Below are 144179 nucleotides of genomic sequence, written 5' to 3'. Positions count from 1 at the left end.
AAAGTGCTATTTCTATAAAGTTGTGATAACCAATCCAAAGAACAAGGAAAAAGCTTTTCACTCAAAATTCAATGATTTTGACAGAATGACAGAAAACAAAATTTCTTTTATTTTTTTTCTTTCTAAAGGGGTACTTTGTACTGGTTGGTCGTTTTATTATCTATAACTGGTAACTTTCTGTGAAAGATCTACTCATAAAAGGTTGTTCAAGCTGTAAAAAGGTACTCTGTTGTTGTTGTTGTTGTTGTTGTTGTTGTTGTTGTCTCAATAAAAATCGAATATTACATTTCCGTTGTTGTTTTCTTCTTCTTCTTTTTCTTCTTCTTTTTCTTCTTTTTCTTCTCGGTAAAATTCAGAGGTACACACATTGTTTGTATGTATTATATAATCACATTGTACACGCTAGTCTGTACTGGTACGTCATAGATTCCCAGTTGGGCAATACTAGTCTGAGTATTGTATTCAAAGATCCGGTCGTCAAGCATGTAAACAAAATAATTTCGATTTCGGCATAAAGACGTCTTCAATCATCAATTACTCGTTTATTGCCTGTCCTCAAAGCTCATGCGAAGTCAATGCATAGATTAATTAACATATCCTAAATGGACCTTTAATAATCTTAACACAACCCCGCTATCGATGACGTCAGCACCATGTAATGTGCGTTTTATTAACGCCCACAAACATTATAACAAAACATCATATCAGTGTAGTTGTTCCAAAGGTTAAATCAGAAAAAAAACACGTTTTGTCTAGACTCTTTGAAATACAAATGTAGTATATTTGCTAGACTTGTGGTATCAATGCTGGAGTTTTCATTTCATTTTTCAATTTTCTTGTCTGATAATCATCACACCCTTTCTGTGTAATTGATAAGTGACAATGACCTAATTTCCCATTGTCGTCATCGACTATAATTGAAGACCACCTAATACCAGAAGTGTATGACCGGGCTGTAATCATTAATACCCATACGATACTGTACAGTGATATTACATGTCAGTAGTTTTCCGTGCTCACGTGCTCACGTTCTCCGTGAAGTATGATTTATCGTCCATGTATCTGTCTTCTCCAACTTGCCAATATCCGTTTGATTATCAAAGAGAAAGGATATTTATATTTTATATATGGTGTACAGTGGTCGGGTTCACTGTAACTCACGGCTTATGCGTGATTGGATATGACCGATCATTACTTCGTGATCAAGGTTGTGCCAATGTTGTATACAATCGTGATAAATGGCGTTTCAGCCCTCTGTTGAATAGGGCTATTTGCAATATCGACGAATATCTTCAATGACATTAATTACTTCCAATTATAAATCAGCTGATGAATTACCTCCCTTGACCTTCGGATGGGTTATCCCCCTTAACGTAACTCTACCTGCAAAGTTTTGTTTACTGTGTTTGTCGCTCCGTGAACAGCCATGGGCATTTTCAGTCGGAGTCCTCTTGTACACGGGGGCTACCTCACCCAACAACATATTGGATGCCTGCAGCATGTCTTCAAGATCAATTTGAGTTAATTGTCTCGCCTTTTATTGCGTAGCTTTAAGTAGGAGGTATCGTACACAATATTGAATAACTTTGGTATGTATGCACCGCGGACATAGAACAGAACCAAGAGTCTTTCGAACACTGATCTATACATGGTCGCTGACGAGGAAGTGTCAACGGCGACATTAGAAAGGAAGAAATATAGAGAAAAGCGATGTAGATCTCGAATTCATTAGCCTCTTTTGAAGCAATTACGACAACAGGTGCTATTCTGCAGGAACCATGCCAGCAGGAAGCTAAGAACATTTGTTTTATTTATGACGAAAATTATACAAATATCTATAATTGAAATCAAATTTTTGTGCATATGTTAACTTAACCTATGTATGACAATGTATACAGATGCGGGGGCATGTTGGTTATTGCCTTTGTGTGCTGGTCAATTGTAATATAGAATCAATCATTCTCCACAGCTGACAACAATAGATCGTTCAACCTCATCAAGTCGTTTAATGCTATGTTAGACTTCATTCAGCCGTGAGGCAATCGTTTAGTAAATATACCCAATGTAACAGCGAGCTGGACGTCGGGTCGGGATGCACTTTACTTCCTGTTGGTGATATTGTTAATGACGTGTCTTCGAACATCTCTACTGATCAGCATTATAGAGCAAATTGGCTAGGAGCGACCATGAACTAATTATAGTGACAACAGGAAGTGTTTGTCCAGCGTTAGGTATCAGCCGTGGTCAAGTACTGGATACCTTTGAGACCATTGCCAGTTCAAGAATCGGTAAATGTTGTAACATCTTGAGCCATATTATTACGATAGTCATCCTCCGTACCCACGGGGAAAGGTATTGACGTTGAAGTGATGGCGACGTACATTTATACCGATCCTAAGGTCAGATCGATAAAGGTCTTTCGACCACGAATTAAGCCTAGTCTGGTTTACTTTTTCACTTCCTTGTTTCGATAGCCTAACGTAAGGTGAAATTAAAATTTATTGTAAAAGTGATTACTATAGGTCACCTTATTGGATCAGGCAAGCAGGAATTTCCATTTAGCATGATGGTAGGGTGTCCTCTCGGAGAGCGGGAGGTCGCTAGTTCGAGGCCCAGTGCGGGAAGGGGAATTTTACTTCCTATTAAATACTTGGTGCCATCGATCATTCTGAGAAATGTACTGGAATTTAATATGTCCCTTGGATCTAAAAAAACTACGTGATTATGGTTGTCTTGAGGGTGGAAGAATTTGTAAAGAAGTGGTTAGTGTGAAAGAGGATAGACTAGGCTAGTGGGAAATTCCCTATAGCCTTGTGGTAGCTAGGTCGCTTGAGGTCGCTAGTTTCCAGGCCCAGTACCGGCGTTGTATCTTTCATTACCAATTCCTGCCCTGCAGGTAGGGCGTAAGAATTGTACCTGCTGCCCCCATTGCATGATCGTAAGAGGCGACTAAATTTGGGATCTTATCGTTTCTCTTTTTTCTTAACAACTTTCTTCTTCCTAATGTCTCCCTTGACAATGCCTCATGTTTGGACTTTAGTTGAGCGTACGCCGCTGTGAGGAAGGCTTTGGGTTCTATCCCCTAGCCGAGACATACCAAAGTCTTTAAAAATGGTAGTTGCTACTCCTGCTTAGCGCTCAGCATATTAGGAGTGGGACGACTGGTTCGCCCGTTGTCAGTATAATGTGACCGAGTAAGGTGTGCTGCTGGATGTCTTCGGTAGTATGCTTCAGTGAGGTAGCACTATAAATCGGCAAAAGTTCCGGCCTATCACAAGGAGACTTAACACGAACATACCGCAGCCTCCCAAAACACGCATACGCACTCACCACACGCATGCATGTCGCACGCACGGGAGACCGTCCTTAAATGACCTTAGCTGTTGATAGGACGTTAAACAAAATAAACCAAACCAAATAATTACCCATTCTATTATATTAATGATATTTCCTACATACCAATACACTCTTATATACAATGCTGCCTCTAAAGTGTCATCAGTTGCCAAAGCTTTTTGTATTATTTAATTCTTTCTTTTTTTTCTTTCTTTCCTTTTTTTTCTTTTGTGAGGGCGGTTGGGGTGGAGAGTCATTATTATTTCTTCCAACCAATATACCATTACATGTGAAGACAACGCTCTCCCCAAAAAGCCACCAATCGCAAGAGTTTGTTCTTTTGTGTGCGTGTGGGAGGTGTAAATCCCTGAAAATTTCCTGCAGACAAATCTGTGATTAATGAAACTAGAGGGAGCGTCCATGTCAGTGTTTTTTCTATTTATCTTTAAGCGTCGTTAATACCACCATGATATGTACTTTATAGGTAGTCTGGTCTGGGTTCTGCGACAATTTGTTGCTCGTATGTCTTGGTTTTGGTATGGTCCTATTGTAAAAAACAAATGGGGGGGGGGGGGGGGGGGGGGGAGCTCCGAGTTTTATACCATGAGAAGTAAAAGCCTTCATTAACAGGATCCACACCATAGGAACCCATGGGGAAGGTGTCTATTTAACACAATTGTATTGAATCCTTCCTATTTAGGTGCTTCTAACTGACATTTTGCTGGCACCAATAGGCTAGGAAAGGGAGACTCACAAGATGTCCGTTTTCTAATCCAACATTTCAAATGAAACGACAAATTCAATGACACTCGCTCCCACCCTGAGTCTTACACTAATTTCTTGATCGTACATGTATACCTTTTTTGTAAATATCTCAATAAGTACACAATGAAGTTGGTGTTTCGGTCTTTTGAGTTGACAAATATATTTGTCCGAGTTGTCCCAAAAACAAACCTATGCTTTAAGGATATAACGGGTCGTGATCTCCACTCTCCACATGAAAAACAGAAATATCCCAAATGTGTAAACTTTCAACTAGAACTGTACATTGTATGTTGGTTATTGTTTTGACACGTAACACGTCTTCAGGGTATACGTAGTTTGAATCAGTGTCATGGAATCTGCTAAATTTGTTAATGCTAGGAATATTATCAGGGTCATTTTGAGCGGTCGCCTTGTAGTAGTTGGTGACTACCATCACTAAACATTATACGGAAGGCCGTCGCATGCCATCCACAATAATTATGGTTAAGTGTCTTGGCCAAAGACACAGCCACGATGCACTGACCGTCCCGTTTCCCAGCTTCCCGAGAAAACACAAACCAACAGACACGGGTTGGGAGCGTCAAACCTTGTACAATGCACATGTATATAACTATTCCTTGACTGAAACATTCAGTTTTCAAGTACTGTAACACAGACGGGAAAAACTTTGCACACACTTTCTGTATAGATAATTTTAGAATGGAAAAGGGCCAGGTCGCATGCCAGCGCTGCATGTCTGTGCCGTTAGAGAAACTCCCCATTACGACGGACGACGGTAGCTGGGACAAGAAATGAGCGCCATGTCTATGGACAATGGTCTACAAATCAATGTGTACTTCACACTAAATAAAGTAAAAAAACCCGTGTAGAATCTACTGCCTCCAAAGTAGCATTGTGTCTACCAGTGGCATTGTGATCCCGGAAACTGGAGAAATAGTAAGATCCTCACTACCAAGGCTCGCCAACAATGCTTTTCGAATTATACTTAGACGTTGCCTTTCCATAACCAGCACTGAATGGTCGATAGTGGATGTTTACCGCGGCCTGTGTCCCGGGGGACGGGCTGACGTCCAGAATAACACCTCATAACACTATCTATATCGTAAATAGGAGCGATAGCGACGAATCAGGGCCCGATCGAGATAGTATGGGATACTAGGGATAGTGACGGGAGTTTTACTCTAAACAAGATATGTTATTTTAATTAAACATGAACAGGGTTCTGTAATATAAGTTATTATTTATCAGTTTCGGTTTGTCTGAGAAACACGTTTATACGTAAGTGGTGCTTCACTGATATCTACAATACAGTGTACAACAGGAGTCGATACTGAATAAACACGCCGTGGTGAATGGTTCTGAAGCATTTTCACATCTGTCTTGTTCCGAAAACGCCAAAGGCTTAAACTAAGTATAACCATTGATAATGTAATGTATCAGAATATATCACCAAAAACATAGTATACAGTGATTAATTATTGTCAGCTTATCATAAAATTAGCGAGTCTGGGCTTTGTCATGAAGTTCAGTTGCAACGAGGGACTAATTCACTCAAAATGAATGGCTACGATGCTTCTTCTTTGACTGTCAAGCGATGCAATTCGGTTTTGACTCAATGACAGTCAATGATGTAGACTTCTGCCTTAGCTTTCACAATGTCGCCCAACTAGACGGCGTTGTTTGGTGTTGAACTCACTCAACCATGTCTTAATTGGAATCGGAATCATTCAACCAAGGGCTGTTAGTATCGTGCTCAATCAAGCAAAAACGCGGACGCTGTATTTGGTTTTGAGCTCAGATACACTGAAACCAGACGCTGGATTGTTTAAAGCCAATGTTGTTTAGGGGCGGGGTCTCCTTGTTGTAGCTGGTAGCTAGAACATCACACAAGATGTCTGACATGTGATCTACAGAGCCACTGGTGTAAAGTACCTTGCCCATGGACGCAACCACGACAGCACATGACGAGCCGTGATCTTAGCTTCTTGAGAACACTCGCCGCTCCGGGACGGGATCGAACCTGTTACCTCCGATCTTCAGACGAGATTGCTTTAGTCCCAAATGCTCTACTGACACAGTGGCCCCTACATACCGCATAACACATCGACCACAGACTAGGACACACCGATACAATGGCGCTACCCAGCCTCATCAACAGGCTAGAGCGCAGTAATGCCATGGCACCAATACACTTATCACAGCATATGACCGCTGACACGCCAATCATAGATTATTGTCCAAAATATACAATTGCCAGAGGCCACTACCAACCAATAACAGACTATGGTGCAAATGTGTCATTGCGCAAAAACTGTAGTCATGGACTAGGGCGTAAAGATGACCTGGCGCTGACAAACAAAGTATAGACTAGGGCGCAAAGATGACATGGCGCTGACAAGCCAAGTATAGACTAGGACGCAAAGATGACCTGGCACTGACAAACCAAGTAAAGACTAGGACGTAAAGATGACATAGCGCTGACAAACCAAGTATAGACTAGGGCGTAAAGATGACATAGCGCTGACAAACCAAGTATAGACTAGGGCGCAAAGATGACCTGGCACTGACAAACCAAGTAAAGACTAGGACGTAAAGATGACCTGGCGCTGACAAACCAAGTATAGACTAGGGCGCAAAGATGACATAGCGCTGACAAACCAAGTATAGACTAGGGCGCAAAGATGACCTGGCGCTGACAAACCAAGGATAAACTAGGGCGCAAAGATGACATAGCGCTGACAAACCAAGTATAGACTAGGGCGTAAAGATGACATGGCGCTGACAAACCAAGTATAGACTAGGGCGTAAAGATGACATGGCGCTGAAAAAAACAAGTATAGACAAGGGCGCAAAGATGACGAGGCGCTGACACAGTCTAGAACACAAGGTTGTCAGAACGCAACAGACCTACCACAGGCTACCGTTCTAGCTTTCGTGGCGCTCGTATGCGCAATAAGAAAGGCAATGGCTCAAGATTATGAAAGTACTTGTACCACCGTAAGATAACAATAATCTTCTCTGCTTGAAGATTATGTTAAGTGTTGCTATATAGATCGAGGGTAATTCAACAAAAAGGAAATGCAATATCTTAATTGTTTATATATTGTACATACAAACACATTCAACATCACGCGTTTTAGCGTAGTAGGCGAGAAAGGCGTATAGTGCAGAGGGAAAGGAGTAGGGAGAATGGGGGCAGGGGAGGGGGAGGGGTACAAGACTAAGAGAAGGCCAATAAATCTAATCATGAAAGAAAGTTGTTTACGACGAACGCTATTTGTTTATAAGTGATTTACGTCCCTTGATAGTTGCCGTGGTTTAAAGCTGCTAGAACTGACGTTTGTTGGTCTCTCTGTCAAGAACACATCATAATAATTACATCAGCTAATCCAAATGTTCTCGTTACTCGGTACTTATTCATATTTTACACTCCACTTTCCTGTGTAATCAGTTTTAATAGACTCAAAATATCTCTTTAGCAAATGTGAGTATGCTTTGCAACCAAAGTTAAGACTACTCAACACTACATTAGAAAATTAGAAACAATCCGAAAGGATTAATCAAAGCTACAACGACAGCGTACTTAAACGTCACAAGTATATGGTGACTTTAGAGACTTTTAAACTTTTATAAATTTTATGTTTTTTTTTTTTTTCCAGATCTCAGCAAAATGGCAATTGAGCGAGCAACAGGCGCGGCCAAACTAGCTAGCCAACTTCAAGTAATGTTAAAACGTAATTTTGTCATTACTTAATTATTAATATTTATGTGTTGATTATTTAAAACAGAAACTGTTTACTTGTATACGCATGCATTGCTGAATGGTTGATTAATTCAACTTCTCGATAATTAGCACTTTGTTTTAATTAACTCAAAATTCCAGCATATTGCACAAAACTACAATCATTGGTAAAGTTGGCAGTCCATGAAACCATTGTTCACTGTTCCTGTCCGTTCAGGTACTTGCATACGCGACAATACTCTCACTATTAAGAAGTCACGTGATCAATTTTCACCAGTAAAATTACGCGAATCGTATAGTGGCAGTATACTAGTATTGACGCTTCGACAGATGTGACTTTACTGCCCCAGTAATTACACGTGTCCACTGGCAACAATTCCTATGCGTACATGAATAAATTAAGGCGACTGTAATTGTAAAAAAAAAAAACACTGTTGGAACGTGTGATCAGGTGTAACATTTAAAAAAATCATATAACTAAGACTTCCCCTTAATTACGAAAAGTAAAAGTGTCCGCAACCGTATTTTGTCAATACCTAAAATATTGCGAACTATTACCGAGCTGTTCACGGACTAATCACACGCACCCACGTGACTCCATTACAAACATCGACCGAGAAAAACAGTGTTTCAAAACTCGTAAACATTTATAAAGCATTGTTACGGTACATTCTCGGGTAACGCTATTTATTAAACTCAATTCACTATTTAAAAGAAGAAATAATCGTTTAATGAACGTTTAATAAAGATATAGTCGCTTTAATGAGGATAAAATCTACAGATATAGTCGCTTTAATAGAACTGTAACCCGTTTAGCCTACCATATCTATAATTACATACATCTGTACTGATATTGGCCAGGATGTCGCCATCTTTCTGTGTTAAAGAAATGTAAGATATTGTGTTATGTCATGGACTTAGATTATAATCTATAAGTCCTTGGTTGCGTCAAATGATGGGTAGAGGTGTTGCGATACCCCAGTCGGTTAGAGCGCCGACCTCGGTAGTCCCAGGTGAAGTTCCATGGTGATTTGTGTTACTTCACGGGAAGCTGATAATCCTGACTCGCCTCAAAATGACCCAACTGGCCATGACTGTTCATTGGGCGATAAACCCAACAAACAATTGCCGTGTCACGTCATTACATTTAAGAATATAATTGTTTTTGCCATTGTTAACGCAACATTGAAGTTGTTATGAAAAAAAAACTTTATGCAATCATTGCGACCCGTGAAGAAGATCTATTGTGCACGACGAACGGTGACATTGTGACATTGTATACAACAAACTGTCTCGATGATTTTGTGTACCTTCCAGAATTCTGGCAGAATACCGTCCCCTATCACACGGTGGTGAAATCCACCGAACGCATCGCACCACGGGGGCCAAGTTATGACGGCGTAACGTCTCGTCTAAAGGTCAAGAGACCGCGAGACGTTGTAGGATATGCGCGAGGTGTTGGTGTGTGAGGCCCGTGTTTCGGTTGATCTTGCGTCATGCCTCTTGGGAAGGGTGTCTGCCTCGGTGTCAATATTTCACCCGGGCACGTAACAGTTGTAAACCAAGGCACCATTTCATTATTTTGTTAGCTTTGCATGACATGAAAATGTGAATTTGTAAGATAGAAAATGTGTATAACAAACTGCGTTTGTTAATGTCTGGCATGGGATGAGAGCGCACTAAATGCATGTACTTTTATGAGAAAATGTGGAGTTCTCCGTCACCCCGTGTAAAATCGTGATTTCCAATCTCTAGGCTTCGCAGTGGTAAAACAATTTATTTATCATTTTCTTTAGCAAATATCGATAAACGAATTGTTTATTTGTCCAGAACCATTCACTAAAGGCCCTTAATGGTGAATCTGTTTTATATGTCGTTGGATTACATTTGTATATTGGTTAGTCCTCCATGCTCCAACTTTCAATATTGTTTTCGCCAAATGGTAAATGAAACAAATGTAATCCGTTGACAATACTATATATGATTAATTTTCTCTCGCTAGGAAGGAGCTTTAACATTAAACAATGAAGCAATCTTCCCTGCCCTTAATACTCTCCCCACAGAAACAACCCCTACTCTCAATCCTCTCCCCGTAGAAACACCCTCCTCTACCCTCAATCCAATCCCCGCAGAAACACCCTTCTCTACCCTCAATCCTCTCGCCGTAGAATCACCCTTCTCTACCTTCAATCCTCTCCCGGTAGAAACAACCTCCTCTACTCTCAATCCTCTCCCCGTAGAAACACCCTCCTCTACTCTCAATCCTCTCCCCGTAGAAACATCCTCCTCTACCCTCAATCCTCTCCCCGTTGAAAAACCCTCCTCTTATCTCGATACTCTCCCCGTAGAAACATCCTCTTCTACCCTCAAGCCTCTCCCCGTAGAAACACCCTCCTCTTATCTCGATACTCTCCCCGTAGAAACACACTCCTCTACTCTCAATCCTCTCCCCGTAGAAATACCCTCCTCTATCTCAATCCTCTCCCCATAGAATCACCTTTCTCTACCCTCAATCCTCTCCCTGTAGATACACACTAGTCTACCCCCAATCCTCTCCCCGTAGAAACACCCTCCTCTACCCCCAATCTTCTCCCCGTAGAAACACCCTCCTCTACCCTCAATCTTCTCCTCGTAGAAACACCCTCCTCTACCCTCAATCTTCTCCCCGTAGAAACACCCTCCTCTACCCCCAATCCTCTCCCCGTAGAAATACCCTCCTCTACCCTCAATCCTCTACACTAAGAAAAAATCCTTTCTCCGTAATATTCTCGTGATGTGCCATTTGAGGTGTTGACATTGGCAAGGTCGTGTCAGTCACAATCATCTGCCCTCATTCTTCAAACCTTTTTTTGCTCACGAGGTTTTCACCTGTTAGACCTGCTCTGTAGTATTTCTGATACTTGTTGACTTGAGGGTCCATCGCTGAGGAATGACTGACCGTCTGAAACAAATAACAATAGGGAATATACTCATTGTATTAGATACCTATATGACAATAGAGAGAAATACAAAATGTTGACGTATACATGCATGTATAGGAATACCGGCTACTAAGTAGTTACAACATCTTGTTTCCATTTCCCAGCAGTTACAATCACTGCGTTCAAAGATAGAAACTTATAACTTGATCCCAAAATCTTGACTGCACTTATGAAAACAAGTGTTTTAGAACGTTGGTATTTATTTTAAGGCTTTGTTTACTATTTGCCATGCGGAGGTAGAATCGTGTTGCCAATTTCAGGAAGGATGATAAAACTCACCTGTTTTTTTAGGCATTCTAGACTTTATGGTGCAGATGTCCTGTAAATATGAACACTGCACCATATCGTCTCTTATTCATACGTAGATCTAAATCCTATTTATATACAACTTTGTAACCCTGGACAATAAGAAAAAATCATTCATACGTGCATCATAAAGAGCATTTAGAAAGAGTAATTTATCGATAAAAAACCTAATTATTGCATATCCTTCTTAATTTCACGATCTACAATGCTAATGACACCAGGTGAGAAAACCCATCAATCTGACAAAGCTTTGGTAGTTTGAAGCAGACGTTTATATAATGGCCCCATGCCTACAGACTTGTATATTGACAATTTATACCCCTGTGTACCAAATGATAAGGACCTTTTGTTGGTAGCGACCACCATCAACTTGACCAGTGTGATCCTTACGTAACAAAGCATCACCAATAACTATGTTTATGAACGACAGGCAGACACAATTGATCTCAAAGGATATTCAGGCTTTACATGGGAGCGTGTCATTTCTCTCTCAGACATTATAAATTACACACTCCGGGGATAAAACCACAGTAAATTATCCCCATAGCCTGTCCATTATGTTTAATAGAATTATTCTTTGATACTATTTGTACTGTATATCAATAATCTGTTAGTGAGTTTTTTGTTGTTGTTTTTTTTTTTCTTTGGAAGTTCTGTACTAGTAAAGCGTAGCGCAATTTTGGTTCGACATTTTCTTCATAGCTTATACCAATAACGGCATTAACTGATTGAGTTACGTCAGAGTACGTGACATCGGAATAATCGTCAATTTGGCTGTCCCGAAAACAGCTAAAATGTACCACTGCAGTTTCTAGTACCAACGACAGCATTTTAAACAAGTTTTTATAGTCTGGGTATAAACTAATTCAATTGCATGAACCGTTGCCGAAACCAAAGTGTCATTTCAGAAATATGGGCGTCTACCGGTATGAACTTTGTTTGAATAGCATTATTAAACCAACATTACAATGGCGTATGTCTTTCCACGTTGTATTTGAAATATTAAACCTCCACCATATGTTGTATTCACAAGTCTGGTGAAAATTGTTCGTCAAATTCGATCACAGATATACACTGCACGTCCATTATAAAGAAAGCTTTTACGGTGGATGGCGTCTTGAGGACTATTAGTCTCAGAGGGATATCTGATCCTGAGGGATGCGCATCGTCCTTTTCCCCCGAATAATCAAATAAATGTCTTCCCTGGGATCAAAGATATATATAATTATTTTGATAGAAAAATGAGGATTCATTTTAAAGTCTGGTAAAATGAATGTTCACCCGCGGTTGCGGACACGGTTCCAATATATTCCATTAGGAAGACTCGAGTTACTATTTTTACTTGTCCTACCTCATCAGACCAAGTGATCAGAAACGGAGACACTCTGATTCCAGCTAAACGTGATTATATCTTCTAATGCATTTCCGGCCATTTTGCCACCTCCCTATCAATTATTCAGTCATTTCGCGCAAGGAATGCGTACAGACAAACCGGAAAGGACGAGACGGCCATTATTCATGTCAACTTCCGTCGGCGCTATTTATAGCTACGGCGTTTTCTCCATGAACTTCCAATTATGATGGCTTCTCTGGCAAAGACACTGCTTGGAGCAATCTAATCACTAGAGAGGCAGAAAAAAGGAACATAGACGAGATCTATAGGAATTTGCTAATCAAATTAAGATAAAGTAGAACGGCGTTACTTTCGTTTAGAGAATCGATGCTACAATAGAAGCATCGTTCGAGATCTATGCTTTATTTCAATTAGTACGAATTTGGTATAAACTGCTTTCTCTGTTTCGATTTTTAGCTGTGAGATGAATATCTCAGGTCGAGTGCCCTTTTGTTACTGTGGTTGACATCCTCACGATGTATCCAAACGGCGAGGTTAATGCTACTTGGCCATAACCGTTATCTTGGGATTAATTCGAAGATTGTGACGTTGACGTCAGCTCAATGTGGAAGGCTACATCTTTGAAAGGCAATATAGTCACACCAATTCCCATAACACCTGGCCGCAATCTTTAAATTAAGTGCACGTTCTTTACATCACACGGAGAAAAGGGGTAATATATAGTCGCTGAATCCATAAGTGTCCTAGTCTTCACAAGGACATGTTCAGAGAGACAAAGAATGCTATCCTGTTGTCGTGACTCTGAAATCATCAATGCAGTCAGAACACTTCTGTGGTTCTATAATGTGAATCATACATTACGTCACGGTACCATACTGATGTATTCTTTATGTTTGGGAGACAGATTGATAAGATTTGATGCTTGGGAGACATATTGACGTGATTTGATGTTTGGGAGACAGATTGACGTGATTAGATGTTTGGGAGACATATTGACGTGGTTTGATGTTTGGGAGACATATTGACGTGGTTTGATGTTTGGGAGACATATTGACGTGATTTGATGTTTGGGAGACATATTGACGTGATTTGATATTTGGGAGACAAATTGTGATTTGATGTTTGGGAGACATATTGACGTGATTTGATGTTTGGGAGACATATTGACGTGATTTGATATTTGGGAGACAAATTGTGATTTGATGTTTGGGAGACATATTGACGTGATTTGATGTTTAGGAGACATATTGACGTGATTAGATGTTTGGGAGCCATATTGACGTGATTTGATGTTTGGGAGACATATTAACGTGATTTGATATTTGGGAGACAAATTGTGATTTGATGTTTGGGAGACATATTGACGTGATTTGATGTTTGGGAGACATATTGACGTGATTTGATATTTGGGAGACATATTGACGTGATTTGATGTTTGGGAGACATATTGACGTGATTTGATGTTTAGGAGACATATTGACGTGATTAGATGTTTGGGAGCCATATTGACGTGGTTTGATGTTTGGGAGACAGATTGACGTGATTTGATGTTTGGGAGACAGATTGACGTGATTAGATGTTTGGGAGACATATTGACGTGATTTGATGTTTGGGAGATATATTGACGTGATTTGATATTTGGGAGACAAATTGTGATTTGATGTTTGGGAGACATATTGACGTGATTTGATGTTTGGGAGACAGATTGACGTGATTTGATGTTTGGGAGACATATTGACGTGATTTGATGTTTGGGAGACATATTGACGTGGTTTGATTTTTTGGAGACAGATTGACGTGATTTGATGTTTGGGAGACAGATTGACGTGATTAGATGTTTGGGAGACATATTGACGTGATTTGATGTTTGGGAGACATATTGACGTGATTTGATGTTTTGGAGACAGATTGACGTGATTAGATGTTTGGGAGACAAACTGATGTGATTTGATATTTGGGAGACAAATTGTGATTTGATGTTTGGGAGACATATTGACGTGATTTGATGTTTGGGAGACATATTGACGTGGATTTATTTTTAGGTGACATATTGACGTGATTTGATGTTTGGGAGACAAATTGACGTGATTTGATGTTTGGGAGACATATTGACGTGATTTGATGTTTGGGAAACAAATTGACGTGATTTGATGTTTAGGAGACAAACTGATGTGATTTGATGTTTGGGGGACATATTGACGTGATTTGATGTTTGGGAGATAGATTGATGTGATTTGATGTTTGGGAGACATATTGACGTGATTTGATGTTTGGGAGATAGATTGATGTGATTTGATGTTTGGGAGACATATTGACGTGATTTGATGTTTGGGAGACAGATTGATGTGATTTGATGTTTGGGAGACAGATTGATAAGATTAGATGTTTGGGAGAAATATTGATGTGGATCTATTTTTGGGTGACATACTGACTAGACTTTGTTTTATAGTACTGAATGCTGATTGGTATATCATTTCGGCATCCTTGGTCAACTTCCTTCAACAACATACAGCACTATTGGTGTTACGTATATTTTACGGATCCAAAGTGGTTCGGTTTAATTTCAAATATCTCTAAATGATATCAGGCTTATTTCATGGACCAAAATAGTTGTATGTAATTTCGATGTCAAGGAGCTATATAAGAGCTGTGCAATCAAGCTGATGTTTTAAGCTGAGATATATATATATAATAAATTTATTTCATTGCGTTATTATGATGTTACTGCTGCCAATAAAACTGTTATTGTATGCATACGAAAGTTTTTAAGCTGCATATCTAGTATAACGAAGATTCCGTGGTGTATACTTGCTGTTACGAGGCCTTCTCGCTGTAAACTGGTGTTGCGGATTCTTCGTTCACTAGTTACAATGATACAACTTATCATAACCTAAGAGATTACTGAAATCCAATTCATAATAACAAGACACACATAGGGAAAACTCAATTTATTTCCTGGCAGGATAGACTCGGCCATTAAACGAGTGTAGGCAACAGCTTGATGGGATTTTTATTAGATAAACGGACACAGCGTGATGATCGAGTTGTAGACCAACCTCGGTGTAATATGATTTTAAAAATATATATTATTTCAATATAAGTGCAACCCATAGCAAGTTTATTATCAAATTCATGTTTCTATTTTTGTCAGTTTTCGGGAACTATTTAATCTGAATTACATGTCGTCGTGTCACATTAATTATGAGTGCGCATGCTCTAGTGTGTGCGGTACTAGTCCCTTCTGATACGCTTGATTGATCGTGGGGCGTGACATCTGTTTGTGGTGTCAGGACATTTCAGTAAACCGAAGACATGCTGCGATATTATGTGAAAATGGTAAAGATGACAGTAGAATTCCTAGAATGATACAGAACCGTTAACGCACAATGTAAGATGTTAAAGATAACTAGAAACAGACGGGAAAATACATCAGGCCAAGGTTGATTAAATCGACGTTTATCGTCTCATAATCATTCACAGTAGACGAGGTTTTTTTTCATGTTACATGCATATCTGTAGACATATTTGTCTCTCGATAAATACTGTAGTATATAGATATAGTTTATAGTGAGAAAACAGTGGTAGTTCATTATAACAGTTTATTTCATCGATACCAAGTGCCCACATGTCTGAAATTGGTTTTCTGAAAGACACTATGACTCTAGACGTGATCGGTATGGCAACATCACAATTCCGGCAAGAAACGAATATGCATGATACGTTTGGTATAATTAAATGGTTCCCAATGCGCACCTGTTTTTAAAACACTACATATACATATATGAATCGCCAATGGTTTAATGTCGTCACTGACATATGACGTCAAATCTAACCTTCTGATATAATCATTGACACATGACGTCGTTCTAACCGTCACATGTCATCGTTAACACATGAAGTCGACCGAACCGTCAGATACAATCATTGACACACGACGTCAACCTTACCGTCAAATATAATCATTGACACACAACGTCAACCTTACCGTCAGATATAATCATTGACACACGGCGTCAATCTTACCGTCAGATATAATCATTGACACACGGCGTCAATCTTACCGTCAGATATCATTGTTGACACACGACGTCAACCTTACCGTCAAATATCATTATTGACACACGGCGTCAATCTTACCGTCAGATATAAGCATTGACACACGACGTCAACTTTACAGTCAGATATCATTATTGACACACGACGTCAACCTTACCGTCAGCTATAAGCATTGCCAGACGACGTCCACCTTACCGTCAGATATCATCATTGACACACGACGTCGACCTTACCGTCAGCTATAATCATTAACAGACGACGTCCACCTTACCGTCAGATATCATCATTGACACACGGCGTCAACCTTACCGTCAGATATAATCATTGACAGACGACGTCCACCTTACCGTCAGATATCATCATTGACACACGGCGTCAACCTTACCGTCAGATATCATTATTGACACACGGCGTCAACCTTACCGTCAGATATCATTGTTGACACACGGCGTCAACCTTACCGTCAGAAATCATTATTGATACTCAACGTCAACCTTACCGTCAGATATCATTATTGACACACGGCGTCAACCTTACCGTCAGAAATCATTATTGACACTCAACGTCAACCTTACCGTCATATATCATTGTTGACACACGGCGTCAACTTTACCGTCAGAAGTCAATATTAATACTCAACGTCAACCTTACCGTCAGATATCATTATTGACACACGACGTCATCCTAACCGTCAGAAATCATTATTGACACTCAACGTCAACCTGACCGTCATATATCATTATTGACACACGGCGTCAACCTTACCGTCAGATATCATTGTTGACACACGACGTCAACTTTACCGTTAGATATCACCATTGACACACGACGTCCACCTTACCGTCAGATATCATTATTGACACACGGCGTCAACCTTGCCCTCAGATATCATTATTGACACACGACGTCAACCTTACCGTCAGATATCATTATTGACACACGACGTCAAGTTTACCGTCAGATAGCATTATTGACACACGACGTCAATCTTACCGTCAGATATAATCATTGACACACGAGGTCAACCTTACCGTCAGATATAATCATTGACACACGAGGTCAACCTTACCGTCAGATATAATCATTGACACACGACGTCAACCTTACCGTCAGAAATCATTATTGATACTCAACGTCAAGCTTACCGTCAGATATCATTATTGGCACACGGCGTCAAGCTTACCGTCAGAAATCATTATTGACACTCAACGTCAACCTTACCGTCAGATATCATTATTGACACATGGCGTCAACTTTACCGTCAGAAATCAATATTAATACTCAACGTCAACCTTTCGTCAGATATCATTATTGACACACGACGTCATCCTTACCGTCAGAAATCATTATTGACACTCAACGTCAACCTGACCGTCAGATATCATTATTGACACACGGCGTCAACCTTACCGTCAGATATCATTGTTGACACACGACGTCAACCTTACCGTCAGATATCATTGTTGACACACGACGTCAATCTTATGGTCAGATATCATTGTTGACACATAGCGTCAACTTTACCGTCAGATATCACCATTGACACACGACGTTCACCTTACCGTCAGATATCATTATTGACACACGGCGTCAACCTTGCCGTCAGATATAATTATTGACACACGTCGTCAACCTTACCGTCAGATATCATTATTGACATACGACGTCAACCTTGCCGTCAGATATAATCATTGACACACGACGTCAACCTTACCGTCAGATATCATTATTGACACACGGCGTCAACCTTACCGTCAGATGAAATCATTGACACACGACATCAACCTTACCGTCAGATATCATTATTGACAAACGACGTCAACCTTACCGTCAGATATCATTATTGACACACGACGTCAACCTTACCCTCAGATAGCATTATTGACACACGACGTCAACCTTACCGTCAGATATAATCATTGACACACGACGTCAACCTTGCCGTCAGATATAATCATTGACACACGGCGTCAACCTTACCGTCAGATATAATCATTGACACACAACGTCAACTTTACCGTCAAATATAATCATTGACACACGACGTCAATCTTTACCGTCAGATATCATTATTGACACACGACGTCAACCTTACCGTCAGATATCATTATTGACAAACGGCGTCAACCTTACCGACATATGTCATCATTAACATACGACACCTTCAACGAAAATGACCCTGGTACAGCCACCTGCCACAAAAATGATACATGACGCCAGTCCAACTATTTAATACCTATGTTTACGATTATAATTTGTTTTATTGACGTAAGATTAATCAGACATCGTATCACAGCCAAAATGAGAACAGTTTGTGCTGACCTACTTATTCAGGTATATATTGAAATTAGTACTACCAGTGTTTCCTTCCTGAACATAATCAGACGCTTGTCTTTAAATAGAAGGAATGGCGGACCGTCTGTTCTGTCGTCTACTCTGTTTATTTAAATTGGCAGACGTTGCCTCCAATTTGTTCTTTCACTGGCCAACTCCCACGCATCGTTCTAGTTCTGTTCATCATTGTCTATTTAGACGGAACTTAGAACTGATGGTCATTCCTTCCGCTGCCATGACAAAACGAATATTTCTCTGAATTTAAAATGACAGTGACTCTCAGATAGGGCTCCATAGAATGTTAGAATATGTATATATATATATATGGTTGCTGTATGTTGTACAATCAATATTGCCTCTTTCTAAATATGCGTACTTTACCCAGCTGTCATAACCAGTGCCACATCATGCTTGGAGTATTGCCCGCTGTTATGCATTGAGCAAAAAATGAATCATCTTTAACTTGTTATATTATAAAAGGAACAATAATAGTCGAATGAGTAATCTTAAAATACAGAACCCAGACAGTGAATAAACCTTGGTGTTCACTTGAAAAATATAAAAATATACCGTAAAAAAACCTGACGAAGTAATCTATTGGTCAATAAGACATATACACCCCCCCCCCCCCCCCCCCCCCCCGAATAATACATCAATAACATGTAAACGCCCTAGACAGGAAACGGGCATGTTTCTACAAAGGAAGGGAATGTTAATCATAGGAAATTAAAGTTCTCAATGATTCATAAAGTTAATCATTTTGGTTGTTAAGTAACAATTATTCCTTTAATGTAGGTATGTTTGTACCTGTCAGCGATGTTTGGTGGTAAGTAAAACACTATTGTAATAATACAGGTAAATGTCTCTGATAGAGACGTATTATTGTTCAGCTACGTTTTTTTTGCTAGTGAACTGTAATATTAAAGTGTCATATATCACAATTACATTGTACAAGTATATAGTTAGAAAGTATAAATCATAGTTTATCATTAAGGATCAGCCATCATAACCATAATAAAATACAAAATATTGATATTCTAAAAAGAACTGTTACAATAAGTATTTTTTAGATAAATAGTTTAACCAGTCACAAATTCATATCAAGAGAGCAGGTGACTGGGACCATACAATGGTTTCTCTTAAAATGTGTAACTCATTTAATCAACTCTTCATTGTACAAAGTATAAATATACGAAATGGCCTGATACTTCACCAATGCATCTCGTGTAAATAGCGAACCGTGTCAATCAGCGTCAGAAACAAATACTAAATCCATAGCGGCCTTTCGCTGACGTCACAACTTGCAATCCTGAGACAATCATGACAAAAGTAACATAAGCATTGCATAAGTTCTCATCAGCACGTAAATGAGAAACATGTGTGTCAGTCGGTTGTCACTGCAATGAGGAGCTTCTCTGTCGCGTGCTCCTCACGAAATACGGAACAGCTGCCCCACTCATCGATAGAACCAAGGCACGTGCAAAAGGACGTACATCGTACTTAGCAGGCTCAACAAATCACTGTATTGTTAGCTTGATGCCAATTTAACATGGTCTAAATAATTGATTCATTAATATCAAATAAACGACACAATAAAACTTTGATAGATAGTTTATGTAAAATTGCTGAGATATAATATTGAGGAAGATCTGAATGAATGCGTTCGCTTCTTTATTATATGAGGACGAACCTACACATGTATTACCAACGGACCTCGCGTATATCATATGACTCGGCTGTTGATGACGAAGTCACGATTGTCTGTGACCAGCGTAACGATGGTTAGACCGACAGGTGCTGTGACGGCCGGAATGATCTGTAATCGTTAATGAAGGGGCGCCGACCTAGCCAAGGTCTCATACGTCATCACACACATGCCTCGTACACGCATCCTTGACATAGATATATAGATTAATCGTGTGGACTGTATCATCGGCATTTAAGCCTTCTCAACATGATTCATTCACATATTTAATGTGGTTATAATTCAGACAAAAAAAATGATTTAGTCATGTTTATGCTGATGGCAACCTACTCACCACTACAACATATGTTCATACCTCAGAACTTTTGAGGTTCATATTTAATGAAAACTGATTTTTTATGAATATCAGTATGAACATTGCTGGCAAATTCTGACGTATTAAGGAAGCAGATCAGCTGGTTTTGACATATCATCGAGAACTTTGATTCACTTGATAACCCGTAACAGTGAATCGTTTAGGGGCTACTTATTGTGTTTACACTACGACGACAGATTTCCAGTCCTTGATTCAAAATCTGTTTTCAACTTTTAATGATGCATTAATTAATTAATCATGTCCAGTTCATGATCATGACAACCGAGAAATATGATATGCAAGGTATTCTTACAATTTTAATAGTTTAACCAAGCACTTGGTATTAAAAGGAAAACGGAAGAAACGGAAGTGCGTCATCATAGTAATCCCAAATCAATAGGGAAAACAGCATGGCCTTCGGAACAAAACAATGACTTGATCAATGAAAGCAATCAATGAAAAGTGCTACCATCTATTAACTATGACACCGGAACGAACAATATTTTTCTGAAGGCAAATCGTTTTCTTACGGTATTATAACACCATAACAAAAATATATAAAATCTCGCGGGGTTTTAAATGGATTTCATCGTGGTTATATCAAAATTTCGTGACACAATCAAACAGAAATGCTACCTATGAAAACGGCATAATAAAAAGAATGACTCATGGAATTGAAGATGGAGGTAACATGAACTGTTGGAGCTCAACCATGATTAAGGCTGCAATATGAGTTTATCAGAACGTCAAATAAACAAAAAAAATCAACATGAGCTACAATGTATAAACATAGCTAATGATTAGAAATATAATCACAAGCCCCAAATAAATAGTAATATGACATACGCTGAAGAAACAGCATGGTTATTAGTAATGCGATATGAAGGCACTGCAACAAAACGGAAAGCAACATGCGCGGTGGCAACAACAAAGCAAACCAAAGAACGTCATTGAAACATCATAAGAGATCTAATATTTACATTTGTTATACACTTTCTATCAGGTGATTGCTTCTCAAATCAGCAAAACACGTAAAAAACGAAAACTAATTACAATCTAGAATAACGTTAATATGAAATCTAAGGTACATGTACACTGTATATGAAAAGAGAAGAAGGAGAATTCCATAAAAGGGGTTATCTTGTTATGGGTACAAAATAATTCCAAGTACATCAATACGAATTATACATGTACCTTTAAAACTACATAATATCTACCAAAAGCCATTGGTTAAACATACTGTAAAAGTGGATATTTTCGCGTGTGGAAATTTTCGCTTAGCCAGCTTCCAAAGTGTTCGCGGTGTGGATATTTTCGCGCCGTCAAGATATTTTTGCGCTAACTTGTATCTTTTATATTAAGTATTTGTATGTGTTAATATATTCGCGTGTGGAAATTTTCGCGGAGATTTACTGATAGCGAAATAAGCGAAAATTTCCACACCGCGAATATTTCCACTTTTACAGTATTTATTTTCATTTACGGAAATCTGTACAGTCTCCTTGAGTTAATTGATATCTCCTCGCCACTTCTTCAGTAACTACGGTCAGCATTTCTCCGAGACAATCCGGAATCAGCATTCCGTTCCGTTCTGCTGCTAAACAAGGCGTATCTGTTTGGTATTGATCTAGTCAACTCGTCCCAAAATCAACATTAACGACCTAACGCAAATTGACAAGTCTGGCCTACTGTGCCCGGGAACAGACACCGGAATCAGGCTCCGGTGAGCAATTCCATCGGTCTAGGCTTAATGTAAAATCAAACAATTGGTCCAATAAAGTGTCATTACGGCTCACAGTGCATCTGTAGTTATACCTGGGATACACAGTTGGACAGTTATTCGTTTTCGTAAAGGGAATTCTTGGCATTGTGACCTTGTTTAAATGTTATGGTACTGTAAATTAACATATTTTTAAAAACAATTTCACTTTTTAGCAGGTAGCTAGACTAGTTCCCTGTCTCTAGAATATCAAAATTATAAATAAAATTGAGATTCATGATTTTGGTCCCTAGGATATATCCGATTCTAAGTTTCAAACAAGGGGCAGATAATCTAGTATTAGAATTTAGCTTGATAGTTCTTTAAAAAAAAACAACAACAAAAACAAAAAACAAAAAACAAAAAACAGGAAGTCAGTCAATGGAAAGCCTAATATTATTATACTGACTGGTTCATAAAGATTATATCTTATCTAGATTTAGATATTGTCGAAGAGTGCATCTTAGTGTTATACTATAGTAAATCTTCTGATTCATTCTCAGATGTATATATCTACAATAGTATATAAGAGTTATCAGTCATCAACACTCAATGCTGCACGGCGAGGACATCCACAATAGCATGTTATCGTGTACCAGGCGTGGACATGGGGCGAATGATCCAGCCTCAGCAACATGCTACCTTGATTGAAATTCAAAAAAGATACGGTCTGATTGGATCGTCTTGAGCTTGATTTAATCAGACACCAATTTGATAGAATTAACTCTGCTTACCAATTACCATTTCACGCCTATTCTTAAATGTTAAGTTTTAGCCTGTAATGCAATCATAATATTGATGACTAGTTTGCCCCACTCTGCCCTTTGATGGCGGCTGTCAATTTTTGTCCATTCATCTCTAACCTATTACCATCTTCGTTCACCACCGACTGACAGTCGCGAAACATCTATGTCGTCTAGATCGACAGATCATTCACTCCGGATCAATGAAACGTTACGCACCAACGCTACGGAAAAGGGAAGTCATTACGGTCCTAGCTGATCCCGATCGATACTACGTCGTGACGGAGCTTGAATCAGTAAAAGCAAGGTGGTTGTTCCGCGCGCTTTCTTCTTGCATTATGGATAGCGACCGATTTCGTTCCGGAACTGCTAAACACTTGTTCGATTACGTTCATTGACACATAGTCTTTCGGCTCTCCAACCGTTTGTAGTGTACTCGTATTGGCATAAACCCGGAGCCTTTGTCTCCCCCTCTTGGGAATGCGGCACTAGCATGGTACTGACATACCCAGACATCACGGTGCTTCTCTCAGACACATAACCGTATATGGGTATAGTGTCGGCCTTGAATTCCACTACAATGGGAATTGTAATAAATGTATTATCTAGGGCTATTAGTGATCATCTCGATCAGATCGAGTGCTGTTCAGTTTATAAGTCTGCTAGGCGTTGACATGATTACAAGGGCCACATGGACTATTCCTGGAATACATGTACGTACTACGAAAATACCGTTACAAGGGAGACACGCTCGTTTCGTTTAAAACCGTCTTTAAAGGTTGATTGCTTCCAAACAGTTGAGAGAATCACTGCAGCGTGCTGACATATTTATGAGTAGTGTATGTCTGTCGGTACATGTACAGAAATGACATTGGATATATTGGAGTCAAATCCATTAGGATATGCATCTGGTGTTAGTGCAATACAGGAGAGATGCGCTAAAGGTCATAGGTACCAATACGGGGACAGCGTGACCTTGACATGTTAATGATCGTTAGGGAAATGTCATCGGGAATGATACGAGTCGGTGGAACAGACGAACAGTACAAAAGGAACAGCATGGGTCAAAAGGACGGCCAAACAATACAAAGGCTATGGGTCGATGAAACAGTACAAAGGGAACGGTAAAGGTCTAGGGGAACAGAAAACAGTACAAAGGGAACGGTAAAGGTCTAGGGGAACAGAAAACAGTACACATGGAACGGTATTAGTCAATGGTAACGCGAAACAGTACAAAGGGAATGGTAAAGGTCTAGGGGAACAGAAAACAGTACACATGGAACGGTATTAGTCAATGGTAACGCGAAACAGTACAAAGGGAATGGTAAAGGTCTAGGGGAACAGAAAACAGTACACATGGAACGGTAAAGGTATAGGGGAACAGAAAACAGTACACATGGAACGGTATTAGTCAATGGTAACGCGAAACAGTACAAAGGGAATGGTAAAGGTCTAGGGGAACAGAAAACAGTACACATGGAACGGTATTAGTCAATGGTAACGCGAAACAGTACAAAGGGAATGGTAAAGGTCTAGGGGAACAGAAAACAGTACACATGGAACGGTATTAGTCAATGGTAACGCGAAACAGTACAAAGGGAACGGTAAAGGTCTAGGGGAACAGAAAACAGTACACATGGAACGGTAAAGGTATAGGGGAACAGAAAACAGTACACATGGAACGGTATTAGTCAATGGTAACGCGAAACAGTACAAAGGGAATGGTAAAGGTCTAGGGGAACAGAAAACAGTACACATGGAACGGTATTAGTCAATGGTAACGCGAAACAGTACAAAGGGAACGGTAAAGGTCTAGGGGAACAGAAAACAGTACACATGGAACGGTAAAGGTATAGGGGAACAGAAAACAGTACAAAGGGAACGGTAAAGGTCTAGAGGAACAGAAAACAGTACACATGGAACGGTATTAGTCAATGGTAACGCGAAACAGTACAAAGGGAATGGTACGGGTCAGGACAGCCAAACAATAACATGGAACGGTACGGGTCAATGGGAACAGGGAACAGTACAAAAGGAAGGGTATGGGTCAATGGGACAGCCAAACAGTACAAAGGAACGGTATGGGTCAATGGGACAGCCAAACATTACAAAGGAACGGTATGGGTCAGAAGGACAGCCAAACAATACAAAGGAACGGTATGGGTCAATGGTAACGCGAAACAGTACAAAGGAACGGTATGGGTCAGAAGGACAGCCAAACAATACAAAGGAAGGGTATGGGTCAATGGGAACAGGGAACAGTACAAAGGAACGGTATGGGTCAATGGGATAGCCAAACAGTACAAAGGGAACGATATGGGTCAATGGGATAGCCAAACAGTACAAAGGGAACGGGTATGGGTCAATGGGAACGGTATGGGTCAATGAAACAGAACAAAGGGAATGTTATGGGTCAATGGGAACAAGAAACAGAACAAAGGGAATGTTATGGGTCGGTGGGACAGCTGAGTAGTAAAAGGGGAGCGGTACGGGTCAATGGGACAACCAAACATTACATTAGGAATGATTTGGGTCAATGGAAACGTAAAAAGTATAAACGGGGTTGGTACGAGCCAGGAAGACAGCAAAACAGTGCAAAGTGTGACAAAACTAGGTCTATATTTTGTCTGAACCATCACGGGACACGGAGAACGTACAGGGGTGACCTGGATGGACCATAGCTAACGTCATGGCGTATATTAAGCATTTCAAAGGCTCGCTGATTGGGACGACAACCATCGAAGGTCATATGACGGCTGTTGCCACTGGCGACGGTCACAATGCGGTACCTTTTCATAGTTCATCCAAACCGACCCGTATACAGTGTGCATGGCAGAGAACAAACATTCATGAACAGTCTATACGTCGGATAGCATTACATTCTAGGAACTGAGACTAGAATATAAAATACAAGTTAATAAGTCGTCCATGTATTTAATGAGAAGCTATAGCAGACACGAATAACATTTATTCCCAAAAACCTATCTCTTTCAAGTTAATAGAGATGCATTTAAAAGATGTACTTATATATATATCTATATATCTCGAATGCAATCTGTATACCTACTGTATATAATTATGTTATAGAGATTTACAACTGTTTATACGTAGTCATGTAAAATATATATTCATTATATGTGTGGGTGTTTTAAAGTTAATAGCAATCTCAATAATCTTCATGGGCATTATGTAAAAAGGAATCCCGAAAGTGCGACAAATTTTGAGGAGTTGGCTCTCACAGAACGCGCCAATATTGCTCGTTCTCGGTAAATACTTCCACTGTCATTACCAAAGATTGAAGACGACGCAATAGCAATGTGTTTTCATCAGTGTCAAGACAAATCATTTCGATTATGTCATGTGTGTTGTATACAGTAATTGTAGTATTTAGTCGCCAAACTCGCAACGCGATGCTAATTACACGCTGGTATGACGTCATGGGCCTTATACAGGAAAGGCTCCGTACAAAACTCCATTTCAAAAATGATATTAAACAGCCGCATTTTCAATATAAATCACATCCTTAAGAGTGTAACAAAATCTATTCATACGGTCATTCTAATTATGAAACATCATCAGTGTTTAAAAATAGTAAATTGAATTTCACGTGATAAATATGCTGTTAACGGTTAATGCGTTGGTATGATAAAAAAATATTATTGTTTAATTGGATAGTTACAGCAAGTCAGTACCTCTATATATATTATATACATATTATTATATATGTCCCTGCTCACTGGGGCCGCGGTGGCCGAGTGGTTAAGGTGTCCCGACACTTTATCACTAGCCCTCCACCTCTGGGTTGCGAGTTCGAAACCTACGTGGGGCAGTTGCCAGGTCCTGACTGTAGGCCGGTGGTTTTTCTCCGGGTACTCCGGCTTTCCTCCACCTCCAAAACTTGGCACGTCCTTAAATGACCTTGGCTGTTAATAGGACGTTAAACAAAAACAAACCAAACAAACCAAACCCTGCTCACTGTCAGTCTACGGAAATAAAAAAAGAGCCGCCATGTTTGTAGGCGGTCTGACTTTGCCTCTCTAAATTTCCTTAGACTAACAGAATCTGACCAGACAACTAGTTTATGCTTTTTGTATTTCAAACGTCACCGGTAATATATAAATAATCGCAAACATCTCTTTTATCCCAGAAGAAAGATCTTTAAATCCTAAGGTAACGATCCGGGAAATGTTGTTAGCAACAGTAATAATATCATTTCAGCTTGAGGAATACCTTCCATGGATGTTCATATCAGAGAAGTGACGCGCGCCATTTTAGTATCGAAGTCAACGTTGCCGCCTATGACGCAAATTAAAGCTGCCGACTATTCTAAAAATAGACGGACATGAAATAGCCAATGAGATGTGTAAATATAATGCCACTGTTACGGTATGTTGCCACCATCCTTTTTCGGGTCGCTTTCGGTCGATAGATAGGAGGTACATTCATTAGATACAAACTTAAACAATTGTGCGATACTTCCACGGATTTTCTCTGTGATTGCATAAAAAGCATGCATTGATAACAACAGAATAATATCGGAAAACTTTCTCCCTGACTTAAAACTGATACGCTGATTTATGGCGACTGTTTGAAGGGTCCATCAACACAGTCCAATGAGTCTGTGTCTAATGGCATAACAGGATCAGCCCCGGACGAGAAAAAAACAGTGGATTTAGACAGAAAAAGAATTGAATGTCTAGTCAACTCGGTCGGCATGTAATTGTTCCGAGTGAACATATTGTGCTATTTGTAGCCCGGAGACATCGAGGATTGATGCGAGTTCCAGGAAAAAATTCTGCTCAAAATTTAAACATCCTCCAACACCCATGGTGATATTAGGACGTTGGAACAACGGTCTGCTGGGGTCTGTTTTGGCGGGAAGGAGGCTAAACAACCGCTAGCTCATAATCAATCTTCCACGGGACAAACATAGATCTATAGCATATAAACAGAAACATTTTCTATTTTAGTACAACCCCTTACCATTGAACTTTGACCTCTATGCGGCAGACAACAATTTCTATCATTGTCATAGCGGTTCCTTACCACTAGAATCACTGGAGTTGCTGTCATTTGAAAGCCAGTTCCCTCTTCGCCACAGGTCTTAAGTAAGAATATCTCCAAATCTCCAAAGTAAGGCTTTCAAACGAGAAAGATAGGGACATATTAATAAAAGCACTGATGTAGTGTCAGTATTACTTACCTGGCGGGATTTTATTCTAGTGATACTCGGCGACTTTATTACAAACCGGGCGAATTTCATCCTGCAGGAAGTTTTCCTTTAATCCATTATTGTGTTATATATGTCTCCAATATACAATGTTGTATAGTGTGATTCTATTAACCAAGTATTGGCTGAAGGTTAAAACCCATTAGATGATATTTACTGGTCATATTGACGAACGGAACAAATAGTAAAGAAGTGTTCCGAATATCTGACGTACCACCAAGACTCTGGCAACCTGGCTATCAATTCTCGTTTGAGAACAGGTGGTGGTTTCTTAATATAAGTCGCATTTTCTTTTCTTTCTTTTTTTCTTCAGAAATCTACGACAGATGTTAATTTAAATTCATTTCTGTTTCATTCTAATCAGTTTCAACCCAAGTGAGCTGTGTGGTCATTTCTGAATACCTTCACGGTTTACACTAAGAGTGCACTCTCTGTGAACCATGATTGCACTTTATGTCCTCATCTTTTTGAAATATTGATTTAATTTGTAATCATGTATACATCATAACTGGACTTAAAAGCAGACCGATTTCCAAAACTTGAATCAGTCCATAGCATTTCTTGATCAGAAAGTAGATATTTCAATATGAAATGCAATCGATTCAGCAGGTGAACTTTCGACAAAAAAACATTTGAAATTTCCTTATCGCCGTGACTGCGAAACTAAACGATAAGCCATGGCCATGGATGACGTCAAAATTACGCCAGATCAGTTATAAAGTAATTTGCATAAAAGGCTAGACCAAGTTCAGGTCACCGAAAAACAAGTAATTACCTAATCCACGAACGTATTGGAAACTTCGGCGACTTATGAAAAATGCTGCCTCTTCTCAATATACCCATCTTAAATTGAAAGTGTATCAGCGGATCTTTTAACGGTGATCTATGTTCAATAACAGATGTTTTTGATCAATTCGTAATATCAGAATAGATGATACTAAAGGCAGGGCGTCCTGGAGATTTTGAAGCTAGGCAAAGTGACCGTTTAAAAAAATATTATTCAACTCTTTCTTAAGTAAGCCTTAGTATTAATCGTGTAAGATCTGATATTCAATAATCTGTAGGATAGCAGAAGTTACGCTTGTTTTCGAAAAGTATAATATTCATTCTCCATTACACTACAGGAAAATGTCCTCATCGAAGACTTTCCAAGTGTTGGTTATTTTCAATTATGCGTATTATCTTGTGATAAAGTTTCCTTTCTTTGAGCACCCGACTCATAATGATGTATACCATCAGTATCTTAATTTTTGCTCGGTACTGCCAAAACATACATGAAGCATTTAGTGTGGTTTGGCACTGTGGGTTACAAATAACATTAAAATCATGTGTGATATCAACTACCTGTTGAAATTAGGTAATTTTTATTCCGAAACCTTCCTTTGACCTGTGTACAACTGGTGTATCAAAGGGCTCCGGTGTACAGTGTATCACAGGGCTCGGGTGTACAGGTGTATCACAAGGCTCCGGTGTACAGGTATATCACAGGACTCCGGTGTACAGGAATATCACAGGACTCCAGTGTACAGGTGTATCACAGGACTCCGGTGCACAGTTGTATCACAGAACTCCGGTGTACAGTTGTATCACAAGGCTCCGGTGTACAGGTGTATCACATAACTCCGGTGTACAGGTGTATCCCAAGACTCCGGTGTACAAGTGTTTCACAGGACTCCGGTGTTCAGGTGTATCATAGAACTCTGGTGTACAGGTGTATCACAGGACTCCGGTGTACAGGTGTATCACAGAACTCCGGTGTACAGGTGTATCTCAGGACTCCGGTATACAGGTGTATCACAGGACTCTGGTGTACAGGTGTATCACAGGACTCCGGTGTACAGGTGTACCACAGGATTCTGATGTACGGGTGTATCCAAAGGCTCCGGGGTACAGGTGTATCACAGGACGCCGGTGTACAGGTGTATCTCAGGACCCCGGTGTACAGGTGTATCAATGGGCTCCGGTATACAGGTGTATCACAAAGCTCCGGTGTACAGGTGTATCACAGGACTCCGGTGCACAGTTGTATCACAGAACTCCGGTGTACAGTTGTATCACAAGGCTCCGGTGTACAGGTGTATCACATAACTCCGGTGTACAGGTGTATCACAGGACTCTGGTGCACGGGTTTATCACAGGGCACTAGTCTTTACCCACTCAGTTCACATTTCAGTACAAATCGTCTTTTATGACAACCATCAATTCTAAAATAATCCGGACTGGTAGATTGGAAGGGTGAGATTGAAGGGGTTAGAAATCAATTAAGAAATTGTAAAATGACATTGTTCCTCCGGCTGCATACACCATACACATTCAACTATCAACAGGGAGAACAGACGATTGAGTCTTCATCATAACCGTAGTTGACGTAAACCAAACCAGAGACATATTGGTCAGCGTGATGACTCCAAGGACACTATTGATTAGGGTTGTCTAGTACTACCAACCAAACCCTGCAGCAAAAGGTAGTGATTGTAATATGTAGTTTGGCTAATCACGTTTATGATCATGTCGCTTTATACTTCACATAATCTCCTCCTTCTTCTCCTCCTCCTCCTCCTCCTCCTCCTCCGTGACTACCAATAAGTATTGTCAATCTAGTTAATGTAACAGAAAGTGATTTGATTGAATATCATCAGATGTTTGTAAATGAGTCGAGCAGTTTCGTAGGAAAACATTATCTGTCCACTGTGCGGACTAGGGAAACAGTAGCATATGTGTTCCAATGGCATATATGTAGGCATGTAATAGGATGAAGATGGACTAGGTGTAGGAGAATGTATGGATTTTATTACGCTGATATCAGTATCAGAAATAACTTGATAAAAATGATATTCTATGTTTATGAAGGATCATAACCAATGTGTATGATGGAATAGACAAAATTTGTATATCTTTGTATGTGAAGTAGTGGAGGAAGAGGGATGACGATGTAAAAAGTGTATAGAAGATTACAGTATTGGACTGGAAATGGTTTAGAAGTAATAGTGATGTATGTGCATTGAGAACGATTAAGGGAGATGGATAGAGATCAGGAAAGGTAGAGACGGAAGTGGATAGGAATGACGGAAGTGTGTAACTGTGTAAGAAGAAAAATTGTATGACATATAGGAATTTGATATTCAGGGTTAAAATTATGAACAAAAACACACAGCAAGGCCTTTTCTCTAATTTTAAACATTAAACAAAACATTATTATCCATTTGGTGTAGGAGGTGACAAAGTAAGGTACAAATGTAGGTACATGTATATTACAGGTAGAGGACAGTTAGATATGTGACGCGGTATATAAACGTATAGGATTGCGGTAAGTGTTATTTGTATGGTAATATTGTGTTAATCATTGTAAACTAAGACGTGTTAACTGCTGCATATGAAGCAGGTAGTATTACAATGCTAGACATACCTTGTTATACCTGGGGTCACGTGGTCATACATAGATTAACATGAGGTTACGCGGTCAGACTTTGTAATGTCTACATTACCCCGCATATTGCTAGTTTTCGTCTCACCAACTAAAGACAGTGCTCTGTCAGGCAGGTTAGTAGTACACCTCTAGTTACGGGGTCAGTCCTATAGTATATTCCTGTGGTTCGGAGAAAAGCGGGAATACATTCCTGAGTGTTCTCATTAATTCGGATTGGCCCCATACGTATCAATTATCTTCTTCTTCTTCTTCTTCTTCTTCTTCTTCTTCTTCTTCATTCTTCTTCTTCTTCATTCTTCTTCTTCTTCTTCTTCTTCTTCTGTGGTGTATTGACGTCAGGATAAACACAATTGTTAAATCAGTTTTCAATTTACAGCCTTCTGAATTTTACTACCTTGGAGTGCCTTGACGTAATCCAATGGGAATATCAGACAATCAAAGTACTGAATGTACTGAATCGATCTACAATATTACTAACATCCATTTCTTGGGTATACGCGAGAATAGAGATAGATGAAGAATGACCGCTTGTAAATGCTTGACCGTAGAGCAGGGCTGGCTAGGCTGGCAATGAACGTACTGTGGTCATGTGTTTATGGGGTCAAATATAAATAATTGACATCGACGCTTATAATTAATTTTTGAAATTGATTTTCAAAATTAAAACATGTTTTATGTACAATAAACTGATCTTATAAGGGATTCTTTTTCACAAAATAATACGCAATGTCAATGGCCGTATTGTGACGTCACATATTTCCTGTTATTTTCGGATTTTTTTTCATAAAAAAATCTCACCCAATCGGAAAGCCGCATTCTGCGTACAAACACTGGACAATTAATTATATACATGTATTTGTACCTGTGGTCTTGTAGTCATGTGGTCACGGGGTCAGCTATATGTATATACACGTGTCTGTGGTCATTTGGTCACAGGATCAGCCATATACACGTACCCGTGGTCCTGTAGTTACGGGGTCAGCCATATACACGTGTCTGTGGTCCTCTAGTTACGGGGTCAGCCATATACACGTGTCTGTGGTCCTGTAGTTACGGGGTCAGTCATATACACGTGTCTGTGGTCATGTAGTTACGGGGTCAGCCATATACACGTGTATGTGGTCCTGTAGTTATGGGGTCAGTCATATACACGTGTCTGTGGTCCTGTAGTTACGGGGTCAGCCATATACACGTGTCTGTGATCCTGTGGTCACGGGGTCAGCCATATACACGTGTGTCACGTGCCTATTGTCTGTGGTTACTGGGTCAGCCATATGTACGTACATGTACCTGTGGTCCTGTAGTTACGGGGTCAGACATATACACGTGTCGGTGGCCATTTGGTCACGGGGTCAGCCATGTACTCGTGTCTGTGGTCCTGTAGTTACAGGGTCAACCATATACACGTGTCTGTGGTCCTGTGGTTACGGGATCAGCTATATACACGTGTCTGTGGTTACGGGGTCAGTCATATACACGTGTCTGTGGTCCTGTAGTTACGGGGTCAGCCATATACACGTGTCTGTGGTCCTGTAGTTACGGGGTCAGCCATATACACGTGTCTGTGGTCATTTGGTCACGGGATCAGCCATATACACGTGTCTGTGGTCCTGTAGTTACGGGGGTCAGCCATAAACACGAGTCTGTGGTCCTGTAGTTACGGGGTCAGCCATATACACGTGTCTGTGGCCCTGTAGTTACGGGGTCAGCCATATACACGTGTCTGTGGCCCTGTGGTTACGGGGTCAGCCATATACACGTGTCTTTGGTCCTGTTGTTACGGGGTCAGCCATATACACGTGTCTGTGGCCCTGTAGTTACGGGGTCAGCCATATACACGTGTCTGTGGCCCTGTAGTTACGGGGTCAGCCATATACACGTGTCTGTGGTCCAGTAGTTATGGGGTCAGCCATATACACGTGTCAGTTGTCCAGTAGTTACGGGGTCACCCATATACACGTGTCTGTGGTCCAGTAGTTACGGGGTCAGCCATATACTCGTGTCTGTGGTTACGTGGTCAGCCATATACACGTGTCTGTGGTCCTGTGGTTACGGTGTCAGCCATATACACGTGTCTGTGGTCCTGTAGTTACAGGGTCAGCCATATACACGTGTCTGTGGTCCTGTAGTTACGGGGTCAGTCATATACGCGAGTCTATGGTCCTGTAGTTACGGGGTCAGTCATATACACGTGTCTGTGATCCTGTAGTTACGGGGTCAGCCATATACACGTGTCTGTGATCATGTGGTTACGGGGTCAGTCATATACACGTGTCTGTGATCCTGTAGTTACGGGGTCAGCCATATACACGTGTCTGTGATCATGTGGTTACGGGGTCAGCCATATACACATGTCTGTGATCCTGTGGTTACGGAGTCAGCTATATACACGTACCTGTGGTTTTGTAGTCTTGTGGTAATGGGGTCAGCCATATACACGTGTGTCACGTGCCTATTGTCCTGTAGTTACAGGGTCAACCATATACACGTGTCTGTGGTCCTGTGGTTACGGGATCAGCTATATACACGTGTCTGTGGTTACGGGGTCAGTCATATACACGTGTCTGTGGTCCTGTAGTTACGGGGTCAGCCATATACACGTGTCTGTGGTCCTGTAGTTACGGGGTCAGCCATATACACGTGTCTGTGGTCATTTGGTCACGGGATCAGCCATATACACGTGTCTGTGGTCCTGTAGTTACGGGGGTCAGCCATAAACACGAGTCTGTGGTCCTGTAGTTACGGGGTCAGCCATATACACGTGTCTGTGGCCCTGTAGTTACGGGGTCAGCCATATACACGTGTCTGTGGCCCTGTGGTTACGGGGTCAGCCATATACACGTGTCTGTGGTCCTGTTGTTACGGGGTCAGCCATATACACGTGTCTGTGGCCCTGTAGTTACGGGGTCAGCCATATACACGTGTCTGTGGCCCTGTAGTTACGGGGTCAGCCATATACACGTGTCTGTGGTCCAGTAGTTATGGGGTCAGCCATATACACGTGTCAGTTGTCCAGTAGTTACGGGGTCACCCATATACACGTGTCTGTGGTCCAGTAGTTACGGGGTCAGCCATATACTCGTGTCTGTGGTTACGTGGTCAGCCATATACACGTGTCTGTGGTCCTGTGGTTACGGTGTCAGCCATATACACGTGTCTGTGGTCCTGTAGTTACAGGGTCAGCCATATACACGTGTCTGTGGTCCTGTAGTTACGGGGTCAGTCATATACGCGAGTCTATGGTCCTGTAGTTACGGGGTCAGTCATATACACGTGTCTGTGATCCTGTAGTTACGGGGTCAGCCATATACACGTGTCTGTGATCATGTGGTTACGGGGTCAGTCATATACACGTGTCTGTGATCCTGTAGTTACGGGGTCAGCCATATACACGTGTCTGTGATCATGTGGTTACGGGGTCAGCCATATACACATGTCTGTGATCCTGTGGTTACGGAGTCAGCTATATACACGTACCTGTGGTTTTGTAGTCTTGTGGTAATGGGGTCAGCCATATACACGTGTGTCACGTGCCTATTGTCTTGTGGTTACTGGGTCAGCCATATGTACGTACATGTACCTGTGTCCTTTTGTCACGGGGTCAGCCATATACACGTGCCTGTGCTCCTCTGGTTACGGAGTCAGTCACGTAGATATAATGTAACTAGGAGGTCATACTGCCCAATGTTTAACTTCGCCCTCCGTCCGATGCCTATCGCGATTTGGTCGGAGTTCGGATGAGCTTTATAGAAAGTGAGCGGCGTGTGATGGGTAATAAACTGGGTGCTGAGAAGGGATAACACGCGGTGTGAGGATCGTTCATCACTGATAGTTTATCTACGGTCTAAATCTCACAGATAAATATCCAACGTTTAGGGAGTCAATGGGGGATGTACCACACAGCAAGCTAGGTTATCAATTTGTTTATGTCTTCTGTGCAAAAAATAGGATGCGGCCAGTCTAAAAAGAATTTAACACTGACTATGGAAGTTAAGACACGTATTGGTTGAGTGTGTATTTAGCGGTGCATAATGAAACAGGAATGCAAGCATGATGGGCCAACAACAGCATGTGTACAAATAGCAGCATATCAGACTAAGGTTTATACAATTCATATAGAATTTTACATATAATCGCCTAAAAATGTTGTTTTTTCTTTATTGTTTTGTTTTTGTTTTTTGTTGTTGTTGTTGTTGTTGTTTTTTTTTTTTATTGGGTTTTTTTTGTTAATGATTTACCAGAGAAATTCTTTCATGAGGTTTTCCCACCCTAGCTTGATGTTTGGGATAATGAAACATATTCAAAAATACATTATCATTTATTGATTTTATTTATGAATATGATATTCTAGAAAGAATGACCAATGTAGATTAAAAATGTTCACAGAATCTTACACAAATGTTTGAAAATAAAGAACTGCTGAAACACACATCCAAGAATGACAGTGTTCTGGACAGTGTGCTGTAGACTATTTTACTTCTAGTAAAAGATCAAACACTTCCATCGTAGTTGAACTTTACCGGAAGTTCGTTGGTGTTGTTTAATCACTGGTAACAACCCGAAAATTTCCGGAGTTGTTTCCTATCCATAATCGTCATCTTCTAGAACTGATCGGTTATTTGTCATAGAAAACAAGATATATACGTATATGATGTATTGTTATTTGAAATGAATCACACAAGAAGCTTTATTAAGTGATATGAACTTGATTGTAACAATTCAACATGGTCTTTAAAATGATATTTAACTTTGTTCAGAGGTTTTTGTTTCCTTGGTGCACGGTGAATGACCATGAAGACAATATTCTTAACAAAATGGCGTTATTTCATCAAAGTTATTCACGGGTTTTAATTTCAATCCAATGCAAATGATTAAAATCACACTTGAAGATTATAATTAACACCGCGTGCCATATTAGAACTAGCTGGCATTGTGTTTACCGTGAGATGAAGGAACCACTGTGAAATATGAATTCCTGTTGTGTTTGTTGATGATAACCGTCCCCACGACAACACCCAGCAATTGTTAATCTGCCTAGTGTCCTCGACAACGAAATTTCCCTTCATGATGGTTAATCCATCGAATTTGCAAAAGCACGCATTGGTATCTTTTCAACAACATCCATCCTGGTTCATTTCGAATGGTTTACGCTTTTTGCAAATGTAAACTTTTAATATTTTGCAATAATTGCGAAACATGTTATATCAACTTATAAATCACATATGTTGGCCCGGATGGAAGTACGCGAGGGAGTCATACCGAAGGAGGAAGACTGAGTACCCGGAGGAAACGCCGCGTTCTCGGGCAGGTGACCATATACCTTTTTACATCCGATCGTAGACTCGAATCCCGGCCGCCTTCATGACAGCTACCACTCTACCACCCAACCACACATAACTAGCCTCTTTATCTATTTGGTACATTTCTATTTCACTTACACGAAAAGTGTTTAAAACAGCACGAGCACTATATTTCAATTACACCTTCTAGAAAACTGACAAAAACCGACGCAAACACTAGCTTCGACGTATACCTGTAGGAAAACTGGCTGAATGTTGTGAAAAACTACACTTTAAATTTACTTTGTAGCTTTAAATCACAAAGGAAACTGGCTAAAATTACGCGAAATACCAAGGTACTAGTTTCAGACTTCATCTGCAGGGACATATTATAGGTAATCATAAAACTGGCTAAGGAACACGAACACGTTTCCTATTACACTTGTATAACAGAGCACATGTCTAACAAAAATTAAATCACTGCCTCCGCTACGGATCGAACCCGGGACCTCTGGCTTACAAGTGAGAAGATCTCTCTATCGCGGCTAGTATTTACCAGGTTTGCACCTGCATTGTGTATATCAAACGTTTTAATCTTCTGTAAACACTAATATTGAATGCACATGTGTATAAACAATCAACCTAGAGACACAGTGGTCAGTCTGACTGACCGATCAGCTGTTTTATGGCAAACACCTGTTCGCCTAGCGATGTACTATAACCGACAGATAAGCTGTTTACCGCTTTTACCGTCAATAACAGTTCTGTCCTGGGGTGACAACGTGTCCTGCAGGGTGTTGGGATGCATCGTCCTCGGCCGTATCAATAACCCAATGCTGACAGGCAAAGAGAAATCAGCATTTATCACCAAGAAACATTGCATACAACAGTGCTTTTAGTGAAATTCGATTTCCCATGGCAGTCTTCACTAAACATATTATACTTAATAACTGTAATGGTATTTGTTCATAATAAAATTTTAATATAAGTTTTTTATAACTATGAAGTGACGGTTGTTGGTTCTGTTCAGTGTTGGTGTAATGGTTGTTGGTTCTGTTCTGTGTTGGTGTAATGGTTGTCGTTTCTGTCTGTATTGGTGTAATGGTTGTTGGTTCTGTCCTGTGTTGGTATAATGGTTGTTGTTTGTTTACTGTGTTGGTGTAATGGTTGTTGGTTCTGTCCTGTGTTGGTGTAGTGGTTGTTGTTTCTGTCCTGTGTTGGTGTAATGGTTGTTGTTTCTGTCCTGTGTTGGTGTAATGGTTGTTGTTTCTGTCCCGTGTTGGTGTAATGGTTGTTGTTTCTATCCTCTGTTGGTGTAATGGTTGTTGTTTCTGTCCCGTGTTTTGTGAAATGGTTGTTGTTTCGATCCTGAGTTGGTGTAATGGTTGTTGTTTCTGTCCTGAGTTGGTGTAATGGTTGTTGTTTCTGTCCGCTGTTGGTATAATGGTTGGTGTTTCTGTCCCGTTTTGGTGTAATGGTTGTTGTTTCTGTCCCGTGTTTGGTGAAATGCTTGTTGTTTCTTTCCCATATTGGTGTAATGGTTGTTGTTTCTGTCCCGTGATAGTGTAATGGTTGTTGTTTCTATTCTCTGTTGGTGTAATGGTTGTTGTTTCGGTCCTGAGTTGGTGTAACGGTTGTTGTTTCTGTCCTGTGTTGGTGTAATGGTTGTTGTTTCTATCCTCTGTTGGTGTAATGGTCGTTGTTTCTGTCCTGTGTTGGTGTAATGGTTGTTGTTTCTATCCTCTGTTGGTGTAATGGTCGTTGTTTCTGTCCTGTGTTGGTGTAATGGTTGTTGTTTCTGTCCTGTGTTGGTGTAATGGTTGTTATTTCTGTCCTGAGTTGGTGTAATGGTTGTTGTTTCTGTCCGCTGTTGGTATAATGGTTGGTGTTTCTGTCTGTATTGGTGTAATGGTTGTTGTTTCTGTCCCGTGATAGTGTAATGGTTGTTGTTTCTATCCTCTGTTGGTGTAATGGTCGTTGTTTCTGTCTTGTGTTGGTGTAATGGTTGTTGTTTCTGTCCTGTGTTGGTGTAATGGTTGTTGTTTGTTAAGTGTGTTGGTGTAATGGTCGTTGTTTCTGTCCTGTGTTGGTGTAATGGTTGTTGTTTCTGTCCTGTGTTGGTGTAATGGTTGTTGTTTCTGTCCTGTGTTGGTGTACTGGTTGTTATTTCTGTCCTGAGTTGGTGTAATGGTTGTTGTTTCTGTCCGCTGTTGGTATAATGGTTGTTGTTTCTGTCTGTATTGGTGTAATGGTTGTTATTTCTGTCCTGAGTTGGTGTAATGGTTGTTGTTTCTGTCTGTATTGGTGTAATGGTTGTTGTTTCTGTCCCGTGATAGTGTAATGGTTGTTGTTTCTATCCTCTGTTGGTGTAATGGTCGTTGTTTCTGTCCTGTGTTGGTGTAATGGTTGTTGTTTCTATCCTCTGTTGGTGTAATGGTCGTTGTTTCTGTCCTGTGTTGGTGTAATGGTTGTTGTTTCTGTCCTGTGTTGGTGTAATGGTTGTTGTTTCTGTCCTGTGTTGGTGTAATAGTTTTTGTTCGTTTCATGTGTTGGTGTAATGGTTGTTGTTTATGTCCCGTGTTGATGTAATGTTTTCCTCTTACTTTTCCATGTTGGTGTCGTGCTGTTATCTTATTTAGTTTATACCATCGTTATCCTGTTTATGGTATGCTTTTCCTCCATTTTGTTGGCGTTTTGCGGACAATGCTTCACTGTTTTGACGTGTCATGGTGTCCTACTGTTGTTGTTGTTTCGTGATTTCCTCCACTCTATGTTGAATACCTGTTTATGTTTTTTACTTCCTGGTTGAGTATTGTTTAGAACGTTTTTCCCTCGTGGCTTCCCATTTCTCTAACGTTATGAACTGCAGCTATTTGTAATCCCTGGCCTGGCTGTATAACAGATCTAGAAATTCTTCACACTTATCTTCACTACAAAATATTTGTGAAAAAAAAAAATGATATGTCTTATTAACATTTCAGTATAATTATAGCCTATGGAACACTGCAGTAATTGGCTTGGTTTACTGACAGGAATTCTGTACAAATTATACCGAAATCTGATTGTAAGCCTCACAGCTGTATTCACGTGGGACTAAAGCCAGCAAACGGATATTACAACAAAACTTGGATCAATGCGAAACATAAATATCATGGAAACTAATGAATCATTTAAAATTAGTTTTTTAAGCAGTGTCATTTATTCTAAAGCCCGAAATAGTGGTAGGATAATAGTGATACTACTGTACCATAGGTATATGTTGTTTGATGCTGAATAATTCACAATGTGGATTTATCAATGTAACCTACGCGCGTACGTTGTACAGTGGAACGTGGCTATGGAAGCATTGGCGTCTAATTTCGGCTGCAGATTTTGTAAATAAGGATGAATGAACCATCATTATCTAAGTAAAAGAGTATATATTGCCTGTTCTTTGTATGAATTTATTATTTATGATAGATTAATTTCACCTTCTCAGATTCTACTCCCAGGCGGCCTTTTCCTTGCTGTTCCCGGACCTTACTCAGCAGGTAGTTGCATTTATGCGTTTCATCATCGGTGAGAGTCATCAATAAGCGAGAGCTCACCATGTGGCATTTCGCAAACACATGTTGCAGTGTCCACAAATTAAAATAATTTTTTGAATGTTTGAACAAATTTGCAATAAAAATACAGTCTGTGGTATAAACAGATTTTAAGGTATGTTAGGTAAAGCATTGTCATCTCAGAGAAGAAATACAAACCGCGCCATTATGGACTTGTCATTGTATCTGTGGTTATCAAACTAAAATGAGGTCAAGGCCATGCTCCGCTGTTCGTGAGGTCGTGCAATTGTTCATGTTGAGTCAATTCATTCATGTTAATTTCTTTGAACTGCATTCCTACACGTGTGTAATTTGGCACGTGAAGCGACATCAGCCAGATGTATGAAGTCACAGAGTGTGTGGGATACCAATGACCAGACGTAGATACCTCATCACCTGGGAAACACCTGCTTCCATCTTCATATGTCATTTGATAGGTGTTTTAATATCGTAATATCAAGATCATTTAACTTGTTTTCATTACCTGTTTGTAATCATAATTTTAAGCATTATAATTAAAACAAAATAAATAATGGCATGCCGGAAACCCGCGAATGTGATTCGTGTCACATCAGCTCAACATGCTGCGTAAAATTCAATTTCGGCGACCAAGAAACTTCTCCTTACATCTCACATCCAAGGTGTTGTGTAAAGAGCATGACTTTTTGTACGAAGTGGCATTTTTTGTTTTTATTTTAACAAGCACTGACGGCTTCTCTGGGGGTGGGGGATGGAGGAGATTCCAAATACGAATACATCATTATATAATTAGGAACACACGAGGGAGTACCTCGCCATGTGTACCGCTGAATTTTTATTGTATACATTAATTTACCTCAGATAGTTGGAAGTCAGACTTATATGTACCAGCGTATCGGGGCTCGAATCTTATCGAACGAAATTCACGGGCGACTAAAGATGGCCAAAAATAGCATTGTTTGACACAAATGGAACATATTCCACATGACGAATCCGAAATGTGACCGTGAATCAGAAGTTCCGTATCATATGCGTTGTTACCTTGGTGATAAAACCAAATCACGAATTGTACATCAAATCCAAAATAACAATACATGTACTGTCTTAAATATCCACACAGTACCATTAGCAAGAGATCGAACGAAACCTTTCTGGTACCAGTTTCATCAATAGTTCTGAAAATTTCCCATAGGAAAACAATGCAAAACGTTCCTTAATTAAGAGCTTACCTTAAACCCAATAATGCCTTCACGTGAAAAAATTGAGGAATTTCTTTAAGTTTAAATATTACTTACGAAATCGGGGCCTGTTAATGGTGCTTTGTTACATACAGTCTGTATAAGTAATTTTAAATGAAATCAAATTGTAGACGACATTAAGTCAGAGTGGAGACATTCTTGAAAATAAAATAAAATATACAGACTGCATTCCAAAAACTGTCGAGACGGTGTTAGAGACAACAGCTGTGAAGTCTCCGTACAATACATGTGTTAGTTCTAGGCGCCCTGTATATTTGGTTGTAGCTGATCAGGGACATGAAAATGTCACCATCGAGCCAATTGGTGTCTGCCATAAAAAATATAGGAAACAATTCCTTGCTTTGAGGCAGAGCCCCTAGACAATATATAAACTTCCGTTTTTATTTAAATTAAGTTCTCTTGTCGGGGTGATAACCTATGATAGGCGATAAGGAAGTAATTGCGTTGAAACCCACTTGGCGATATTGACTGTTTCCGAGTATCACAAGACTTCGCCAAGCACGCTCGCGTAACGATGTTCAATTGTGTAATATATACATCCGTTAACTTATTGAGTCTTGACGTATACATTATATATGTGTATATTGCGGTTTCTTTATTTTCAGCTACTTCAAAATCAACTTAACAACATTTAGGCTGTGGAATATCGCGTAGCTTGTACTTTTACGGTTACTATCATTGAATTTCCATAGCAATGTACAATGTTCTTTCAATTACATGTAATTAGCAAAGTCATATTGTCGTTATACACTGTCAATGAATATGTTGAATATATTCATCAAAAACCTAGTATGTATTCAAGATTACTTTGCTTTATAACATTTATGATAGTATTCAAAATAGTTCGTACAAATCTACTACATGGAGGACGATAGTTCACTTTTGAGTTGTTTGGGGTGATGTTGTAAATGTCTTATACATTATTAACGGCTCCTTTCGTTCAGTGCATTTGTACATTCAATTTACATTGTACGTTAAAATCAGCCAACGGAATGTTTTTATTTGATTTTTTGAATTTTTCATCCCACATTGCATAGTTTTCCATATCCGTCACACAGCAGCCATTAATCAGAATTCAACCGCGGATTAAATACAATCTTTGAATGTGACGTAATGTGGTCGCTTTGCTCTGATGTATGGTGGGAAGACAATATGAAGCACGTGTAAAGGTTCTTGTTTTCTCTATGGCAGAGACCGACGGTGCCTGCATCCCACACTCTGGTGAGACTTGTCCTGTCCATCTGGTACGTCCACAGGGCCGGGCAGGTCCCTGGACCGGGCATGGGCGCGGCGAGTCTCAGGCATGTGTCGGACACCATATAGTATGTAAATATATGTCTTACGGTCCAATGATTACGGGTGTCGTGCATCGACCGTGGGTATCCTGCGATGATCCTTAATTAAGTCAATCGTAGGTATTCGATAATCCTATAGCCTACAGGCCTGAGGACGGTGGCTCAAATGGACCATCGCATGGACGGACGAGATTGAAGAGGCGCGATCTCGTAATTTCGGAAGGAGCTTTTAAAATGACAATTAGCACACTAAAGCATCCATCGTGACCTAGAATTAACTGTTAATTAGTTAGAATGTTAAATGATAGTATGTTAAAATCCTGTCTGAGAAACGCGTAGCTAACTCCGAAATTGAACATACAAATGTAAATAGACACACGACGGTTTTCTTTTAGTGTAGGATACCTCCTTAAGGTATAAATAAATAACAAAAACAAAAAAAAAACAAAATAAATAAATAAATAAATAAATAACATTCCTGTACAAACTTGTATTATGGTTACTCGTTAGGTACCAAATAAAACTATATAGTATATAAAAATAGATTTGTTGATTCAAATACCGAATGCCGGGTTCATCAAGATGGCACTTTTCTTCGCCTCACTAAATCGTTTATTAATGATAAAAGATGATAGCCTGTTGGACACATGCAGTCCCCTTCTTTATCAGACTGCCTGATCGATTTTACAACTGTTGGAGGTCAAATCTCAGTGCACTAGGTTCTCATACGGACAGTTTCTCCACGGGGTTAATGCTATAGTTAGTAGTAAGTATTGATCTTGGGGTTCAACTGTTTAAATTGTTTACGAATATAACTGTATCTTAAAATGTAATAATGTATAGTCACCTACATAAGTTATTATCTAAATATTATCTTAACTTTAACGTAAATAATATTTTAAGAAGGCTAAAAATAAATGCACCATTGAAAACATGGAAGACCTACTGCTGCGTTAGGCCATGGATGTGGAAATATATACACGAACTTTTTAAATACAAAATGTTTTTTTTTTAAGTTATGTCCAGTTTAATTTAAAACTCGCAAGCATGCTTTGTCACTACGCAATTTGATTACTATCTTTAAGTTGATTGTCGTTTGCAATTAAACAAGAGACGGATTTATCTATATACATGTAAGTTGAAAATTTTTAAAATATTGTAATTCCGGCCAGTTTGAAACTGTAGATATTGTACTTTATAAACATGAAATAATGCTTATATTGATTTGAAAATCATAATCATATAAGAGCAATGGGATTTGATGACATCATTCGGCAAGACGAAGTGACACGTAATGATTCGATAGGTTTTTTTTTCTGTCTCACGGAAGTTAGACTATTCTTTCCTGAAACAGCAGTTCTGAGAGTTCTGAGCAGTACTAGAGGTACTGGAGGCAGACATGTTGCTTTTTCGTTTCGCTCTGAATTCGTATTATATATTAACGCTACTTCTGTCCAATCGAAGAAATCGATGTATCTATTTAATACAGATACTATACATTTCCTGTTTGACGTAGGTTTTGAATGTCATTTTAAACGGCTTTATCGAAAAGCATTAACCATCGTATAGCTATTTCTTTGACTTCACGCGCATTGACATTGCGAATTCGTCCGCAATTGGTCATCGTGTTGACTAATGCACTTATTATTATCAGTGTGATGTAAATAAAGTATGTGTGCAGCAGAATGTAAGTAACGTCACGTGATAACATCAACAGACACTCACCAGACGTGCGCATATGTAAATTAAAATGAGATAATTGGACGGATATAAAAGCACATACAGACACACAATATCTGGGTCTGTAAGGAGCTAAGGGCTTTATCATCACAACCGTGCTTGATATCCGAGCTTAATTCGTCCGTCTGGATGTTACGTCATACATTTACAACGAGGAAATAGTCATTTAATTAGTACTCGTTAGTATCACATCCAAAATCAATCAGTCGATTAAATGTGTCGCATAACAACGAATAATCAATCAATCAATCAATCAATCAATCAATCAATCAATCAATCAATCAATCAATCAATCAATCGATCGATCAATCAATCAATCAATCAGTTGATCATGTAACCTTTCATCATTTACCCAATCGGTAGCCAAAGGACCAATCCATCGACGTCCTATAGATCAAATTAAAAAAAAAAAAAATTAATTAAGCGATATATACAATGATCGAATCAATCGATCGAACAATAAGAATAAATAAATTGATACCATATTGATAACTTGAAAATCGATCTTTCAATCAAATCGATCGAGTAAATCTTTGCCAAGACTATGTCAGTAAACGTATATGATATAAACGCCAAGTAAGGCCCTGTGTGCGTGGTATGTCACTAATTCTGTCTATAACATGTGTCATTTAGACTTATTATAGGAAAATGAATGCCACGCGAAGGTTGATGTGTTTTTACACTCTTTTAAATCGTCGTTTAGATATCTTCAAGTCGATATATAAGATATTATACTCTCATTTATAAGATGTCTTAGTGTAACGATTATATAGCAATTAAAATCCCGTTAAAACCTGGGAATGACAGGACGATTTACGTTCCGTAGATATTTTCAGTGTTATACAAGGTACTAGTAAATTGTTAGACAATATTCAGATATATAAATATGATTACTGATGTGTCCTATACTATTGTCATGGTACAGATCCCAGGCACAACCGACCTTTAACGAGAAAAAATGACGGTGACTGTGTGAACCCAGTGATATCACATATATAGCATATATACACACAACACGGTGTAAATACAGACAGAAACCCAGCGTATTTTCCCTCTATAGTTAGCGGTTTGGGCTTCTCGGTCATAGCTTAGAACTGGACCGAAATATCTTAATGTTAACACATCTGAGATGTACTTTTCTCTAAATACTAGTACAACGTGTGTTCTGACGTCATACTTCGGGAAATCTGATATGACATTTTAGGATCGTCTTTCATTTGATTGCGTCACAGTCAGTCATAGGCTAGGTGATTCCGACAGTTATTTTGAGCCTTTTCACCACAGGGACTTAAAACCCACGGTCCATTTACTATAATACAGTTTATGTGGACCGTGTGCTGGAATTTTATGCCAAGTCCCTGTGTTTGTCACTATCCTGTAAATTGTATGACGTTGGTAAACTATTTATATTAAGTATTTAGTGTAATTCTCAGTCTCTATGACGACACACGTGTCGAGTTACTTAATCAGTGATGGGGAAATGTCGTCCCTAGGTATCAATTAAACCAGTTTATGAGGTAGTGAAACGATTGAATGCGTAATTCAGTTTTAATACCATATACACTATTGTATTTTGTGTTTCGCGCTTGGCATAAAAATAGACCGCCGAGGTATATGTACATATAATGTATATCAAACTGCGGACTTATATCTACGGTCACTTTATTTACAGATCTTCAAAGTAGAGATTCTAATAAAACATAAAGTTCAGACCACGTTTTGTGTGTTTTTTATTTTGTCTACGTAAACTGGTATTTTCATTTAAATCCGGAAATTTTATGAAACTAGGTATTCCCATGGAATGACAATAGGTATAATCTCGGCTAAATTTATGCTCTGCGTCACGTATCCTGGATACTAATCTTTTAGTGATCGTTTTTATAGTTTATTGTCTATGCATCTAAGAAGTAAGTGTGTTCACGTGACAGAGAAGAAACATACATGTAGCTTATCATTAACATTTACCATCCTTGATCTTCAGTCTTGAAACTATACATAACTTTAGGTTCTTTTTTTTTCTTTTTTTTTTTTGCCTACCTCAATCTCCAAACTTTAAATTTCAAGTAATGATTTTTGGAAAAATACCAAAATTCGAAGTTTAAAAAAAAGATGTATAATTAACACTCCTCCGCATTAAGGCTTGTCTAATTAATTTTAAGACATTGTTTTTGTCAAAACTAATTATTGTATCACGACAGCTTTTTAATTTTCCTTTGAACAATTGTAGAATCTAGGTTCTTTCATTAGCCCATTTTCAGAGCGGTAAAAACTGATGTTATTTATGAATATAATCAATACACATTTCCATAGTTATATAATAAGATAATGGGATTAAATCTATATTAGCGCTACAGTGTGTCAAATCGTTACCGGCTTTGTCTGTCTTAGGGCTGTCTAAGGCTTACCTGTTAGCGCATCACACATGTATGTATATATGTACACATACATGTATTGTTCCGGAAAAAAGTTAAAATAACTCTGTCGAGTCATTCGTTCATTTAAATACATGTGTAGAGGATATTAACCTCGATAGTGACACACACAGTAGCCACATTCAGAAGTTCCGCAATACTACTGTACATATCTTTTTCACCTAGTCCACCGACAGGTTGCTGCTGCTGCAACTAATTGTCTCCCCCTGATTCTGGTGAAAAGCGCTGTCTGCTGATGTACCCACAATGCCATATTTAGCGTAATTGACGACTTGGTGTGAAACGATCTGGCACAGTAGTAGGCAGAGGGCTACCGTTCATGGATAATGTATGGAATACGTAACAGTTACACTGAGCCATAATATTGAGTGAAATAATGACAGTTCTACAAAGGGTATGCATTTATAATTATTCTGCATGTACGTGGACTAATTTTAGTCCACGATAAAGTGTGTTTTCGATGGACAGTGTGTAAAATTCGTCTGCTAAAAAATGGCTATGGGTTGCCAGTGAAAGTGAGGGAGTATAGAATTTCACGAGGCAACATCTCTCCTGAATATGCATAAGTATATATACACATATCACAGGGTGATAATTGAAGTATAGGAACCATCTTTATGTTATCAATATGATGCTCATCGATTTCTGGTACTCCATCGTTCTGTTATTGTGGATTTTCAACGTTAGATGATTCGGTTAAAAGATCTTTAAATGTAAAGGTCTTGCAGGTAAGGTGTAATTACTGTCGCTGTACATTCTAGACGAAAAATACCTATATAATTCATCTAATAGTGATGTTTATAAAGTGTATACCTAATTGTTAAATAATGATATAGCACATTGTATGTTGTTGAAGCAAAAACCATGTCAAGACAAGTACGAAGTATAAAGCCTTAAGCTTGCAGTGCCGTACTTTACAAAGACTGATAGCACCTGTATTACTGTATATGATTGTAGTAGTATTATAAGCCTATGAAGTGTTGAATTGAAGTTAACGTACTAAAGAGCTATATTTCTACAAGTAGATAATACTAGATATATTATAACACATTGCTTCATGGGTATGTATTTTAATAATTCACTTGTAGCTCAGCTCTGGCTATTTAAATCCACAATATGACTAGACTAACTGTTCAAGTAAGTGTATCGATAGAATGCCTATTATGGACAAAGCTTATACAAATGTTTACACAAATTGATGTTGTGTACTTCAGCTGATTCTAAATTTATGATTGTAACATTTCTTTTTTTATGCAAAACTGTACTTGTTTGATTGTATATAAATGGTCCCATTATCCAGTAGAATCCTGATCATGATGTTGCTGAGAACACAAGTTTACTATGGTATGGGGTAGAGTTATGTAGAAGTTCAGGGTTTGAACTGGTATTACTAAGGATTCCTATTAGATTTCTATGCATCAAAAGGCTATAGGGATACAGAATGTTTTATTTTTATTTTTTGGGGGGCAATGAGCAAAATGTGAAATAAATAGATTATCATTTAATATATATAACAATTGCACAGTCATACAATTTAACATTCATAGCCATAAACTGGCAAAAGACCAAAAGTAAAGTCACTAGAGATAATGTATGGAATACGTAACAGTTATTCAATCAAAATATCTGTGTATAATAATTCAAAAACATTATGTCTGATACTGTGTCAAATTCAGGCATGTTCTTTGTAGTCAGTCATATACATCTAAGTACATGCAAGTCATCAAGTTTTAATTATCTTTTTCAAATCACCTCGAATGGTAAGTTTTTTGTAATATATGTAATACACAATATCTGACAATTCTAAGAGATCTATGTAAGTTAAATATACTGTCAATCATATCTCCCAGGCTCTCTAGCTTCATGTATATACAACTTAGATATGTAGCAGAAGCCCTCTGGAGGGACCAGCCTTATAGATAATCTTGTATGGTATACTGTCTGACTATCTGGTACACAGTGTTTGTGGCAGCAGGTACAGATATGATTTCATGCAACATTGCATGCTTATTACTGTCAAAAATTGCTATATGTTCTCACAGTATTATATTGTTTTTACAAGATTGTAATATACTTAGTGTTGATTAGTGAATAGAAATGTTTATTCACATGTTGAATTATGGATATATATCATCATACCATGAAAATAACAAGGCCTCGAAAACAGCTCAAGATCTGCATCCAGTGTCTGTTCACTGTAAAGTCTAGCTTGATCTCCAGCACAATCAACACAGATAGCTAATTAGAACAGAGAGAAAAAAAGCAGATCTGTCTCACTCTGACCTAAAGATACAGGATAATTTGGTCATAAAAGATTGGCACTTGCCTAGGTTTAACATACTAGGTATATTGCAGGTCTTTCTTGACCCTGTGAATAATGGATTATGTTTCTACAGGTGATGGTAGTACATGTGAACCTGATATTGAGAAGATGGTAACAAATGGTAACAATTACTTTCATCATTGTTTAATGGAGCTATAATCAAGCATGATGCTTATAATTATGTTTTTTATAGATAATTTACATAAATCTGCAGTTTTTAAATTATCAAAAATTCTCAACATGTCATGTTTTGATGTACTTTTTTTCGAATTCCTTATGATGTCTATATTGATGCATTATGGATAAGGTTATGTTACGATACATGGTAAAAGAATTACTGAAGGTAGCAGGCATGGTAACAAAGGTGCCAGTAGGTACTATTGATACATATGCAGCCACTGTAATTAACTTTCCTCTGTGTGTTATGTCTATGAATATTTTGCACATGTTGAGTGGCCAGGCTACAGTAACCAACTCATAAAAACTGTTATATTTTACATACAATTATGTATTTAGTGTATAGGGGAGCATAATGGTGTGATTCTGTAAAGAAAAAAAGATCCACATGTGTGATGCTGTTCAATTTTTGTTCTGTACATTTTTGAAGATATTGTATTTACTTAAAGTAATATTTGTTATCTTTTCCCCATAAAATGAAGCATTAGAATTTATCCTGAGAGATTCAATATAAAGGTTAAAATTGATATTCACCTGAACAAGACGGTTTTCTGGTTAGATTTGTATTTATAGCAGTACAGTGTAATTGAAATGAAACCTGTTATATTGCCACAAACTCATTCAGTAAAACTTTGGCGTTACAAGGATTTGATTGGAGTATTAAGGGAGACTTGGGGCTTTAATGGAATGGTTGGACGAGAAGGAAAGAAAAGAAGACTTTGAAAATGCTTACTGTGTTGCTGAATCTGGGCATCATAGTCAAGATTTACTGTACATATTTTCTTGTATTATGCAGATAGATGTTTTGGGACACATACCCCTAAAATCTTGGACTTGTGCGATTCTTATGGGATTTAACACATCAAAGAACCTGCTAAATCCTGGTATAATGGATCATAATTTTTTTTTTAAATGATGGTCACTCAGAACTGGACTAGTCTTACAGAAATCACTGAAATGTATATGTTTGCCAGTTCAGTATGAATACACCAGAGACCAATGCTCATAAAGTTTGTGTGTAGTTTTTAGTTCAAACATATTAAATTAAGATTTCTTCTTTCCTCTTAAGAAACTAAATATCAATTGTAAGATGGAATCAAGTTTATTTTTGGTAAATGATCAATATATTTGGCAAATTATATTCAATGGTAAGAAGCTATTCCCATCAGCATGAAACTGTAAGTACTTAAAATAAATCCATCTCTTTACATAGAATTCCTATAACATCAAAAGCCCAATGGAAATTGTACTAGAAATGAAATTGTTGCTATGTCAGATAGCGCAGATTTCGCAAGAAAATTCCACCTATAAGCTAGTTCACAGTCCTCATAATACTAGATCTAGCCAGTGTTTCATCCCTTGACAATTTTTGTGGCCATAGTAATATAATTAATGTAACATAGATATAATTATCTAGGCATGCTAGAATGCGTGCTACTTTTAATTCAGATATTGCGCTGATTCATGAATTGCATACTTGACCTTGGTTATGGTGATGTTATGAAAGCCAGCTAACATTTTCAAAGTCTATTTAAAGACTGGTCCCATTACAGACCTCTATATTGATCTTGATGTCCATTCGAAATATATAAGCATTTGGAATCTGCATTTATGACTTAAGACAGTCACAGCCATCGCTGTTGTTTAGAAAGCTGTACAGGTTTATCTATGAATTAATGGAAATATCTATACTATAAAATATGTAAGTACATAAGATTTTTGAAAGATTTTAACTTTTTAATCAAATTTAGTTTGATTCACTAGTAGTTAGTAAATTAAATATAAAGTGCATGGACCTGTTAGTTTTTAGTATACTTTTTGACATAATTTCTCATTACTATAGATTTGATAAATGATTCTCAACATATTGGGGTTGTTTCTTTTCCTATAAAACATGTATGGACAACTTCAGATATTTGCATAATCAGGTACCAAGATCTTTGGAAAGATAGAATGATTCTTTATTGTTGCTGATCTTTGCCCACCATCGATCGGTCCACAGGTTTTTATATGTAATAAACTATGCCGTTATTTTACTATTTTTTGTTTTTGCATTAGAATACAGTAGATACATTTGCTTGATAGTATCATTAGATTTAAAAAAATATATGTATATACAGATTGTTTCACTTTGTCAAAACTGTTGAACATTTTTTGCCAAATACAGTATATGATAATGTTTTCCTTTGGGTGTATACAAACTTGTGTCTGTAAATTGAGAGACGGATCCAAGACGCTTACTAATATATGGTTATCTTTGTTCCACTGTATACAATTAATTGGTCATGCTATATGACTTTAATATTGTGTTGATATCAGATATATTTCAAGGTATAATGTACCAGCTGTGCACCTATATAAAACATGGATTTGCTACATCCTAGCTAACGCTTGGAGTATATGTATACATATATATTTATGTATGTATCTCCACTGGGGAAACCATTTTCCCTTGTACTCCTAGCATACATAATGTACAATAATTATCATCAATATTTCTGTTTGAAAAACATAGAAATCGAAATATCAATTAAGTTATTATTTTCTTCAGAATTAATAATTGATATGTTGGCACTGCTGCATAATCCATATTTCAATTTTAGAAATGATATGGTGTTTTTTCATTGGAGCAACATCACCTTTTCTGTACATTTAATACTGTCTATCCAATTAACCTCTGTTATTGAGTCCCAGAGAGAGCTGCTCCCATTGAAAGGTTTAGTACTTGGAGCTTTAAATTACAGGTGCAAATATTGATGACTGTACTAGAATACATTTTGCTTGTCATAAAGAAAGTATCACGCAATTAATGTATGAAATGTATGATTACCTTTCATGTTGTGTTTCTGTTGTAAATACTATATCGATATATATACACGTATCTGTACATTTGGTAAATCCATAGGGATGATATTTTGCAGTTGTCCCACCATCCCAGTCAGAACTTGTTCACCGACATTAATTTTAGTCAACCACACCTTTTAAATTCTAATAAATGCAAAATTAAAATCACCCACAAATATTACAAACTATACAGTATACAAGGGCTGATTGATAAGTTGTGAGCCTCATATTGAAAGATTAATTTTGCCGGATATATTGTATTATTTTTCGTCATAATCTCCTTCAGTATCTATACATGTTTGCCAGCGATGTTTAAGGGCCTCAAAATGCCACTTTTATAGATCTTCTTTTCTTGGCTGTTCAGAGTCTTCCACTGCATGTTAGGGTTAGGGTGCCTGAAATAGCTGTTTTCAGTTTTGGAAATAGATGAATTGATGGAGCGAGATCAGGTGAACAAGGCGGATGCTCAATCAATTTAAAGCCACAATCGTGAATAGCAGCCATGGCAATGACAGACTCTTTCACCCTACCCCTAACCCTTACCTATTTTGTACATTTTGCAAAAGTCGCTTATCTTGTTTACTTTAGAGTGCTACCTCGTCGATATAAACTAACCAAATGAGACCAGTCCTTGGGTACATGGCCCTATTGTCAGAGAATAGTAGGACTTAAAAAGAACATCCTTGAGTACCTCCTTCAATATGAGGCTCACAACATATCAATCAACCATCGTATGTTCATTATACTTGTGAAAGCGTCTTTGACTTGCATCTAGACTGCATTGATTACCACTGATCAGGTAGTTCGCCAATAAGCATTATAAATGTCCTTTTAGAAAATACTGTAAATAAAATAATCTAATATTTTAGCAGTAATCTTATAATTTCCTTTATTTCGCTCGAAGAACATTCCTCTAGATTATGATTAGTTATTGATATTTCTGTATAATGCTTTCGACAGAATCTGCTGTGGGTGTACCAATTCATCATTGTGTTAATCTGTCTAAATTAAAATTCAGTTATGTGTTTTGCGTGCACAGAAATATAAACATTTACGGTAGAATTGGAATCATCCTAAACAATGAAATCCTCACTGGCGACTGCTTCTTATTTTCCATCAGATAATCATGATGTGTGTATCATAAAAAAAACCTATATATAGCTATATCACATTCAGGGTAGTATAATAGATTGAATGTAAACATGTTTACTGTGAACTTTTGTTTCCAATAATTGTTGATCAAGTGACATTTGTCTCGTACCTTACCGCAGTAGTAAATTTCTCAGAATGAGATGAATATCCAACATAGTAATGAATTATACATCTGCCACTGATACAGATTATTTAAGATTCCTTGAGGTTTGTTAAACATTTTGTTTTATTGTGAACTGAAAGTCACCATGCAATCTTAACCATGTAAATAGCTCTATTAAATTGTTCAAGATATCAGTGTTTGTTATAATAAAGCCAAGTGTTGCCAGCAAAAACTGCATGCTATTCATATCAACATTGACACTATAAAATCAATAATTGTAATAGCTATGGATGGAAAATTTAAAGTACCGGTAACCATTTAAGGTATCCAAGTTAAGGACATTGTTATTTTTAATGCAGGTCATTTTACCTAAACCTAAATTTTAATCAATGTGGAAATTTAGAATTCATGTCTAATATTGTCTTTTTGTTTGTTACAGGTCTAAGGGAAACACTAAAATTGTGATAACAGAATTTGTGAAAAATTCATAATGGATAGTTGGTACAAACGGTTCACCATGTCGGTGGGAATGAAGCCCCTTGCCCTCGGCTTTCTGTCCATGGCCTTACTGGACATGTTACCACTCTCTGAGGCTCAGACTGTGACAACAATGGCTCCTGACAATGTCACAGAAGCACCAGCATGTACCATGCAAGCTGAACCATGTAAAGCTGGTGTGTTTTTCCCATTGTGGACACCAACAAAGAATCTCAGCGTTGGTGATAAAGCTGCGAGAGCCATTGTTTATTTTGTAGCTATGATTTACATGTTTTTAGGAGTCTCCATCATTGCTGACAGATTCATGTCTGCTATTGAAGTCATCACTTCAAAGGAGAAGGATGTTGTAATTAGAAGACCAGACGGAAGCACGCATGTGGTCAATGTCCGAGTTTGGAACGAGACAGTATCAAACTTGACCCTTATGGCTCTCGGTTCATCAGCACCCGAAATTCTTCTGTCTGTTATAGAAATTGTTGGTAAAAATTTTGAAGCTGGAGACTTAGGTCCAAGTACCATTGTAGGTAGTGCTGCTTTTAACTTATTTGTCATTACAGCCATTTGTGTGTCTTCTATTCCTGCAGGCGACAAGCGTACCATCAAACATTTACGAGTATTCTTCATTACGGCAAGTTGGAGTATATTTGCTTACTTATGGATGTATTTCATTTTGTCTGTTTCATCATATGGAGTAGTAGAAGTATGGGAAGCTGTAATTACCTTCGTCTTCTTCCCCATAACTGTCCTAACTGCATACGTTGCAGACATCAAATTTATGCCACACAAATTTTTGTCCAAAAAGTACAGGGAAAGTAGGCAAAAAGGAGTGGTAATTCAGGCCGAGGGTGACACAGAAATGAACCATGTGGATGATGTAGTCTTCAGGGATATCAGGAACGTTGCTGATGTGAAGGAACTCATGGCTTATGAACAGCACAGGAAGGAATACATGGACATTATGCGTAATCTCCGTAAAAAGCATCCAAACACCGACATGAAGACCTTGGAAGAGATGGCCGAGCTTGAAGCAATCAACAAAGGACCAAAAAGTAGGGCATTTTACCGTATTCAGGCTACAAGAAAGCTGACTGGAGGTGGAAAAGTGATCAAGAAGGCTAAGATAGATAGGAGGGCAAGCGTAGAAGATGTGAAAGTGGAAGTCCGTGACCAGTTTACCACAAAAGTCTTCTTCGACCCTGGTCACTACACTGTAATGGAAAACATCGGAACTTTCTTTTTGACAGTTACCAGGGAAGGTGGTGACCTCAGCAAGACCATGTATGTGGATTATAAAACTGAGGATGGCTCTGCCAGTGGAGGTGCAGATTATGACTATGCTGAAGGAACCCTTGTCTTCTACCCTCATGAAATCCACAAGCAGATTCCAGTGAGCATCATTGATGATGAAATCTTTGAGGAAGATGAGCACTTCTATGTCCGCCTCAGCAATGTCCGCTTAGGTGATGCTCAGGGTATGTTTGACAGCAGTGCTTCCCAAATGAAGGTCAAGCTCGGAACACCATTCGTAGCCACTGTCATGATCTTGGATGATGATCACCCGGGAATATTCCTCTTCGATGAGAAAATGGTTGTTGTTCCTGAAGCCATTGGGCAGACTGACATCAAGGTCACTCGCTCATCTGGTGCCAGAGGTACAGTGAAGATTCCTTTCAAAACTGTAGATGGATCAGCAAAGGCAGGAAAGGATTACGAACCAGTCACCGGATTTATAATCTTTGTCAACGATCAGACTGAGTAAGTACTAGATGCATGTTTTATTTGCGTTTTGTTGATTTCTATTTCATTTTCTCTCCCAATGAATTGAAATCTAATTTTCAAACAACCTTTGTGTGATGTTTGCATGTTCATTAAATAAGATCTCTGTTGAAAATCTAGAAAAAAATAAATGAAATGTGAAAAATATCAATAGCCAGTTAAATTGCAGTTTTACAAGAAACTTGGACTAAATTGTTAAGAAATCAATTACTTTATGAAGTTATCAAAAGTTTTTTTTTATCATAGCTAGGTGGAACGATTCAAATACTTATTATGTAATATATTTTGCATAATAGCAAGCAACAATAGGGCTTAACTCTTGCTCATGATGAGAAGTATTTGAATGAAATCTTTAAAAAGATCTCTTTTACATGGAGTAAGTGTCTGCTTTTGTAAACGAGTCGTACATGTTGTAGAAGAGACCTACATTATTGCTGAATATAATTGGTATTGAGTGTGGGAAACTGTTCTTTGCAGTTTGCAAATATATACATACAAAATGTACATAGGTGCAATTGAATATCTTGTTTTTGGGAGGAATTGATTTTCATCTTACTGAGGCAAAATTGATTTTCCACCAAGTTCCCAGTACCATATGTTTGCAGATGTATCAAGTTTCACAATATTGATTCCTTCTGTAAGTCTTTGGGCGGTACTTGAAATATTAAATTGTCAAACAAAGCATTTTATTGTGTAGTTTGTGTTACTGAATATATTGATAATAGCAAAAGCAAAAATTGGGCACACTTATAATCATCGGTCTGAAATGCCAGATTTTTATCCTCCGATTTTTACATACTAAGCCTAGATTGAATGTTACATAGGAATAAATTTTAATATCTGATTCAAAAGCAACGGCTCTTTACAGTTTACAATATTTTTAATTGGGTTTTAAAAAGTTTCAGACCTATTTTACCTTTTTATTCTATATCAAAGGTCTTTGTACATGTATGATTTTTTGATAAGAGTAAAATGCATTTTAACATTTTATGATTTATATCAGCAGTTTAAACTGGTATAAAGGATATGGATTTAGAGATTTGTTGAATTTATTAAAAAAAGTTTCCTTTATGAAGCTTTACCAAAGTAGATAAGAGCTTGCATAATACAATGAAAATGGCAGCAATTCAGACTCTATCCGATACCAGTGCAATTAACATAAATCCCAGAGGAATGACAAGGCCAAGGGTTTGCAAGTTTTTGGATGTTTAAAAGACAAATGAAGGCCCACCAGAGAGGAAACCCTTGATATGAGCCATTGATTTTAAGCTTTTGTCGACTTTGTTCTAGCTCCACAATCATGCATGTTCATCTTGGCTTTAGGCTTATATATACTGTACTGTGCCATTATGGCACGACTAGATACTGTGGAAACGATGTGTTTCTTGTTTCTGATTTTGTTCTTTATTGGTGTGATGTCAATATTTCTATAACAATATTGAGTGTCCTTGGTCTTTTGTTATAAGAACAAGTATGTGTTAATCCTGTAAATTAATCAAAATCAAGTTGGTTTTCACTAACCTTTTACAAACATCAGTTCTATCAGTTATGACACATTGTAAAGTTAACTGATTCCTGCCTCGAGCTCTTAACATATACAAATTGTATTTTGATATTGATTTTAAAGAAATGTTACCATAGAATTCTTGTATCTGACCCTATATCTTATAAAAGGTATTACCGGTATATCAAGCTGACAAAAAACTTCTGAAATAATTTTCTTTAATATCTTGATAAATGATCAACATTTTCTATTCATGGTATTTTCTATCAGTATAATGAATCAGCCATCTTGTTAAGATGCTGTAATTGATGATTGTCAGGAGTTCATCGCGATCAATGACTTTTCCCACCATCCTATAAGGATATGAGGTCCTAGCGATGTACCGTCATTACGTGATGACTGTAGGAAGCAGCACTCATTGCCCTGTATAACCTATGGTGTAATATAATGTTGTTTCAGACAGAAGAGATCTACTTCATCACAGTTGGATAAGCTAACTAGCTGGTTGAATAATATCTTGACAGCAGATAATAATTAGTATCAGCATGATAGGAGTGTGAAAGATAACAACATGTACAGTTATAATCCTGGTTTTGTTTATCAAAAAATGTATACATAAATTCTGTATACAGTTCATTAGGGCTAAAATGTTTTATTACAGGTATTTATAAAGAAACTTTTTTTCAAATGCGACACAGTATTTTTAGAAATATACCAGTATTTCCAGTCTCTCAAATAGTTGAAAAATAACATTTACAGATCTTTGTGAACAATTTGATACTTATCACGATTTGTCCACATTTAGTTTATTATCAACATATATATATAAAAAAAAGATGAAATGCACCATTATTCGGATCATCTTGTGGACATCTACCATTGATTATGGGAAATGATACTGTGAGTTTGCCTCATTCCAATCAGATTAATTGTCGTTTAAAGATTGAAGTATCATAATTTGAATAGGTGGCGTTAACTCACTAAAAATCTATCATACCAACACCACAAGGTAAAACAAAATTTGCGTAACCATCACATGGTCTTGGTCAATATACTCAGTTATCCAGCCAACATCTGGTAGTCTGAGACAGGCAGTGATCTCCATCTGTTACAGGGGTTTAATACCACACAAACAAACTCCATTGTACTGAATCATTTCTTCTACATTGTTCAACAGCTGGTGGTCTTTCCTCACAACAAGAGATATTGAAATGAAGCTATATATAAGATACCTACAGTCATGTTTAAGAAGCACAAGAAATCATTCTGTAGGGTTTACTCATGCCTGTTTATCATCTCACCAGTCTGCCCTTTACACAATAAATTACAGTATAATGAGTAAGACAATCATGATAGATACAGAGCAGGGGTGTAGGAAATTCCCAAAAAGTGTTCGTGCAAGGAGGACCACATAGGGAAAACACTTCTAAATAGCTATCATACAATGTAAGGTTCTGGGTTATATCAGGCTCACTTGTTTTGATGCCTCTTGCTGAATCCCCACCTTGTTAATTATATGATTTAGTATGCAATGTTGTATTTTGTACAAAAACATCCAGTGTGGGAACTTGTTGATTGTCATATCCTTTCCCAAAATCAAATGTAAAAAGTAATTAAAGAAAAGATTGTATGATATATCAGTTCCTTCATCTCTCTTTCAAGCTCCCTTCTGTTATCACTTTGCTGTGTGCTACCTCTACTAAGTAAATTAAAGTCCCAAATTTGGCTAATAAATGTACAGATTTTATGAATTTCGGATCTATTACAAATCATTTCCTCTGGTCCTCTGGAAGTCTTCAGAAACAAAATTTACTTTACAATGTTCCGGTAACAGTGGTATATTGGCCGTTTGGTATTAAAAGAATTTCACTCAGTAAACAAATCAACCAAATATTGAGGACAACAAACATTTTTGATAACTCAAGACAATGATTTATGTTTCAGAAATGGTAAACAGTAGTGGGAATATGAAATGATCATTGAAGATCCACTTTTAATAAATTACATATAAAACCCATTTCCTAATCTGTATTTTTGTTCAGAGGGTAAAAAATTCTCAAACTTGTAATTCTGAAGAACCTTATCACCTAAAGACTGTATCTAGTCCTGATATACATGGCCAGTAGCTTTCTGAAATGAAGTGCTACAAAATTTGATCAGTTGAGATTTAAACCCCCATGGACCTTTTGTAAGTAGAAACTGAATGGGCGAAGCAATATGTCTTAAATAATTTTGTTTGAACTTTGTCTTAACTCTTAGTTTGTAAAAGTACATAATGGCACATGATGAATGGCCTTCCTAATTGATTTCGAGAGGTTGACTTGCAGTTGTTACCTCACCCCACTGTCTAGCTCTTGGACTCTCTGGAGGAAGTTGGTGATTATGGTATATTAACTTTCTCAGATGTGCCAGCATGTACCAGTACATGTTTTTCTATTCACTTTAATAGATATCATCATCTCTATTTTCAAGTGTACAGTAAATAGCTATGATAATCAGGTTACTGGTATTTTCTGTACAGATAAACACTTCCTTTTGGCTTGCTATATTAGATTTTTGCTTTCTTATTTTTGTTTCTATGCACTTTTACTTCGTCATTTAAGATAAATTCACAGATTGCATATATTTAGAGACCTGAAATCAGTCTCCTGATATTTTAAAAGTAATAAGTGTATGGTTGTTTTGTAGAATTCTTCATCCAATATTATAAGTTAATAACCGTTTCTGCAATGTTTTGTAGTATTTCTCATCCAAGTTTTGAGTAACCATTACAGTACAAGCTGTACCTGACTTGGAACATTATATTAATTGATACACATCTCTTGTAATAACTTTGGCAGTCTGTTTCACTGGAAAATGTTCTGGACTAAAAAAACTATTTTGGTCAGTCAAATAAATAACATATTAACTTTAATTTAACTTTGGCCATTTTGTATCTATTGTTGGAAAGTTTTGTCCTTATTTCATTTTGGTATACTATCTGGACTGGTATGGACTAGTATATTATGTGTATAATTGTAATTATGCCAGTGATTATTTGATACACTAAGATCATCTTGTGTACTAAATCTAGATACCCCATCCTAAACTAGAATATAAAAAAAACAGAAAATGAGAAGCATATGCTAGCAAGTAACCTTTAGTCATGCTTGAGGAAGATAGAGGAACATTATCTAGCTTTATCAGATAAAGGTTCTAGGGGTGAAAGTATTGACGTAAGTTATTGTATTATCAGCATATCTGTTCTCACCAATGAAGATTATTGCGAGTATTTTTACCTATACATTAACTTTACAAATAACTTAAATGATTTCATCGAGATTTGAGTATCAAACAAAGCATGTGATGTATAACTCGAGATAGCTCCCAGTGGGCACACAACGTCTGGAGAACGTTGCAGTTACGTCAGGATGCAACGTTGCATTTAGGTTGTAGTAAGGTTGCAAATGAAAGTTTGGGGAACGTTTTCATACAACGTTCCCACAACGTTACTCAGTTACGTTTTATTTACGTTGTATAGACGTTGTCACAACGTTGTATTATTTTATTTTCAACTATTGTTACCTATTATGTACAACAAAAACTCAAGTTTTTTTAAACATTATTTTAATGTCTTTATTTCCATGTGTCCATGTGCTTGCACTCCTCCCATCACTCCTATCTGATGTCTCGGTGCATCCAGTTATCACCATTTAATCTGTAAATAGAAAAACAATCAAAACAATTATTATTGATATACCGTAACCTTTTCGGCAATATATCATAAAGTGCTCGGTTAACAAAACGCATGTGTAATACATTTGTGTAATAAACAAAATACGAATCATATAGAACTTACCTTGAATTACTGATCTGCATTCGGGAAGAAAGCTGATTCCTTATGTTATTTTGAAAGCAAATACATAATCCAGTATAGCAAGTCAACAGTCGGATTGAAATGTGTGTGTGTACGGCCCACGTGTGTTTGCAGAACAAAGAACCGGAAGTTAAAATTACCGCGCAAATATCAATACTCTTTTTTCTTCTCTCTATCTATTTCTTTTCCCGAAAAAAATTGCAACGATTTCAACCAAAACATGATATTTTCATGCAGTTAAAACTGAAATTAAAGTCGTTTAAAAAAAACGTTTTTGAAATGAATGTGAATGTTTGTATTGCCCCCTGGTGGATATATATTGCAACATAAAGGGAGGTAACACCGATTTGTTATCGTAACCTTGTAAGTTCGTTTGATCACATTTATTTGTATAAAAGGAGGTCTTACAGCAAAATTGGATCAGGAAAGGATCAATGATCGATATTATATCATTAGGGCACATTATAGGCGACGTAGGTTGCTTTTAAACCAATCTAAACATATTCATTATTGACAAATAAAATTTCGAGCAATTTAGATAATTAAATTTATCTTTATCATGAAATTTGATGTTTTCGTTCCGTATGTCTTTGGCATTTGTGTAAACTTGCAAGCCGTTTAAAATTAACATCAAATACACAAAGTTTGCATTAAAACCTTCTTACAACGTTGTAACAACGTCAAAAGCTAACGCTGCACTAACGTTTGTCATAAAACGTTCTCACAACGTTGTAGGAAAGTCCCGGACGTTGTGACCTGAATAGGACGTTTTCCGAACGTTCTCCGAACGTTTTGTGTCCACTGGGCTAGCTATTGTCTGCTGTAAAACATCTTGGTGAACATAGAAGTAGACATTGTACTATAATGAGTTTGAATTTCACTCAGTGTTTTAGTTTCACAAGGAGGTGAGGATACATTTCCAGAGTGTTGAATTTATGATTTTAATTGAGATAAGGTTGTAGTGTGAGGTAAGATTCACCTTAATGCTAAAATATCACTAACTCTATAGTGCTTAAGTATGTTTTACAGTAAAATGTATACCAAGTACAATTTGTAGTTATATAAGTAGTGAATGATTAAATGGATTACCTATATGGTTAAGATGTTATTGTAGTGGGAGATATATTTTTTAAATGTTAAGATTTTAGCCATTTTAAAGCTATATTTTAACTTATAACTGTATGCTATGATGTTGGGAATACATTGTCAGTTCTAAACTTTTCTCAACATTTTTATTAAGAGTGCATCTAAAGAAAGTAGAAAAATTTAAAAATAATAGTATCAAGGATTAATATTCTAAACCACATTACCTTCAATACCAGGTAGCTATATAACAGCTCTGGTAAGTTAAGTTTAGGCAAACAGTTGTAATTGTATTTAAAGCATAATGTTTATGAGTTTTCTTCTCAAATTTACAATAATGAAAACCACAACTGACTTTTAAAATTCAAAGGTTGTGTATTTGCTATACATTTGTACTAGCATTTAGTTCAGGATAGTTACACACCGGGTATATTGACACAGCAGGGAGTTGTTATTATGAACTACAAACAGATGTAATGCCTGAAAACAAAATTTCCAAGTCTATTGAATTTCTTTGTAGCTGTAAGGGTATTTTTATATTGTATTTGGGTTAATGATCAAGTCTATTGAAAACCTTCAAGTTCAGTTTATGCTGCAGTAAACATGTATTGTTTGAACACAAAACAAACAAAGAAAAACAAATTTGTAAAACAATACCAAGAATAATAGCCCCAATACACGTACTGTTCAACAAGTGCTTACAGTTGAATTATAAATCAGTATTGTCGTCTTACACTACAAAGTAAAATCAGTCATTATAGAACTATCCAACGATATGAGATTGCATGACTTCTGAAAAAAAAAAGATTAATGGGTATTATAAAGGTTTTAATAAAGCCAAGGAAAATGAAATATTTGTTGAATGTATGAAGCTTCCTTGTTTGGGTGTGTGATCACTGGTGCATGACTTACAAAATTACAAAGCCAACTTAAAGCTTGTTGCTGGTGTTGTAACTTGACTGGAGGGTAGATAAAGATGAGTTTGAAGTTGATTCATATTGCCCCTATTTGAGATGGTATAATGGTATATCTGTGGGGTGTAGATGGAAGAGAGGGATTTGTTTTTGTTGATGTCACTGTTCTATAGGACACTGCTGTTAAAGTCTAGTTGTATAGCTAGGCTTACAATGATTGATAGGAGATTGATTTTCCGTATAAACTAGCAGTGTTGGATGTGGACTGGGTTATGATATTGCTAGGCCAGATAGACTAGTATCTACTGTTGGGATCTCAAACCAGATGTACATGTCCATACTATAGGGAGACTGTCCTTTTCTACTTATCCTGAAATGTTCCTTAATACATGTATGTATCATCAGTGTTGTTAGACAGACTCAGTGTTTTATTTGAAACCAATCTGGTATTTCAATGTACTGTGATACACTTTCTGAATTAAGATACGTAAATAATGTATACATAATAAATTTCACACTTATTGACCACATAATTGATAATTATGTAATTGATAATTTAAAACATCTTGTTTGGCTAAGCTAACAATGCTGCAAACCAGTCAGGTTTCCTGTTCTGTTGTGGATTGATGCATTAGTTCAAGTTCACTTATTAATTCCTGTTCGACTTGCTATCACTTTGAGACAATGCTACATTACTTACACATATCACCAGCAGATTGATGTACCCTGTCTTGAATAAAACTGTGTATTTTGATTGGAATGTAGTAAATATACATGTCTATAAAACTCTTAACAATGTATACTTTAAACATTTCACATTCAAATAATATAAACACATACAAGTAGCTAGATCTGGAAATGGATGTCTTCCAGAAATCTACTCGTTAGGTGAACATGATCGATTGAAGTCCTCTAAAACTGGCATCTTGAGATGAAATTCTGACCAATTAATTGCCCATCGGATTTTCAATTTCTGATGCCTGCAATTAGTCTTTAACAGACTAGGTCAACTATTGCTGTCATGCTGGTTGTGGTTTATTACATTTGATAACTTCAGATGAAGCCAGCAGACTTGTATAGAATAAATCATAGATAACTGCTGCTGTTTATAGTTTGTTTTACATGAAAGTTTTGTAAGAAATTTAGAAAAGTAAGATATAAATTATTTAGGTAATTTTTGATAAGTCTGATATCCCTAGTGTGTTTGGTTTGTAGATTATTTTATTAGTTTGTGATAAGTTAAATGTCTCTACAGTATTTCACTTATAAATTATTTAACTAGTATATGACAGGTACTGCAGATCTCGAGTGTTCATTAATTGTTGGTTAACTGTACTGGTCTTGCCATGAAAACATTCACTGCTTGATTCAATGCAGGTTGATATGTAATATAAGTAGCTGGTGTGTCATCTAAAGATTTCATTGGAAATTGAGTGTACAGTAATTTTTTTTAAGTCAGTAACACAGATCAATAAATAGAGAGAAAAACTTTATAGCATTTATATGCTAATTCCCTTGTGCAGGGTCAGATAAATAGGCATGTCATTGATTACAGGGCTATTCAGCACACATTCGCAAAAAAAATAATCAGCAATTGCCTCATTTTAACAACAGTGTAGAAATAATTTTCTTCTGTGTTCAATAATGGTTCATTGCAAAAATAAACATGTCTTGTTTAAATTTTAATGAAAAGTCATTTAAGACGGTCTTATTATACCTTGAGGTATTGTTAAAGCTGTGACTGGAATAGTCTTTTTGAGTAACTAATGAACCATTTCCTAATCTTATTCTTCATTTAGTTCTGACATATACCAACACTGTATTGTAACGTCTTCATATTTTGTTGGTCACGCATATCAGCACACATCAATATTTTCGTATTGATCTATAGCCAAAATAAATACATGTACATATGTATGTTGACTTCAACTCTCAAGGATACATACCCTTTCTCTTTTTTCTTTGTACATGTATGTAAGCATTAAGTGTATACAAAAATAATCCATTCAGAAATATGGTCTGAACTATTAACGCTATTATGTACATACCGGTTCTAATCCGGGGTAATATATTTAAAGGTCTTTATAAGGTTTTCATCCACCAAAGGCGTCAATGAATACATATATATATATACATACACATTTGTTAGTAGTTCAAAAATTGTGAGAATTTCCATCAGATGGCAAATAATGTAAACTTGGGTTGGTATATGAAATTCAAATTTTAAGTAATATATAATATTTCATCAAACAAATACTAAATAGCACTCTGTAGTGCTGAAATAATCTTGTGCAATTCTGTTTCATCTGTTGAACTAAATTGATAAACATTTCCTTGATACATACAGGTCCATGCATTTGTATTGGCTCTAAGCTTAGACCGGAAAGTGCTAAAACAAAAAAAAAATCTTACATGTTTTGGTTCAAATTTATTTTCTTGAACAACTTTCGTGAAATTTCATTAAAGGGAGAAATTTCTAGTTTTATGGGAATTGGCTTTCCAATTCTAGAATGGTGATGTAATGGAAGTTTTCAATCAACTGCATGAGATGTTTGTAATGTATAATCTTTTACATTAAGGTTTTTTGTCCTGTGCCTTTCAAGTTGGTTTGATTGGGTTACTGAGTGTTAATGATAGGCTTGTGTAGTTACTCAGGCATTGGAGCTATTGTGTAGTTGCTGATGCTGATTTTGAGGGCCTCCCTGAGACATAATGTGTACACTGTGTTCATTGCATACAAATGTGGAAAGCTCTTGGTACAACAGCTATGGCTGCAGATTCCTTCCCCATCATGTGTGCCCACTCACTGGGGGTTGCATAATTGTTTCCCTTGACAACAGTGAGGATGATATTTCCAGAGATTTGCTGAGGTAGTAACATATTTATATGACATAATAGCATAATTTTCCCTACATCACCCTCAGGAATTTTGCCCTGGGGTGACAGCACACAGAATGTTGTGATTACAATAGCCTGTGATTTTTGGGGCTGTATTACCTCCCCTGCAGTGTGCGGACAAGATTGTATTCATGTCAACATTGGTAATTCATATACATCTTGGTATGTGCATGATTGGTTACAAATACAATATATACAGCCATACCAAAAATTAACTCTGATTCATTGACACTCCACAAAATTCCATTCCTCACATTTAATGCAAGAACATGAATACCAATTTTATTATAAACATGTGCATGTGTAAAAGTATGATTGTATATGTATTTGGGGGTAGAGTCATGAAAATATTCTGCATGGATATGTTCAAACTAGTGACCTCTTGCTCTTTAGTGGACATCCTACCTCAAGGGAAACTGTCTTTCATTCCATTTCTTTACCACCAAAGGCGCCTACCGGGTACAAACCAGGTTCAATAACTCCAAGAAAGCCTCTTAATCGCTATACCTTGTTCTTACATTAGGAGTTGTCAACAGGACTTAATTTATAGTACTAGGAAGAAGTAATCTTAAATATCTTGCCTGCATTGGGGCTTAAACTAGCTATAACTTTTACTGTCTAAATGGAAATCCTACCTCAAATTTAAGCTTTTCCCAAAAGCCTGAACTATGAAGATGATCTGTACAATCCACTTTTATATATTATAATATAGATCAGAAAAGTTTAAATCTTGAAATGAAATAATGTCTGCAGGTTAATATTACACATTCCTTTATAAGGATCACATGTAAGTTTTAATATGAAAAAAGAAGTTGTCACCTTCTTGACTTTAATGACACTATATGTCAGTGTAATGTGAAATGTCAGTTTTAACTTGAAGCTTGCAAACATCATCTTATTTGAAATACTCCATCACATGAATCCCCCAAAATGGCTTTCTGGTTGTATTTGTAGTAAATAGCTTCAATTGATACAAGCTGTTAATGTCATCCCAAGTACATGGCCAGCTAGTCATGACATTCACTGTAAGAATGTCCTTCAACTTCGACCTGAGTACAGTATACCATGTGGTGTCAATGTGATCCCCATCACACTGCATTGTCGGCCCCCTCCCCATCTTGATTGATGCTATAGTTGTATAATGGTATCATTGGTACTTAAGACCCTTTTTGCTGGCTCATCAGCACACATTTGCACACACTAAATATGACTTTCTGTCCTATTTCATTGTTTGAAACCTGATCCTACTTACCATTAGGGACCTGATTATAACTGTGTGTGTAGATGCCATGCTGTAAGATCTACAAATAGAACTACTGTACAGCCATCTGGTTGTCTAGTGACTGAACATTAACATCTGGCTTCAATTTGTGAATGAAAGTAGTGAAAAATGTACAAGGATGATTCACAGAATGACTACTTCAGGATTGATTATTACACTGGTACCCTGGATAGGAACTACTATGACAAATTTTGCTTGGTCTGCTCATTGATTTTTGAGATGGAAATAATTTAACTTGTTCATCAGTTTTTTTGTTTTATGTTTTTTTTAAATAACATCATTTTAAGAAGAAAAAACAACAACCTGTTTTTCAAATTATGTTCTCATTTCTAAGCCAAAAATCAATATAATTCCTAGGATTGCCAGGATTCCATGTGTTTTTCTGTTATTTCTTTAATTTGTGATTATGAACATCTCCATCCTAAATTAAATCCAACTAATGATACCTTTCAGGAAACACTTTCATTACTCTGTGAATTAACGAACTATTTTAGAAATATCGAATTTCCCACAAGGTCTTATGAAATTGCTAGGCTGTTGCATTATATATTTTAGGATGCATTTTGTTTTATTCAAAACCCATAATTTCTGAACACCAGTGAAATTGATCTGTCAACCTTTACAAGAAAGGTTTTGAAATTTTAGATTTATAGCCAAGACAATTTGCGTTTGTCATGTTGTGCTTTCACAGTTTTGTATTCAACATGAAATATTTACAGCAAAAGTGATATCTGTACATGTTACATAGGGACTAAAAACTTCATTGATTGACGATCATTAAAATCTTGAGATCTGAAGCCTCCAGCGGTAACACCTGTTGCATCACATTTGTATTTTGTAGGATTGAGGCTGGATACTGTACAAAAACATACATACTGATGAAATTATCATTGCTACATTTGTCTGAAGTAGTAAAGTGTTTCCTATACTGTGGAACAAACAGTGGTCCAGACAAGGAATTGATATTAGAAGAAACGACAAATACAAAAATGCATCACCTATCAGTAGTGACAAGAATATATTATGTTTCTAAAAGTGAGATAAGGACACTCAAACCTTTTATAAGACATCCACAAAGGGGAATGTCAGTTTTTAATTTGCCTTCATTATTATGACAGTGTATGAAATTATATATGAAAATTCCTTAGACAATATGTCTACAGAAAATTCAAATCCCATAGCCCAAGTCATTTTTCGATATAGACCAATTTTTTAAAACATTGTTGAAAGTAGCATATTACTGTCACGCAAATGCTTGCATCATCCAGTAATAACTCACTATTATAGGTAAAAAAAACTCTATTGTAAGCTCTGATTTCATATGATCATTTGTCAGAAAATAATGGAATGTTGTTTTCATGAATTGTAATGTATGTCAGGGCTCAAACTTTTCATAGCCAATGGGGCCAACACTTTGAAATTTTACATAGACCGACCAGGTTTTCTATAGCCTCGGACCATCGGACCACCTTTACTTTCGAACACTGTTATGATAACTTTCCTGAAATCTCACCGTTCATTTATTATACAAGAGGTGCCACTTTAGTCTAACTCTTCTTAATTACTTTATAAAAATGGTCTGTCCAATCTACACAGATAAAGTAGTGGAGAAAAAGTATCATATTTAACCAGGTAATATTATGTTCTCTCCACAAACATCAAAGTCACAAACAGTATTTTGTAGTAGAGCAAAGTAAATAAATCAATTTACTTATATGCTAAGATACAAGCCATAATCTGGCTTTGAAGAAAAACTGATAACTCATAAAACTGCTAATAGATTGGTGTATACACATAAAAGTCTTGTTTTATATGCGAGTAACACATAGGGGTTACAAATACTGATTAGCGATACACAAGTCAACGAGACAGTTTCAAAGTGTATATTGTCACACTGTATGAATAATTAACATATATTAATTACCTATTTTAGTACTTGAGCAATACAGCCTTGATCTTTATGGCTGAAGGCAAAAAAGGCACATGCTTTATCAGAAAAAGATAATTCAATTAACTCATCCTTGTTGCTTCTTTAGTACAAAGAAAAAACAGATCTTTTGATAATTTTGAGTGATGGAGCAGAAAATGGTTACATTCATTCAAGCTGATATTTTTCCAAATGATTCACAAAATCAACAAAATCCATTTTCATAGATGTCCTGAAGAATTGTTAACAAAAATTAAAAGAGGCAGGAAGATTGTGACACTACCCTGAAATAGGGGCCACAGTGCCTGAGGGATTAAGGTGTCCTGGCATTTTCCCACTATAGCCCTCCACCTCTGGGTTGCAAGTTAAAAACCCATGTGGGGCAGTTGCCTCAGGTACTGACCATATAGGCCAATGGTTTTTCCCCCGGTACTCTTGCTTTCCTCCACCTCCAAAAACCTGGCACATCCTTAAATGACCCTGGCTGTTGATTGGACGTTAAAATAAACCAAGCTAAACCAAACTAGTGAAAGCTTAAGAGACAAAACTTAAGCACTGACAGCTATGAGTTGCAAACATCTAAAAAGAGATGTTTAGATTTTATCATCAGTGTAGGAAATGAATGTTACTGTTTACCTTGCAAATGTAAGACAAGCTGTTCACTGCATGGTTACAGAGCAGTGTATATAAACTCAATATATATATTTCACTGACTTTCAGAAACTTGGAAATTTGTCAACTGATTTCCATACATGTAAGCACAAAATGGGATCAATATTCTTAGTTTACAAAGTTTTCCACTAAACATATCTTCTCAAACAATTGAATGGGTCAAGGAGGGGCTATCTTTTGTTTGTGGAAACAACGATTCTGGAAACCATAACTGTGTTCCTTGCAAATTGTTGAGTGCAATTCCGTGTTGTTTTATTGATGTTCAATATTGGTCAAAGTATAACAAATTATCTGCAAATTTGAATCTTGCTTGCTCAAACATCCAATCCATTTCCTTTGAAATCCAAGAATGCATATATTCCCGATTGTTTCTTTGTAAGAAAGGACAATTGGCTTTTGTGTATATTGTAATACCCTTTTATTCATGATTCAAATAATTTCCTGGAGATTATTCTATCAAGCTCATCTATTAATGAATGATAATATCTTGTGTTGTAGGCAAACAGAATCAAAGGTTTTAACTAGTTCATCTTGATTTGTATGGATAAAATGACCTTTGCCGTAACCATAATGCACAAAAATGGATGATCGTCAAAAGGAAGTAACTCTATCTAATTACAGTGTTATACATATTCTATCCAAGACATCCAAGTATTGTATTTTACAGCACAGGAAGTGTGAGCATTAGAGCACATGAACCCTTAATACACAGCAATCTCGGAGACTAGCTAGATGTTGTAGAAGCTGCTGAACCTTTTACCCTATTACATAAATAAACAACTGGTAAAAATATCTTTTAAAGTAAACATCTTATATTACATTTCTGGTTAAAAGGCTTCAATACTCTGTTGCAAGAGTTTGTGTCACAGACATAAACTAAAGATAAATTATTATTTATAATACAAAATGAATTGTTTGTTTGTGATCTCCAAAACTACATTAAAAGTTTGTGGTACTGGGTATAATCAGTATTTAACAATGTGTACAGACTTAAATCTTCAAATCAAATGACAGTTTACTAAAAAAAAGTTACTGTTATGAGGCAACAGGTCCCAGTTCTTTGTAATAGATATCAACTATGTTATTACCAAACTCCCCATGCCAATATTGTCTTTAATCCTTTTGGAAACATTAAGCAGCAGGAAGTGTTCAAAATGAAGAAGATTTACTACTGATGTTTTTGTCTTTTATATGAGAATCCTTATACTGAAATTTACAAGAGCATTAACATAGAACTTCCATCTTCATCAAGACTATATAAGAGAGATTAGGAATTTGTCCAAATGTTTCAGAAAATGGACAAGTAAATGAAAGATGCTTATTTGTAAAGTCAAAAGTGACCAATGAAAAGCTTCCAAGGTCAAAGGTTGCCAAGAGAAACTGAATTAAGGTGACCATGCAACAAAAGTTTTTTGAAGTCAATGGTGATCAACAAAACCATCCAGGATCAAACATGGCCAACAAATATCATGTGAGGTCAAAGGTTACACCTATCATGTTAATCAGATACAAGAAAATGTGGATGTCTAGTCAAACAATGTCTTAATATATTATTTATAGGTCATCAGATAACACATTATACCTATAGGGAAAACCTTTATTTAGCTTCACTCCTTCACCGGAGTGACTGAAGGAAAACACGTTTATATGTTTATTTATTTTCAAAGTCATCCGATATCAAAAACCGCATGCAAATATGTTTGCACAGGTTATAACTGAAAAAGGTAAAAATTTGTAAACCAATATCCACTTTCAGACTGATTGACTTAAAAAAACTTTTTTGTCTTTGTGTGTGCCTAAATCTCCCAGTTTGGTTTTTCATGACATTGATTACTGGATGTAAAGTTTCCTAAAAGGTACATCAGAATTCCTTACATCTTCCTTTTTGCTTAATTAAATGTAGATAATTCATTACACTGTACAACTTAAATGATAAGGCATTCTGACCTGCACCTTTTCAGTACATGTTTAGAATTGGTCATGGGAATTCTTCACAGCTGACAAATTTCAAAGGTTGGCAAATGTGTATATGTATAAGCTAATTTAATGCTGCATAGTTATTTGATTAAGTCAGTGTTAGTAATTAGCTGATCTTACACATGGGAGAATCTAATGGTCTAAGTGAAATCATTGTCGTTGAGTATGGTACCTATGTACAGTAGTTCTGGAACTGTACTCATCCAACCTTCAGTTGTGAATGGGACAAAAGTTGTTATATTGTCACAATTCATCATGAATGTGTCATATGTACCTGCTGCCACCATCAGGCCGTGATCATTATTAGTACATGTATGCATGGTAAGTTCCTGAAAGGTTTATTGATTTTCTTAGTGACATTTCAAACTCATCCTAGTGAAATCACTAGAGACTCGGGATAATTTGGCTTTAATATTTCATCAGTGAGGACAGTTAAATAAAGATGACACTGTCTTTGTGTTATCTATCTATATATTTTCTAAAATATCTTCAATATCTGCCAACACAGAAATTAATATCATTGAAATAATCAATATAAATTATGGTTTTCAGTAAACTTAAAATAGCCTAGCCCTGGAAAATAGAAATATTATCGTGTAAATTTTGAATGAGCCAAACCACTTCATTAAGAAATTACTTCTCTTGAACAAATCATGCACAGACTTGTATGTCCTTTTAGCATTGGTTGCTCTTTTCCTATGAATTGACAATCAGCAGGTTCATTTTAAAACTCAAAGTAGAAAATGTGGTACATTGTATTTGAAAGGTGCCTCAACTTCTAAATATTTTTATTCCTTCAATTTCAAATCTTGATAATTTCCATAAAATATAAAGATAGTTTTGCTTGATTAGATTATATAGTTAACCAGCGCAATGTAAAAATTGTGTTGAATGAAAGTAAATTTGTCATAATCATCTTTACATTTATGTCTATTTAGCATAGGAACAATGCCAGTATATTTATATAAAAGTCCTCTACTGGTGAAACCAGGAGGGAAGGCTAGGGGGCACTTTAGGTTAATTTCCTCTCCGTCTGTCTTGAACGTTAATGTATGAACGTAATCAAAGTTAGTCAGCGCCCTAGCAGTATCATTCCTTGAGGGATTTTGATGAGTCTTTGCGCTACTTTAGAGGGTCCTGATATATCGGACAAGTTCGAGTTTCAGGGTTTTGGGGTCAAGGTCACTGTTACTATTTTAGCAGGGGCCAGTAGATTCATGTACTTCTTCAGCAATACCCAGTAAGCTTGTTGCATCTGATATGAACAATGTCTGTATGATTAAAAACTGTGTACAACAGATATGTATTCATTCAGGTTTTCAATATCCAAATTTTTTGTAAATACATGTATCTTCAAACATATATTCAAAAGAATATTCTTGGGGGGGGGGGGGGGGGGGAAATTCTTTGGAGTCTAATTATTTTATTTTAGATAGTCCTCAGATATCACATGAAATCTTTGATTCTAAATTGCTTTCTGAAATAAAAAAAGAATATTGGATATATGCCTAAAGATGTGCTAGAAACTTTTGATAGAATTCTTTGAGGAGCTTGATGTTTCCTGGAGTAATACACTAATATTTCTAGCAAGAATTCTGGATGAAACCTGACTGGAATTTTCGGAAGATTTCTTATCACCCAATTTTGATTTCTGTTATAATTATACCTAGATGCAGTTTTTCTCTTGACAATTGATCTTTATCAGGCCCATTACCAGAATTTGAGTTTCTTATATACAAGTGGAAAATTATAGGGCTTATATCTCTGTATACACTGAAAAAGAAACCTCTCTGAAGACCGAACAAAAATAGGTTACAAATTCTCTTACAAGTGACTATAAAGAGATAGAGCAAGCTGGAACAATAATGAATTCTTCGTAACTCCTCTACTCTCATAATCTGGATTTACTTTCCATTCATAGCCATGATTACTACAGCTTGCAGATATTTGTTCTTTGAACCAAACAGAAGCAGTAGACTCTAGTGAATGATAACTTTATAACTAGTTTCATTGTTATGACGGGGGAACTGTCGAGTTTGATATACGAGATACATAACCTTGACAATGAAGGTCACTTAGGATCATAATAGGTGTGGGTTCTTATCAACCTTGCTGCTTCTATTCTTGATGTACTTAAAACATGTGCATTACCATAAATACAATGTGAGACTGCAGACTTATCTACATATATACACAGCTAGCACTTAAACAAATGTACAAATACAATATCAGATTAGTTACCTTGATTCCAATATGTTCGTTAGTGGCAATTAGATCTCTCAATTCATCATATAATTGAAAGAAGTCAACAAAAATATTTTTCTTACGTAAAGTCAGGTCAAATTGATTACAATCAATATTTTTAAAAAGTTTGTTATATAAATATTCATCAGTGCTTTTCCCTTATACAAGGAGACTTTTCGCCCGATTGTCAAATTAAAGGACATATATAGAAATAGCTTCAGGTTGTGTAATCTCAATATTTAATGTCGCTTTGACTGTGAATGTGACTAGTCTTTTCAATATTATTTCAGAACATGATCGATTATCATGATCAGTTCACAATTAGATTCCTCATAATCATATGTATACACATACGAGTTGTAGATACTTCTATTTTGATTCAGCTATTGTAGCTGTTCATATTATATATTCATTGAATGTGGGCAAGAAACCACAATTAATTCATATTTTGTGTCACCTTTACATGATAGCTTGCCTAAGGACAGTAGCTAGGCTATGAGAGTAATATACTACTCTAAATATAAAATGCTTTTACTTCTTCTTGAAAAAACAATGTGTCACCTGTTTAACAGGTTAGACAAAGATTGGTGCTTGCACCATGTTTCACCTGAAGATACTTTCTTAAGTGAATATACACAGGAAATTGGATTAAAGGGGTTAGAGAAGCATATTAAATTTACTGGAAACTTCTAAAAGTAGGACATGTGTGTCGGTTTGTTGATTATTATTAATGCTGTTTGTATGCAGATATTCTATATTTCTTCGTGTTTATTAGATCCCTGGCTTTCTGGCAGTAATCCACATAATATTTATAATTCTTTCTAGACTAATGCATAGATGTATACATGTATATACTCCTCAACATAGGTTTGCATTAATTAACCATCTTATTTGATTATAGGAGTATTTTTTGTACCTTTTTCACCTTCAAAATTTGAAACACTTGTAAAGTTGTATCTAAAACAAGAAACATATTTCTGCTATTAGATTGAAGATCTTGTAGATTGATAAGAATTGTATGAACTAGTTTTGATATGTTTGAATAATTGTTTTCATTACTGAAGAAAATGTTTTTCTCGATTATAGGGAAATAAATAGCTGGGGCAAAATCTTCCTTAATTAATAGTTAAATCTCCCTTAATACTTTGGGTTCTGAAGTCATCAGCAAGCTTGTAATACAACACTCAAAAACCTCAAATCTGCCATATGCTGTTAATGGCTGGGAGTCCTGCAGAATGTTCATGTTGTTTCTTCAAATTATATTAATAGCCCCAAAAATACTCTGTAACATTAACCTGTGATAAAATAGAAACAAAATCGGCCACACCATACCTAAGGGATTACCATCATGAAACGATTTATAAGCTGGAGCTGTCAATAGTGTAATAAGGATGTTAACCAGCTAGATATACATTTAAACACTATATAGGACTGTGTGTAGGACTATATAGAATTATTGATAAAAGAGGCAGGAAGATTGTGACACTACCCTGAAACAGGGGCCGCGGTAGCCACGTGGTTAAGGTGTCCCGACACTTTATCACTAGCCCTCCACCACTGGGATGCGAGTTCGAAACCTACGTGGGGCAGTTGCCAGGTACTGACCGTAGGCCGGTGGTTTTTCTCCGGGTACTCCGGCTTTCCTCCACCACCAAAACCTGGCACATCCTTAAATGACCCTGGCTGTTTATAGGACGTTAAACAAAAACAAACCAAACTGTGTGTAGGACGATATAGACCGTAAGAGTTCTGTAATATAATACAAACACTAGACAATTTCTAATTTTCATTATTCTATTTAACATTCATTTATGTTGATACGTACGGTCAAATAATTGCAGGTAATTGCATTTTAAGATAATTTGCTGATGAATTAGAATGTTCCACTGTGTGTTTTATGCTAATAAGATAACTAGCATATATTGCTACATTTAAACAGTTGGACAGCTTCTGGACAGATTCAATTAGTATTTAATGTTGTGTAAGATAATTGATATCCATTTAGTGTTAATTGATAGGGATAGTAGTGGGAGGATGTTTATCATGATCACTTCATGGTTCAGTTTGTGTCGATCTGACTAGCCATCTGTTAGCTATAAATAAATTTACATGTATACGTGTTTCCAGCTGTTCCCTGTATATATATATATAGATCCTCTAACAAACACTAGGTTTGTCCATTATTTCATACTATTTCATGTAAAACACTTTTTTCTTACCATTAAAAACCATTGATTTATATTTGGTAGACCGAGGGAAGAGGCAGAAGAATTTCACATGCATTTCACTCCATCTTTATGTAAATTTGAAATGCTGTATAGTTAATCTAATGTTCTAGACTGAAATATAATTGTATTCAATAAAACACTAGATTCTACATTCATACATCTGCATGTGATCATGGGATACATACATTTATGCATTGAATAAAGCATTAAAGAGAATTCTTTGTATTGTTTCATTTCCTAAACTTTTCAGGAAAATTCTAATAATCCTTTCACTGCCAGCTGTAATGTCATGAAAACATCCAATATACACAGACTGTTTCAATTTATATCTGTTGATACCAGGGTAAATTGAATTTGTACAGTAGAAGGATACAGTGAAGCAACAGTATGTCAATCTTTAACTTTTTCTTTGGAGGCAAGAGTTCCAGTGTCTGAGCTAGGTCACTTTACTTTTTGATATTTGAAGCATGCTTAGCTATATGGCTATACTTTGAACTATTTGGATAGCTATGAGATATTTGTCATACTTGTGATTGTAAGTATATATATACTCCTGAAGATCCCAGCTGTGACCTAGCTAGCTTTTGTCATATGATACAGTCTGTCTTCCTGAGGGACACATGTAATCGATCACATTTTCTTGTGGAAGGCATCCTGACTAAAAATGATCATTAATAATAAAACTTAATTCATATCAATTGTGGAAGAGAAAATAAGGATTTAATTTATAATTTCTACTGTTACCTCTCTCTATGTAAAAGTTAATTGAGTATTTTTGACTGTTTCTCAGCAGGAAAATTGCTAGAAAATTGTAACAAATTGTTAAACAGTAAAAACTCCGACGTGGAAGAGCCGAACATTTTCAAGTGTTCAAATGATTATGAGGAGTGTCTTTCTGATTGCGATTGCCAAATTGTAAACAGTATTTCTCTTTCAGGACAGGTTGAGGATGTATCTGACAATGAATAGTAATGTCCTGTTTTAAATGTTTAGGTAACAAAACAGTTGTTTCATGCCTTTAATATAAATATTAGTCAACAGTTGGAACCATGCATCCAGATGAACTAGTTGTTTACCAAGGCTAGAGGCCACTTGGGAGGAAAGTGCAGAATACGGTGAAATTATGAAATCATATTACAATGAAAACATTGCTTTGTATATTTTTAGCCCACCATCATCAGATGGTGGGCTATTCAAATCGCCCTGCGTCCGTGGTCCGTCGTCCGTCCGTCCGTCCGTCCCTCCGTCCGTCCGTCCGTCCCTCCGTCCGTCCGTCCGTCCCTCCGTCCGTCCGTAAACAATTCTTGTTATCGCTAATCCTCAGAAAGTACTGAAGGGATCTTTCTCAAATTTCATATGTGGGTTCCCCTTGGTGCCTAGTTATGCATATTGCATTTTGAGACCAATCGTAAAACAACATGGCCGACAGGCAGCCATCTTGGATTTTGACAATTGAAGTTTGTTATCGCTATTTCTGAGAAAGTACTCAAGGGATCTTTTTCAAATTTCATATGTAGGTTTCCCTTGGTGCCTAGTTATGCATATTGCATTTTGAGACCAATCGGAAAACAACATGGCCGATAGGCAGCCATCTTGGATTTTGACAATTGAAGTTTGTTATCGCTATTTCTAAGAAAGTACTGAAGGGATCTTTCTCAAATTTCATATGTAGGTTTCCCTTGGTGCCTAGTTATGCATATTACATTTTGAGACCTATCGAAAAACAACATGGCCGACAGGCAGCCATCTTAGATTTTGACAATTGAAGTTTGTTATCGCTATTTCTCAGAAAGTAATGAAGGGATCTTTCTCAAATTTCATATTTAGGTTCCCCTCAGTGCCTAGTTATGCATATTGCATTTTGAGACTAATCGTAAAACAACATGGCCGACAGGCAGCCATCTTAGATTTTGACAATTGAAGTTTGTTATCGCTATTTCTAAGAAAGTACTCAAGGGATCTTTCTCAAATTTCATATGTAGGTTTCCCTTGGTGCCTTGTTATGCATATTGCATTTTGAGGCCAATCGGAAAACAACATGGCCGACAGGCAGCCATCTTGGATTTTGGCAATTGAAGTTTGTTATCGCTATTTCTGAGAAAGTGCTGAAGGGATCTTTCTCAAATTTCATATGTAGATTCCCCTTGGTGCCTAGTTATGCATATTGCATTTTGAGACCAATCGGAAAACAACATGGCCGACAGGTAGCCATCTTGGATTTTGTCAATTGAAGTTTGTTATCGCTATTTCTGAGAAAGAACTGAAGGGATCTTTCTCAAATTTCATATGTAGGTTTCCCTTGGTGCCTAGTTATGCATATTGCATTTTGAGACCTATCAGAAAACAACATGGCCGACAGGCAGCCATCTTGGATTTTGACAATTGAAGTTTGTTATCGCTATTTCTCAGAAAGTAATGAAGGGATCTTTCTCAAATTTCATATTTAGGTTCCCCTCGGTGCCTAGTTATGCATATTGCATTTTGAGACTAATCGTAAAACAGCATGGCCGACAGGCAGCCATCTTAGATTTTGACAATTGAAACTTATTATCGCTATTTTTCAGAAAGTACTGAAAGGATCTTTCTCAAACATTTTTATAAGTTCCCCTTGGTCTGTAGTTCTGCATATTGCACCTTGGGACCAATAGGAAAAGAACATGGCCGACAGGCAGCCATCTTGTATTTTGACAATTGAAGTTTGTTATCGCTATTTTACAGAAGGTACTGAAGGGATCTTTCTCAAATTTCATATGTAGGTTCCCCTTGGTCCCTGGTGTTGCATTTTGGGACCAATCCAAAAACAACAGACAGCCATTATTGCTAAATCTTAAATTTTATATATAGGTTCCCCTTGTTTGAAAAGTACTAGAGGGCTGTTTCTGAATTTACACAGATTAGTAAGACTTAGAGGAAGGGAAAAGTAGAGAAAAGATCAATCTGACATGGAACCTATAAAGATCATTCAATGGTGGGCGCCAAGATCCCTCTGGGATCTCTTGTTTTGTTTGCTGGGTTTATTGCCTCTTGAACAGACGGTGGCCCGTCACAGGCCATCCAGAGCAATTAGGGTAAAGTGTCTTGCCCATGGCCACAACCACAACAGCACACACCGACCTGTTTCTCTTAGCTTTCCGAGAAACACAAACCGCCATGAGTAGGGAGCTTTGAACCATGCACCATGGATCTTCACCTGAAGTTACATGGCCGACACTCAATCTTACCGACTGAGCTGTTGTAGCCCCTAAAACCATAACAGTAACTGTACATATAGAATATCCTGACTCACCTATAAAAGGTCAACCTTAGTGATATATACTGACTACATGTTTAAGCATGCTCTTATATGTTACCAAACTAATAAAAAATTAATCTGCTGTTGTAAATATTATTGCTACATTAATTGTATAAAGTATGCAGCACACTACTGTGTGATTCCCGTTATCAAGGCCAGTTTAGGTCGCCCGTGCATTGTGCTGTGTCAGCTTATCTCCTGGAATTTGGCATGATGTCTGTAATAGCAATATACCATTTTTCTTCATCGAAGCATTGATCTGCTGGTTGGTCGCACTTCTCATTAATTGCTGACGACTGGATGTCATTCTATTGATTTTTGGTGCAGAATATGAATAAATGTTTGGATTATTGTTCAGAATTATTGGTTTGGAAGTGTTCAAAGGAATTCAGGAGGACTGTAATAGGAAAGAGATCAGAAAGCTTTGCCATAGACATGTATTATTTTGGTTGAGTGCTATGCTTGTTACACTGAAGAATTAGTTTTGTAGCATGAATTGAATTCACCATAGCATAGTATAATATTAAGGATTTATAGCTTTTCTATAATTGATTGGCCAAGTATGGTTTCTGCATTATTTTGGAAGTCAAACTCGTTTAGTTGGAAGCCTATGCAAGGGCAGTTAAGTGGATTTGTCTTGATTGGTATAAAGAAACAAAATTCATAGGAATCATTTTGGATCAAAGACTTCTCATTTTGCCCATGCAGTATAATTTGTTAGCCCCTATGTTTGATAAATGATTAAGAAAATTGACCTCATGTGCAATTGCATTTGTTTATAAATTACAAGATGCACTTTAATGTTGCACAACAGGTTAACAGGTTAAAGGCCAGATAGTGCACTCTCCTTTCACATAAACAGTTCAATTTCAGTCGTAAAGGGTATGGGGTCCACTTTAATTGTGTCCTGCTCATGTCAAAAATATGGTTATGGCTGAGGTAGGTAATTGTCTTGATAGACAAAAATGAAAAGTTCAAAATGTTTTTATAAAGTTGTGGAAAATATATAGGATATCAGGTAAAGGTTACATGAAGTGATCATCAATATTAGGACTAGTTACACATCTCTCTTATACTCCTTTAGCAAAGTATGAAAAATGATGAGTAATACACACAAAACATATGTTAAGACATTATGTCAGTTTTCATAATGAGAGTTAAAGCTGAAAGACAACATAGCTGTATGCTGTTTTTTTGTCGGTGAACAAATAGGCATATCTGTTTTAACACAATTCCTACTGTTAACTAAGTTCTGGTAATATAACTACATAATGGTTTTTCCATGTCTAGTATGTAAATGGGGGAGGATGCCTTGGAAGCTATGGATAGATATATATTGCTTTGACCCAATCTGTGCATCAGAGGTGCATGTGGAACTATTACTCTGTCTTACAGGAAAGGTAGCAGTGTTCAATGCCAGATGGAGTGAATTATATAGACTGGATCAGTTTACACATTCCAGCCAGTTGTTCTAGAAGACAGCCCGAGAGCTCTATAGTGCCAGAGCTCCAGGAGCTGTGCATCACAAGATGCTGTCTGAAAGAACATCAGTCCCCCACTCTCCCTACCACCTCTAGATAAAAATACATTACTGATGAGTACATGGGGCATTGCCATCGGTTTATGTAAAACAAAGATATAGCATGACTGAAACACAAGTAAGACATGTATAATTTATGTGTATTCTGGCATTTAGTTAAAAGCTTTATTTCTTCTTTGGGAGGCTTAACTGATAGATCATTGATTTACCAGCAGGATTGTCTGATCTGCTGGAGATTACGTGTTACTTACCTGGAAAAGCTCATCACAGGATATTTCTTTGGTGAATGTTACATCAATAGTTCGCTCAGACTCTTTTGGCAAGTGTTTCTGGGGTGAGAAGGGAAAGGGAGGTCGGGACAAACATGAATGTAGAAGTTTAAAACAAAGGATTATTTTAATGCTTGGTTTACCATATACAAACCCCCTTGACATCGGAATCTAATTGAAACGATTAACACTACTAGTGTATTGACAAAGCAATTATAGCTACACCCCCGCAACGAAGTTAAGGGGGAATGGGGGATACTTTCCAGGAATCGGATTGTCCATTCGTCAATCCGTCCATCCGGATGCACTTACTCAGATATATTTGTGGGGTGAATTAACTATTCATTCCATGGTGGCCATGGTAACTGGTCACTATTCATAGCTTTTTCTTGTCCGGACAACTCCACGTTAACTTGTGAACCAATTTTCACAAAACTTCACAGGAATGTAAAGGGAACATGTGCAGGTGTGCATGTGCATGCAGCTGTTTGAATTCCAATTTTTTTGTTGCCATGGTAACTGGTCACTATTCATAGGATTTTCTTGTCCAGACAACTCTTCCAAAACCAAAGGGCCGATTCCAATGACACTTTACACAAATAGAGAGGACCATGTACATGTGCATGCAGCTGTTAAAATTTCAAAATTTTGGTTGCCATGGTAACTGGTCACTATTAACAGGTTTTTATTGTCCAGACAACTCTTCCAAAATCTGTGGACTGATTTCAACAAAACTTACGAATAAATTGTCTTTATTATGAACAACACATATTACAGCCATTCTGAATTTCAGAAATAGGGGCATGCACAGGTAATCTTAGTTAGCCTCTAAATAACAGTTCCAGTTGTCCATTGACTCATGCAGATTGTGTTTTTTTTTAAGTCGGCCATCCTGGCGACAGTTTTAGTTATTGCCATTTTCATAAATACATTTTGCATGTATACTTTTCACCAATAAAACTAGTGGAGCAGTCCGGTTACTAAAAGCATAGTGTTCATTTAGTGGTGGAGGAGTGTTTTAACATGTCTGTCTTTATATAAGCCATTGATGAAAATCTGCTGATGCTGACATTTGAGTGTAAGCTTGGTAAGTTCTTTATGAAACATCTGAGATCAGTGGGAGTTTGAGTAGATCATAAATGTAAATTGATCCTGATGGAATATCACCATATAAAGTTGTATTTCTGTCAAAGAAAATTGGTGGCAAAAATCAAATTATTGAAACAAGATACAAATGTTGATATATATTATATTTGCTGTACATATATTTTATCGTTATAATGAATGCAGTAAATTTGAATTACATTTCTACAGAAGAGGTGGTTGATTGGGTGGGGTTAGTGGATAGCATATACTCTCATTTCGCAAAGTCAGTGTGACAGCCCAATCTTGATTGGATGTGAAAAGGTGTCAGGTCACCTGCCCGAACATGCAGGTTTTCTCCAGGTACTCCAGTTTCCTCCGACGCTAGTGCCATTTCAGGCTTCCATCTGGCCCAACAAATAGTGATTAATGTCAATACTAGTTGATATAATTTATTTGATAATGCTGTAATATATATCACAAAGTTTAATTGTAAGTATGTATGAGAAAATTGGATTTTGAGCCTGACACAAAATCAGATCCATTTGTATAATGCTCAAAAACAAAGCCTGTTCTAAATTAATTCTTGCTTATGTCAGGGTGGTAAAGGTGTCAGCAGTTAATGCCTCGTAAACATTAATAAAACTCCAAGTTTCCTATTACAAAATGATTCCCTTGGTTTATTATAGCCGTGTTTAACATAAGTATTAATACATAAACTGTAAGTCTGGAGCAGTTGTTTTCTTGTAGATATTTTCTTAATCATCATTATGGAAAGTAAATTTCATTATTGATAGCTTACTTAAACCCTATAAAGTCAATTAAATGCTATTTTGATAGGGAATCCGTCTGGAAAATGTGTTTATACTATGAAACTGTTAGAGTATTGATAGGAAATTTGCCAATGATCAGAAAACCATTGCACAGCAAACATGCTTGTTTTGCTGCTGCAGAACTCTGTTGCTGAATCAAGCCATTGAAACAGCTGTTTATTCTCTCGATTGATTTGCTCAGTAACCAACTCTCATTAAGATAGCACTTGATTCTTGATTGATTTCCATTTAATGGTCAACCGTTCCATGTGATCCTGCATTCGGATCCCATGTGTCGGATTCAGTGCCATGGAATACATGGCAATTTTCATTACCATTGGAAATATCCAAATTCTCAATTTTGTTAATTTTGGTTGACATATTGCAAGTTGTAGCATTCTGACGTGGTTATGTCATGGCTGCGGTGTTGCTGTACCTCATGTCAAATTAGCTTCAGCTGTTCGATTTGATGTGATAGAATTGATTATTTCCACACAACTGTTTTGTAAACCAGTCAAATTATTGATTCTGGCCATTGTAATTCAAACAAGCTGTCAAGGTTACTTGTGATGGCACAAATGGTCTTCAACAGAGACATTAGTATGGCTGTACTCCAGATAGTTTTTTCTCCTAAACATTTCTCAACACCAGCATTTCTCTTGGTTAATAAGGGGTTTCATAACTAAAAACTGTTAGCTGTGTAGGTATGAGGCATGAAGAGACTCGATCATGGGTAGGATTGTCAGCATTTATGCTTACTATACATGGAGATACTAGGGCTACATCATCAGTAATAGCATTCTTGTGGGTATGCTAACTACACATTGTACATGAGCATTATTAGTTAGCATTCTTGTGGGTATGCTAACTACACATTGTACATGAGCATTATTAGTTAGCATTCTTGGGGGTATGCTAACTACACATTGTACATGGGGGCAGCATTGTCAGTTAACATACTTGTGTGTATGCTAACAACACATTTTACATGAGCATTATCAGTTAGCATTCTTGGGGGTATGCTAACTATACATTTTACATGAGCATTGTCAGTTAGCATACTTACTTGTGGGTATGCTAACTACACATTTTACATTAGCATTATCAGCTAGCATACTTGTGAGTATGCTAACTATACACTGTAAACAGAAAGCATTATCAGTTAGCATACTTATGTGTATGCTACTATACATTGTACATGAGCATTATCAGTTAGCATTCTTGGAGGTATGCTAACTACGCATTTTACATGAGCATTGTCAGTTAGCATACTTACTTGTGGGTATGCTAACTACACATTTTACATGAGCATTATCAGTTAGCATTCTTGGGGGTATGCTAACTACACATTTTACATGAGCATTTTCAGTTAGCATACTTACTGGTGGGTATGCGAACTACACATTTTACATGAGCATTTCAGCTAGCATGCTAACTATACATTGTACATGGGGCAGCATTGTCAGTTAACATACTTGTGTATATCATGCTAACTATACATTGTACATGGGGCAGAATTGTCAGTTAACATACTTGTGTACATCATGCTAACTATACATGAAGAGACAGGCAGCATTGTCAGCCTAACTATAGCCTAACATACGAGTCCTGCCCATTGTATTTCACCAGAGTTTGATCAATGCTGTATTGATTAATCTCAATTTTCCTCATTCATATAAAACTAGTTATTTCTAAGCACTCTGTAAACAGTGAACAGTGGAAAAGGACTGAAGCAGGAATGGAACTTCCCACTCTTAATCAAATACAGTTGAGCACATAGGTAATTTCGTGTGAGATTATAACAAGGAAATTTGTTTGTGTGATTGGTTTTCTCTTAATACCCTTCACATCAAATGCAATAAGATTTTGTACTGTTTGATGAAGAATTATTGGCAGCTTGATCGATTTGACTTGTTTGTGTGTATATTTATCAATGGGTAAAGTAGGACCCTCATCCTATGAGAGATGTAGCGGTAGCCTGATTCATTCTGTCACCAGAGGTATTCAGGTTTGGTGGTTTCATGCACTCCATAATCTCTGTACTGCTTAGCTTTACCCTGAAAGCAGTATTTTCATTATGTGTTATACATGTAATAAACTTACATGGGAAGGTACATATTTCTGTAGCTATGCTACAACCAATGTTTCCCCAAGTATATAAAAGAGAGAACAAATCAATAGCACAGTCTATGTATGGATTGATTCTCAGAAATTATTACCTTGTGGCACAAACTGTTCCAGAGGAGGAGAAAAACAACCCATTATACATACATGTGTGATCCATAACAGCGTCCAAACTGTAAAAAACAGAATAAAATGATTTTAAGATCAGAAAAAATCAATTTTTTCTTTTGTAATTTACACAGAAAGCATTTCTTCATTTTTACAGACACTGAAATTTATTATCATGTTTTAGGAAGCTGTAAACAAAGGAATTTTGCTGACACATTCAATCTAAAAAGCAATCCATAACAAAAATTGTGATAAAAGATTCAGAGGAAGATGGATTTTCAAAACAGAATTTTACAGAGTTTTATATAACATTTTCCTTAAGAAATAAAAAATGTTACAAACTGTAGTTTATTCTTTACTTGCTGTATATGATGTAGTTGCTGTTAAGAAAGTTACGTTTATCATCCTCTATGGAAATGTATACCAGTTAAGCCTGCCTCTCTCTCGGTGCACGTGTATACATTCTGTATGATTATGATCAATGTTACTATTTTCCAGAAAAAAAAATAAATAAATAAAATTATTTTAAATTTGATCTTGTAAAACTTCTAAGTTTAAAGGTGTAAAAGCTACAGTATATATTATGTATGTATGAGAAGTTATTGGACTCAATCAGAATCAAAACGAGGACAAAAGCTACATTGCATGTACCGGTAGACCTTGTATGTAATCCCTGATTAAATAGCTTATATTCCCTGGTGGTGTGGGGGTGTTTAGAGGGATAATTGTGGTGAAGTCGAGGGAAATTGCCTTTTACTATATAGTAAGGCCTTCGCTGTACTGGACGACACATCATCTATATACCTACACAGGTAACAAGAGAAATGTGTGATTATTAAACATGAAGCCGATCATCTGTGAATGATGTACATTGTCTGCATGAAACCCTGGCATGAGCCAGCAGCTCAACTTTATATAGATCACAGTAATTAACCAGATAAACACGATCACCAGCAGGTACATATCACACTTGATTGGATACAATTACGTTGTGTTTGTTTTCTTGCTTCTGACCATATGGTAAAAGCAAGGTCAATAAGAAAACTATTTGTTTTTCTGTATTCAAAATAAGGAGAGTTATGCCCCTTTGTAAACATGTTGGCTATACTCTATAATCATGACAGAAACAATAATTTCTCTGAAAGTGTCATCAAGTTCTTTCCGAGGAAAAAATTAATAAAATGGAAATTGTAGCCAGTAACCATTTCCGGCGAGCAGCTTAATTCAGATTGCCAAAAAACAATTGTCTTGGTATGGATTAATGTTCCTATAATATTGAGATATATTTGCCTGAATTTTCTGATATAAGACATATGGAACTACTGGTAATTCCAGCTGTATTCTTACTGAATTAATATAAAGTAATGGACAGTGCTTATTTTATGGATTTATAGATCTTACAGTAGCACTGGTGTATATTATAGATTAAGGTTCTGTTTTCAAAACAACCATGTGAAAGTATGTATGATGTACAATTCCCAAGATAGAATCAGAGTGTTATACACATCCTGGTTTTTTATGGTTTTGATAAACACCAGATCTCCCCATGTGTATACTGGTGATGTCCGTTATATACATGTAGTGGATGTTTGGTCGCTGGTATGTTTACATGCTGATACTTATAAACAACTACAAAAACATGCATAGAAATTAGAAATTTAACAATCCTGGCATTTATTACCTCTGTACCAATGAGATTTACATATTTATCAGTTAATGTTTATACAATCTTTGATGAAGGAGTTCTGTGTAGGAAGGTTCAGCATAAAATAATGCTAAAAATGAGATTTACATATTTATCAGTTAATGTATATGCAACCTATAATGAAGGAGTTCTGTGTAGGAAGGTTCAGCATAAAATAATGCTAAAAAAATACACAGGCATCTTTTCTGATGCGATATGGTCTCCAATCATTTTGTGACTGTTAACACTAAAAAATGGAATATCATGGAAGAGCAGAAGACACCATTAACAATATTTTGAAAGAGGGTGGGGGATTGTGTAAATTTTGTGTAATGCAGTTGTGTCTGGGACTTGTTGGGCTAATGACTATTGAGGCATGGGGACTAATAGAGTTCTCCTAGGCTTTCCTTTGTTTTGTTACTTTCATTCAATTCTTATATCCATCAACATTAGTGGTGGTCAGCATATACAGATAATGATAGACCCCGTCCTGCTGTGTTCAGGACAGATGGATAGGAGGCTTGATAAAAGGTGATAGCTCACCCTGCTGCTCTTCCCAGTAGCTGACCTTGTTGTGTGCAGGTAGAAGCCTGTATGGTGTGATATGGATTGGGTTTATTTTTAGCACAGAAGTGTTTTAGGAAGGGAATGATATTGGCATGTATGATAGCTAACCCTGTTTTATGTATTAATGTTACGTCAGAACATCTTAATCAGAAAGTAAATTCCTGACAATGTGGCCTTAATTCTTAATAATTAAAAACACACACTGTAGATTGGTGTCAGGGGGCTAGTTTTATTGGTATGGTTAGATTGATTTATTCAAGATAAGATTGGAAGTACAGTTTGGAGAGGAGAGGTGTCAGTCTGTCATTAGAGTGGCAGGTCTGACCTGCCCAATCAGTAGACGAATTAAAAGAGTATACTATCTATAGAAAACCTTGATTATACATGTACATCGAGCCTGAGGAGATCAGTGTTAATGATGTATCCATCAGCTTGTGTGCATCGTTAAATATACTTGTTTAATTGTTTAATCATGATACAGACTTATATATAGAGCCAACCAATATCACTGATGAAAATATTTTATTTTCTGTAAATTTAAAAAAGTTACGGAGATTGGTATTGATCTTTCTTGATTTAGATGAGCTACAGGATAGTTGCATGCTCTATTTGTACCTATGTACATCTATTTTTAGAACTTTTTAGATACAGACTAGAGCCAACCAATATCACTGATGAAAATATTTTATTTTCTGTAAATTGAAAAAAATTATAGAGATTTGTATTGATCTTTCTTGATTTAGATGAGTTACAGGATAGTTGCATGCTCTATTTGTACCTATCTACAGCTATTTTTAGAACTTGCGTGTGTAAATTAATTGACATCTTCCTATTTTTGGTGATCCACTAATATTAATTGTCTAGTAATTCATTAACAGGCCTGTAGGTACAAATTCATCTCAATAATGCATTACTGTGGTAGTGGTTTGTGTGTTGATAGTATTGTAATGGGATGCTGGGGGCCAATCCGGGGTTATTCTTGACCCTTACAGTCACTATATCCAGCATCAAAGTCCAGTTATAATGTCTGATGAGGGAGCTCTGGCAGGCTATGCCATCAACAAAAGGACCTTACATTACATGTCATAATGAGACACTTCAGTTGATCAAGACACTGCTAATATTATGTAAATATGACATTGGCCATAAAAAACGTTGTGGATTGTTCTGCTGAGTTCACAAGGGGCCAATGCATTATAGTGTGAGAGTATTGGAGTGAGTGTAGCTAGGGGAAGAGGTGTAGTGGAGGGGGTGTTGCACATAAGAGTTGGGGAGGCTGACAGGTACTCCACAAACAGCTGTGGTTGATTCAACACACAGAAATAGCCTAGGCATGATTTCCCTTGGCACAACAACTTGTGTACCTATATGTAATCTGTGGTGGGTCGGCCTGTACAATGGTGTCCTCCTCATTGGCTGCTGCTGCTGCTGATTGAACACTGTTGAGATATATGATCAAACTTGTCTTTAGAGAAGCCTCATTGTTTCAATATGTTCCATGGTTTTCCCTTACATATTTTGTTCTTGTCTCTGTATAGAGACTAACCATCTTCTGAAGATCTAATCTTCATGTGATCAAATCAACATGTCTCTGTTCTTATTCCTGTCACAACTAACTTGATTGGCAGTGTCAAAAATAAGCCTATGGTTTTGTTCAAGAAATCATCAGTTTCATTGAATCTCAATGTGTCAAAATATATCTGCTTTCTCTCACTCTATATTTTTCACTTATTTTTATTTATTTATTTATTTATTTTTTGGAACAATGGGGGGGAAACTGTAATTTTGTATTCTTCCTAAATTGGGGATGCCTTTCTAAAAACAGAGTGATGTCAGTTGCAATGATTATGGTGCCTACGCAGACACATTTTGTCCATACACAACATATCTTTAAACTTGATTATCAGGTATGGAACACAAAGGTCTTTGTTCAATGTTTATGTTGAATTAAAGTTGACAAAGCTAATCATTCTGAGCAATAGCATGTGGCAGCTTTTGATTGTAGAAGACCAAACCAGTAAATTCTGTAAGATATAAAATCTGGAACGGAAAAAATCTGGAATTTTTATGATTAGCTTATTGAAAGTTCAGGTTTTTTGAAATTCCTTGGGGCACCATTATTGAAGCCAAATTGCTTGTATTAGGTCAGATAAGGTAAAGTGAATAAGATCGTGAAGAAGTGACTTCCAGCTATGTATACCTTTCCTGCATACACAATCCCAGATAAGATGCAATATATAGGACAGTTGCCATGGTTTGCTAGCACATCAGTATGTACACACTGTACATGTAAAAATTCAGCCCAAGGTGCATAATATACACAAAGGCAACCTACAGACATATAGTAGTTCACAATAGCAAGAGGTGCTATGGTTGTGTATCTACACAAAGAACTGCAGATGTGTAATGGTTCCTCTATATCTTTGGTATGCATTCTAGCCTACACCCAAGGAAAGTTGTATGTCTATAATCATATCACCCTGTCTCAGGCTTCTGTAACATACAAATGCCTATACAAAGAGTCTACTTTTTAGTATGTACAGGCTTTTTCTTTTTCTTTTCTATTTTAATCTGTTGTCGAAGAAGAACCCCTACCAGTTACATGAATGACACTAATTCCTTGCAAGCTTATATGTCTGAAGGATTATATTTAGTTCTAACACACTGTTGGAATAAGATTTATGACATTAATGCCCGATTGATGTACCTAGATATTAAATCCTATTCAAAGCTTCTAGGAATATTGAAATTGAGAGATCAATATTGGAGCATAATAAGCTGTAGGGTTTTTCTGAACTGTGCATGTACATTATAAAGATTGATTCAATTTGCTTTAGAAATCATCTTGACGACTCAAATAAGCAACCTCGCTATATATGGCGTCAAAGAATGATGGGTTTCATGTCATTTCTAAGAATTGTTGACCCAAGCTGAACACTTGGATTACTTTCACACTTGAATATTGCTTTAGACTTTTATTTTACCTCAATAAGGTCCATGCAAGACTATAGTTTGTAAGAAAAAATCAATTTGTTACTGTACATGAGTCATTGTGTATACAGTTATTATATGCTGTCTTGAAAGTCTGCTTACTGCAGCATGAATATGATTTTCTCTGATTCACAACCGAACCTTGTTCTGTTAGAGCATTGAAAAAATCAGTCATTGCAAGCTAGTGTTTCTGATTTTCAAAGATAGACTTCTCTTGCTTTAGTTAAATGTGTTGGAGTTGAATAAACAATTTAGTGGTAACTCGTGTGGGGGTATCAATCAAATTGTCTCCAGTCGTAATACAATAAACATTTTAGTAGTGTTAAATGAAAGTGACTTGATTGTATTCAGGGCATACAATGTGGAAATATAATTGGATTTTGAGAAGCCCCAGTCTAAGGAATTGGTGTGATGCAATGCAATGTTAATTGATTAGAATTTGTGTTATAGTGACAGTTAGATTGAAGAAAATTCAACTTTTTCTGGCATCTTCCTAAAAACTATTTTAGACTTGATAATGTTATCATCAGGAATGTCCTGTTTTCTTTGAGGACTGGTTCGTGTACACATCATCAAAGGCTTCCTTTAGCATAGAAACTTATAGTGTTGATGCATGATGGTCAGGCTTGAAAGAATCATATACATAACCTTTGAGTAAGAAATAGTGTAATTTGTTTTCTTCAAATGTGAGCTTAAATACCAGAACTGGAAATTTAATATACATTTACTTAATAAAATGTGCTTATCTACCTGTGACTAGGGTTGGTTAAAATTGAACATTTTTGTGTATGTGGATTTAAAGAAGAAAAAATATGAAATTCAACTAGAAAAATGGGCAATGTTAATGTGGAATATAGAATCTGCTTTAGATTCAAAGTATTAATAGCCTGTTATTTCAAAATACAGTTCCATTATTTTATCCTTGTCCCATTATTTTATCCTTGTCTGATTTTAACATAAAATGTATTAATTTTTCTTAATTAAAATCCATACATTTTATATGATGTGTCTAGTACCTTCATGCTAAATGTTAAAAAAAAGAAGTAATTAAAAGTCCAGGATTATTAATTCACAGTTGCATATATATACTAGTGCAGAATGTGGAAAATAGGTGAGTTATACCAAAAAATATCTAAACTGAGGGCCAGAACTGAACATCAACTGTAACAAAGTGAGTTAGCTGTATCTGTGAAGTATAATTTAACAACAGCCAAAAGACACAAATTTGATTTCCTTTTTGCTGGAGTGCCTCTGAATGTGTAAGCAAGGCCTTGCTAGCTTGCATGACCAAAATGCAAACTTGGGAAAGTCAATATCTATAGCTATTGTAGCTTCCAAACTCCTAATCACTGTAATTATACAGAACTACTGTAGAACACAGGGGAAAAGGTAGTACATACCTTAACTGTTGACTATAGATGTAAATATTAGTATTTCATGAAGCGGCAGTTTCTTAAATAAATTCTCTTTAATTGTGTTGCTAGTTAAATGTGTGTAATCCCAAGAGCCTGTAGAATTAACATTCATATGGGCATAAACTACTATAATTCAGAAGCCAAACTTTCATGAGAAACAAATCAAATTACTTCAGCACATTGATGTCTTAACTTCAATTTGCCTTCAGCTTGCAAAGCAAGTTAACTTTCCTAAGAAATGTGGGTTGACATCAGTAGGACTGGCTGATGACAGGAAGTGGGAGATTCACCAACCACCAATTACTGGAATTGTGTGGCATTCTTCTGACAAGCCAATGTATCCCTGACATGGCAACCCAACATTTGCTTGTCTTTGATATCAACACTATCTTGTCTTCTACACTGTTTTATGTCACATTATTTAAAAGAAATAAGGGGAAAAATACTGAAAGATACTGATAAAATTCTACATTTGCTAATGTCTTATGAGAAATCAATGTGGAAATCACAGAACTACTGCGTTTTTCATTGGTTTATTGAACAGTCAATGTTTTTTTTAAAGTGATCGGTGTAGTAAAATATCGCTTTCTCAACAAATCATAATAAGTTCATTCAAAGAAGCAATGCATTTGTGTATTTTAACATCTATATTTGCTAGAAAAAAATTGCAAAAGGAAACAAATGACCAGTTATCATGTATTTATGTTATTTATGCATGAAATATTTTACATTTTTTTAGAATGCTTTCTGAAAAAATGTTATTGAAAAAAAACAAAGTAATCATAAATGATTCCACAACTCTAGACTGTCCTGGGTTCCAGTTTGTAGTTGTTTGTGTCTGATTACAATATATATACAATTCTCCAGTAGATCTGATACAAACAAGTTTCAGTTCTATTGGGAACTGGTATAAGACCTGTCACAGCTGTGATTGATACACCCTTCATCCAGTATTACCATCCATACCCATTACCAAGGTCTACAGAGCCAGTTCAAATTGCTTTCTCTCCTTCCCCTAGACTATATTGCTGCCTACTTGTTAACCATTGATGAAATCCCCAGCAATCCTTTATCAACATGACCGTGTAGAAGTGTGAAGGAAAACATACACAATAATTTATAAATGATCTGGAGTTTACCGATGGTCAAGTAATCAGTGCTGGACAGTGTTGAGTGTGTGTTTTATTTTACAGTGATTATAGATCCAATGGGAGAATTAATTGATGGGGAAATAGTTTTAGATTCTGGTCAAGTTTGGTTAACAGTACATGTTAAAAATTAATGCTATTTAGAAACTTATTGGATACATGGAATGATATGTTCAAGGATTTTTCCTTTTTTAATAAAAAAGAAATTGTAAAGTTCTTTCATGAATGAGAATCTCTAGCTTCCAACACTTCAGTTTGTTTGACATAATCTTCCAATAATATCTGCCTTCATGGTACTTCATTGCCTGATTAAGCAATTTGATATAAATTCCTCAGGAAAAGTGTTAACAGAGGAATTGATATTGATCATGTTGTTACATGCTGAATTTGTTTAACTGTGGGAATACAAAGCCATAGAATGGAATTCAATAAATCTCATTTCTCTAATAAGGGATGGGGTCAAAGCTGTAATTCCTGTACATTGCAGTTGGCATGTATAATGTATTTTAATTGATAGTTGGGTCTGATATATATGTATACCATCATATGAGTCATGTTAGAGTAAAAAATGCATCATGGTACCGGTCAAGATTTTCGATAACGGTTTTGAGTCATGTTTTAAAAAATGTCCAGGTGTACTAAAATTACTGACTTTATGTACATACAATGTATAATTTTATTTCATATGAACATACCGTATTTGGAACATTTATCATAATTCTGTACTGATGTCTGATGGATTGAACAGTGTGTGATTTACTGGCAGCTAAGTACTAGTTGCCTAAATTTCTCAGAGAGACAAAGCTCACTGTCATGCTCTCTAGAATTATAACCATTGCCACAGTGGCCTCTGAGGTACAATGTGTGGTCAATATCGTGTGATGAACTGGCACCTTTTTACATTATGACACATCCATGCTTAATGGGAAGCTAGAAGGATTATGCAATTGATTTTGTTTGCCTCCGACAAATCCAGGAAACTACTAAAAATTGGTCATGCTTCATCAGATTATATATATGTCAGCCAGTCAGACGATGCATTAACTTGACACAAATCATTTTGTATTGCAGAAAGCATGGCTGTGTTTTTTGTCTGTTTTTTTGTGTGCAGCTTTTCTTGTTTGAAACCATTCTTTGTGTATTTAATTTGTTCCACATGCTTAAATTTCTACAATAATTTCCATCTTTTATGTCATTTCAGACAATTCATCAATGTGAAGATTTACGATCATGAAGAATATGAGAAGAACGAAACTTTCTATATTGAACTTGAAACACCAGTGCTGTTAAAGAGAGGCTCAGGTAATGGAATGTGCCCAGTTATTGCTCCTCCTTCCACACTCATATATATAGAATCATGGCATCGTTAGCATTAGTATGTCCTGCATTAAAGTTCACCAAGGAAAATTAATGCAAGATATCATAAATTGCATAATGAATATATATACATATTATTTTACGTACCTATCAAATATGTTGATACAGAAACAGCAACATCTTTTATTGCACATAATTTAGCTTCGACACAAAATGCTAGCTTATCCCCCATTTTGATTTTGTTTTCTATCTATACAAATATAGTTGTACATGCTATTGTTTCTTGAAAGTTGTTTTATTTAATTAGATAGCTTTGTTTTACAGGATTTTATAGTGAAAGAATAGATTTCCATTTTCAAAGATTTTGGAATTTTCAAAGATTTGCATCAGTTATAATGATAAGTGTATCAGCCTATTTTTTCGGCTATCATTACTTTGTTAAATAAACCAGTATATAGATAACAATTTATTATGACTGTGTCCTTAGTTGGACACACTGAGCTATAACGTTTGTGGAGGTAGATGGCCGCTGTAAATTAACATCCTCACATGCACTTACATCTATACATCAGGACAGATTTCTTAATAGTTGTAATATATTTTACACTTATTGCCAATCAACTAATGAATTACTTTACATTTTGTACATAGTTGATGATGGCCATTAAAAATCCATTGCTTGCTCCATAATTTCTACCTTAGGATTAGATATAAATTAGCATAGGTTCCAAACAAGCCATATTTCATCAATATTCCTCATAATGAGGTATATCTTCTTTGAAATACACAAAAGATGTACTACAGTATATTTTCAGCTGATATTGTTTGTTTGCCAAGATTTGTATTTTGACAACTGACCAGTTGGGGAAAAATGATCAAACCACAGTCACTTGTTATGGACCCTGTGTAACAAAGCTATCATTTCAGAGTTAGCACTAAAACTTGAGTTTGGACCATATCATGATATCATCAATCTTATAGAGAGAATAACTCCTGCTTTTATAAGATTTTCATATCTTTCCAGAAAACGTCTTCCAAATATTGAGGGTCTTCTGACTTCTCTATAGATAGAGGATAAAGCTGATTAAAAATGTTGTGCTGTTTGTACATGGCAGACATCAGTTATAAGTCTCATCATTTCATAACCTTCCACTTTGGTTCAAACAGGAAACTAATATAGCGATATAATGTCAAAACATTGATTTAGATCACAGTAGCTGAGGTCGCTATAATTTTTCGTCTCGTGTGTTGTAGAGTGCAATGTCAAAGTTATTTTCAATAATATCATGAATATGTCATTATAGATTAATTAGTCAAATTGTAAGCTAATGACAATATATACCTTTGAAGAAGTATCCTGAATGTATATAATATTTGGTAATGAGAAGAACTTGCTGTTCAGTGACTGCTAAGCATTATATACCTTGTAGCCTCTTTATCCTAAATTTATGAAAAATCCTTGTCTATTCCTGAATGTCCTTGACTAACAGGGAATTAATCCTTAAGAAAGCCAAAGTAAACTATGATAAATCTACTGACAAATGCACTGCATTGATAGAACTATCAAGTTTTCAGACCATAAATAAATATTTCGTGCTTGCTTTTCACAGTGCAGCCAAGACCTCCCTGATCATTTAAATTAACTTAACATTCTTGAACCATTACCAAGGTAATTGGTATATTCTGTCATGTGTTAGATTAATATTTCACCCTTGAAATAGATTAAAATATCATTGGATAATTAGATGTTCTGCATGACTGGCATAATTCAAGTCGTTATCCAAGACCATAACATTCCAATAAATTTGCATTTGCGTATATATCTGTCAGAGGTTTTCTTGTGTACCCTCCAGTTGGAAAAACATTTTGTAGAATATTCAGGAAAAATATAAAGCAGTTCTATAAAATAATACTTTGAAATACTGTTTTAAGCAAAAATCATATAAAAAATGACATAGGCTACTGGCTTAGCAATTTACCAAATATTGATTTAAATTGACAAAAAAACTGGTTTTATAAAGCTAGTGTATTCATCTCTTGGAGGTTTCCTTCGCATTTATGCCATAGTATGGTACTTTCATTGATTCAGTCCTCAGCAGAGAAAATTGAAATTTTCTGATATTGTTAGTGAATATGTTAAAATTGATAGTCTGGCTGACAAGGTCATTACTGTATATCACTATCTCTACAAAACTGCTCTCTTCAGAAGCGAAACTGAAAAGGCTGATAGTATCATGTATGTTGCAGAAAGATGGAAACAAGATTTGGTATTATTTTATTGTTTTAAAGAGCTGGATCACTGCAGTGCATCAAAAATATCATTGATTTTCCAATGGGTTTTCTCGTCTACATTTCCATTACGTATTCCCTGTATTATTTGGAAGAAATCAATCATTCTTCATATTTTTTATGTTGCCAAAATTACAGGCAGAAGTGTTTTTATGACATAGAACCATTCCCATTTGTATTAAAAAAATATTTTTGTAATAAAATTGCAGCATCATTAATTGCCTAAAAGTTGCAGTTGTCGCTACCCGACACCTGGTCGAGGGTTTTATCATTTTAACAAAATGAATCGCCACTACATGAATAATTGATTATCGTTCATTCATACTTCCCTGTACTATAGAATGTCTACTTTGCTGTGAACTGTTAATCCTAAATTATTCATCGCCTCACTAAACACACTGCTACACATCTTGGTTGTTAATGGATGTCTAAACAGCTTTAATCAAAGGTATATTGTATTTGCAAACAACCTTACATAGCGCCATAACAGCTAGTGCTGTTGGTTTGATCACTTTGTTATTTGTTTGTGTAAAACACTAGCATTTGTAGGTACCATAAAATACTATAACAACATTCCACAGTTTGATTGCAGTGGATTTGTGGTTAATTTCATTTTTTTTATGCGATGTACTCTCGATAAATAACTTTTTCTTGCCAAGTTTAAAAGCCTTCAATAAATGCTATGGAACATTTAGAAAGTTGTTTGTTTGCTATATAACCATCTATTAGTACATTTACCTGGACATCAATTTGTTTAGAGTATACTTCATTGATAATGTTGGCTGTAAAGTGTTTTTTACTATAAAAGCAGAGTTGCTATTTTAGTAAAGGCCCTTTGTTCCTATAAATTTGCCAAATTGTACTTCTCTATGGATGTAGGTATGTCACATACTAAAATTGGGCTTCATTTGTAGCTTTTTTCTAGAAGTTTGGTCTTATGTCAGCTACAATGCTACAGAATTTAGATTGTATGCCTACCTCATTTAGAGTTATGGCCCTTTGTTTTCAGTCTGATGAGATTAAATGTTAATTATTCATCGCTTTGAATTGGAAATAGAGGTAAAAATTCTAGACTGAAGTGTTCCTTATTTGATAAAGAAAACCTGAAATCATTATAGAATTAAAGGAAATTTAATACAGAACGTTTGCAGACATGTTAAATAAATGTTGAAGTCAAAGTTTTGTGAATGAAATGCAAGTTAGATTGATCAATTCAATATATTGTCAAAACAGCTAATTCTTGGTCATAAACTTAAGCTGAAGCTGTTGTTTTCTTGCTGGAAAATTGATGGGAAAGAAGATTTATTTGACTCCTGAAATGAAATATAGCTAGAAATAATCGTTTTGAGAATCAGAATTCACCAGCAGGTTAATGGTAAGAGAAACCTCATGAATAATGAAAATAGAAATAGACTTCTCCAGAGGAAGTATTGGCTCCAGTGGAATATGATTGACTACAAATTTGTATGACACCATAAATACTTGTATTTGCTAATTATGACAAATTTCTGATATGCAATTGATTGCTTCATGTCAAATTTCAGATTAACAATACAAAATGTTCCATAAACCACTTGATTACTTTTTGAAATGCATCCATCAATGAAAAGCCTATGGGAGTCATCGAATGGATATCAAAAATACAAATGTAATACACATCATCACTTCTGCAGGAAAGATCATCATGTTTCAAATTTCATATAATAAATTGAATTATTCATAGCATCACAAGATTAAGACTGAAAGAGAATGTAAAATGATTAAATTTCATCGTTGTTTTTAAAACATTTGAATTGTGAAAATGTTGAAGCTATTTGTACAGTTTGTAGTTATTACTAAAATCAATATCTGGTTTCTTAAAATAAGTCTATTTGAATCCCTCAAATACTTTTTTCACCTGTTAAAAATTGAAATAATTTTAAAAAAAAGTCCTGTTCTAAGAAAATTATGTTGATGGCAGCTGGTTGCATACAGCGTTCTTCATATGTCTTGTAAAAAGTATGCTGAATACTGAAATATTTGTGCCTAATATCACAGTAAGCTTATATGTATAAAGTAATGTAATGATCTCTTATCTCTCTGAAACATGCACACATGACTTCGTTAGGACCAACTGCATACACAAGCCAACATCATTAAGTTTGGTTACAATTTCTAGTATATCTACTTAATGTAAGCTATTTCAGAAACATTTTAAAGTTGAAGAGATATGGGATTTTAAATCAGTTGTTGTTTAAGCAAGTATATTTGGTACATAATATGCTGTGACAATGTTTGGTTGGAAATTTGAACAAAGGAATTCTATCAAATCTTAATTTTTGCACCGATCTTAAGTTCAGATCTTAAGTTCAGAGATCACTTGTATATATATATATTTTTATATAGATAGCATGCAAATTATTTTTATGCAGCTTTCAAGATTGTGAATTGCAATTCTGAGAATAATTTCTAAACTAATAATGGTGTTTAAAATCTTCCCTTTTGTAGAGGAGGATCTAGGTCTGGCAGATAAGTATCAAATCCACGGTTTTGGATTTTGATTGATATTATATTGTCTTAATACTATCCCTCATGGGAGTTGACTGAATTGGTGCATTCACACATACATATATATCTACTCTCCCAGGCTGGATTGGTTGATTTGTTCTGCAGCTCAGTTTTTAGACCTTGTATTTTTTGTGTTTTGACAGTTCAAAATGGAGGTAAAAGATTCTTCACTGCTTAGATGAGCTTTAATTTATTACGCAAATGCCCTTGCCAGCATGTTTTCCTATGATATGAACCTCCAAAATAATTATCATTTCCTTATAATCATAATATTGTATTTCAGTTAATTATTTCTGTCTTTTTTTTAAAAAGATTGTTTTTAATTATTTCAGACTAATATTATTATTAATTAAAAGGTGTTTGTTGACCATGATGATGTAGAAATCCTTATTTGGCCAAGTATTCTGTCATCCAGTTAATGTGTTTACCATTACTGACGGTCACAACACATGTGCGTGGTGTCCTTGCCTTGGTATAGTAGTATATATCCTGAAAGATGTGATCGGCCATGTCAAAGTACTGTAACATCTCTCTATGTAATATGGTAATCGTGATGTTTCTAACCAAATGTAAGTTTAGCATTTTCGTATATGACTTGTCATGTGACCTGTATCCCATCCTTATTTCAGATGAACGCATGAAGACTAAAACCTAGTAGATTATCTGGTTACATTCAAGATACAACATACACTAATTCTCTCAATATTCTGCATGGAACTCTACAGTTTTTTACACATTCATTTGGTATATTCTTCATAGCAGCATTCATGTTGCAAAGTTATAGAGGGGAAGCCCCTGAAAATCGAGCTGTTTTTGTGAAGCTTACTGGATAAGAAGTTTTAGATAACACAGAAATTTACTTTAACAGCAATAACATAGATATATACAAAACAAATTAAATAACAGTTCTCTTTTAAGTTGGATATGTATCAGTTTTGGTACCTTTTGTCTAGAATGAATACAAGTCAGGTTGATAAAAAGTTTCACTGCTCTTATGTATTTATAACCTGTGCTGAAAATATAATTTGTTGTAATAGAAATAAGCTTGCAAGTCTTAAGTCGTGGTATATACCAGAATGTAAGATTCTATCAACTTAGTTATCTTGAATGGCCAGCATTGGAACTGATGTTTATGGCATGGTTATGTCCCCTTGAATCTTACAGTTAGAGCTTCCAAAAAAAAAACATTTCTGATAACGTTGGAAAATTTTGTTCATTATTCTTTAATATAAAGAATGTTTACCATAAAGTCTGTGAGTTTAGGCACGACCAACATTACCTTCCAATTGTTTTGATAAAGTATTCATGGTTTTCCATTTTATTTTTTTTTTCATTTTGACTGACATTTAAAACTAAACTAAGGTCTTTGTTTCAGTTGAATTTTGTGAAACAATTTTTTGAAAACATACTGAGTTTTAAAACCTGATTTGATTGTTGGAAGCTCTGGTTGATAGATTGATAAGGCTGTAGCTGAAAACCTATGTAGCATGTAACTTTCCCTTTAAGTAATTTAATGACTGGATATAAGGTGTTTTATATCTGCATTGATGAAATGTTATAGATTTAAACAGGGGTAATTTCTGTCTTCATGAATTTTTTTGATTCAGTTATTTCACAAACTTGAGTTCATTGCAAAGTAAAAAATATATTAAAACATCCATGGCAGATTTTGTCTTCATTAAGTAAAGATAAAATAATCCATTTCACATTTAAGTTTTGGAAAAAAAGTGTGGTGAATTATAATGTAACAGTATAATATATTATCTGCTAACTTGGAAATAGTTGAATTTTTTTTATGAGAAAAGGCATATTTTTTCTTAAAATGAAATAAAACAATTCTGATTTCTAATGGTAAGTAAAGAGTCAGGAGGCGTCAATGTTATGGCCACTATTATTGAGCTACCCAGGAAAGGCTCAAAGTGATTAGACTGCAATATATATACATATATACATATGTGCACCTTTTACCCCCATGCATAATGATTGCAAGTTCCCTTGCTTTCAAAACTTTGAAAAATATTACGAAGTTGAAAATGTGCTTTAATGATCTATTACAGACATGTTTAATTATTTTTTCATCTTAAGGTTAACAAGAATGCAGTATTTATTTTTCTGTGCTACTTTACTAGGTAAATGTGAAGACATGGACGAGGAGGACACAGAGGTTGATGAAGATGGAAAACCAAGACTTGGTGAAACTACTAGGATCTGTGTCAACATCCGTGAAACTGTTGAGTTCAAGGTCAGTATTACAGAAATGTCAAGGTCGTGCATTGTACCAAGATTATAGTGAATGCATCCAAATGCATCATAACTTAGTCGTTTAGAACATATTATACCTTGTAGGATTTATGTAGTTGTAGAATAAAATGGTCGGATTAAAATAAGATATTTATTATTAATTTCCAAGATTCAGCTCTTTCTGGAAATGTTACCAGAATATTGTAGTGTACTTCTGTTTAAGATTCTGTTACATTACGAGAATAAGTTGGAGGGGAAGTATTAAATTGGTTAACAATGATTTGTGACCTTTGTATCTTAAATCAAAGCTACTTGTGGAATCCAAGTTTGACTTAAGTTAATGAATGTCATCACTTGGGCTGTCCAAGTATAGAATCCAAGTATTTTAGATTAGCATCATCTGTCAATTATCAGCAAACATTCATTTGCTTCATTAGAAATACTGGTAGGCTTGATGACCTCTCTCTTAACCAGGAATATATATCAAATGACACTGAAATACCATTATGGTTCTCCAGGGATCTTATAAACTGATTTTATAGTGGAATTGCTAAATTAATTCCTGAAAATCATGATTGATAAATCAACTAAACAATTCACTTTGGAGACAAAAGTCCTGTTAGATTGATAGGGAATAAAACCACTACGAAGCAAAGTAAACATCATTTAATACCCACTGTCTGTAAATTGTATTTCCAGTTGAACCACTTGGGTATCTTTTACTTTAGGGATTCTTTACTTTGGTCCATCGTTACTACACATTTTCATTATTCTGCCACCTGTTGACCTTCAGTGTCAGACCTATGTTGTCCTTGTGGGTACGGGACGGGACACTTTCATTATCTATCGTCTGGGTTCCAGATAATCATTTCCTACTCTAACTCTTGGCTATAGACTCTTGGGGCTTATTCAATATCCTGCTTCTGAAGACTAACGTTGTGTATGCTGAATATATTTATCAAATCTTATTGTTGTACAAATATTTTGCAAAACTCTGCATGGTTCCGGGCTCCACATATGGCGTAAAGAATAGTTGTTCGTGTTTTAGCAATCATGGTTACTGCAGTAATATATAACTACGAGAGTGAACTTAATGTACAAGATATTTTGGCTACCTCTCACAAGATTTTTATTGTCTGGGGGAAGTAGTAACTTTGCCAAATCTGTTAAACATTCCAATGCACCACTGGGTTTTTTTTTCATATGTAACTGAAAATAAAAGAATTTGATAGTCAATTAATCCCAGTATCTATCAAGGGATTTATGATTGTTTGAAAACCTAACTCTGTGATCTGGTTTGATGAGGCCATTGGACTGGCACCAACAATGCCAGTTAGTAGTTTGGCAAAGGCGAAGTTATGTGTGACTTGGATGGATGTGGCCTACACAAAAATCAGGAAATGATTAAAATCTATTTTGGCTCATATAAGTTAAATTTCACCTGGATCACGATTTTATTTCAGAATGAAAAGTATAATTCAATGGTTTACAAACAATATCTATTTTGGGATTTAATGTTAGTAGAGAATCATGCTGGAAGTCAGTGAAGTCAAAGTAGATATTTCAAGTCATTGAGGCCAATTAAAACATAATGAATGATATTGTGCAAACAATTTTTTCAAGGCAATTAAATGGCAACAAAACTGGATATGTTATCTGTTATGAATGCAAGACTTCTATGTTTTATGTGATAGTGGTATGCATTTTTTTGTGCATATTACAAAGGTGGTATGGCACATAAACCATGTTCCCAGTGATCGTTGTCAGAGTGCTTTCAGGAATTTTACCCCGTACGTACCTAAGACATTTATATAGCTTTTAGCTCATCACAGCATATCACCTGTGCTTCGACAGATTGTGCATCTTTTGATCTCCATAATGAAGAAACAGATCATTTTCTTGATGCTGATAAAGCACTAAAGTGGATGAAGCAATATGCCAACATAAACCATATGATAGTTGTGCCAGACAGCCACTCTGTAAGTGTGACATTTTGGACTGTCTCCTGTGGAGCTTAGCATCTTCCTGATATCATCTGGAGCTAAAATTGATATCAGTAATGTAGTCCTGTATGGTGCCATGTGGAATTTGTTTTATTTGTTTGGATTTTGATGAACACAGATTGTAGGAAAGCTATTTTTATGATGCAATGTAAAAGACATGGAGAGTGGTGTAGCTGCATGCATGCAGGGAATATGTGATGAATGTGACGAGGAAAGCACATGAGAACTTGAGTTGATGTAATGTTTATAGGTTACATATATCATATATCTGACTTGATGGTAAAGTATTACAGTACCCTGTAAAGTGTTTCTCTCAAGTCCTTCTCTACCATAGCTACTGTTACAGAGGGTCCTCACAACTGGTATATCAGAGCTATTGGAATTTGTCATGCAAAATCTGCACCAATCTACACTTACTTGGTAAAACTCCAAAGTCTATAAAAGAACCAAAGCGGCCGTATATGTCATTGTTTCTATGTAAAATGAATGTACATATATATTGATATCGATAACTTCATTACTATTAGAAATGCCTTGAAACCAATGTATTGAAATAGGAATACAAAAGGATTCTTGTCTATTCTTTCACTTTGAGCATTAAGACTTCAATCAAATTTCAGTTTTAACTGATCTGGCCTAAAGGACTGGCGAGCTTTAATGCCATATAGCCTGGGTCTTTTGTTTGTGCATCCATTTATTAGCTTGATTTTTTTGAAAATGCAGAAATGGCAGAATTAAAGGGCACTCATTTGGTATAAACAAATTATCAAGTACATATACCCTTCCTAAGGGCAGTGGGTTTGGGCCCCATGGAAGAGACGGGGGTTGATCTTTAAAAGGTTTCCTTTGAATACAAGGAATTTGATTTAGATTGCTTCATGATCTCTTAACCAGTGTACTTTATCTCTTAACCAGTCTACTTTATCCAACAACAGGTAATTCTTTTAAATATGCAGGAGCAAGGTATGTGTTTTGTGAGTTGGGGGAGTTTGACAGTGAACTCTGGCTTATTAACCTTGTTTGTCATAAAATATTCACCAGAAGATATATATATATACAGTAAGGTGTAGGAGTAGATTGATGGCTCAATTACACACTAATTGTTATTCATGCTTAGTCTAAAGGAACACATACAATACTCCTGGTGTATAAGACAGTCTAACTGTATTTCTGCACCGCTTGGAAGATTTTTACATGAATGTGGATAAAATACTCTTTGTAAGTTTATACGCATCAATTTCATATTTCATATGCATAAGATTTTATCATTTCATTTAGTTTTAAAAAAATGAAAAGAAAAATGTATTGTATCTTATAACCTAAAACTGGGGGTCATTATATTCAGTTTGTCTCCGCTTGGTATGATAAAATTTACATGTGTGTATATTATAAGTGACATTTTAACAAAATAAAACTGGAACATTAAGTCTAAGTAATTCTATTAATTAATACATTATTATAATGCATTTGTAAGTAGGATTAAAATCTTAAGATTGTATGTCTATTATTATTGCAAACATGATTACGTCATGATTATAAGCCTAGATCTTCATTCATCGTATCAACAGAACTTTACCTAATATATGTACTGGCAGATACGTTTTTAGGCCGGCCTGAATGACAGAGACTGACAATGAAAATATCAAAGCAATGGATTTTTTCAGTTAAGAGCCCCACTTCATTTGAAAGGAAAATTCTTCCTTCATTGACAGTCCGAACAGTTGAACACTTATAATTTTGAATAACTGTCAATATATCACCGGTAGCACCTACAGCCCTGAATACTTTCCGTTGTTTCAAAATCTGGAAGTGCATACAATCATAAGTCACCAGGTTCCCGATACTTCAGGGGTTTGTAAACATGAAATATTGTAATGGTCATCTGTCTTATTATTTTATTTCTTTGTCAATAAAATATGTTGAAGTCATCAATTAAAGAGTGATGGATTTTTACAGCCGTTGGCACAAGCTTATGTATTGAGTAGTTGCATATTGATTAGGATGAAAAAAGCCTGGTACATATATATAATATAAAGTCTATGAATAATATAATTATCTTAAGTGTAACTATATTCCATACCAAAGGTTATGTGTTATGTTACCCATGATATTTGCTGACTTTACACAGCTACAATTTTATACTGTTATAATATTTAATAAATAATGTTTAATTCAGCAGTCCTTATGTTGTCACATTTGTGGTTAGAGGTTGTTGGGGTGGATCTGTAGGTGGATTATATAGAGGACTTTCTACACTAATGAGATATGATTAAGGGATAACACAAGGAGGCTATTTACTGTCAACATGTTTTGACAGTTACTTATATGTTATTGCCAATGGTGATCGATGGCTGATAATCTTTCTTAAGACATTTTGAATTAAGACAATGTTGGTTACTGATTAAGTTGCTAACAATTGTGATTGTGCTTTTAATGTAGTAAATTTAGATGTGATTCTGTGTTTATGGTCATGTTTGTCACTCTGATGGTGAATAAAAAAAGTATTTGGAACATAATGACTTTTGGATGTCAATGCATTTGTTCTGTATGAGATTTGTTAATCTTGTGGTGATGACAGTTAGAAACATGGGAATTCGTGTAAATGTTTAGTTACTTTGATTGCATAACATGCACAGTGATTACTATTGGGAACAAACAGTAATTACCAGAATGTGTATTTTTTAGTATTGACCATAAAGTATGGCTCTAGTGATAGCTATGTAACTAACAGTGCTTTTCCTGCCTGTATAACTCCAGGGAGTGCAAAATGACCACACTTCAAATGGATTTCAGCCTTAATTTTCCAAAAAACATATTTATGATTCCCAATTGTGTCCATAGAAGAAAACTTCTGAAAAAATACAGAAAAATATTATTGCAACCATTGCACAAAATAGATCAGAAAAAAGGACAGTCATTGGTTGAAATTGGTGTGTGCTATGATGTATACAGCTAGAATTTACACTGCATTATAAAAACTGGTAAGCATGACACTCATCAAATAACATGATTTGCATAAAGAATTTTCCCAAATCGTTCAATTGTATTTTCCCGTAATACCCAGGAAAAACACTGGTAACAACAACAATAACCTGTGGTACATTCCATGGCTAATAATTCTCATGTCTCAGACGTTCAGATGATGAACATGGAACATATGACTACGACATGCTATATAGCTCTGTATCTTTACTTTTGTTATGAGGAAAGTAGAAATGGTTTGAAACTTTTCCACAATTTTCATTTTATCAGTATTTTATGTCTGTAAGACCTTTGGAAAATGAATGACAAGAAAGTTCAAAATGTCAGGGTGAAGTGGACAGTATGGCTGACAAAGGAGACCACCTGGTACCAACGGTGGATCTTCACTCTCAGATATTACATTAGGTCCAAAGTACCTTACTAAATGTCAGAAACTGTTAGCAGGGTAATTTTATTTTGAACATCAACACTGACACCTGTAGTGCTGAACGGACCGCTGATGCCGTATGTTTCAACAGAGACACTTGGCTTATACTAAGATAGATGAAATTTTTTATGTTCTTCATTTATCAAATCATTTCTTTGTAATATCATTTATGGAGAAAAAGAAACACAAACAACATTTATAGAAAATACATTAATAAATCATACATCCATAGTGTATTTATAAACCAGGATTAATTAAAATATTTTGTTTTGAACAAAGCTTAATGAAGTACATTTTACCAAGTTCAATATTCCACTGTTCTGTGAGTTTATGGTTGTTTGTTGGGGTCCATAACACTAAAGACAGCTGAGAGTGAAGCTGTATGGATTCTCAATAGGAGCTCTGATATCCCCATTGAGTGAAATGGTTGAAGTTTGTTTGAGGAGCTTGACGTTCAGTAAATAACACCTTGTGCTAGGCATACACTGTGTTTACTATGTAATGATAGCAGACACTTATTTAGACTGGTATGCTTTGTGTACACTTATCTGAACATAACGAATAGTCAATATGTTTATCCAAATTATTCAAATATAAAATCTGTGTAGAGTTTTCATTGTAAACAGTAATCTATTATAATTATGACCCATTGTTCTAAACACTCTAGTAAAATGTGTACTTAATAATGGGAGTTTAACTACAGCCATCTGAGGATTTCCGTTTAAAAAATCTTTAAAAACATTACCACCTATACACAATCTATCATGATACTCAAGTCATACAAATTGATTTTCAAATCAGATAGTTTTGAGAATTATCTAAAAATGGTCAAATGAACAAGGGCTGTCATAGATACTCTCATTCAAAGTTTAGTCAAATGACATGGGGCTGTCATCGATGCAAAGTTTTGAAGTAAATATATTGTGGACTAGTCACACATACAATTATGGCACCAAACAACCACTTATAAAAATGTGTACCTAACCAACAAATGTAATCAAGACTGTTGATTTATGTTGAAATTATGACACAATGTCACTACCCTTCTTTTGCCAAAATTTCTCATAATGTTGGGTTACAGAATTTATAATGAAATACGAAATAATGCATTACAGATCAGATACCATGAAATGAAAGGATTGAATATGTCCTAAAGCAGATAACTGTTTATATTTGTGTTTATATGGCCTTAGAATAAACCAATATCAATACAAATGTTGTTATGGAAAAATAACAAAGAATTATTACAAGGAAATATTTTCCAAGTGGAAATTGTTCTGGAACAATCTCTCTGAAGTACATGTGTATTGGGAAATCAATCATTTGTTCTCAGAAAATTTTCAAATGTAGAAAAAAAACAGTAGCTATAGGATATCTGACTTTATTTTCAAGAAATTAAATTATCTCTCTTTTGTTAAAAGACTTTGAAATGTTTCATGACCATATAAACAAAAAAAAAGAGAAAATGAAAGTTAAGAAAGAAAAAGTAGCAAATATTTTACATTCATTTTGAAGGTTTATAATCTATTAACTGCTGTTTTGGGGGCTGAATTTAAACTTTTGAGTAAACATGTATTTTGTTATTAGTTATTCTTCAATTGTTTACAATTCACTGTATGTTAAAGCATTGTACCCAGTAAATATGTTGAAATGTTGTGCTGCAAAGTCTTTGGAGATAATTATATGGTCAAATTATATGGTGCCATCACATCCTTGTTTTAACTACCTTTGTACATACAATGTAGCAAGCATTGTGTACAAAATACGATTTACTTCAATCTGAGCAGATATGTGAAAAGATGAAGAATTCATGACCGATTCCTCTGGTAATTTTTAACTTCATTTGTTGAACTTTCATTGTTTTTCTCCTCAGAATGTGGTCGACAAGCTGTTGAAGAAGGCTAATGTTTCCCTGGTTGTTGGAACGTCTTCCTGGAGGGAGCAGTTTGTTGAGGCTATCACAGTCAGTGCTGGTAAGTATACTCCAGGTGATCTAGTGTTGTGTGACAACAGGCCTTAATTATTCCCCATGACAGTGCAGAAGCTTACTGGAAAAGGTCAGAGTACACCTTTACTAGACAATTAGAAAGAGGGAATGTAAAACATGTGTCATTGGTTATTTGTTTGCTAGGTTAATGGCTGTGAGAATATAGCCAGGGTCATTTTGAGGTGAGGCGTCCTTGTAGTAGTAAAAGCTGGTGTCTACCTGACATATAGCCTTTTCTCCTGCCTCAAACTGACTCAATATAATGACTCCAAAATCCCCTGGTTCTATAGTAGAAAGCTGTGTTAGATCTTTACTAATTCTACCCCTGTAACCTTGAAAGTAGGTCATGGTTATTAATACTACTAGCCAAATGTCACGACCTTGTGCCATGACCAATTGGTAAATAGGGTGAAAAATCAAAATCTGTTGAAAGATTTCAACATGTTTGACCCCCGTGACATTGAAAGTAGACCAAATCTATTTATTTGAACAAATTTGGAAGCCCTTCATCCAAGCAGGCTAATGGCCAAACATCAAGACTTGCAGTAATTTTCCTTTAGCCTAGCTTGTGGTCAGATGTTCACTCAGAGAGCAAAAAGTTGCAAGGTTGAGGCCCAGTGTGAGGTCACTTGCTTGAGGCCCAGCTAAAGCAGTATTTCACACATTCATTTGCACAATATAGGTAGCCCTTTGTCCAAGCATGCTACTGGCCTCTTGAGAAGAAAATTCATCTGATATTATTGTTCTTTTAAACTTTCCAGCACAAAATTTTAATTTTTGTTTTTGTTGTTATGTAAGGATGGTAAAAATATATATATACATGTACTTTTCAATTTATGATTTATTGTTGAATGCTATATTTGTACATTATTGTCTATATCATGTAATTAGTGTAAAACATCTTAAGAGTGATGTATTGAAGTCTATGGAGCACTGTTATATTAAACCTGGTTATATTTTATTCAGGTGAGGATGATGATGAAGAAGCAGAGGAGAAACTTCCGTCTTGTATGGACTACGTTATGCACTTCCTCACACTGTTCTGGAAACTTACCTTTGCTTTTGTACCTCCTACAGGTGAGACCAATAATGCATGGATAAAAGGTTTTTACTTTTGAAGTCTAAATATGGATACAGTGTAGTACAATGATATGGTGTTCAGTCCAGGTTTGACAAAATGTGTTATTTTCACAGAAAAATATGAATGGAAATCAGAATTGAAAATTATGTGTATTAATCCTGCTGGATGTGAGCTGAGGTATAACCATTAGATATTACATGACATGAATCAGACTGATATAGTGATAGTGGGAATATCAGTTTCCAGACTGTTACCTGATACTGTTTAGACTATACTACAGCTAACTACAATACACACACACACATATATATATATATATATTGTTTTATGTGATACTTATCACTACATATTGCTGCATTTATACAACAGACAGAAAGGATATATGATACTTGTTTTAAGGTGGGTGCTTATTATTGAAATGAAATATGTTGACCAGTGGCTTTTTCTGAGGGCATTTTGAGGTGATAACGGGCTGAGCTCCCAATTGAAATTATAGATAGGCTACATTCTTTGTGAATTAAGAGTTATTTATATTAGAAATTTTGTACTACATTCTTTGTGAATTAAGAGTTATTTATATTAGAAATTTTGTCCTACATTCTTTGTGAATTAAGAGTTTATTATATAAGAAATTTTGTATTACATTCTTTTTGAAATATTAGAAATTTTGTATTACATTCTTTTTGAAATAAGAGTTAGTTATATAAGATATTTTGTCCTACATTCTTTGTGAATTACTTGCAGACTACTTCGGTGGATGGGCGTGTTTCACAGTTTCCATTCTCATGATTGGTTTACTGACCGGATTGATTGGTGATCTGGCTTCAAGCTTTGGTTGTACAATTGGACTTAAGGATGCTGTCACTGCCATCTCCTTTGTTGCCCTTGGAACCAGTATTCCAGGTAACCAAGGCAGAAAGACAGGAGCCTTTTTACAACTTTAACATCATGTTATAATTCTACTACTGAATTTATTTATTAGCCCATCTGTGACCAGACATAGTAAACATTGCCTGGCTGGTGCAAGGATGGCTGATAAGCAATAATTTTTGGGAGATTACATTGCGATAATGTATAACTGATATTTGTCAAGAGATTGATTTTGTGATATGGGTTTTGAAGCTATGTATGTAAATCGCCAAAATGTACCAGTTAGGACAAATTGTGAAAAACTTCCAAATTGAACAAAGGGAGTTAACTCTTAAGACATAATGTAAGCTACTTCATAGAAAACTACAGGTATTATCAGTAACAAATTAACATACAGTCATTTTATTTATTATACAACCCCTCCCCCACTGATCAAGTTCAACGCTTGATTATTTTTGATGGTCATTGTGAAATGGTCGATGGTAATACTAGGAACACCTTTGAAATGAAATAGTGTTGTACAAGGTATCTCTAAAATATATGAAGCCTTGTGTGTTGTACATGGTATCTCTAAAATATATTAATCGTCGGCAGATTTAGCTCATACTCATAGTACATTATTATCAAATTCTGAACATAATATCTTGATAGGGTGACAAGCAAACTGTTGGGCTATAGTCTACATATGAAGTAAATCAGTTATGCTATAGCATTGATTTACCAATTGGACTTAATTAACTCTGTAAAAGAAAAAAAATACAAAAACGTTATGTCTTCACTCTTTGATGCTGACTTTTGATGTTCTCTTATTTCAGACACATTTGCCAGTAAGGTAGCAGCTATTAACGATGAGTATGCCGACTCGTCCATCGGTAACGTGACAGGAAGTAACGCCGTCAATGTGTTCCTTGGTATTGGTCTAGCCTGGTCCATGGCTGCCATCTACCACACATCAAATGGCAACACCTTCAATGTAGTACCAGGAACTCTGGCTATGTCAGTAACGGTCTTCTGTGTTGAGGCAGTCGTCACTGTTATCATCATTTTGATCCGTCGTAAGTTCGGTGGAGAACTCGGAGGACCTGTCCGTAGGAAATACTTAACCTCCATGTTTTTGGTTGGATTGTGGCTAATTTACATCGTTATTTCTTCCTTGGTCAGTTATTGTTATATTCCTGGATTTTAAATAGCGTTTCTAAACATGACAATACACACCACCCAGCTGAATGTCTTAAGCTTGAGTAGGTGCCAGTCCGCAGGGCCAGAGTTTGGTCTAGGACTGATGCCCATGATGCATCAAAGATGTGTAGATTTTCAGCCCAGTTTGCTGAATCAAAAATGAAGTGTCATGCCAAGGACATTGAGGTTAACGTCGGTGATGAGGTGTGGTGTAGGGAACCACAGCGGGATGACAACGTGGAGGTTTCTCACAGACGTCGATGATAATACGAGGCAGTGGTACAGCCTGCCTGTGGTGACTCATGATACGGATACATCATCAGTGTTGAATGAGTGGTTCAGAACAAGTGTGTCTATATGGCGATGTGGTTAAAGAATGGTATGTTACAGTATTAACTCATTTTAAATATCATACATTCAACTGGTGTTCAGTTTGTGGGGTAATTGTCAATTTTTGTCTACCGTGGTAATTAATCAGGAAGTAGTAGATTTACTTACCTAAACAGAGTGTAAGATCCATAGTTCGCTTAGTCACAGATGATGAATTGCTACCCAAAAGGGTTGTACTACATCTAGCAATAAAAATAAAACTTTGTTTAGTTTATTTATGTTTAATTTGCTGTTTAGAATTGACGAATTTGAGCGAACAAAATAAATCAGGGGCTTTAAATTCACTTTTTAGAGTTTCTTTTGAAACGTCCTTATTGCATGTAGATATGTGAACACTGAGTGGCCTGTCTCAAAAGTAACATAAAGATTGCTTTGTCTCTAGTGATGTTGATAAATTTGCTCAGAATCCTAATTTAATAATATTTCCATCCAGTGTTTGTTGAGAGGTGAATGCAAGATTTTTTGTTTGTTTATTTATTTATTATTTTCTTTTAAAATTTTTACACCTGAACAGAAGCAAAGCTTCATAAGGCCAGGATAACATTGAAAATAATAATTAACCTAAGATTATTTATGTAATAAATGTAGGTATCCACTACATCCGGTAGAAGTCTAACTGATTGGGATAGATTTGTGAAAATTAAAAAGTGATTAATTTTTCGTGGCAGTTGTAAAGATCATTTTATACAAAAGACAATTATATAATGATTGATATTTAAGTTATTTATTTGCCCTGTGGCCCACTTACTTGTTTATTTGCATTATACATAAACAATTTCTGTAAACATCCATTTAAATCGGTGATACTCATTCTAACCATTATAACAAGCAGTTGTCAGTTGCTTGCTTGAAGACGACTGTCCAGAGAAAAAATTAAAATGTATGTAATTGAAAGGCAAAGTAAATATCGGGTACTTCCAAAAAATATTAACATAAGTCTGAATTAATATGATGTATTTATTACAAATGGAGTTACAAATCAAATATTCATTTATGATTTCAGTGTATAATCAAAGTTGTATTTAAGTCCTCATCTAAACACATCAGTCTCCAGCATTTAAGTCATTGTTTACCCCATAAATCACTCGCATTTTACGTTTCATCGTCACATGACTAGATTTTCAGTGTGTGTTTTTATTGAGGTGATTAACAAAGGTCATACTTTAAATCGTTGATTCTAACGAGGAAACAAAAGTCAGCAAGTTTTTTTTTTTGTCTCAGGAGCCAGTAGAATCTAGTGTTGATGTATATAAACTGTTTTTGTACATAGTGTGATCTCCCAGTTCCATTTTGCACTGGTGTGAACAGTTTTGTTTTAAACTGTCACTCTTGGTGATTTGTGATAACTCATTGCTCCAAAAACCTGTCATAGCTTATAGTGTACAAGGAATGTTTTTAGAGTTGATGATGAAACAATTTATTTGTAGTAAAAACAGGAAAATTCATGAAAAAAATATGAGATAGTGTCCATGTATACAAAGAATGTCCGTGATTTTTTGCAAAAGAACTTGTTAGTGCTGCACAAAGAACTACTGTTTTCTGTGCTCCATTACAATCTAGAGTGTATTTTAACATGTTTTTTTTTTTTTTTTTTGATATTCTGGTGAAGAAATATGTTATTGTTCACGACATGAAAATTGCAATTAAGTGACAATTTATTTATACAATGTTTGTTGATAAATCTGAATGTGTTAGTGTCTTATTTATTGCGTGTGGGATTAATAGTTATCTGTAGAATTATAGCACACAATACTATAGTTTATTTACCATGACAGGATGTTACTTTTAAATAACGCATATAATACAGTCATAACAGTTTGGTGATCTTAATTATTGTTGTATACTATACAATTTTTACTTTGCAGAAATTGTAATATGAAAATTGTTATCCAAAGCTTTAAAATGTATATATACTCCTGTTAAAACGTGTCAGTAATTTGTTTGAAAGGTCTACAATGATCAGTTTGAATGATCAACTGGCTGTTATCGTTGATATTTGTTGTTATTATCAACAAAACTAGCACAGACTTTAATTATACTTTATGAAATTTCTCAATTTCAACTTCATCTTTATGAAAATATTATCAAAAGTAGATTCAGAAATAAGCTTTCTGCTAATTAGCAATTATTAAAGTTATATTACTATATACGCATGTATCGTTATTGCTCTGAAATATCCGACTGTAGTACTGTTGTAGTGATCTTAACTTTCTAGGATAACTTTAAATAGTTTAAAATTACAATGTTTAATCATGCTCTCATGTAGCCAATATATAGTTATTTATTTACAGCTGTTGCATAGCATATTCTGTAAAATAAATATACTAATGCATTGTATTTAAGATAAAAATGAGTTCAAACATTTCTGTCCAATACTGATGTTTGGAATATTATTAAATCCTGTTTTGTATAGACACTGTACATAGAGAATTAATTACATATAACATGCAAGCTATTAATTATGACATTTTCGGGTATGTGTCACCTTAATACAATATTATATCATAGTAAAATTTTGTTTGAAGTTAGATCTTTTGGGCATGAAAATGTATATGGTCAGTAGGGGACCTATCTTGACTTTTTATCTTGAATCATGCAACTGTGTATACCCAACCTTATTAACCAATGGTTGTTACATTCCTTCTCCATCAAACATCTTTGTATATAGTCTTCCTTACTCCATCACACATCTATGTATATAATGTCCATATGATTTGCTCCTTTGTATCAAATGTGATGACTTATTATATTATTATTATTATTATTGTGCCCCTATTCCCCTGTTAGTGATTTTAATAAAAAAAAAAAATTGTCCATAATTTTGATCATTTACACAGTACATGTTGAGAACGTTCGAAGGTTAAGGTAGGCCTCTTAGCGGTCCTTTAGCTATGCAGATTATAATTGTTTAAAGAGATTACTATTACTGTAAATACTCTATTTAGAATTCTATTTGTGTTGGTTATCAAACTTATTGTACATGTTTCTAGATAATTTTAGGCATGTATTTCAGAGCCCTGTAGTCGCATTCCCAGCGTTTTGTTTATGGTAACTTTCTATAGGCGATCTACCAGGAGTGGTATTTATATACTGGTGTTTTACTGCTCTCTAATCTGCAGTTTTATAACTAGACGTGAATGTTCAAATTAGTGATATTCACTCCACTATACGTAAGAATTGGTAGAGTCTCTTGTCTATTTTTGCAGGTTTTTTTGCCAGTTCACATCCACGGTGTAGAATGTGCATGGTTTTACTAGTACATATTTTCAACGTACTTTGTTTGACCTGTACATGTTTTGATTGTACTTATTTTAACCAGTAAATGTTCAATATTCTCTGCAGATTTTTGCATGTTCAATGAGATTTTTATAACTTACAGTGGTTTTCAGTCTACTGTGTAGGTTTGACCAGTAGCGAGGCAGACCACAATATCCACCTTGACTGCTGAACATGTACTACTATACAGGGTGTCAAGTGGCCTGACAATATATACTCTTGTGCTCATGGCACTGTCTCAGAAATCCAAATGTTAGTGCTGCACTGGCAGACCTTGAAAAGACAATCCCTTATAGTTTTGATCACCTTATTGAACAAGATTCAATCGTTTAATTGATTTGAGCAGTATCATTTAGATTTCATTTTCATTTTGTCTTATCAGTATTTTTATGTTAACAGATTGTTTTCTATCTTAACTATAATGAAAAATAATAATGAGGAAGTTGGTCAATGTTATAACCAGGAGGTTTATTTTAAAATATTTGCTCATGAGAAGTGTGTGTTTTAGTGATAATGAAATTTTTAATACTTTCCAGATTTTAACAATGAAATTTAAATGATACTGCTAAATCAATTAAACTGGACAATGGTGTAACACAAAGACAATTATTGACTTGTAATGTGTCAAATTGGGACCATGCCCTTAATTTGGTAAGTCCATCTTTTCATGAGCAAATAAGCTCATTTATGAACAAAATTATACTCATGGTATGAGCAAGAAAAAATTAGGGATATATACAGACTTGGCCAACAATGTTTGTAATACCAGAGAAATCTGCTAATGAATATTTTCTATACTGCTAATTTTCGGCTTTCGCTGGTGCAATTGCTATGATATTTATACATGTTATAATTTCCAGATGTTACCTCATTGAAGCTTTCTCACTTTTACGTTTAGCATGGTTTGGAATATTTTGAACACAACACTATAGAGAGTAACATTGAACCTTTTGGTATTCCCATTCCACAACTGTTTATTTTCCACGTTAGATATTGTGGTGTTTCTTATGACTTGATTGTGGAAATTGATTTGAATTTGGTTGTCATTTCAATAAAGGGTTGAAGAAACTTATACCTGTTCATTGTTCTTATATATATATATATATACAGGTTACTGGCATATCTTACTCCAGACTCATAACGACATATCCAACTCCAGATTCATAACGACATATCCAACTCCAGATTCATAACGACATATCCATCCCCAGATTCATAACGACATATCCAACTCCAGATTCATAACACATATCCAACTCCAGATTCATAACACATATCCAACTCCAGATTCATAACACATATCCATCTCCAGATTCATAACGACATATCCAACTCCAGATTCATAACGACACATCCAACTCCAGATTCATAACACATATCCAACTCCAGATTCATAACACATATCCAACTCCAGATTCATAACACATATCCAACTCCAGATTCATAACACATATCCAACTCCAGGTTCATAACGACATATCCAAATCCAGATAACATATCCAACTCCAGATTCATAACGACATATCCAACTCCAGATTTATAACACATATCCAACTCCAGATAACATATCCAACTCCAGATTCATAACACATATCCAACTCCAGATTCATAACGACATATCCAACTCCAGATTTATAACACATATTCAACTCCAGATAGCATATCCAACTCCAGATTCATAACACATATCCAACTCCAGATTCATAACGACATATCCAACTCCAGATTCATAACACATATCCAACTCCAGATAACATATCCAACTCCAGATTCATAACGACATATCCAACTCCAGATTCATAACACATATCCAACTCCAGATAACATATCCAACTCCAGATTCAGAACACATATCCAACTCCAGATTCAGAACACATATCCAACTCCAGATTGAACTCCAGATTCATAACGACATATCCAACTCCAGATTCATAACGACATATCCAACTCCAGATTCATAACGACATATCCAACTCCAGATTCATAACGACATATCCAACTCCAGATTCAGAACACATATCCAACTCCAGATTCATAACGACATATCAAACTCCAGATTCATAACATATCAAACTCCAGATTCATAACACATATCCAACTCCAGATTCATAACAACATATCCAACTCCAGATTCATAACACATATCCAACTGCAGATAACGTATCCAACTCCAGATTCAGAACACATATCCAACTCCAGATTCATAACGACATATCCAACTCCAGATTCATAACGACATATCCAACTCCAGATTCATAAAGACATATCCAACTCCAGATTCATAACGACATATCCAACTCCAGATTTATAGCACATATCCAACTCCAGATTTATAACACATATCCAACTCAAGATTCATAAAGACATATCCAACTCCTGATTCATAACGACATATCCAACTCCAGATTCATAACGATATATCCAACTCCAGATTCATAACACGTATCCAACTCCTGATTCATAACGACATATTCAACTCCAGATTCATAACGACATATCCAACTCCAGATTCATAACGACATATCCAACTCCAGATTCATAACGACATATCCAACTCCAGATTCATAAAGACATATCCAACTCCAGATTCATAACGACATATCCAACTCCAGATTAATAGCACATATCCAACTCCAGATTTATAACACATATCCAACTCCAGATTCATAAAGACATATCCAACTCCTGATTCATAACGACACTTCCAACTCCAGATTCATAACGATATATCCAACTCCAGATTCATAACACGTATCCAACTCCTGATTCATAACGACATATTCAACTCCTGATTCATAACACATATCCAACTCCAGATAGCATATCCAACTCCAGATTCATAACACATATCCAACTCCAGATTCATAACGACATATCCAACTCCAGATTCATAACACATATCCAACTCCAGATAACATATCCAACTCCAGATTCATAACGACATATCCAACTCCAGATTCATAACACATATCCAACTCCAGATAACATATCCAACTCCAGATTCAGAACACATATCTAACTCCAGATTCAGAACACATATCCAACTCCAGATGCAGAACACATATCCAACTCCAGATTCATAACGACATATCCAACTCCAGATTCATAACGACATATCCAACTCCAGATTCATAACGACATATCCAACTCCAGATTCATAACACATATCCAACTCCAGATTCATAACACATATCCAACTCCAGATTCATAACAACATATCCAACTCCAGATTCATAACACATATCCAACTGCAGATAACGTATCCAACTCCTGATTCATAACGACATATTCAACTCCTGATTCATAACGCATATCCAACTCCAGATTCATAACGACACCTCCAACTCCAGATTCATAACGACATATCAAACTCCAGATTCATAACACATATCCAACTCCAGATTCACAAAACATATCCAACTCCAGATTCATAACACATATCACCTCCAGATTCATAACACGTCCAACTCCAGATTCATAACACATATCCAACTCCAGATTCATAACACATATACAACTCCAGATTCATAACACATATCACCTCCAGATTCATAACACATATCCAACTCCAGATTCATAACGACATATCCAACTCCAGATTCATAACGATATATCCAACTCCAGATTCATAACGCATATCCAACTCCAGATTCACAAAACATATCCAACTCCAGATTCATAACACATATCACCTCCAGATTCATAACACGTCCAACTCCAGATTCATAACACATATCCAACTCCAGATTCATAACACATATACAACTCCAGATTCATAACACATATCACCTCCAGATTCATTACACATATCACCTCCAGATACGTATCGACATATCCAAATCCAGACCTCCTTAAATTACCTTAGCTGTTGATGATAGGACGTTTAACAATCATAAATGATCTGATACCCTGTAGAGCTCTTAAAGGATACCAAATACTTTAACACCAGCTTACCTCGATCTTTACAGCTAAATTGTATGGTACAGAGCGTAATTATTTCTGTTTCCCATTTGTTAGTTCGATATTAAAGGGTTTGTTCCCATTATCATGATTTCTATGGGATATGTCGACTACCAACGGAAAAAAATACCCAACAACACGTGGTTTTGAAAGATACATGTGGTATGAAAACTACCTGAAAGTTTATGGCCGAAACAGTGATGTCGTTTGATGGGAATAATCTATTTCCTTAGCGATATGAAGTCGGACGTGTTGTTATCCGTCCGATGGTTCCGCTGTGGTTCGACCCTCCCTTCCCGTGTCGGTCTCTGCTGTCATGATTGTGTCTTTGGGCAAGACACTTTACCCTTATTGTTCTGGATAACATCTGACGGGCCTCCCGTATTTTCTTCAGTGAGGTAGTTACCAACTACTACAAGGAAACCTCATATATGACCCTGGTTGTTCACGGGGTGATAAACCCAGCAAACACACTGTAAAGAACTTATAGTTGCGTCATAACATTTACACGTTCTTTCACACAGTCATCAGATGTGGCATAAAATCGGGATAATCTGTTATTTTATGGAGAGAAAAAAAAAGAAAAACAAAAACAAAAAAACAGTCATTTTGTCAGGATTCCATAAAGTGTCCTCAATATCACCATTATGCGATCCCACTTCCCCCTCCCCACACTTCCAATTGTTGGCAAGCGCCGTTATTTTTAAAATGTTCGAGAAGACGGTCATATCGGCATTTAGAGCTACACTTAACATATAGGTGTTATCAAAAGTGTGCGAATTGGTTATCGGTTATCGCTTTGACTTTATGCCCGATCTTTTTTAGAAAGTGTGGAATGGGGAGGGGACATTTAGTGATACCCATGTTCGCCTGTCCCGTCCGTTCCGTTCTGAAATAATGACCTATAGTTTTCGAGTACCCGTGGCATAGTTACAACATAGTACCATAACACCAGTTCTACACCTGGCACCAAGCCCCGATTTCATCCACATTCCTTAACTCAAGGAAATTTCTGACTTAACGTGTCCCATAGGAAATTAAGAGTTTATGGAAGGTTCTTTAGCTATTTTGCCTTAAATTCTGTAATGATTTCCTACGAAAAATTTAAATTTAAACAATTTCTCTAAACTAAGGACCGCTTGAAACCGGGATGAGTTTGGGCAGAGGACTGACATCAAAACACATTCAGTAGCCAAATTCTCCCGTCACGTTTGTTTAGCACTTCCTGAAGAGGACACAATAATATCAATGTCGAAAGTTGTGAACACCTCAACAGATTTAATCCATATTTATTATGTATATGTTCATAAAATTATTCTGTCCAGCAAGTGACTTGCAAAATCGTTACTGAAGTCGACTTGCCAAATGATTTTCTAATATAGTAATAGTGAAAACTTTGACCAAGATCATCAATCACTGCCTGTGGTCAAAGAGAGACAACTCTAACAGCTCACCACTATTTATGCACGTGTTGTCAATGGTAGTGGGTGAAGTGAGTGGGTTTTCTGTCCTCCTCATCCCGCACCTGACCGGCACCCAGCACACACCCGATTCCTTGGTATGCTAAGTTTTATTTTGATAAAATATATTTTATTGAAGTTACATATACATCAGTCACAAAAACTCATGTAATTTATAAATGTCCAGCCTTACTCGTATTTTAGCCAGTGTCATTTCGATGCAGGAGTCTGATTGTAGTAGTTAGTGGCAACAACACGGAACAACACTCAGCAGGCCTGCCACACCCTAGTAAAATAGGCGCCACACCCTAACCAAAACAACATGAGCAAAATGTCTTTCCAAGGTCAAAACCATAACATTGCAGGACCTTGAAGACGTTCGGTAATTTCATCTTCCTCGGAAGCCCATGTAGGGATCGAATCACAAACCTCGGATCTATACGTGAGGTCGGTTTCTACATTTATGGGGTCGGGCTAACAGAAAATGGAAAAATACTCTGTGTCCAAAACCCTTTAATGATTGTCATTATCGAACACGTGCGTTTTTGTAGTGTTTGTCATTGTGTGTGCGATTATCCTTTAATTCTAAATCAACACTATTCAATTAAGAACCCCCGTCCTATGACGTCATCCTCCTCCACGAAAAACTCTGAAGATCCACAGTAGTACCCTTTTCCGGATATTTCTACCACAATCCCTTTGTATTCGCCACACGTCACTTCCTGTACAGCCTTGGCCCGGAACTCGGATTTAATATGGCTCCTGAAAGTTCTAGACTGGCCGAGCTGGAAGCACCCTTTGTGGTACAGTAGCGCCATCCTAGCAGTCGTGCCAGAACCACAAGGGGATCTGTCAAGCTGTAAAGTTTCCGAAAATAATCACGAGAAAAACAATCTTATTATATACATTTTCTAATTTGTATTTAAGTTTTCACTTAACCCACACTCATTGTAGTGAAATAGTTAATAATAATCCAACGCAAAAATACAATTATAAAAATTCTACTACCCCAACCCGACGCCCTCGAAAAAATACATAAAATGCTTAATCAGAATGTATGCTTCATGATATTAGTGGTATCGCTTAAATGGAACAGAAAGTAAAACGGCGCCCCATTCATTTTGTTAAGGATTATTCTAGGCCCCACAGGGTCTCGTAAAGGATTACTCCTAGCCTCACAGGGTCTTGACACAAATTCCCATCCCACGGTCCATATCAACTTATATGTAGCATATACACACGAAAAATGTCTTGAGGTAAATTTGACATGAACAAATATTGAACTGAAATTGACCTGAAAATAACCTGAAAACGAGGTCAATTTCAAGGTCATTAATCTTCATGTGAATTGAGGTGAAATTTTCATGTCAATTTCAGGTCAAATTCAGATCAATTTCTTGATATGAATCGACTATTCTGCTCTATTTAGGTCAATAAGACCTGAGCTTGGCCTCAATTTGACCTGAATTAACATGAAGACATGTTTGCCTGTGTAATACATAATATATGGATCGTTGGTTAGGGATTTGTGCCCCGTTCCTGTCTTAACTAAAATTAAAATGTAGCCGATGGTAACACACCTGTTTCTCTGCAAACACACAGATGTGTTGACGAAATGTCCGTCCGCTCATCCTGCCCGTCTGTTATGATGGTACCGAACAGGAAGGCGAGGTCGTTACTCTTGGGATGACTAAGTTTCAGCTGCTTCTTCAGGGCGTCTAGGTAAAATACAAATTGTGTAGCTAGATTGGAGTATTGAATGTTAAAGAGAGGTACGGTCACTTGGGCCGGATTAGAATTAAACATGGTCAAGATCAAAATCAGAAAACATATTCTCTGTTTCAACTTTGTCTTTGTTACTAGAAATTGGTGTGGTTTATGTTTTAAAAGTATCCTTGGTCTTTGTAGCTTTTGCAACAATATGTTAAAAATCGCACGTGGTGGTGGTCAAACTCGGCATTATCGATAATTTGAATTACCCGTTGTGGCCGCTGCAGCAGCTTTAACGACTTCCGGAGCAACCTCTGTCAACCGGAAGTTGAACTGGCTGTCAGTCACAAAGGCGAAAAAAGACCCTCCATAAGCAATGTCTGCAATCACGTGACCATACCCCGGAACCTCCACATTTATACCTGAATGCAAAAGATAAAATGTCTATGAACACGGAAAATCAAATTGACATCATTAAGAGAATGTGATTGGTGACTCCACTAAAGACTTGCAGGATGTTCCGAAACGTTGGGAATTGTGTTGAGTGTGATTTTCATGGAATCAGTGTATCAATAACCTATCTTATCTGGGACCAAACTAGCGACCTCTAGCATACTCTCTAAGCGTACAACTTCAACCATATGCTCTAGTAAGGTGACCCACACTTTATATGTTACACTCTTTCCTCTTTCACGAAGGATTCCTCTTTGGCGACAACCACAACCCAGATTCTTAAGCTCAACAAGGAAGTCTCTCAATCTCCTATAACTTTCACTTTTATGGGAGGAGCGATGGAAATTATCCTACCAATAATTGATCCCAAACTTGACCTTATTCGTTTGTTTTTCCCTTGTCTCCATGACGTCCAACATTTATTTTTAGTGTCATTTTCGCCATTGCTAGTTTTGTCTGGCCTGCAAGTCGCCGTCAAAGAGACTATTGGTACTTAGATCGTCGATGTCAACGTTTAACTTTAAAGTTTCGCGTGTGTACATATTTAGATCTAGATCACATTGTAAACATCTTTTACGGAATATCAACCAGAATCTATGGTCGAATGTCTCGAAATTAAGGATAATGGACGAGTCAGCTTCTCTAAAATTATCATTTTTATTCAAACAAAACCGAAAATAAATGCATTGTATTATGTTATGCATAACACGCCCCATACAGATATAATAAATTTCGGTGTATTTAGGGATAAAAACCTTTTTGAGACATTGGCATAAGAACTCAATTGCTTCTCAGAATTTGGACTGTCATACTGATAATACGGGAGAGAAAAGGCATAAAATTACGAATAGTTCTTGTTTTTGACGCGAATAACGGGGTTGCCACATGTTCGTCGCCTATGAAAGAAGAGCCTTTCAATGCGATTTAATATTTCATATTTACACTACCAATTATTGTCTACTACGCAGAGGTTGACAGAACGATAACGTCAGGTAATTTATCGCCGACCAGCTGCCTCTTGTGTTACAGGACTATCGTTTTGTCCAGCTCGAGACCGAACTGACTAATAAATAGTATAGCACTCTTCACAAGCGGGCCGTGAAGATCTCTCAGATAAAAAGTCGTGAGTAGGAAGAATATTAAGTAAATAGCAATTAAGGGCATAAATATTGAAAAGGTCCCGACTTGTCCCACATTTATGTACGATAAAGCAGACAATTACTTCACGCCTCATATATATTAACAAAAGCTTGACCTCGTTTATGCTTTTTAGTGAGAGAAAAAAAAGCACCTTCATAATGCTTTCGCACTCATAGTCAAAATGTCGTTAACATGTGACTGTAGATATAAAATATTGACAGTAAATCTTTCCCGTTTAGATGATAAACCAAGCACTGATCAAAAATAATTTTATATTTATCAACATTTTGATTTGATTTTTGTTTGCAACACACGTTATTTGTTTGTTTAACTGTTTCTAAGCTGACCGGTTACGTTTGTTTGTTGATTTGTGTCGTTGGTCATTACGTTGACCATGTAATCAACTGCAACATTTCTATATTGAAGTCGACGTAACAGTTCAAATTAAACATGTTGATAACTGTATTTTAGCCATTAAATTATGCAAGAAAAGAAGTTTAATGTCAAATTTTGACCATGCTCTATCTGACTACCAATTTGAATTGAAATGTTCTAATATCTTGTGTGTATTTTGAACGCTTATTTTAAAGAAATAACCTAGCCAGTTTTACTTGTTGCGAAGACAAAAGCCGGGACACTGTTGAATCGGACGTTTCCGGTCTTTCCACCTTTATACTCCACGAACGCCTCCACCAGTCCGCATGGACACTGGATCGCCACGCGGGTCTCCGGACTGGAAGGGTTCCGGACTAATCCCGAATCTACGGCATATCGTCCAAGGGCGATAACTGCGTGTCCACACATCGTACTATAGCCCGCGTTATGTATAAACATTGTGGCCAGGTCGGCGTCCTTGTCATCCGGCTCTACCAACAACGCGCCAAACATGTCACGATGGCCGCGAGGTTCGCTCATCAGTAATTTCCTGTAAGGGTCGAGATGTTCCCGGGTGTAGCGAATCTTATCCAATATGGTGTCGCCCTTAGGAGCAGGAAATCCAGCCTCGACTATCCTTAAGGGTTCTCCGCCCGTATGCATCTCCTTCGTCTTGATAAGGACATTGTTTGGTGTACGTTTTGCCATTGTCGTCTTTCTCTCTGGATGTTGTCAAGTGGTGTGGTTTCGCTCTATTAAGATGCCCGTGAATTATCGCTACGGTCTGTTTCTCACTTCGATCATATTTTAAACACTTCTGTTTGAAACATAATACCCATGAATCATTTATAGAACAGGACAAAAATAGCATAGGTCGCGTAACTCGATTTCTTACAAGCTACAAATGAATTCACCATTGCACATAGGACACGCACATATAACAATCAATGATTTGTTTTGTTTTGGGACGTTCTCGCAACAGTCATGAAGGGTCGTATGAGGACAAGTGTCAAGGGGACACCTAGAGAAGAAAACAAAACACAAAATCTGAGTAGTGAGGAAAAGAAGGAGAGATTGAAGATCACGAGCATTACAATGGGATAGTTCTGCTCTCTCAGTGTCCCTTAATTAGAAGACACACAAGCAAGTCTATCTAAACCATGTTTCTCATTTAACACCGCCTGCAATTTACTTTGAACATGACAACACGAGTAGTGCAATATTTTGTTTATGTTTGATGTTCGGTAAATTTTGTCTGACTATCTAGTTGCAGTGACAATCAAGCCTATATAATTTATCATAGTATGGACATCTCGATTTACAGATGAGTTTACTCTTAATTTTAATTTTGTAAATTTCAATTTAAAACTAATCAGTTAAAAAGTCAAAGGGTACCAATCTAGTAACATTTTCATTTTCAACATATTGATGTTATTTTTTCTGTTATTTCAACATCATTTACCAAACCTGAACCAACATGACGGGCGAGACATAAACAGGTAATTGTGGTTTACACAATAATATCTTATCAACAGATGGTTATCACAAAAAAAGGTTCATACCCCTATGAAACTAAAAATAATTGACATCAACGCTTATACACATTTTTTTGTAATTTATTTTTGAAAATAATTCTCTAATTTAAAACATGTTTTATGTACAATTTTACTGGTTTTATATGGGGTTCTTTTTCTCAAATTAATACGCAACGTCAATTGTCGTATTGTGACGTCACATTTTCCGCGCCATTCTCGGAATTCTTTTCAGAGTGGTATGAAAAAAAATCTTAACCAATCAGAAAGCGTAAAAGTTCCATTTTATAGCGTGATTTCACTGAAATGTTATGTTGCCGACGCGTTGACAATTATGATATCGCTCCCTGTCGTTTTACTTAAAAAATAAATGTACTCGCCAGAATGAACCAGGTTAAATAGAATATCTCACCATTGAGTTTGAAGATCCTTTCTTCATGATTTTGATATGTTACGTTGTCAAACCCATTGAGTGCCACAGGATTCTCCTTAGGAAGTGCCAAGCGAGATTTTGAACAAACTTGGATTTGAAAATAAATGACGTAGAACAATCGAACAATGGACAGAACGATGACGTCACGTCATTATAACATGCCGACGTCTCCGGAATTAAAATTTACTCAAACTTGGACTTTTTCTTTAGCTTTCATTGGTTGGTGTGTCGACTTTCAACCTACAAAAGGACACGTTACATGTTTTTCGTGTCATTATTTGTCAAAGTTCAACCCATTACTAAATGTAACAAACATTTTTTTCGAATTACATGTTCGTATTTGTTCAAACAAAACACTAGAAATCATGTATGAGTGATGCTTAATATATGCAATGTATAGATCATATAGGCTATCTAAAAGACTTTGAAGACCTTCCACCGATTCAGAAATCATGACAATATCATCTGCGTACATAAGGAGAAATAAGCTTAATTCACCGAAATCACAGGCTTTAGCACCACTCTCTATAAAAGAAGTTTCAAAATCGGTTACGAAAAGTGAAAACAAAAGAGGTGATAGAATTTCCCCTTGCATTAATCCGACATTGTTTTCGAAAAAAATAGAACATCGACCATTATGCGAAACGCAAGATTTGACTGATTTATAAAGCGACTTAAAAATAAGTAAAATGTTACCGCGAATATCAAGCCTAGTCAACTTACGCCATAAACTTAACCTATCTACAAAGTCAGAAGCTTGTCTAAAATCAACAAAACAGCAGTGTAAACGTTTCTTAGACGATAATGTTTTGGTTATAATTGAATGTAATGCGAATAATAGCATCAATAGTGCTCAATCCAGGACGAAACCCGAATTTAGCATCTGTTAAAATTTCATATTTCGTGCAAACGTCTTCAATAAAAACTGTTTTCACGAGGTGTTGGTACCAGGTGAACTGTTTCCCGAGGCCGAAGGCAATGATTAAAGTGAGTTCGTTAGAAGGTGTCATCCTGTTTCTCCCAAAACTGAAAAATATATATCCTGGTTCTCCCAAAACCTTATGTAAACAATTTAGGAGGAGTGTTGTTTTAACATTTAAGTTAACTGCTACCTGTACAGGTAAATCAACGTTCCAGTTACCAATCAATCAATCAATCATATTTTATTAAAGTGTCACATGTCAATACAATCATAATAAAACAGCATTTGAGACTTAGCATAAAATTGATATCGACATCCAGCCAATTTTGGCTTATGAGACACTATTAGAACATTATCTATATACACTATTAAATAAATATATAATATCATACAATATATCAATACGAATCAGAAATCATAATAGACAAACTAAAAGTACAAAGATCTAGTTCTTAAAAGAGTCATTATCGGGTTTAAAATATAACTGCATACGCACATATATGGACGGAATGTATAAATAATTAAAAATGATAGCAACTATATTATGACTAGTACTTGTTTGAAAATACACTTGTACCAAAGCCAGTGATGGGAGAAGTACGAGAGTGGTTGAGCCTATCCCTACCGACAAGTCGCACAAATCCCATCACTGAATACTCTTTCAGAGTGACAGGTTAGATATGGTATAAATATCAACATCTCTATCATTTATGTACATGCTAATACTATCATCATAAAATTTATAAATTTATACATAAGATATATGTGGATATCATTATGACTAAAAAAACATAGACAACATAAAATAATTATAAAATGTGTCTTAACTATATCAATTTTATGAATTAAAAGGCTATTAACAGACACGGAAAATAAGAAACAGATATTAAATAAATTGCATAAACGTTCTTCTTCTACGTAACATTAAAAATACAGTTTTGGCAAGTAAAAATTGGACATCTGAATTTGTCATTAATAAATTAAACTTTCCAATATGATCACAATTTTTAAAATTTACATCACTATGTTCCATTTGATTAAAAAGATTAACTCTTAAGTCACTATATGTATTACAGACACACAAAAAATGCATTTCGTTTTCGACTACATCCTCACAGAACGGACAATATCTCTCGTTTAATGGAGTAGGAGGTCTATTGTAGCGACCAGTCTCTACCATTAATGGTGCACTACCACATCTCACCTTGGTTAGCGCGCTTCGGTAAGCTCTAGGCATGTAAATGTTCACATATTGCTCGGTTATTCGGTCTTTCTTATAAATCCTGTAAGTCCGTAATTTATTTCCATTAGGGTTGCCACGGTCATTCCACATCTGGCCAAACCACTCACTTTCGTCTTTATGTCTAATTTTAGATTTGATCATGTTCATGATTTGTTTCGTGGGTTTGGATCCAGATCCTACGATGTCTTGGGAATCATATTTGCGGCTAAGCCGAAGTGCCCGCGAATCCCAGGAAGTTCCTCTCCGCTTGGACCACAAATGAATTTTATTGAGTAAACGATCACTATTAACAGAGTTAACTCGACAGTATAGACGAAATACTTCGATGTGTTGCTTACTTTGCGTAGATAACCATCCCATGTCTCCAAACATGCCGACGTTAGAGGTGTTCTTGGATGAAACTCTCATAGCGCGATTTTGGACATTGTTTATCTCTTTTCTTTGGGGCTGTCCCCAAATACCGGAACAGTAAAGAAGGACAGGCTCAACAAGACTCTCATATAACTTTGTGAATACTGAATAAGTCATTCCACCGGCACTATAAAACTTAGAGATGAGGAGACCGAGGGCTCGGCTTGCGGATTTAGACAGTTCTTTCACCGCGATGTTCATATCGGCGTAATCGTCGAACCAGAGTCCTAAGTATTTATAACGGTCTTTACGTTCAAGAGAGTGTCCATTACAGGTGAACGAAAACTGAGTAGCAGGTTTACTTTTATGTCTAAAATGCATGACTTTAGTCTTTCCAGCGTTAACAGAAAGGCGCCATCGAGAACACCAAGATGAGACAATGTTCAGAAGGGATTGGAGACCCTCTTCTGATGACGTCATTAACACAATGTCGTCGGCGTAAAAGAGACAGCTAAGCAAGACACCATCGATGTCAATACCAAATTCTGAAGCGTTAAGTTCCTCAGTCAAGTCATTAATGTAAATTGTAAAGAGTGTTGGGGAGGCTAAACAACCTTGTTTTACCCCACGTGACACAGATAGCCAATCAGTGTGTAGGTTGTTGACGCGCACGCAGCAAGAAACACCATCATAAAGAGCAAAAACAGCCTTGAAAATCTCACCTTTTATTCCAGTCTGTAGAAGTTTATACCATAAACAGTCTCTGACGACCGTATCAAAGGCTTTGCGTAGGTCTATAAAGCATGAATAGGTCGACTGTTTAGCGTTGATGCGATTTTTCACGACGCTGTATAGCGAATACACGTGGTCCTGACAACTTCTATCCTTCCTAAAACCATTCTGCGCGTCGTGTAGGATATTATTTTCCTCTAGCCAGGAAGAAAGACGACGGTTGAGGATATCGCAATAAACTTTACAAGGAACGGACAATAGGGTTATACCTCGGTAAGACAAAGGGTCCATAGGATCAGTACTATTTGGTTTGACAAGAGGGTTGATGATACCCTGCTTCCATTTATCAGGGACGATTCCATGGTCGAAACAATAGCTGATCAATGAGAACATGATATCCACGCAGGCGTCGTTTTTTAACACTTCCGCCGGAATACCGTCGACTCCAGCCGCCTTACCTACTTTGGTACGACATATTGCGTCCAGCACCTCCTGTACAGGTAAATTAAGGTGTCTATTACTGAATATATCAGTTGACAAATAAATAAAAAATAATAGATTTATCCATATATTCACAGATGGTTTGAATTTAAAAAATAAAACGTGCACTTTAATAAGATGATAAATTGTTTTAAGTTATTTATATTTTAACATTTTTGATATAATTGACTTATTTTTATATGTATCCCCCATATTACAAATCATCAACTTCAGGAGAGGTGTCACTAATTAGGCTATCTTCATCTTCAGGAGAGATGTTGTAACTAATTTAAGCTAATGAAGAAAATTGAACACCCAAGCTACATGCCATGCACTGAACACCCAAGTTTAAAAATAAGTATATATAACAGTCTATCACCAGAAAATGCATCATTCTCAGTATGGCTAACTATCAAGTACAACAAGAAGAGGTGTAGGAAGGAACTCAATTCAATTCAATTAATTTATTGACTTTAGGTCTATGACCCATCAGTACATAAATTAATATACATGTATTTATATATGTATATATATATAAATGGATACAACATGTATTATAATAAAATTACAAAACGTAATTGACTTATTATAATTAAATACGGAAACCGATTAACCGACATATGTACTATATTATGAGGAGTATTAATCAACCATATTGTCTACTGGCAACATCAGCAAAAAATACATTTTATTCCACTTAATCTTACAAGGGCTTACAAGGGCTGCGCCCAATCACAGAATTGATACTAATTATATTACACTGTTACAGAATAAGGATTCTAGGAGAACTTTTATAACAGTCAGTCAGAGAGACATGGCAAAAAAGTATCAGATAATACCATTTGGTAAACACGACAGACGGACACCGGGAGGTTAAACAATTATAAGTACACTATTATGCAATAACGTGTTACATCAAAACTCAACACCTACACAAACCGAGTATATTTACACAATTCTGCAACCACAAGCTTCTTTGATAAATCTTCCTAGCAAATTCAATTCTTTATGACTATTTGTGTTCAGTAATTCTATTACTTTGAAGACTGAAGGTTTTTTCCAAAAATATATCTTTATATATTTTCCTCTAAGAGTTGAATATTTTTGACATACGAGTAAAAAATGAAATTCATCCTCAACTTCTAAAGAATTACAGTTAATGCAATACCTATGACACCTGGGAATATTCCTATACCTTCCTGATTCTATAGCTAGATTGTGTGCTGAAAGTCTCAATTTTGTTATCATTTTTCTCAATTGACTTGGTAATGATTTGGTGAGGTAGAATTGCAGTGTTACTTTATTAACCATATGTTTGTATAGATCACATTTACTCGACATATGTAATGAGTTAAACAATGTCTGAGAGGCCTGGTCATTAATTCTTTCTTTTATAATAGGCATATAAACAATATCAGAAGGTAACTGACGTAACCATTTATATCCAAATCCAAGTTTAAATAATTTGTGCTTCACATGCAAGAGCCAATTCTGTTTTGGATTCTCTTTCTCAATTTCCATGTAGAGCAAGTTGTAAGCCTCTCTTAGTATACAATTATCAGAATTCAACAATTTAAACCAAAATTTTAACATTCTATTAAGTTGCATATTCTTCAGTGGGAGTTGCCCAAGTTCGATATAAATCATAGCGTTACAGGTAGATTTTTTAACGCCCAGTAAGTTTTTACAAAATTCTAAATGTACCTTTTCAACTTCCAAAGCATTATGAGTACTCCATACTTCACAGGCATAGCAAAGAATACTGCTAATATAAGTATCAAACAAATGCAACATAGTTTTTACATTTAAGTTCAAATTATTACACTTTGAACGTAGGGCAAAAAGAGCTTTACGACCCAAACTCAAACCCATACCCGACATCTACGACGAAGAAGTATCCAAACTACAGACAAGTTTGAGTGGGTTAGTATACCGCTAAACAATTACCAGGTGTGAAATTACGGTCCACAAGCTCGTCATACCTGTCACTGCACCACAGGTGTCTGTGATTTCTGGCGTTCTAATCGGCACGCACCGATAATTGCTTTTAAAATTTGTGAGTTGACGCGTTTGATTTCCATGCACATCAAAAATGTTCCGAAGATATGCTTTTATAATTATATAAAATAAATATAAGTTGTACGTAAATTGAGCTTGATTTTTTTTTAATTCAGTGAGTTTCGTTTTCCCTACAAGCAAACCAAATTCGTATCGCAAAGGTTTGCCTATAGAATAATTAACCTACTTAAGTTGGCTCATTCATATACCCACGATGCTGAAAATTTACTCTATGAATCTTGTCTGGGTTATATTACTTATCTTTCATGGACAAGTTTTATCAATTTCGGACAATTATCCGAAAGTGTACTGAAGTGGATTTGCAACGTATCCATTGCTGTTTCGGCTAGTAAGAATTCAAATTCTTAGCATTTATTTCACATCATGAATGAACTGCATTTTAAACTTCTATAACTAGAAGTATTATAACCGAAAACAATATTGGTATGCAACAAACCATGCCCTCATAATAAAGGATATGATGTTAGTCGTTACATGTTATAAACGGCCCGTTATACTAGAACATTCTTTTTTTATTTAAACATATTTTACTGTCAAAACTCAAATGGGTTTAGACACAGGTATAAAACGTATAATCCGTCTTTTCCCGTATAACATAAATGATTAAATGAATAAACATGACCGAAAATAATAAAGACAATTGATGATGATATGAACATGTCAAAAATAGCTATAAGATAAAATTTACCATATACATATGTCATATTATAAAGTCACTGTACCCGCATGTCTAGATTGAATATGAGTTAATTTACAATGTAAAGCTATGGAGATACATATAATATATTAAGTGCATTTAGCTAAATTTCTTGCTCTAATAGAATAGAGCAACAATAGTGAATGCTGCACATATACACGAAACGTGCTGCATGTATCACAAATAAACTTCAATTATCAGAGTAAATGACTTTATTACTGATTAACATATTCATATGTATACATGTATGCAATTCCAGATAATATAAATAAATATACCAACAGATTATTAGTTTCGATAGACTATTGAAATACATTACATTTAACCAGAGACATGTATATATGTCTCTGATTTAACAGAAGGAAAATAGTTTTTGCACTTGTGCTGTAAATAACATATTAAAAACAACCAAATCATTAGTTTGCATCCTGATAGCCAATTGACAGAGTACACCGCAGACCGCTAGACACTTCCAGAAACTCACTACACAAATAGCGTTTAGTATGGCCAATGAAGTATTGGACTAATAAAAATAAAGTACGGTTTTCGTTTTCAGAAAGCATGTCAGAACCAAATAGCAACATATCTGTTGATATATCGAGTACATTCACCCAGAGACCTATCTCTCTGATTCACCACGTTAGTAATTTTGTGTATCAATATATTTCTAGAAGCCACAAATAATGGACATTCTAACAAAAAATGTTCTGCATTCTCTATACCATCAGAGCATCTACACATAGGCGACTCGATTAAATTAATACGTTTTAGATCTGCACTTAAAGCGCTACATTTATACCTAAGCCTTGTATGCAAGATATTCAATTTCCGAGCACCTGAAGAATACAACTTTGAAGCATATTTTCATTTTAGAGCAATTTTACTTTTAAATGTAGAAACAGTATTACATAAGCGGGTTTGAATATCAAGATTGTTCCATAGTTTTGTTGTATCGGGTATAAATGGTCTTTCAAATACAGTTAGTCTTGGGAATACATAATTATTCAAATGTTATACATGTTATTCGACCCGTTTAAGTAGAAAATTATTCAAATTTTACACGTTGATTGCCGTTATAATAGAAAATTAGTAATATGATACTCGTTGTATTTGGCCCGTTATAATAGAATATTAATAAGATGTCCCCGGTTTCGGTAGCACTTGTTATTAACTTATTCACAAATATAACTCAAAAGGTTTATTCAGCACTTACATGATGCCTGTCTAATTCTTCTATGGCGGCTCTGATCCCGTTAAACCTGTGACGTCACAGGTCAGAGGTCACCGAAACGAGGTCAACAGCTTTGGGCTTCAGGTGTGTTTTCGAGAAAAATCGCAATTACAAAAAATATGTATTCTAAAACTAAAGTCGCTATGAAACTCGCACTTTCAGCATATTATAGTTTCATCCTAAATCACATTTTATAAGCTTAGTATAGCCAGAGACCTAGAGTGGGGGTACGTAATTTCGCACACTTTCGGTATGTTTTGAAATACATTTCCGTCAAATCAATTTCAAATCAAGAAAGAATACGTCACATTGTTAGATGTACAAATGCTTCGTAACATACATGTGTGCAACCTGATATGCGCACACGTATCACTGCGAAAGGGAGCTGTTGTAAACTTGTGTTTATTGCTGGGTTTGAAGACGATCGGGTACGTAATTTCGCACACCCATCTAACTTCTTTAATTTTGTTGGTAAAAATAGTTTTCAGCCATTTTGTAGACAAACAACATTCTAAACTAAGATAAAGCCCAATGCCATAATTAAAAAAAAAATCTTTAAAAACAAAATAATGTAAAATTGGAAAGTGCCAATTTACCGCTATTTTTGCTTTTAATAATGACCGCTCCCTACGAAGGTAAATGTAAACAAGGCGGTGAAAATGACGGGGTGTCTGCAGGTCAGCGCTGTTATTAGTTATACTTGGTGGATTTGTAATAAGTTTTGTTTATAATCTGATCAAATTGTATTTTCTTTAAATATTTGCGAATTCACATGCCAATCAATAACTGGGATTATTTTAAATAAAATATTTAATCATCCGGTATCAATTTTATCGGACGAGAGTCGTATCAGTTAAAATTTGTTTTCAAAACGAACTTAATCTGAAAAGATGTACTTAAAACGGCAAATGTTCCATTAAAGGTTGGCAATAGTCAACATATAAACAAAAAAGCACAGTCCTCGACCACTTGGAGGAAAAACGCAAAAAATCGTCAGGTATGCGAATTTACGTACTGTGCGAAATTACGTACCCTTGCTCTATATTAATATAGGTCTTTGGTATAGCAAATCGGGTACACTTTAACACCCCGAGTTAAAATGCAATACCCTCGATATGTACTGTATAGTATTGGATTTTAACAATTACCAAATACCGTGAAGTGCCTATGATACAAACGTCGTGTTGTTCCACCCTCGAGCTCCCATACTATATGTATGTATGTCAGCGACGATGGCCAGTGTTATCATATAAAGGACGACATTACCTACATAGGAAGATAGTATCTACAGATAGCAATGGCGGAACCAACACCTAACACTGTTGTCATCAAAACCAAGGAGATGCATACAGGCGGAGAACCCTTAAGGATAGTCGAGTCTGGATTCCCTGTTCCAAAGGGCGACACCATATTGGATAAGATTCGCTACACCCGGGAACATCTCGACCCTTACAGGAAATTACTGATGAGCGAACCTCGCGGCCATCGTGACATGTTTGGCGCGTTGTTGGTAGAGCCGGATGACAAGGACGCCGACCTGGCCACAATGTTTATACATAACGCGGGCTATAGTACGATGTGTGGACACGCAGTTATCGCCCTTGGACGATATGCCGTAGATTCGGGATTAGTCCGGAACCCTTCCAGTCCGGAGACCCGCGTGGCGATCCAGTGTCCATGCGGACTGGTGGAGGCGTTCGTGGAGTATAAAGGTGGAAAGACCGGAAACGTCCGATTCAACAGTGTCCCGGCTTTTGTCTTCGCAACAGGTATAATTATTCAAAGGCCATACAAATGCTGATTATATATATATTAGATTTACATTCTGTTTTATTTTGCTTGACCAGATACTTATTTTAGTATTTCAGTATATTTTGATGACATATAGTTTTCCACGATAATTTGTTTATTTCCTAACACAATATGTGATATACATAATTATGATAACAATTAATATGGTCATTACGATAGAAAGAGATCTTCCGGAGAATGTTTGGAACAGGTACACCATTATCTGGTGATATTCAGCCTTGTTTTATAAGTGTTGGCTGTACTGTTGATTTCCTATTATTTCGGTCCAGGTGTGTCCGTGGATGTTCCGGGTTACGGATGTATCGTAGCAGACATCGTATACGGAGGGGCGTTCTTTGCCTTTGTGCCCGACACTCAGTACAACTTCCGGTTAGGAGACGTAGCCCCTGACGTCATCAGGAGTGCGGCAGCGGCCACGACGGGTAACTCACTGGTTTGTTATTTTATGCATGTTACTAAGACGAACGCATGCAACTACGGCACATGTACATATATTACTAAGACGAATGCATGCAACCGCTACACGTGTACAAATATTACTAAGACGAACGCATGCAACTACGATACGTGTACATATATTACTAAGACGAACGCATGCAACTACGACACGTGTACATATCTATAAGACAGTGTGCCTTTGAGGTAAGTGTGTATATATATATGCCTGATACTAGAACACGTGTAACAAGGACACAATTATGTTACAAAGACATATGATACTAAGACAGATGTTACTAGGACATATGTTACTAAGACATATGATACTAAGACATGTTACGAAGACATGATACTAATATATATGTTACTAAGACATATGTTAATAAGACATATGTTACTAAGACATGTTACTAAGACATATGATACTAAGACATATGATACTAGCATATATGACACTAAGACAGGTGTTACAAAGACATGTGATACTAAGACATATGATGCTGAGGCATATGTTACTAAGATATCTAATTCTAGCACATATGACAATAAGACAGGTGTTACTAAGACATGTGTTACTAAGACATATGCTACTAAGACATGTAATACTAGGACATATGTTACTAAAACATATGTTACTAAGACATATGATACTGTTCTGAAAAGTCATGCCTACATCTCTTAACAAAGTTGAACAGTTAACACACTAGAGAGTTCCAGACGTTTCCTTGGTAACCGTCGGGGTATGCGTGTCGCTCCGACACATACGTTTTTGGTGATTTCAACTCATATCAAACCAATATGTAAATGTTTCCCTTCTTGGTATTTTCCTACTTGAATTCAAGTAGTGCTGTTATTTCAGACGCTCTAAAGAAGCAGTTAAAACTAAGCCACCCGGAGAGTGACGATTTGGCCTTTCTGTATGGGACCATCGTAACGGATGGACAAGACGATCGAGCTGACATCCCGTCAACACATGTTTGTGTGTTTGCAGAGAAACAGGTCGCGATATTATTCACATACATTATAAAAATGTCACATTAATGTTCTGCAAATAATATTCTTTCTCGGCAATGCGACTATTCCAAGTATTGGCGGTGCACGTGAATACAACTCACGGGCGCCTGAATCTGATTAGTATTTATAGGAAAAACATAGTACAAATTCAAATTCATGTTATTCTCTTTTCACATACTGACAGGACGTATAGAGAAAAACATATTTACAATAAATATAATAGTAGTGGGGGTGTTTTCTATAACCACAGGCGTCTGCTTCTGGTTAGTATCAATAGAGACAAAACTTACGCCTGTGCTATAACTAACCAAATCCAACGCCTGTGTTCAAATTTATAGTTCGTAAGCATTTGTACAACCTTTCCTGGGGGCATTGTCCTCTCCATCTCAGCGTATTAAAGCCGTTTCAAGATTCTTGAAAAACGTACCTTGTCCACATGAATAATAAAATAAAGATGTAATCGTGTAGAAATATTTCTGTGGAAATACTTATGAGCTAACATAAGCATTGTAATATCTACATTTTTTGTACAGTTTGACAGATCTCCCTGTGGGTCCGGTACGACTGCCAGAGTGGCGCTTCTGTACCACAAAGGGTTCGTCCAGCTCGGCCAGTCCAGGACTTTCAGGAGCCATATTCAATCCGAGTTCCAGGCAAAACCAGTACAGGAAGTAACGTGGGGCGGATACAAAGCGGTAGTCATTGAAGTTTCCGGGAAGGGGTACTACAGCGGTTCTTCCGAGTTTTCCTTGGAGGAAGATGACGTCATAGGGAGGGGGTTTCTATTGTAATTTTATAAGGAGAGTTACGGTATTGAGAATTTTAGGAGATATGTAAATTGGTTTATACATAAGAAATGTTGATATGTACATGTTTATCCGTATATTTACAATCTTATTGACATTATCTGTTCGGACGTTACATCAGAGACATATATACAGAGGATACAGCTTCAGATGTGGAGGTAGAACAGGTATTTAGGGTACGTCCAGGATCATCATCCATACCGATAATCGTCGGGGACGTCCCAATCACAGCAAGGATGGACTCTGGAGCAGAGATAACTATTCTGTATATATGTCTCTGGTTACATGCAGTAACTAATGCCAAGAACATGCTATTTTAATCAGGCGATGGACATTTAAGGAGACGGTTTTACATAAGCTCTAAGCTTGTTAACTCAAATCCTCTTGTACACGTTTGATTTATTGTATTGTACAACTTGTTATCAAATAAGATATTGTTTAACTAACCACCGGCGACCAGATCAGCAATACAATTATTGGGATATAACTTATCACTTATCGGCAGAAACCGTGAGGGGAGAGTGGTTAAGGTGTCCCGACACTTTATCACTAGCCCTCCGAAACCTACGTGGGGCAGTTGCCAGGTACTGACCGTAGGCCGGTGGTTTTTCTCCGGGTACTCCGGCTTTCCTCCACCTCCAAAACCTGGCACGTCCTTAAATGACCCTGGCTGTTAATAGGACGTTAAACAAAACAAAAATTATGGAACTGGGACAAGTTTCATCAATATTCCTTAAAGTGTGCCCGGAACGATTTGCTATGTTAAGCTTAGCATAGTTTAAATGCTGGTGTTTATAATATAAAACTGCTGGTGAAATAAATGAACGAACTAATGTGTTTCAGCACAGATAACAAAATGATATCAGTTTGAATCAGTTTGGTGATAATACCATGCGCGTAGCCAAGTTATTTTGTATGTGTATGCAGAGAAATGAAATGAGGGGTGAATGAGTACCGTATTATGATATACAGTTAAGTGTTTGGCCAATTTAAGTCCTTCATTTAACGATGTCCGAATAGTTACGTTGTCCTGTTTTCTTGAAACGACGAGCCTTGTACAGCATTTAGATTGATAATTTGTGTTGACTTTACCTTATTTTCCACGCTTGGAACACGTTTACATAATGTCCGAATATGTGTTCAATAACCATATGTACATAACCTTTCCTGTGGGAAGGGATGTAAAAGAAAGAAATCAAGACCAAAAATCTGAGATCAACCTTGTATTTAAGTGGCGCGTAAACGACGTTTTGGGATGATCATTGCGACAATGGGGGATGTTTTCATGACGGTATGTGTAGGTAAAATACATTTATATATAAAAATGCAATTGTAGTTATAACAGTTCCAGTAAAGTCGAATTGAATTTAATATAAATGAATCTTTTAATTGTACCGGTGGTCATAACATAGCACGACATGTGTTCTAGAGTTAAGTTAAAAGTTGGAATTATAATGATTATCATTATACATGTACTCAGATAGGGGTTGATTGACGAGGATTAATGTCCTTGCTCCGGTTAGAGCCGAGCCTAGGACACTCTCTCAGATAGGGGTCAGAGTTCAGAAGCTTAACTACCAGTGAACTGTGTTCATGTGACAACCCAGGTAAGCCACGCTTGGTCTCGTTTGGAGACGTTAATCCCACTATTTAGCAACCTTGATATACAAGGCAAAACATTCGTGACAGCGTTGGTGTGCAAACCTAATGATTTAAAAATACATTAAATTACTAATTTCATTGAAGATCAGACAAAGGGTACATATATAATATCAAAATCTGTACATTTCAAAATAAGATTTCTGTGTCTATCTGCGTTCAGAAAGCTGTGTTTCATGTATTCAATAACATTTCTAAGCATACGTATAGTAACGTTCACCTAACGTTTGAAAGCAAACGATTTCCTTAAAAGTATTGATTCATGCCTGCATCTTATCAACTGTCATGTAGTGACGAAAATTCCAATAGTGAATTTTGTACTCTATGCGCATATATAACTCCGGACCTGTTCTTCATTTTAAGATTAACAGTAACAAATATGTAAATCAGACTTTACCCTGTTTTCCGGTTGTAAGTAGTCCTTTATAGGAATGGCACCAAAGGGAGGATGGAGGGTTAGATCAGACTCCAGAAAAAAATTAAATGTTAACTACTATGCCCAAATTTTAAATCATATTTAAATGAGCAATTTAAATATGTAAATGAGATATTATCTCCAGTGTTCGCTCATTCACTACATGTACGTTTAACAATAGATGATGTAGGCACTTATTTTTTCTACAAGTTTCATGCAATTTGTGCCGAAATACACACATATATTTGAAAAAAAAGTTTTTCTCGTTGTGTATAATTGTTATAATGGAATGATTTCAATTATAATTCTATGTTGTATTGTGTTTCGGCATATTATTGTGATAACATATCTTATATAATAAGATAATACATTTTAAGGGATATGAGATCTAACAATGCTATATAGTTTACATTCAGCACGTATCTGAATATAGCTGTTAGAGTGTCTGACATGTGTAAAGAGCTTTCAGATACCCCTTTTCCTCGTGGAATCAATTGGAATCTACTTTTACCTGAAATGGTTTTACATGTACGTCTAACTGCAAAAAAGCAAATACGTGTATTTGAGACATATTTAAAATATAATCTGTTTAGTATAAAAAAAAGATAATCTGAATTGTATAAAATAAATATGTATTGTAAAAGGGAATGGTAGGAGAGATAAACAGAAGAAAATTAGGAGAATTTAGAAAATAATTTGCTCTATTTTGAAGGTAAAATACCAAATAGACTGATTGATCAAGACAAGAGAGGTGGAGGACGCCAAACAGGAATTAAGTTAATAATCATTTATTAGAGTAAAGTTACAAAAAAATATTATTGAATTATTCTATTTTTTTGTTTTAATTTAAGTTTCCTATGTTTAGGACTTAACGTTTTTGTATCAAAGCTCATTTTAAACTGATCGAAACACTTTTACGTCTATATTAAGATTTTAAGTCTATATTAGTACATGCATATGTATCTGGCATCTTTTTTATTTGACAACTAATTTTGAAATTATTTGGATTTATTTTCATTTTCTCCATATTTTGTGTAAACCGTTGGATATCAAAACTAAGTTTTGTGTGCTATTTAGAATTTGCTTCAACCTCTCATATATACATATATCTTGCAAATTTTGTATATAAAATGCATAATTTGCCATTGATCTTTTATGTCCTGAATGCTCTAAAATGTTAGCGTAAGCATTTTGCAATTCTGACAACCACCAGGGAGCTTTGTTACATCTGGTGTACCATTTTGACTTGTTTCTGATGCTGATGGTTCCTGCGGGGCGAGCTGAAATTTCTTCCAAAGAAACAGGTCTTGGGATTTTTCTTTGTCCCACTTTAACCGACCGATTGATTGCGTTCCCTACCACGTAATGAATAGTTATATCAATTAGTGGGTTTGACTAGAACCATCACCTAGGGACAGCATTCATAGTTTGTGTATAGATAAGCTCATATAAATAACAGAGTTTTTTCTTTCTTTCTTTCTTTGTTTTGTTGTTGTTTTGTTTTGAGTGTTTTGTTTTTGTTTTTGTTTTGTTGTTGTTGAAAACTGATGTGTACGCAACTGCGTATTTGCGTATAGGCAGCTACGTGCCTGAATACGACTGCATTTCTATCAGGAATATAATTGTATTAATGTGTCATTTGAAAAGATGTATCCACTTATTCAGCTTGCATTCAACCTTAACTTTGTTCCGTTTTTAACTGCATAACTGCATTTTGCATTTACCGCTACATTGACCAATCACATACTTCGTCTTGACCAGTAACGCCACCTGTCGCGTCATTTCCGGGGACAAAAGATTATCATACGGCTATGCCGAAAAATGTGGTTTAGGATGAAACTTAAAATGCTGAAAGTCCGGCTTTCATAGCGGCTTCAGTTTTAGAGTAACTGCGATTTTTCTCGAAAACACACCTAAAGCCCAGTCGTGTTGTCGCGCATTTCTGAACGCGACATAACGACAACACGAGATGACCGTAATCAGCCACCATAATCCAGAGCAATCGGTGTCACGTTTATTGACAGATGATAAAAACTACAGGGGCTCGACACGTTCCTATGACCCAGATTTAGGGGTCGGACTTGATTTTTTTTTCATTCTTGGTCATAGGAATATGTCAAGCCCCTGTGACTGAGATTGTACCAAGGCTCGGATCTTCATCTGAGTTTCATCAGTTTGAATGTCCTACATGTGAGATATATCGAAGACCCTTATCATGTTTAGTGTCCGAGTGATCACTATCGCAATTTTGGTAGCGTAAGATAAGCGACAATACATCGAATACATCTGTGTTCACAAAAAAAACATGGTTACTTTTTATTAGTTCGTTTGTTTTTTCATGAAATTGAAAATGCTACATAGGAACAATCTTTGGACAACTTTTGTCATATTTTGCAAGATTTATAGGAATGGAATTTAATGTCAGCCTGGGTTACATCGCTTGGTTACTTTGCGTACCTGTATTACCTGGTCTAACTTTGTGTACCTGTATTACCT

General features: G+C 36.2%; 4 protein-coding genes and 1 long non-coding RNA gene across 8 annotated transcripts; 2 read left to right on the top strand and 3 right to left on the bottom strand.

The window, feature by feature from the left end:
• Positions 1 to 38672: 38672 nt before the first annotated feature.
• On the bottom strand, positions 38673 to 40100 carry LOC117322639 (GATA zinc finger domain-containing protein 14-like). Its single transcript, XM_033877577.1, has 2 exons — positions 40019 to 40100; positions 38673 to 39607 (listed from the first exon to the last, which is right to left on the bottom strand). Exons 1-2 carry the CDS (start codon positions 40098 to 40100, stop codon positions 38673 to 38675), a joined length of 1017 nt encoding a protein of 338 aa, XP_033733468.1.
• A 7808-nt stretch (positions 40101 to 47908) lies between these two features.
• On the top strand, positions 47909 to 117813 carry LOC117323500 (sodium/calcium exchanger 2-like). 4 transcript variants are annotated; one of them, XM_033878755.1, is made up of 9 exons: positions 47909 to 48055; positions 54700 to 56513; positions 95354 to 95454; positions 100246 to 100266; positions 102432 to 102547; positions 109832 to 109931; positions 110912 to 111022; positions 111771 to 111929; positions 112712 to 117813. In XM_033878755.1, exons 2-9 carry the CDS (start codon positions 54751 to 54753, stop codon positions 113080 to 113082), a joined length of 2742 nt encoding a protein of 913 aa, XP_033734646.1. In that variant the 5' UTR covers positions 47909 to 48055; positions 54700 to 54750; the 3' UTR covers positions 113083 to 117813. The 4 variants fall into 4 exon arrangements, with proteins under 4 accessions (XP_033734646.1, XP_033734650.1, XP_033734649.1 ...); XM_033878758.1 differs by lacking the exon at positions 100246 to 100266 and adding an exon at positions 100449 to 100460 and having other exon boundaries at positions 47915 to 48055; positions 102435 to 102547; XM_033878756.1 differs by lacking the exon at positions 47909 to 48055 and adding an exon at positions 48263 to 48389.
• A 4161-nt stretch (positions 117814 to 121974) lies between these two features.
• LOC117323499 lies at positions 121975 to 128452 on the bottom strand. The gene is made up of 4 exons (XR_004531751.1): positions 127784 to 128452; positions 124141 to 124293; positions 123742 to 123879; positions 121975 to 123018 (listed from the first exon to the last, which is right to left on the bottom strand). It is a non-coding gene; the product is annotated as an uncharacterized LOC117323499 (long non-coding RNA).
• On the bottom strand, positions 125947 to 126823 carry LOC117323498 (trans-L-3-hydroxyproline dehydratase-like). Its single transcript, XM_033878754.1, has one exon. It carries the CDS (start codon positions 126545 to 126547, stop codon positions 126062 to 126064), a length of 486 nt encoding a protein of 161 aa, XP_033734645.1. The 5' UTR covers positions 126548 to 126823; the 3' UTR covers positions 125947 to 126061.
• Positions 128453 to 136584: 8132 nt separating the features above from the next.
• On the top strand, positions 136585 to 140226 carry LOC117323497 (trans-L-3-hydroxyproline dehydratase-like). The gene is made up of 4 exons (XM_033878753.1): positions 136585 to 137308; positions 137621 to 137773; positions 138649 to 138788; positions 139337 to 140226. Exons 1-4 carry the CDS (start codon positions 136837 to 136839, stop codon positions 139592 to 139594), a joined length of 1023 nt encoding a protein of 340 aa, XP_033734644.1. The 5' UTR covers positions 136585 to 136836; the 3' UTR covers positions 139595 to 140226.
• The last annotated feature ends 3953 nt before the right edge of the window (positions 140227 to 144179 follow it).

Source organism: Pecten maximus, chromosome 3 (genome assembly GCF_902652985.1).
Source record: "Pecten maximus chromosome 3, xPecMax1.1, whole genome shotgun sequence".
NCBI lineage: Eukaryota > Metazoa > Mollusca > Bivalvia > Pectinida > Pectinidae > Pecten > Pecten maximus.
Note: the sequence above shows the minus strand (reverse complement) of the source record. Positions and strands in the feature narration are given on the sequence as shown.

What these genes read in the sequence shown, in the direction of transcription:
- LOC117322639 (XM_033877577.1), bottom strand. Translation starts at nt 40,100, where the DNA reads ATGACACGTCAAAACAGTGAAGCATTGTCCGCAAAACGCCAACAAAAT. An exon ending in CCATAAACAGGATAACGATG is followed by an intron (nt 39,608 to 40,018) that starts GTATAAACTAAA and finishes ACACCAATACAG; the next exon opens with ACAGAAACAACAACCATTAT.
- LOC117323500 (XM_033878755.1), top strand. Translation starts at nt 54,751, where the DNA reads ATGGATAGTTGGTACAAACGGTTCACCATGTCGGTGGGAATGAAGCCC. An exon ending in GGAGGATCTAGGTCTGGCAG is followed by an intron (nt 100,267 to 102,431) that starts ATAAGTATCAAA and finishes GTGCTACTTTAC; the next exon opens with TAGGTAAATGTGAAGACATG. An exon ending in TGCTTTTGTACCTCCTACAG is followed by an intron (nt 111,023 to 111,770) that starts GTGAGACCAATA and finishes AATTACTTGCAG; the next exon opens with ACTACTTCGGTGGATGGGCG.
- LOC117323498 (XM_033878754.1), bottom strand. Translation starts at nt 126,547, where the DNA reads ATGGCAAAACGTACACCAAACAATGTCCTTATCAAGACGAAGGAGATG.
- LOC117323497 (XM_033878753.1), top strand. Translation starts at nt 136,837, where the DNA reads ATGGCGGAACCAACACCTAACACTGTTGTCATCAAAACCAAGGAGATG. An exon ending in TGCGGCAGCGGCCACGACGG is followed by an intron (nt 137,774 to 138,648) that starts GTAACTCACTGG and finishes CTGTTATTTCAG; the next exon opens with ACGCTCTAAAGAAGCAGTTA. An exon ending in GTGTGTTTGCAGAGAAACAG is followed by an intron (nt 138,789 to 139,336) that starts GTCGCGATATTA and finishes TTTTTTGTACAG; the next exon opens with TTTGACAGATCTCCCTGTGG.